The sequence below is a fragment of the Salvelinus namaycush genome, chromosome 12 (genome assembly GCF_016432855.1).
Source record: "Salvelinus namaycush isolate Seneca chromosome 12, SaNama_1.0, whole genome shotgun sequence".
Lineage (NCBI taxonomy): Eukaryota > Metazoa > Chordata > Actinopteri > Salmoniformes > Salmonidae > Salvelinus > Salvelinus namaycush.
Genome location: NC_052318.1, coordinates 4,224,502 through 4,368,680, shown reverse-complemented (window position 1 = coordinate 4,368,680; position 144,179 = coordinate 4,224,502). Strand labels below are relative to the sequence as shown.

Below are 144,179 nucleotides of genomic sequence, written 5' to 3'. Positions count from 1 at the left end.
TGGTGGTGGTGTGGTGTGGTGTGGTGTGGTGGTGGTGTGGTGGTGGTGGTGGTGTGGTGGTGGTGGTGGTGGTGGTGGTGGTGTGGTGGTGGTGGTGGTGGTGGTGGTGGTGTGGTGGTGGTGTGGTGTGGTGGTGGTGGTGGTGGTGGTGTGGTGGTGGTGTGGTGGTGGTGTGGTGGTGGTGGTGTGGTGTGGTGTGGTGGTGGTGTGGTGGTGGTGTGGTGTGGTGGTGGTGGTGGTGGTGGTGGTGGTGTGGTGGTGTGTTGCGCTTTATAAATGCTTTATCATTTATAAGCATTTGTTACAATGAATGAATATTGAAAATAATGTATATGGAGACAGGGTTTTGACTAGGTGTTATAGGCTACAGCTACGACCGGAAGGGACTTTTTCATAGCAGGTTAGGAGAACTTATGCAACAGGTTAGGATAATTTAATGTAGCAGGTTAGGAAAATAAGGTTAAGGTTAGGAAAATGGTTAGGGTTAGCTAAAATGCTCTCTGAATCTGCTACGGAAAGTAACTTCCGGTCTTAGCTGCAGTGTTGCCATGTCCGTGGTTTTCCTGCAACATTGGGCTACTTTGAAAAACGATGTCACGGGTAAAAATGTATTGGTCGCTGGTTGTGGGTTTTTGGGCTATTTCTAAGTTGCCCGCGGCCTCCGTGGCATTTCTCTTAAAATATATATTTGTCACTGTGACCTGCTGCTGACTGTCAGGCAGTGAGGCAGGCTATTACTGAGTGAGTGGTGAGGAGGACCGGAGGAGGACTGGGGGGGGGGGGGGGGGGTGTGTGTGTGTGTGTGTGTGTGTGTGTGTGTGTGTGTGTGTGTGTGTGTGTGTGTGTGTGTGTGTGTGTGTGTGTGTGTGTGTGTGTGTGTGTGTGTGTGTGTGTGTGTGTGTGTGTGTGTTGAAAGAGCGTGAGGAGAAGGAACTTTTGCCCAGTTGTAGGTAGGCTATTTAGATTGTCATTATGGAGACACCTGTTCCCAACCCTTTTTTCTGTAAAACATATTAATACGCTGGAACTGATGCACATCAAGAAATAATGGAGACAAAGCACTGGAAAACGACTGTGGGCGCGCTAGAGCGAATGACATAAATTAGCTCGAAGGTGGTTTTGACTTTGCTTAAAGAAAATGGTATCAAGCTTTATGCATGCTCAGTTCTTGGGTCTCGGGGGGGATGCCTGAGTGTGAATTTGAAATGGAAGTTATGGAACTATCCTCGCTTGGTTCTTTTTATGGGGGGAAAAGTCCTCAATGAAACTGAGATTTAAAATGTGGAGAATGATACATTTGCCTCTGTTGGCCATCAAATAACCTATTCATTTCTATGCCATTGTAGGCTACCATTTGATACAATACATATGTTGAAATGACGATATCACTGGAGTCATTGCAAATGAATGTGTGCCACGTGTGTAGCCTGCCTGGAGCTGGCAAACAACAAGTAGCCTGTAACTTCAGTTTATTGTTGTTGTAGCCTTGTGCTGTTGTGCAATTATTCATGGACATGTTTAGTTAATTCAATTGGAAGTTATCAAAGATCTATCGCAATTGCCGATCAGTCGTTAGGACGCATTAGATTGACGGTAAAATTAGTCAGATTAGGCTACAGGTAATTCATATTTAATACATTTTATTCTACATCTTGTCTAGGCGACTGTAGACTATCTGAAATGAGATGTAGGCCTATCAGGGGCTACAAACTACCTGCTTTTATCTACGTAAACCATGACAAATTTGAATTACAATAATAAACCCAGATTTTAGTCTGTAGCCTATTGAAATGACAAGTCAATCTGGCAAATGGGCCATTTATACAAGTTTGTATTTATTAACATCTGGTACATAATAACAGCACAATTGCCAGACAATAGCCTGATATTAGTTTATGCTCTTCCAAGTGTTTCTTGCTCAGAGATTTCGAGATCCTCTGTCCAACTTTCATCACTCAAACTCTCCTGTCAGATTTACCTAGTTATGCACATGTCCAAAGGGGATTTATTTACAATTATAAACCTGGTTTGAGCCCTGAATGCTGATTGGCTATTAACCGTGGTATATCAGACTATAGCAATAAGGCATACTGGGGGTTTGTGGTATATGGCCCTATATACCACGGCTAACGGCTGTATCCAGGCACATTGTGTTGTGTCATGCTTAAAAACAGCCCTTAGCCATGGTAAATCGGCCATATACCATACGCCCGTGTGCCTTATTGCTTAATCATACCAGTAAAACGAGTTAAATTGACATCCATTGATGAACAATTGCCTGGCGAGTTTAATGAGGGCGAATTATCTTTTCTCCTGCGACATATTCAAATTCCTTCATTATGTCATGTCATAGCTCACAATAATTGTGTTGATGAAAACCGAATTTTGCTTCTAACGTCGTTACAAGTTACTACGAAATTCGTTCTTAATTCACTCGATAACGTTATGGAAAAAGGGTTTATTATATTAATATGTCAACTCCTCTTTCGCTGTAAAAAAAAAAAAAAAAATAGGAAGAAGAAAAAAGGGCTAGTTTTATGGCCTTTTGTGCGGGTTTTGAGTGGTCAATCGGCAAAAAAAATCAGGCAACCCTGCTTAGCTGTACCCCATCTAGTCACAACCAGAGTCCATCTATGTTGGATCATTATAGGCTAGGCTACTGCACAAAGTGTACATAATACCAGCTACATCACTGTGTGAGCATGGACACGGACAGACAATGCATTGGGGGAGTATGCTGCTTTAGCATACTGAATAACATTATCTTACCTTGATATGCCACAATTGTGAGAGCAATCTATTAACGGGCGTGTGTATTGCAATGATCGTACAGTACATATCGTAGCAGACACATCAATTGACTGTCAAGGCGCTACTACGGTACATTCTAACAAAGGGCCGGCATGTTCGTCCGCCTATAAACGTTGTGTTGACATTTCAGAGAGAATAAATGTGTCAAGAACAGACTACAGCATAGGTAACCGGTACAGTGCCTGAGCACATGGTATAGGTAGCCCAATGATAATGAATGATGATCCAGGTTCTTTTGTTCCAAATGCTGCAATACACATGTGCCCATACCTAAGCCCGCAAAAGAGTATAGGAAAGCTTTGACATGACATTGCTGATGAAGAAATATGTCCAATGGTATTTTAAAAAGTTTCACTCACCGGAATAGGAAGTCTGCCTGGACCAATGTTTTGGAGAGCCCGCGAGCACTAGATTGATGTCCCGGGTGGAACCGTGGAAATGATGTTACTGACACAGCGTTCAATCACTACATTAAAACACAGAATAATAATACAACAACTGACAAGTACTCTCTGTCGGACAACCCCTTTTATAAATCCAACCTGAAACACACCCGCATCATTCCATAAACACGCCTTGTCCCTAGCGATCTATAGTGCGCTGAAATTTGTCCCATCGTTCACACCCTCTCTTCCGCAATATATGTAGTAGGCTACACATTGGCGACAGCGCTTCCTTCCACTTGCTTTCACTTTAAAGTCCCACTGTAGAAATAGCCTACAGTAGGCTATCCTAAAAATATTTTTGTTAGAATATGGAGTCTTTAGAACAGTCTTTAGAACGTATAGGAAAATTGCTGACCTTCGTACGCATGTCGACAGTAGCCTACACATATAGAAATAATACAACGAACTTTTATGATTCGTCAAACATTTCTGTAGGATAATTGTCATGTTGGGTCCTACGAACCGTCATATTACGGCATGTGTAGTCTTTTCGTTCAAATTGTATCAGACTTAAACAGCTGCTTCTATAGGTTTTTGTAAGCTATCAACATAGAGAAACATTGTGTGTCCAAATGCTTTCGGGAATTGTGGAAAAGAAAGCTCCATTTGCAATATCACAAATATTAGGTTAAATGTCTAACATCTAAAGGATTTTGGATAGGAATAACTTATTCGGTTTAACTTATCTATGGCTCTATTCAATCAAAACCTGAAACTGGACTTTCCAGATATGTAAGATAGTAACTTAGTTGAATTGTGATGTGTAAAGTAGTAGGCTAGTTAAAAATCAAAGGTCCAATGCAGCCGTTTTAATCCTAATATCAAATCATTTCTGGGTAACAATGAAGTACCTTCCTGTGATTGGTTTAAATTAAAACGGTCAAAAAAAGAAACAAAAATAGCTTCTTATCAAAGAGCAATGTTTCAAGCCAGAATTTTGCTTCGACTGTCTGGGAGTGGTCTGAGTGGGGAGGGGGAAACTGAAAACGGTCTGTTATTGGCAGAAAGGTTTAGAACTCTATCTTATTGGTCTATTAACTAATTTTCCTCCTGGTGATGTCACCAGGCCAGCCAAAACTCCACCCACCAAAACAGGCTGAAATTTCTTTTCAAACAGCTCTGACATTAAAAGGGCTTTATCATACCTTTCACATTTCACAGTATTATTCCAACCACATTGTGGATATATATATATATATATATATATATATATATATATATATATATATATATATATATATATATATATATATATATATATGTGTGTGTGTGTGTGTGTGTGTGTGTGTGTGTGTGTCATGTGTTGACTACACTGGGCCTTTAGTACTTATTGAAACTGTCAGTGTGGGAAGAATGACCTTGCTGGCGTCACCTTCTCTGAAACGTCTGTACACTGTATACTGTGTTTGATTGAACATCGCCCAGGGCCATGAGTTTGTAGCTGGCTACACGATTCAGCTAATCTATTGGGATGAGTAACGTAGCATTGAATGACATGCAGAGACTGTGTTATTATGAAAGAGATCTTGCTGCCTCCTCTGCTCTCCTCCATCAGTAGGATGTTACCTCAGCAGCTTGAGTCACAGGTGCATTTCTTTGTTTATCAGTTTGAATAACGTGTTTGGCCGGACACAGTGAACTCACACACATACACACACACACCCACACACACACACACACACACACCCACACACCACACACACACACACACACAGACTAGAGAATCAACAATGCAACAAGGGACTGAAGTCAGAAAGTGCAGTAAGTTTGTTGTTGGTCAGAACTTTCTCTGTCGTTGCCGACCATCGCCATGAGGGAAGTTCATACAGAGTTCATCTTGGTTCCTTGGCAACAGCCCCGGCTTCAGAGAACACAGCTCAAGGACTGACATCATGGGTTGGATGGAGGGAAAACTGACTGGCCCTCCTTGTAGCAAGAGATTTGTATCTCCCACCCAAGAAAACACACAAACACACATCCGTGCACACTGACGCACACATGCCATGCACCCACACAGTCTCTCACGCAGAGCTGGAGAACTTCAACTGTCAGTGTGTCTTTGGATCCGTCAACGTGTCTTTGAAAACTGGCCTCCACACACAGGCCCAAGCCCTACACAGTGGGGCCTAGAAATAGCCTGTTTACTTATGTGAGTCATCACGTCAATAATTTACTTCACAGCTTCCTCTGTACTGCCTAAAGTCTGAGGCGCAGGTCTAGGCAGAAATTACAGTGTGGCTGGGCCTGAATAACAGTGACTGGGACATTTTCCAGCAAAAAAATACCCAGACATCAGTGGTGCTGTTCTGGTGCATGGAGAAGTGGGTTTAGTCTAATTTAGCCGAACATGTCCTAAACGGCTTGCCTGGCCTAATGAAAGGCGCCCTGTGTGAAACATTATATGAGAAACAGATGTAATTTTACATTTCTTTATTTAACTATGCAAGTCAGTTAAGAACAAATTATTATTTACAATGACAGCGGGTTAACTGCCTTGTTCAGGGGCAGAAGGACAGATGTTTACCTTGTCAGCTCAGGAATTCGATCTTGCAACCTTCCCGGTTACTGGCCCAACGCTCTAACCACTAGTCGACCTGCCGCACCATGTAGGCTACTCTGAATGACCAAAAATCGTGGCAATGCGAATGACATCCACCATGATATCCAGAATTAAATAACAGGCCTGGTATGTTAGGCTAAGAGACCAGATAAGCGTGGAGGTAAGACATGGAACAGATTTATGTGGTGTTGCGTTACATGACAACAGGATAGTGAGGATATCCTACACTTCACAGCAGTTATTTGCTGCTTATGCATCTCTATGCGTTTTGCTAGAGGAGATTTATGGGTTACCAAAAAAGGCCATGGCTACATTCAGTTCCATACACCATGGTTTCCACACATTTTTACCCTACTATTACTATTCTTGTATAACTTTTCCAGGCTGTAGACTTTGCCACATGTAGGCTATATCGTCTATAGGGGAAATGGTGATCGCTACCGGATCGAGGCAGGGCCTAAACGTCATAACCTGTCCCTAAAAGCCCTTCTGCCGAGAAGCAAAACAAAGACGATAGGAGGCTAAACTGTGGAACTCACCAGACCTGAATAAATCCACAATTCTCCGTGTATATCAGGAGTCGGCGAACAGAGCGGAGCTGTCCGGTGCTGAAATCTTTGATCCCGACTTTCGCCGGGTTTAGCAAGCGCCAGCTGTAATGAATGTAATTCCCCGGATATAACCTAACGTACTTGAAAGCACACGGGAGACAGTCATGTCAGGTTCAAGTTGTTTACTGAACTCAACAGGTTACCTTACATTACGTTACATTTCATGACACCGGCCAAGCTGCCTTAACTGCCTGTGGTGCTGAATATTATAGGCCTATGCTATGGTTTACTTTTCAAACCCATATTGTCAAATATTTCACATGATTTGTGTTTGTGTACGCTACTTTGTGCATGATCTCTATTGTGCTATATAACTGATACGGCCGTCTACCTCCACTACACTACTTTCATACGCATCAGTGGGGATTAAGAAGTGAGTCTATGCAATGCCCACTGAAAAAAGTGTATAACCTCCAGTACACCACTACCCGAAATATTTAAGTGAAAATTAGTGCAATCCTATTGTATCATTTAACACATAACGCAGGATAAATGTGACTAACAACAACAAATTTACCTTGACAAACAAGGCCGTTATTATTACCAAGGTAGGCAGCGCAAGAGCGCAAAATACACAACTGCTTACAACAACGCTGACAAAAATAAGACAGATTGTCCAAGTCAAACGGTAAACAAACATAATGAAATACACAACGTCTATCACCTAGCGGCTATCACCTAGCGGCTAGGTCCTAGCGGCTATCACCTAGCGGCTAGGTCCTAGCCAACAAATATTCAGAGAGATCAAAAGAGAAAGAGAGATTCTACAGCAGCAGACAAGTGCAGTGATAAAAATACCGTCACAAAATATGGATAATAGATGAAGTGTTAGGTACGACAGACCAACCTTTATGAAATAATCGTAATGTTCACAATAACTTAAGTTGATAAAAAAATACCTAACACATCATTAGGTGATAATATATGTATCATTATGGATTTATAATCAGCTATAATGCAGTGGTCATTTTGGACCCGGGAACACAGAATGAATTAACATGAAACGAGCACAACAGGAGGGGTAAGGGGAGGATCTTCATGTTCTTTCTGAATGTATAACGGACTGTGTTAACTTCTGTACTGACGATGTGGTGCCAAGCAAAACTGTGAAATACTATGCAAATAATAAGCCATGGGTCACAAAATAAATCAAGGAGGCACTGAACAGGAAAAAGAAGGCCTTTTGAAAATGGAGATGGGATGAGTTGAGAGTAGTATAGAATGAGATTAAAGGGCTGATCAGGAAAGGCAAACATGAATACAAACTGAAGCTAGAACGTAAGCTGCAAACGAATAACATGAAGGATGTCTGGGATGGTATGAAGAAGATAACAGCTACAGCGGACAACTACAGAGTGATGAGGCAAGGGACAGAGCTGCAGAGTTTAACCAGTCTACCAGATTCCATAATACGATTTCTCAGCAGAGCAACAGCAGATAGGAGAGGTGCTGGACTCTGATCTGGGAAGCACTGAGCCCATGAGCTTGTTAGCTAGCTCGCGCTCCCGCTAGTGTTAGCACTACTGTTAGCATTTTGCATTGGCATTAACATTTTAGCACGAGTTGGACCGCAGAGTGAAGGAAAAGCAGCTAACAAGTGCTCAGCATATGAGGGAACTCCTTCAAGACTGTTGGAAAAGCATTCCAGGTGAAGCTGGTTGAGAGAATGCCAAGAGTGTGCAAAGCTGTCATCAAGGCAAAGGGTGGCTACTTTGAAGAATCTAAAATATGTATTTTAGATGGGGTTACTACATGAATCCATATGTGTTAATTCATAGTTCTGATGTCTTCACTAGTATCCTACAATGTAGAAAATAGTACAAATAAACTCTTGAATGAGTAGGTGGGTCCAAACTTTTGACTGGTACTGTATATCGTTCATTGTATTTATATTACGTATGCATTTCAACAATTTTGTAATGTTTATTTGAGCACATTTGCCTGAGTTTCATGTGTACAAGTCCAACAAGCTGTTTAGTCTATTGCCACGTGTCTAGGCCATGTGTCTATGCCTGCTGTAGTGTAAAGCCCTTGCTGTTATAGACTTACCTGTGCTAGCTCATACAGCCATGTCATTCATATAAATTCAGTGCTATAGCCTAAGTTCTTTCTCATCTTTCCTTTCAGAACCACATAGTTAATGTCAGTTCTCACTGGACATGATTCTCCTTTATCTGAACCATGAGTGGTCAGGTGTGTGTGTGTGTGTGTGTGTGTGTGTGTGTGTGTGTGTGTGTGTGTGTGTGTGTGTGTGTGTGTGTGTGTGTGTGTGTGTGTGTGTGTGTGTGTGTGTGTGTGTGTGTGTGTGTGTGTGTATGTGTGTGTGTGTGTGTGTGTGTGTGTGTGTGGATATTTTCCATCTTAACCTGGACATCTGCCTCATCCTTGTTCTGACCAGACATTCTGTAGTGGTTACTACCGGCCTCAAGCCGTAGCACCTAAGGTTTCTCATTATATTCATGGTCCTTCGATTCCCTACAACCCTACCCTTTATATTTCATGTGGTGAAGTAGCTGAAGTGTCATGGCCGTCGTATGAACAGGACCAAGGTGCAGCGTGGTGAGCGTACATATTCATTTATTTAGGTGAACACGCCGACAAAACAATAAACACTACAAAACAACCGTGAAGCTTAAGGGCTATGTGCCACAAACAAAGTTAACCTCCCACAAAGACAGGTGGGAAAAAGGGGTACCTAAGTATGGTTCTCAATCAGAGACAACGATAGACAGCTGTCCCTGATTGAGAACCTTACCCGGCCAAAACATAGAAATACAAATAATAGAACTAAAAAACATAGAATACCCACCCCAAATCACACCCTGACCAAACCAAATAGAGACATAAAAAGGACCTCTAAGGTCAGGGCGTGACATGAAGAGGATCAATCCCAGTAAGTCACCAGGGCCTGATGGGGTTAAAGCCAGAGCTAATCAACTGGCTTTCATACTGCAGGATATTTTCCACCTGTCCCCCTAATACTGTCAGATATTCCTACTAAATGGAAAACATCATGCATAGTGTCCATCTCAAAGAATGCAGGAGGTACTGCACTGATAGACTTTAGACCAGTGGATTTGACATCACAAGTGATGAAAACCTTAAGGGTATTAAAACCCGCTCTAAGACGAGGTGTAGGCCTAACTGGATCCTGGTGGTGAAGACGCTCTACCCCCACAGAGTATACTGTACGAGCACCTGGAGAAGCCCGGCTGCGTGGTGGAAACAAATGTTCTTTGACTTCTTCAGTGCTTTCAATATCACACAACCCCACCTGCTGGCCCAGAAGCTGAAGGACATCCACGTAAACCCAAACACAATCAAATGGACTGTGAACTACCTGAGCAATAGACCACAGTTGGTAAGACTGAACCAGGAAGTATCAGATCGGATATGTACAAACACGGGAGGCGCCGCAGGGGATGGTCCTGTCACCTTTTCTGTTTACCCTCTACTCACATGATTTCACACACAAAAATGAACTGAGCCACTTACAGAAATTCTCTGACGACTCTGCTATAGTCAGCTGTGTGATGAGAGGAGACTCTGCTATAGTCAGCTGTGTGATGAGAGGAGACTCTGCTATAGTCAGCTGTGTGATGAGAGGAGACTCTGCTATTGTCACCTGTGTGATGAGAGGAGACTCTGCTGTAGTCAGCTGTGTGATGAGAGGAGACTCTGCTATAGTCAGCTGTGTGATGAGAGGAGACTCTGCTATAGTCAGCTGTGTGATGAGAGGAGACTCTGCTATAGTCAGCTGTGTGATGAGAGGAGACTCTGCTGTAGTCAGCTTTGTGATGAGAGGAGACTCTGCTTTAGTCAGCTGTGTGATGAGAGGAGACTCTGCTATAGTCAGCTGTGTGATGAGAGGAGACTCTGCTATAGTCAGCTGTGTGATGAGAGGAGACTCTGCTATTGTCAGCTGTGTGATGAGAGGAGACTCTGCTATAGTCAGCTTTGTGATGAGAGGAGACTCTGCTATAGTCAGCTTTGTGATGAGAGGAGACTCTGCTATAGTCAGCTGTGTGATGAGAGGAGACTCTGCTGTAGTCAGCTGTGTGATGAGAGGAGACTCTGCTATTAGTCAGCTGTGTGATGAGAGGAGACTGCTATAGTCAGCTGTGTGATGAGAGGAGACTCTGCTATAGTCAGCTGTGTGATGAGAGGAGACTCTGCTATAGTCAGCTTTGTGATGAGAGGAGACTCTGCTATAGTCAGCTGTGTGATGAGAGGAGACTCTGCTATAGTCAGCTGTGTGATGAGAGGAGACTCTGCTATAGTCAGCTGTGTGATGAGAGGAGCTGCTAGAGTCAGCTGTGTGATGAGAGGAGACTCTGCTATAGTCAGCTGTGTGATGAGAGGAGACTCTGCTATAGTCAGCTGTGTGATGAGAGGAGACTCTGCTATAGTCAGCTGTGTGATGAGAGGAGACTGCTATAGTCAGCTGTGTGATGAGAGGAGACTCTGCTGTAGTCAGCTGTGTGATGAGAGAAGACTCTGCTGTAGTCAGCTGTGTGATGAGAGGAGACTCTGCTGTAGTCAGCTGTGTGATGAGAGGAGACTCTGCTGTAGTCAGCTGTGTGATGAGAGGAGACTCTGCTGTAGTCAGCTGTGTGATGAGAGGAGACTCTGCTATAGTCAGCTGTGTGATGAGAGGAGACTCTGCTATAGTCAGCTGTGTGATGAGAGGAGACTCTGCTATAGTCAGCTGTGTGATGAGAGGAGACTCTGCTATAGTCAGCTGTGTGATGAGAGGAGACTCTGCTATAGTCAGCTGTGTGATGAGAGGAGACTCTGCTATAGTCAGCTGTGTGATGAGAGGAGACTCTGCTATAGTCAGCTGTGTGATGAGAGGAGACTGCTATAGTCACCTGTGTGATGAGAGGAGACTCTGCTATTGTCACCTGTGTGATGAGAGGAGACTCTGCTATTGTCAGCTGTGTGATGAGAGGAGACTCTGCTATAGTCAGCTGTGTGATGAGAGGAGACTGCTATAGTCAGCTGTGTGATGAGAGGAGACTCTGCTATTAGTCAGCTGTGTGATGAGAGGAGCTGCTAGTCAGCTGTGTGATGAGAGGAGACTGCTATAGTCAGCTGTGTGATGAGAGGAGACTCTGCTATAGTCAGCTGTGTGATGAGAGGAGACTCTGCTATAGTCAGCTGTGTGATGAGAGGAGACTGCTATAGTCAGCTGTGTGATGAGAGGAGACTCTGCTGTAGTCAGCTGTGTGATGAGAGAAGACTCTGCTGTAGTCACCTGTGTGATGAGAGGAGACTCTGCTATTGTCACCTGTGTGATGAGAGGAGACTCTGCTATAGTCAGCTGTGTGATGAGAGGAGACTCTGCTATAGTCAGCTGTGTGATGAGAGGAGACTGCTATAGTCAGCTGTGTGATGAGAGGAGACTCTGCTATAGTCAGCTGTGTGATGAGAGGAGACTCTGCTATAGTTAGTCAGCTGTGTGATGAGAGGAGACTCTGCTGTAGTCAGCTGTGTGATGAGAGGAGACTCTGCTATAGTCAGCTGTGTGATGAGAGGAGACTCTGCTATAGTCAGCTGTGTGATGAGAGGAGACTCTGCTATAGTCAGCTGTGTGATGAGAGGAGACTCTGCTATAGTCAGCTGTGTGATGAGAGGAGACTCTGCTATAGTCAGCTGTGTGATGAGAGGAGACTCTGGTTTAGTCAGCTGTGTGATGAGAGGAGACTCTGGTTTAGTCAGCTGTGTGATGAGAGGAGACTCTGCTATAGTCAGCTGTGTGATGAGAGGAGACTGCTATAGTCAGCTGTGTGATGAGAGGAGACTGCTATAGTCAGCTGTGTGATGAGAGGAGACTCTGCTATAGTCAGCTGTGTGATGAGAGGAGACTGCTATAGTCAGCTGTGTGATGAGAGGAGACTCTGCTATAGTCAGCTGTGTGATGAGAGGAGACTGCTATAGTCAGCTGTGTGATGAGAGGAGACTGCTATAGTCAGCTGTGTGATGAGAGGAGACTCTGCTATAGTCAGCTGTGTGATGAGAGGAGACTCTGCTGTAGTCAGCTGTCTGATGAGAGGAGACTCTGCTGTAGTCAGCTGTGTGATGAGAGGAGACTGCTATAGTCAGCTGTGTGATGAGAGGAGACTCTGCTATAGTCAGCTGTGTGATGAGAGGAGACTCTGCTATAGTCAGCTGTGTGATGAGAGGAGACTCTGCTGTAGTCAGCTGTGTGATGAGAGGAGACTCTGCTATAGTCAGCTGTGTCGTGAGAAGAGACTCTGCTCATCACAGGGATATAAAAGAGTAATTTGTGAAATGGTATGATTTCAATTACTTTGACCTGAATGTACTGAAGACCAAGGAGCTCGTGGTATATTTTAGGAAAAATAAATATGTTTTTAATCCCATTTCTATTAATTGTGAAGAGATAGTAATAGTGGACAACAAACTGAACTTGAAGGAGAATTTTCACAGTGTTTACAAAAAAAGCCCAATCCAGACTGTACTTTTTAATAAGGAAGCTTAGATTTTTTTTTACTGTACAGTATGTGGCAAAATGCTTCGTATGTTCTGTAGCAGTATCGTGGCCAGTGTAGTGACCTATGCGTGCTGGAAAGGGAATTTAACCTAGGAAGACAAACACGCTAACAAAGCCAGTGCTACAATTGGCTGCAGCCTGGAATCAATGTCGGACATGTTCATGAAAAGACTGCAAGTTAAAACACACATGATCATAGACAATGACACATACCCACTCCACAGTACTCTGATGAAAAACACCCACTCCACAGGGCTCTGATGAAACATACCCACTCCACAGGGCTGCAATGAAACATACCTACTCCACAGGGCTCTGATGACACATACCCACTCCACAGGGCTGCAATGAAACATACCCACTCCACAGGGCTCTGATGACACATACCCACTCCACAGGGCTGTAATGAAAAACACCCACTGCACAGGGCTGTAATGAAACACACCTACTCCACAGGGCTGTAATGAAACATACCTACTCCACAGGGCTGTAATGAAACATATCCACTCCACAGGGCTCTGATGACACATACCTACTCCACAGTACTCTGATGAAACATACCTACTCCACAGGGCTGTAATGAAACATACCCACTCCACAGGGCTCTGATGAAACACCCACTCCACAGGGCTCTGATGAAACACACCTACTCCACAGGGCTGTAATGAAACATACCTACTCCACAGGGCTGTAATGAAACATACCCACTCCACAGGGCTCTGATGAAACACCCACTCCACAGGGCTCTGATGAAACATACCTACTCCACAGGGCTGTAATGAAACATACCTACTCCACAGGTCTCTGATGAAACATACCTACTCCACAGTGCTCTGATGAAACATACCTACTCCACAGGGCTGTAATGAAACATACCCAATCCACAGTACTCTGATGAAACATACCAACTACACAGGCCTCTGATGAAACATACCCACTCCACAGGGCTGTAATGAAACATACCTACTCCACAGGGCTCTGATGAAACATACCTACTCCACAGGGCTGTAATGAAACATACCAACTCCACAGGGCTGTAATGAAACATACCTACTCCACAGGGCTGTAATGAAACATACCTACTCCACAGGGCTGTAATGAAACATACCAACTCCACAGGGCTCTGATGAAACACAGGAGTAGCTTTAGTAGCAGGTACATCCTGCCCAGATGTTCCACAGAGCGGTTTAGATTATCATATTTACCCACAGACATGAGGCTTTTTAATGAGTGTAATTCATTAACTGTTTTATGAGATCTTTCTATTGTAAAATGTTGTTGCCTGTTTTCCTCAGAGTAGGGTAGAAAATAACACTTAAATCAGACTAATATTAATTTTAATCATGTGTTGGTTGTTGCGTGTTCTGTCATTGTAAGTAATTGATGATGCATGCTATGATAAAACAATTTCCCATATTGGGATTAATAAAGTAATACTCTACTCTATATCCGTCTCTAACAAATGAACCTTCCATAGTGGCCTCGAGGAAATGTCTACAAGTTTGACAAAAAACAGCGTCCCTTGTTGAACAGTATTCCGACCAATAAAACTGTCCATACCACTTCCGTGATAAACACAACGATGTTCCATTGATCAAAGTACTGGGGGAGCCTGGAGCCCACTGGAGCCCTGGGTGGAACTAACTACCTCACACTGGTCCTGATGAATAAGGGACCCGCTTCCTCCCTCCTCTCTCTCCCCAGGAACAGTGACGCCGGCTGGGCATTGGGACGGAATAGTAATACCCTGGGATGGTGGTGTGTGGTGTGTGTTTGACACGGCATGACAGAGCATATGCACGCACACACACACACACACACACACACACACACACACACACACACACACACACACACACACACACACACACACACACACACACACACACACACACACACACACACACGTCAAAAAAGTAATTTCCTATCAAATCTGAAAGAAGAGTTTACATGAAAAACCCCAATTGGAGCCATAAGCCTAAATGCACAGCATCATATCGGTCATTTTATATAAGCAGCGTTTAAGTTCTTGGCAGCTGCAGCAGGTGAAAATACCCACCAGTCCTTGAACTTGGAAGTGTTTATAAGACTGAGCACTGAGGGGGAAGACACGTTGCCATGGGGAGGGGAAGACACGTTGCCATGGGGAGGGGGAAGACACTTTGCCAATGGGGAGGGGGAAGACACGTTGCCATGGGGAGGGGGAAGACACGTTGCCATGGGGAGGGGAAGACACGTTGCCATGGGGAGGGGGAAGACACGTTGCCATGGGGAGGGGAAGACACGTTGCCATGGGGAGGGGGAAGACACGTTGCCATGGGGAGGGGGAAGACACATTGCCAATGGGGATGGGGAAGACACGTTGCTGTGGAGAGGGGAAGACACGTTGCCATGGGGAGGGGAAGACACGTTGCCATGGGGAGGGGGAAGACACGTTGCCATGGGGAGGGGGAAGACACGTTGCCATGGGGAGGGGAAGACACGTTGCCATGGGGAGGGGGACGACGCGTTGCCATGGGGAGGGGGAAGACACGTTGCCATGGGGAGCGGAAGACACGTTGCCATGGGGAGGGGGAAGACACGTTGCCATGGGGAGGGAGTCTCAAACATATCACATGCAAATAATGGGATGAAAAGAGAAGAGTAAACAAATGGAGACGAGAGAGGATTTAAACCACATTAATAAAACCAGCCAGCCACCATGAAACACACAGACAGCTTCAGCTTCTATATAATATCAAGCCAGTTGTACGTTCAGTTGAAGAAACTGAGAAGAGCCATCAAGTGAAAGTACACAAACTGTGATGAGAGATGAGACATACAGACATCCCTGTCCTTGTCTATACCAAGAGACTCTCTGTTTACACTAAACTAGTTCCAGCGCACATATCTTGTTGTTGTTGTTGTTGTTGTGTAAACCTCGTAGGACTTCTACCACATACTGTACTCCCCTCTGATTGGTCTAGCGTAAAGCACCTGTCAAAATCAATCCACAGAGGGCCGAGCATCAGCGTGTTTCGGCTCCTCCCTTGTACTTGATTGATTAATTAAATCAAAATCAAATTGTATTTGTCACATGCGCCGAATACAACAGGTGCAGACCTTACTGTGAAATGCTGAATACATCAGGTGTAGTAGACCTTACAGTGAAATGCTTACTTACAAGCCTTTAACCAGCAATGCAGTTAAGAAAATAGAGTTAGGAAAATATTTACTAAATAAACGAAATATATTTAAAAAAAAAAAAAAGTAACACAATAAAATAACAATAGTGAGGCTATATACAGGGGGTATTAGTACTGAGTCAATGTAAAAACAAAGGGGGGAGGGACTTAATGATGGTGTTGGAGTCGTGCTTGGCCACACAGTTCTGGGTGAACAAGGAGTACAGGAGGGGACCATGTACGCACCCCTGAGGGGCCCCCATGTTGAGGATCAGCATGGCAGATGTGTTGTTGCCTACCCTTACCACCTGGGGGCGGCCCATCAGGAAGTCCAGGATCCAGTTGCAGAGGGAGGGGTTTAATCCAAGGGTTCTTAGCTTAGTGAAGAGCTTTGTGGGCACTATGGTGTTGAACACTGAGCTGTAGTCAATGAACAGCATTCTCACATATGTGTTCCTTTTGTGCAGGTGGGAAGGGGCAGTGTGGAGTGCGATTGAGATTGCGTCATCTGTGGATCTGTTGGGGCAGTATGCGAATTGGAGTGGGTCTAGGGTTTCCGGGATGATGGTGTTGATGTGAGCCATGACCAGCCTTTCAAAGCACTTCATGGCTACTGACGTGAGTGCTACGGGGCGGTAGTCATTTAGGAAGGTTACCTTCCCTTTCTTGGGCACAGGGACTATGGTGGTCTGCTTGAAACATGTTGGTATTAAAAAATGTCAGTAAGGACACTTGTCAGTTGGTCCGCGTATGCTCTGAGTACACGTCCTGGTAATCCATCTGGCCCACGGCCTTGTGAATATTGACCTGTTTAAAGGTCTTGCTCACATCGGCTACCGAGAGCGTGATCACACAGTTGACCAGAACAGCTGGTGCTCTCATGCATGCTTCAGTGTTGCTTGCCTCGAAGCGAGCATAAAAGGCATTTAGCCCATCTGGTTGGCTCGCTTCACTGGGCAGCTCGCGGCTGGGTTTCCCTTTGTAGTCCGTAATAGTTTGCAATCCCTGCCACATCTGACGAGCATCGGAGCCGGTGTAGTAGGATTCAATCTTAGTCCTGTATTGCCGGTTTTCCTGTTTAATGGTTCATCTAAGGGCATAGCGCTCTTATAAGCTTCCGGATTAGTGTCCCTCTCCTTGAAAGCAGCAGCTCTAGCCTTTAGCTCAGTGGGAATGTTGCCTGTAATCCATGGCTTCTGGTTGCGATATGTACGTACTGTCACTGTGGGGACGATGTCGTCGATGCACTTATTGATGAAGCCGGTAACTGAGGTGGTATACTCCTCAATGTCATTGGATGAATCCCGGAACATATTCCAGTCTGTTCTAGCAAAACAGTCCTGTAGCGTGCTATCTGCGCCATCTGACCACTTTCGTATTGAGCGAGTCACTGGTACTTCCTGCTTTAGTTTTTGCTTGTAAACAGGAATCAGGAGGATAGAATTGCGGTCAGATTTGCCAAATGGAGGGTGAGGGAGAGCTTTGTACGTGTCTCTGTGTGTGGAGTAAAGGTGGTCTAGAGTTTTTTACCCTCTAGTTGCACATGCGACACGCTGGTAGAAATGAGGTAAAATAGATTTAACTTTGCCTGCATTAAAGTCCCTAGTTACCACTAGGAGCACAGCTTCTGGATGAGCATTTTCTTGTTTTCTTATGACCTTATACAGCTCGTTGAGTGCGGTCTTAGTGCAAGTTTGTGGTGGTAAATAGACAGCTACGGATACTACACATGAGAACGCTCTTGGTAGATAGTGTGGTCTACAGCTTATCATGAGGTATTCTACCTCAGGTGAGCAATACCTTGAAACAACCTTAATATGAGACATTGCTCACCAGCTGTTATTGACAAATAGACACACACCTCCACCTCTCGTCTTACCCTTATATACCTTATATACCTTATATTAGGTACCGGATATACCTGTAGCTGTTCTGTCCTGCCGATGCACGGAAAACCCAGCCAACTGTATATTATTCGTGTCGTCGTTCAGCCACGACTCGGTGAAACATAAGATACTACAGTTTTTAGTGTCCCGCTGGTAGGATAATCTTGAACGGAGCTCATCCAGTTTATTCTCCAGTGATTGCATGTTGGGCAATAGATGGATGGTAGAGGCGGGTTACCCACTCGCCAACAAATTCTCACAATGCTCCCTGATCTGCCCCCCTGTATTTCCTTATTTTCTTCATGAGAATGACGGGGATTTGGGCCTAGTCCGGGAACAGCATTATGTCCCTTGTGTCAGGGTCATTAAATAAAAAATCTTGTCCAGTTTGAGTTGAGTAATCGCTGTTCTGATATCCAGAAGCTCTTTTCGGTCATAAGAGACGGTAGCGTCAACATTACACACAAAATAGCACAATTGGTTAGGAGCCCATAAAACGGCAGCCATCACTTCCCGACTCCATTCTTCACTGATTAGTAAGGAACGCCCCTCACCTGGTTCTCTAGGTCTTAATTGAAAGGAAAAAACAAAAACCAGCAGACGCTAGGTCGTCCATGGAATGAGTTTGACACCCCTAGTTTAAAGACAATGGCTTTCTGATACCACATGCCCCCTGCAAAAACGACCTTAATTAACCTAATACCGCTGGACAGCATTATTGTTGTTAGCCAAATGGAAAATTATAGGCTTTTTAAAATGTCCCAACATTAGTGAATCGTTGCATTAATCAAGTGTGCAATATTATGTGCAATATGGTTTAGATGAGAAGCTCCTGTATAGTTTGAAAAGCTTTCCATATTTTTTTGTGTGTATATACTATGGTATTTACGGTAAGATAATAGCTGCACACACACAAAGCAGGAATGTGGATTTGGCCACATCACATCCAAGGCTAATGGAAGGATAGTGTAAAATAGAAAAGTTGCAAATCTGGAAAAAAAAATGTAACTAATGGAAAGATGCACCTTTCAGTTGAAGTGCGTGTGAATGAAAAGAGTAACACTTCAGTGAAGTACTTCATTCTCACATGTACTGGCCTCACTGTCGTCTCTCTAGTGGAGGCAGAAGTACTGGCCTCACTGTCGTCTCTCTAGTGGAGGCAGAAGTACTGGCCTCACTGTCGTCTCTCTAGTGGAGGCAGAAGTACTGGCCTCACTGTCGTCTCTCTAGTGGAGGCAGAAGTACTGGCCTCACTGTCGTCTCTCTAGTGGAGGCAGAAGTACTGGCCTCACTGTCGTCTCTCTAGTGGAGGCAGAAGTACTGGCCTCACTGTCGTCTCTCTAGTGGAGGCAGAAGTACTGGCCTCACTGTCGTCTCTCTAGTGGAGGCAGAAGTACTGGCCTCACTGTCGTCTCTCCAGTGGAGGCAGAAGTACTGGCCTCACTGTCGTCTCTCTAGTGGAGGCAGAAGTACTGGCCTCACTGTCGTCTCTCTAGTGGAGGCAGAAGTACTGGCCTCACTGTCGTCTCTCTAGTGGAGGCAGAAGTACTGGCCTCACTGTCGTCTCTCTAGTGGAGGCAGAAGTACTGGCCTCACTGTCGTCTCTCCAGTGGAGGCAGAAGTACTGGCCTCACTGTCGTCTCTCTAGTGGAGGCAGAAGTACTGGCCTCACTGTCGTCTCTCTAGTGGAGGCAGAAGTACTGGCCTCACTGTCGTCTCTCTAGTGGAGGCAGAAGTACTGGCCTCACTGTCGTCTCTCCAGTGGAGGCAGAAGTACTGGCCTCACTGTCGTCTCTCCAGTGGAGGCAGAAGTGGCTCCTCTATCATTATGAGTCCCCTTTCTTTCAATATAGCGCAATTATTCTTTTCTAAAGACACCATACATTCACTTAGGGCTAATGAAAATGATGGCAAATTCTAATCGAGAGGTTTTCTTGCCGGGGGGGGGGGGGGGGGGGGTCTTTGTAGAAGCAACTTTAGATTGATTTATTTGCTGTTGTTATGCTTTTTGTAGTTTGGGACAACAAAAATAAAAATCACCTGAACTTGCTAATTTAACTGAGAATTGACAGCGTAGGAACTATGTTTTGCATTCTTGTTTCTCAGGGGAAATCTATTACTGGTGACCAGGGGGGAAATGTATAAACACACCATACAGAATAATAGAGGCCTCTAGTGGCCAAAAGGCCATTTAGCATGGGCAGCACCATTGAGGGCTACAACCATTTAAATGTAGTCAACCGGGTGGGACTTCCAACTTCATTGGCTGATCCCTCCTGATGACCCTGTTGGAGTCATGTCCAACCGGGTCATCAGGAGGACTCAGCCAATCGTGATGAAGAAAATGGACTACTTCAAAATGGAGATTGCCTCAATGGTGCTGGCCATGCGTCACAGACGCTGTAAAGACGAGTCATCTATCTATCTCTATGAAACACACCCACAAGGCCTGTCGATAGAAAGCAAAGATTATGGATATACTGACAAGATACATGTCTCTCCATCCTAAAAATGAGAGTCGTCCACAAAGCGGCACTGCGGTTTGTCTAGCTCCCGCCAATCCTTTCTTTTGATTGGTAGATACATCTCATTATTTGAATATTAGAAGAGGGTTGTTGACGTCAACCACCTGTATTCAATGGAGATGCTATGCTACTAGCCTCATGCTATGAATATCCATATCCATCTCGAGACAACTCTGATATAAAGTGTTTTTTTCTCAAAGTTGCCGGGATGTCACGTGTCCTACTTATATCAATACACTCCTAACAACTTAAGTATTACGAAACTTATATTCAATCAAATTAACATCACATAGCATATAAGTCATTCATTTTTTTTCTGACAAAATTCGAGACCCATTGACCTCGATACAAAAACTCATTGCTTGGTGGGCGAAACAACAGGAAAAACGCCACCTGCTGGAGGGAGACAGATTTTCCACTGAGTCGGGCCTCTCTCTTCCTCTCCTCTATGTGGAAAGCTTCTGCCCACTGAAGAAAAGGTCCATCTCTAGTCTGTTCACCGTGCTGTAATGCTGGTTTGATGCGTGTTTAGGGCGACCATTTTATGCAGTCTGGTTGAAGATAAATATTTGGCCTGGTCAGAGAGAGAAGTAAGTGTATGGAGGGAGATCAGTATTGGGTGTTTTGTTTGATAATTGGAGTTTGTCACAGTCATCTGGCACCGTCAGAGTGGTCAGCTTCTCTCAAGCTATACCGAGTACAATAGGATGCAGGTGCTAACCAACCCTCAGTCATCACACACAATAACCCCCCCCCCCCCCCCCCCCACTTCAAAGTACAAAATGTTTGGAAGTCCGTAAAGCTACACAAACAAGTCGTGGTCTCTGGATGACACAAGCACTCCAATGTCGAATTTTCCCGCGCCTCTTTCCCGGCAAAGATGTCACTGCTATTATCCGATCCCTGTCTAGTGGTGCATTCAAAAGTACTGATTGATTGGTTAAAATGGGTAGTAGTGTGAAGGCTGATTGACAGGTGATTAGGGTGAGCAGAAACTAGCATCAAGTTAGGTGGAGAGGGCTGGGCCTTTTTAACAATGTTTGACAAAATTCCAAATGTGTGTGTAAAGTTATACACCACAAAAGTATGTGAACACCTGCTTGTCCATCATTTCAGTCCAAAATCATGGGCGTTAATGTGGAGTTGGTCCCATTATCCTCTTCTGTGACTTGAGGCAGCCTAGCATATGAAATGTTATGATGGGGGGGGGGATGATGAGAATTTTTTCTTTTTTTTGCCTAAAGATGTGGTCCTCCACTCACTACTCGGAGGGAGATTAGAATGTTAAGCTATTTAGTGGTTTTCAAAACGTTGAACTTAATTCTGTGCCCTGCACCACAGCTTAGTAATTGTAGACCAGCATGAGCAAATTAAGTGCAACTGACTTTGGTTGTGTGTCAAATGTATTCTCTGATTAATGATCTGACCTCTGGGATGTCATTTATCATCGTTGTCAGTCAGAAATCATAGATCATTCACAGTAGGACTTACAGGTGCACGCGTGTCCGAGTTGTACTCAGGCTTAATTCCACACTTCATGCTCAGTGTGTGTGTGTGGCTACCTTCTAATCTGGTCCTCAGGAGACAGCTCAGGTAGTGATTCATCTTTCTCTTCCATGTAACACACTCCGTTCTCCTCATTTATAAAACACCTGATATGACCTGACATCTCTACCTAGTATATGGTTCCATTGGCTCTTCTAGTGACGCGTCACAGACATTTGGCTCCTCTAGTGAAGTGGTGAGTCACAGACATCTTCAGCGATGGGAAAATGATACAATCCCTCCCTCTGCTGGTAAGATTTCATTCAGGCACTATCACTTTTCCTAACACACAAAATATTGAAGAACCAAACTTATACTGAACAGATAGCGTACAGATCTTGTTTGTCTCCCCCTCAAATGTTCTTTAACAACCAAACCCAACCCACCGCATTCAACATATAGTATTACAAAATTAAAGGAAACACAAACCTCTGAATAAATAAGATAAATAATCTTTATTTCCATGTATTTGTCACATAAAAAATTGTGTCCACATTTAATATTAACAAGGCAATAAAGATAATCCTATATTTCTGAGTGGTGGGATTCAGGCCCCAGAGGCTTGTGAATGTTTCCTATTGGTTGACAGAGAGAATGGTCCAATGGGAGCAGAGCCAACTCTAGATTGGTGACTACCTGATTGATAATACGCACATGGGTGGCTATTTTATCAGAGCACAAGATGCCAACCGTTAGCCTGACGGTCCCAGATCTGTTTCTACGGTCAAGTCAACTGTTATGGTCGTTGTCAATTGGAAACTTGGCAAGACAGCGCAAACAGATTTAGGACCAGGCTATCCAAGCGTACCATGGTTAGAAGAGGACCACCTTCCTAACTGTGACCCAAATGTCTAATGGGGGGGCGGAGGGGGTCTCTGGAGCCTGTAGTCACACCAAGCCTTTCAACACACATAAAACTTCATTACCCAAGATTCATCTCTGCTCATCACTCTGTGTAAAAGACACAATTCATTTAGAAGTGCTCATCAAACATTCTCAAACCAGATTACTATCACTGAAATTAATTATTTAATCATCAAAATTATTATTCTCATTATGATTATTTTTGTTTATTTTACAGTATTTTTTTTTTCTCCTAGCAACCGTAAAAAATAACAGCAATGATAAATAAAACAACCTTTTTCTAGTCTACAAGAAAATGGAGATCCTTAGATGCACTTAAAGAAAAACTGAAATCGTTTCTTGCAGTTGGTTCTCTTGCTGTTGGTAAGTAAGTAGGTTTCATTGATGTCATGTAAGTTATCAGAAAAAGTAATATAATATACAGTATAGGTTATTAATTACACTAACAAAGTATCCATGCGAACGTTCTTTCTCGTTTTTCTGTACAAAGATCAAGGATTCAGTAGTAAATAACAAGGTACTGTACAAACCCACATCACTGTTGGACAGCCTGAGTACCATCATGATCTGGGGCTGAGGACCAGCTAGGAAGCACACCGGCGGTCCTGTACAAACCCACATCACTGCTGGACAGCCTGAGTACCATCATGATCTGGGGCTGAGGACCAGCTAGGAAGCACACCGGCGGTCCTGTACAAACCCACATCACTGCTGGACAGCCTGAGTACCATCATGATCTGGGGCTGAGGACCAGCTAGGAAGCACACCGGCGGTCCTGTACAAACCCACATCACTGCTGGACAGCCTGAGTACCATCATGATCTGGGGCTGAGGACCAGCTAGGAAGCACACCGGCGGTCCTGTACAAACCCACATCACTGCTGGACAGCCTGAGTACCATCATGATCTGGGGCTGAGGAACAGCTAGGAGGCACACCGGCGGTCCTGTACAAACCCACATCACTGCTGGACAGCCTGAGTACCATCATGATCTGGGGCTGAGGAACAGCTAGGAGGCACACCGGCGGTCCTGTACAAACCCACATCACTGCTGGACAGCCTGAGTACCATCATGATCTGGGGCTGAGGACCAGCTAGGAAACACACCGGCGGTCCTGTACAAACCCACATCACTGCTGGACAGCCTGAGTACCATCATGATCTGGGGCTGAGGACCAGCTAGGAAGCACACCGGCGGTCCTGTACAAACCCACATCACTGCTGGACAGCCTGAGTACCATCATGATCTGGGGCTGAGGACCAGCTAGGAAGCACACCGGCGGTCCTGTACAAACCCACATCACTGCTGGACAGCCTGAGTACCATCATGATCTGGGGCTGAGGAACAGCTAGGAGGCACACCGGCGGTCCTGTACAAACCCACATCACTGCTGGACAGCCTGAGTACCATCATGATCTGGGGCTGAGGAACAGCTAGGAGGCACACCGGCGGTCCTGTACAAACCCACATCACTGCTGGACAGCCTGAGTACCATCATGATCTGGGGCTGAGGACCAGCTAGGAAGCACACCGGCGGTCCTGTACAAACCCACATCACTGCTGGACAGCCTGAGTACCATCATGATCTGGGGCTGAGGACCAGCTAGGAAGCACACCGGCGGTCCTGAAGCCTTCTGCCACTGTTAGCCAATAGATACACTAGATAGAGCTTCTGCATCACCGTGGTATATATTTCCTTGATGAAACCAAGCATGGCTACAGTGTTCTAGATCTTGGCTCTCTACACTAAGATCAACGCTGTGTTGTGTGGAACGGGTGACTGGCTAAAGAGTTAACCGGTTGTCTAACCTTTAAGAGCCGGTCTTTCTTTGTACGTTACAACGGTAGGCTGTGCTGTTTCCTTGATGAAATCAAAACTGACGTGGTCAGAACTCGCCTGATCTGGAGTGATAGGACCGACCCAAGACCAGTCCAGTAGTCCTACTGGTTGGTGCTCTAACCAAGGATGACCTATAAAAAGGTGTCAGGAGGCTCAGTATGGACGAGACACTGATTAGAGTCTTCTTCCCTCCAGCTATCCCACCGGCCTCAGCCCACACAGCACGGCTCAACAGCGAACCCCACCCGCACCCCCCAAAACAACTAAAGCTAAAGACACAATCCAAAACCTCCTGGGTTCATTCAGTCAAATATATCATTATTACTAGTTTTCAAAACAATACACAAAAGTTAACCTGTAAGGCAAAAAAGCATTTGGCAGCAGCATGGAGAGCAGCATGGAGAGCAGAGAGATGAGCTGGAGTCAACTTGCCTTACTGGACATTCTTTAAGGATACCAACGGGGTGTTATTATTATTCATTAATATCAAAACTAAAATGGCTAGATTGGGTTAACAGTGTAAACAAGTGTTTGGAGGGGTATGGCCTGGAAGTAGAGTGGGAGTGGTGGGGGGGGGGGGGGGGGGGGGGGGTCTATGGGAGAAAAATACATTAATTATTTGACCTTACTAGGTCCAAGTGGATGTACAGCATGTTGGGAGTGTTAGAGTCTTGATATGATTGACATGTGTGCATGTTCTTATGTGTCGGAGACAAAGGTCTCGGATATACCTCTATGAAGGCTAGCCAATTCAGCTGCCTTGCTTGTTAATTCTCCTCCTCACCCTCCTCTACGCATCCTTTCCAAAGCAGAAGTATATTTTGTGCAGCTACAGCTGTACGAGTAGTACTCTGCAGCTACAGCTGTGATTAAGGAACAGAGTTCTTCTGGAATGGACATGGGATGAGGGATGCACTGAAGGTTGGCTGTGAGGCTGGATGGGCTTGTCACAACAGTCTGGCCAGAGTGGGTTTGAACACAGTGGGTGGAGTCATCATTTCATCTTGGTTGGCTTGTCTCTGGGCTGACCCCGGCTCCCCCAGTAGCAGCTAAGCAGCAGAAAGCTATTCACACATTCAGGAGATAGAGGTCTACACTACACTACACTGCTCAAGGCTGAATGAGTCACAACTCAGGCCCAATGATGCCTATCTGCCTCTTCAACAGAGAGAAGGGAGAAAGGGAGAGAAGAGAGTTAAAGAGAGGGAAAGAAGAGGGAGAGCAATATAAGAGAGAGGAGAGGACAAAAATCAGAGCCAAAGAGCAGAAATCAGCTCAATATACAGCAAGCAGACCTCCATGTGGAAAAAAAGAGGGAGGAAAGGAAACGGAGGAAGAGAAAGCGGGAGGAAAGGAAACGGAGTAAGAGAAAGAGGGAGGAAAGGAAACAGAGGAAGAGAAAGAGGGAGGAAAGGAAACGGAGGAAGAGAAAGAGGGAGGAAAGGAAACAGAGGAAGAGAAAGAGGGAGGAAAGGAAACGGAGGAAGAGAAAGAGGGAGGAAAGGAAACGGAGGAAGAGAAAGAGGGAGGAAAGGAAACGGAGGAAGAGAAAGAGGGAGGAAAGGAAACGGAGGAAGAGAAAGAGGGAGGAAAGGAAACGGAGGAAGAGAAAGAGGGAGGAAAGGAAACGGAGGAAGAGAAAGAGGGAGGAAAGGAAACGGAGGAAGAGAAAGAGGGAGGAAAGGAAACGGAGGAAGAGAAAGAGGGAGGAAAGGAAACGGAGGAAGAGAAAGAGGGAGGAAAGGAAACGGAGGAAGAGAAAGAGGGAGGAAAGGAAACGGAGGAAGAGAAAGAGGGAGGAAAGGAAACGGAGGAAGAGAAAGAGGGAGGAAAGGAAACGGAGGAAGAGAAAGAGGGAGGAAAGGAAACGGAGGAAGAGAAAGAGGGAGGAAAGGAAACGGAGGAAGAGAAAGAGGGAGGAAAGGAAAAGGAGGAAGAGAGGAATGTTGTGATCCAGTTAAAGGAGAGTAGTTACAGTGTGATGGTCTGACTACCATGACCCTGGTAGAGCAGCACAGACCACTGACAATACTGTGGATCTGAATGACAGAAGCCTTGGTAGACCGAGGGGTTCATATGGGGTGGGATGGACACATGAGTACTGGATACACCCAGAACATCTGGCCTGGGGGTGGGCAGACACCTCAGGCCGAGCAGTGTGGTTCCTCTTGCTGCCCGTTGGTAGTATCTTCTCCTGCATGCCAGTCTCTGTCTGTTGTTGGTACCATCAAGTCTGTCTGTAGCCTCCAGGTTATGCCCCTCTCGCTCTCTCTCCCTCTCTCTCTCTAGACATCACAATCCCCTGCTCTCCTCCTACCTCTCCATGGTCTACCTATTGCACCACTATGTTACTGTACAGAGTCAAAAGCGATGAGTGGAAAGTTTAAGTCCTGGGTGTGTTTTGTAGTTTTCATCACACTTTCCTGGGCCTACGTGAACGTGTGTGTGTGTGTGTGTGTGTGTGTGTGTGTGTGTGTGTCTTAATATTTTAGCTGCCTGTTCCTGTACTTCTTGTCGTCGTTGTCTGTTGAGGAGGAGAAACAACACATCAATAATAATAGCACATGAACGTCTACAATAAATGAATGTGTCCACGCATAGGGCTTAAGCCAGAAAAACTAATGGAAACTAAAAAAATATATATATAACCTAGCAGGTTTTAGCTAAATATGAACGTTCCGAGAGGTGGAAGGAGGAAGCAGAGGGGGAGAAAAGACAAAGGAAAGAATACATTTTCTAGAAGAAGAGAGGGGAGAGTTTAGGCTGCAGAAAAAGAGGGGAAAGTAAGAAACCGTCACTTTGGGAGATTTTTCCAGTAAGCCCTAGAAGAGAAGCTATCCTTAACTCTGTTGTCACACCAAAGCCCCGTTACAGTCTCTATGGAAACCAAACAAACACATTCCTCTACGGGAAGCTCATTCTAGAAACTGTGAGTTGTACCGTCTAAGTGGTTGCGGGAGATGTACTTGAGGGCCTCGTCCAATAGGATGACAGGGAATGATATCTTTAGAACCACGATCCACTGGCACCAGGTCAGAGGGGTCACCTGGAAGATCAGCTAGATAGAGAGAGAGGTCAGAGAGAGGTCAGAGAGAGAGCGGTCAGAGAGAGAGAGAGAGAGAGCGGTCAGAGAGAGAGAGAGAGAGAGCGGTCAGAGAGAGAGAGAGAGAGAGCGGTCAGAGAGAGAGAGAGAGAGCGGTCAGAGAGAGAGAGAGAGAGCGGTCAGAGAGAGAGAGAGAGAGCGGTCAGAGAGAGAGAGAGAGAGCGGTCAGAGAGAGAGAGAGCGGTCAGAGAGAGAGAGAGAGCGGTCAGAGAGAGAGAGAGAGAGCGGTCAGAGAGAGAGAGAGAGAGCGGTCAGAGAGAGAGAGAGAGAGCGGTCAGAGAGAGAGAGAGAGAGGTCAGAGAGAGAGAGAGAGAGCGGTCAGAGAGAGAGAGAGAGCGGTCAGAGAGAGAGAGAGAGAGAGAGAGAGAGAGCGGTCAGAGAGAGCGGTCAGAGAGAGCGAGAGAGAGCGGTCAGAGAGAGCGAGAGAGAGCGGTCAGAGAGAGAGAGAGAGAGAGCGGTCAGAGAGAGAGAGAGAGAGCGGTCAGAGAGAGAGAGCGGTCAGAGAGAGAGAGCGGTCAGAGAGAGAGAGAGAGCGGTCAGAGAGAGAGAGAGAGCGGTCAGAGAGAGAGAGAGAGCGGTCAGAGAGAGAGAGAGAGCGGTCAGAGAGAGAGAGAGAGCGGTCAGAGAGAGAGAGAGAGCGGTCAGAGAGAGAGAGAGAGCGGTCAGAGAGAGAGAGAGCGGTCAGAGAGAGAGAGAGCGGTCAGAGAGAGAGAGAGAGAGAGAGAGAGCGGTGAGAGAGAGAGAGAGAGAGCGGTCAGAGAGAGAGAGAGAGAGAGCGGTCAGAGAGAGAGAGAGAGAGAGCGGTCAGAGAGAGAGAGAGAGAGAGCGGTCAGAGAGAGAGAGAGAGAGAGCGGTCAGAGAGAGAGAGAGAGCGGTCAGAGAGAGAGAGAGAGAGAGAGCGGTCAGAGAGAGAGAGCGAGAGAGAGCGGTCAGAGAGAGAGAGCGAGAGAGAGCGGTCAGAGAGAGAGAGAGGTCAGAGAGAGAGAGCGGTCAGAGAGAGAGAGAGAGCGGTCAGAGAGAGAGAGAGAGAGCGGTCAGAGAGAGAGAGAGAGCGGTCAGAGAGAGAGAGAGAGCGGTCAGAGAGAGAGAGAGAGCGGTCAGAGAGAGAGAGAGCGGTCAGAGAGAGAGAGAGCGGTCAGAGAGAGAGAGAGCGGTCAGAGAGAGAGAGAGCGGTGAGAGAGAGAGAGAGAGAGCGGTCAGAGAGAGAGAGAGAGAGAGCGGTCAGAGAGAGAGAGAGAGAGAGCGGTCAGAGAGAGAGAGAGAGAGAGCGGTCAGAGAGAGAGAGAGAGAGAGCGGTCAGAGAGAGAGAGCGAGAGAGAGCGGTCAGAGAGAGAGAGAGCGGTCAGAGAGAGAGAGAGAGCGGTCAGAGAGAGAGAGAGCGGTCAGAGAGAGAGAGAGAGAGAGAGAGAGCGGTCAGAGAGAGAGAGAGAGAGCGGTCAGAGAGAGAGAGAGAGAGAGAGCGGTCAGAGAGAGAGAGAGAGCGGTCAGAGAGATCAGAGAGAGATCAGAGAGAGAAAGAGAGAGATCAGAGAGAGATCAGAGAGAGAAAGAGAAAGATCAGAGAGAGAAAGAGAAAGATCAGAGAGAGAGAGAGCGGTCAGAGATAGAGAGAGAGAGCGGTCAGAGATAGAGAGAGAGAGCGGTCAGAGAGAGAGAGAGAGCGGTCAGAGAGAGAGAGAGAGCGGTCAGAGAGAGAGAGAGAGAGCGGTCAGAGAGAGAGAGAGAGAGCGGTCAGAGAGAGAGAGAGAGAGCGGTCAGAGAGAGAGAGAGAGAGCGGTCAGAGAGAGAGAGAGAGAGCGGTCAGAGAGAGAGAGAGAGAGCGGTCAGAGAGAGAGAGAGAGAGCGGTCAGAGAGAGAGAGAGCGGTCAGAGAGAGAGAGAGCGGTCAGAGAGAGAGAGAGCGGTCAGAGAGAGAGAGAGCGGTCAGAGAGAGAGAGAGCGGTCAGAGAGAGAGAGAGAGAGAGAGCGGTGAGAGAGAGAGAGAGAGAGAGCGGTCAGAGAGAGAGAGAGAGCGGTCAGAGAGAGAGAGAGAGAGAGAGCGGTCAGAGAGAGAGAGAGAGAGAGAGCGGTCAGAGAGAGAGAGAGAGAGAGAGCGGTCAGAGAGAGAGAGAGAGAGAGCGGTCAGAGAGAGAGAGAGAGCGGTCAGAGAGAGAGAGAGAGAGAGAGCGGTCAGAGAGAGAGAGCGAGAGAGAGCGGTCAGAGAGAGAGAGCGAGAGAGAGCGGTCAGAGAGAGAGAGAGAGAGAGATCAGAGAGAGAGAGAGAGAGAGAGAGAGAGAGAGAGCGGTCAGAGAGAGAGAGAGAGAGAGAGCAGTCAGAGAGAGAGAGAGAGAGAGAGCGGTCAGAGAGAGAGAGAGAGAGAGAGCGGTCAGAGAGAGAGAGAGAGAGAGAGCGGTCAGAGAGAGAGAGAGAGCGGTCAGAGAGAGAGAGAGAGAGAGAGAGAGAGATCAGAGAGAGATCAGAGAGAGAAAGAGAGAGATCAGAGAGAGAAAGAGAAAGATGAGAGAAAGAGAGAGATCAGAGAGAGATCAGAGAGAGAAAGAGAAAGATCAGAGAGAGAGAGAGAGCGGTCAGAGAGAGAGAGAGAGAGCGGTCAGAGAGAGAGAGAGAGCAGTCAGAGAGAGAAAGAGAGAGCAGTCAGAGAGAGAAAGAGGTCAGAGAGAGAGAGAGAGAGGTCAGAGAGAGAGAGAGAGAGAGCGGTCAGAGAGAGAGAGAGAGAGCGGTCAGAGAGAGAGAGAGAGAGAGAGAGCGGTCAGAGAGAGAGAGAGAGCGGTCAGAGAGAGAGAGAGAGCGGTCAGAGAGAGAGAGAGAGAGAGAGAGAGAGATCAGAGAGAGATCAGAGAGAGAAAGAGAGAGATCAGAGAGAGAAAGAGAAAGATCAGAGAAAGAGAGAGATCAGAGAGAGAAAGAGAAAGATCAGAGAGAGAGAGAGAGCGGTCAGAGATAGAGAGAGAGAGCGGTCAGAGAGAGAGAGAGAGCAGTCAGAGAGAGAAAGAGAGAGCAGTCAGAGAGAGAAAGAGGTCAGAGAGAGAGAGAGAGAGAGGTCAGAGAGAGAGGTCAGAGAGAGAGAGAGAGGTCAGAGAGAGAGAGAGAGCGGTCAGAGAGAGAGAGAGAGAGCGGTCAGAGAGAGAGAGAGAGAGCGGTCAGAGAGAGAGAGCGGTCAGAGAGAGAGAGAGAGCGGTCAGAGAGAGAGAGAGAGCGGTCAGAGAGAGAGAGAGAGCGGTCAGAGAGAGAGAGAGCGGTCAGAGAGAGAGAGAGCGGTCAGAGAGAGAGAGAGCGGTCAGAGAGAGAGAGAGCGGTCAGAGAGAGAGAGAGCGGTCAGAGAGAGAGAGAGAGAGAGCGGTGAGAGAGAGAGAGAGAGAGCGGTCAGAGAGAGAGAGAGAGAGAGCGGTCAGAGAGAGAGAGAGAGAGAGCGGTCAGAGAGAGAGAGAGAGAGAGCGGTCAGAGAGAGAGAGAGAGCGGTCAGAGAGAGAGAGAGAGAGAGAGCGGTCAGAGAGAGAGAGAGAGAGAGAGATCAGAGAGAGAGAGATCAGAGAGAGAGAGATCAGAGAGAGAGAGATCGGTCAGAGAGAGAGAGAGAGAGATCAGAGAGAGAGAGAGAGAGATCAGAGAGAGAGAGAGAGATCAGAGAGAGAGAGAGAGATCAGAGAGAGAGAGAGCGGTCAGAGAGAGAGAGAGAAAGCGGTCAGAGAGAGAAAGAGGGATACACAATAAATCATACTCTTGCTGACAGACAGAGACAGCCATCCAGATGGACAGAGACTGTATATATACACACTGTACTCACAGGCAACGGCTCAACATAGAGGATGAGGAAGTGGAGGGACATGGAGAGGACGATTGCTCCCAGCAGCCAGAAGTTGACCCACGGAGGCATCCTGATCATGGACTGGTTCTCTGACAGACTAGGGTCCAGAGGAGGAGGGGCCACATTAGAACAAAAACACACACTGTGTTCACTGTATTAATAGCCAAAACAACTACTGATCCCAGACTTGGGCAGCAAAACATGGTCTGATATGCTGGTCCCGTGTGGCTCAGTTGGTAGAGCATGGCACTAGCAACGCCAGGGTTGTGGGTTCGATTCCAGGGACCACCCAGGTGCAAAGATTAATGCACGCATTAAATGGGTGTCACTTTGGATAATAGTATCTGCTAAATGGCAAATATGAATGATATTCCAAACTTTACCCAAACGTCTCTTCCATGGATGTGTTCCTTCCTGTTAATGCGGTGACATTGTGACATCATATGGATGGAGTTCTAACCGAATGAAAACAGGCTTCCTGAGCCAACGTCATATTATACACGGTCTAATTTTGGCTTGGAGAAATGAACCACAATTTACTTTTTTACTGACCCTAGTACTATTAATAATAATATTTCCTTCCCAAAGACATGTTTCCTACTCATGAGAGAGAGAGAGATTAGGCCTATGGGTTTGTGGGGAGCTTCTGACAGGGTTACTCCATGGGAAACCCTGGCAGAGAGAGAGTCAGACTTTACCTCCCTCCATCACAAAACACCACGATGACATCTCTCCATGTTCGAGATGTGGAAATAGGCCTGATGCCGTCCAACTACCCAGAAATAACATGCTGACGCTGGGGAAATGGTGGGAAAACAGTCAGAACCATAGTAACATGGATGTGACTGTAGGCTATGCTATCATTAAGCAAATAGAATAAGCTGTACTTATAAAAAGCTTATAAAGTTGAAGTCGGAAGTTTACATACACTTAGGTTGGAGTCATTAAAACTCGTTTTTCAACCACTCCACAAGTTTCTTGTTAACAAACTAGTTTTGGCAAGTTGATTGGGACAACTGTACATGTAATCATATAGCTATGTCCCCTCTAAGTAGGAGAAGCTGCTGATTGACCTGTTGAGGGAGTTGAACATCTCTATGGTGACCAGCACGGAGAGGGCCATGGTGGTGGGGAAACGAGACTCAAACACCTCACAGTCGATGCCCTGGAACATGGGGTTGTCCTCCGAGCACTGCATAAAGTGTCTCTGTGAGGAGAGAGAGGACAGGGGTGAGCAGGCTTCAACAGCATACAGACAACAGAACATGATGGCACAGTGGAATGGGCTTTGTGCTGCACCATTCAACTTCATTCTCTTCAATTCTATATACAGCTTTCGGAAAGTATTCAGACCCCTTGATTTTCCCCCCACCATTTTGTTATCCTAAAATGGATTCAATTTAAAAAATAAAAAATCCTCATCAATATCCCATAATGACAAAGCGAAAATAGGTTTTTAGAAATTCTTGCAAATGTATAATAAAAAAAAAAAGCATTCAGACCCTTTGCTATGAAACTGGAAATTGAGCTCAGGTGCATCCTGTTTCCATTGATCATCCTTGAGATGTTTCTACAACTCGGAGTCCACCTGTGGTAAAATGTAATTGATTGGACATGATTTGGAAAGGCACACACACCTGTCTATATAAAAGGTCCCACAATTGACAGTGCATGTCAGAGCAAAAACCAAGCCATGAGGTTGAAGGAATTGTCCGTAGAGCTCCGAGACAGGATTATGTCGAAGCACAAGTCTTGGAAGGGTACCAAAACATTTCTGCAGCATTGAAGGTCCAAGAACACAGTGGCCTTCTGGCCAAACTGAGCAATCGGTTTGGCCAAGAATCCGATGGTCACTCTGAATGTGCACCAGAGTACCTCAGTGGAGATGGGAGAACCTTCCAGAAGGACAACCATCTCTGCAGCATTCCACCAATCAGGCCTTTATGGTAGAGTGGTCAGACGGAAGCCACTGTTCAGTAAAAAGGGACATGACAGCCTGCTTGGAGTTTGCCAAAAGGCACCTAAAGGACTCAGACCATGAGAAACAAGATTCTCTGGTCTGATGAAACCAAGATTGAACTCTTTGGCCTGAATGACAAGCGTCACATCTGGAGGAAACCTGGCACCATCTCTACGGTGAAGCACGGTGGTGGCAGCATCATGCTGTGGGGATGTTTTTCAGTGGCAGAGACTGGGAGAATAGACAGGATCGAGGGACAGATGAACAGAGCAAAGTACATTGTGATCCTTGATGAAAGCCTGCTCCAGAGTGCTAAGGACCTCAGACTGGGGCAAAGGTTCACCTTCCAACAGAACAACGACCCTAAGCACACAGACAAGACAACGCAGGAGTGGCTTCTGGACAAGTCTCTGAATGTCCTTGAGTGGCCCAGCCAGAGACCTGAAAACAGCTGTGCAGCAGCACTCCTGATCCAACCTGACAGAGCTTGAGAGGATCTGCAGAGAAGAATGGGAGAAACTCCCCAAATACAGGTGTGCTAAGCTTGTAGCGTCATACCCAAGAAGACTTGAGGTTGTAATCGCTGCCAAAGGTGCTTCAACAAAGTACTGAGTAAAGGGTCTGAATACTTATGTAAATGTTATATTTCCATTTTATTTATTTATTTATTTGCTAAAATTTCTCAAAAACTGTTTTTGCTTTGTCATTATCTCCTCCAATTGTGTAGATTGAGGGGGAAAAAACGATTTAATATATTTTAGGCTTTAATTTAACAAAATGTGGAAAAAGTCAAGGAGTCTGAATACTTTCCAGGTGCACTGTAGATACATGAATTATATTTTGGAGTATTATTCCAAAGCTTCTTACACAGTCTTAGATGAACTTGACTGACCACCCACAAGTAAATGATCAGAACATTCGGAGAACACAGTGTGTGTGAATGTGTGCTGTGTCCACAGGAAGTGACCTAACCCCCCTGAGACAGGCTGTGTTGGGTCTCAGATCAGATCCAACCCCACAGCAGCTGCAGGAGAGCCTTGGACTCAGTTCCTCTCATCCTCCTCTGCCCCCCCCTTTCCTTTTCTGACATTTCTCTTTCTGTGGACCCTTGGACTCAGTTCCTCTCATCCTCCTCTGCCCCCCCCCCCCCTTTCCTTCTCTGACATTTATCTTTCTGTGGACTCAGTTCACTCTAACTTCTCCTCTCCTGTTCTTCCTGTTTCTCTGTCATTCTTCCTGTTTCTCTGACATTCTTCTTCCTTCTCTCAGACCACGTGTCTCATTCTCCTCCAATTCTATTGCTCTGTTTGTATGACCCCAGAGACCGTCGTCACGGCAAACAGCTGATGGGGTAACCTGGCGCTGACCATAACAACAGCCAAATCCAGTCCAGATCAGTCCTACGTGATAAAGCACTATGGTCTGAAAACAGACACACACACACACACCGGAGGTGATTGAAAAGTGACTTTTCACCAGAACATTTCTAGGCTCAGCAGAGATAAAAGGTGGACTGTACAGTACCTTATAGAGCCATGACTTCATGGAACTCTGCCACATCAAGTAACTCGAGTTATCAGTAAAATCAGATTTTAAAAACAACATCAACCGTAAAACGCGGACCGTGAAGAGAGACAATCTCTCACACACACACACTCTCGCTCAATGTTATATTGTTACTTTGTAATAGAGTTATAATGTAATAATGTCTCTATAATGTTAAGTTTATATTTATGTAGGCTGTTGTTTTGTTGCGATGTCATTGTTTTAACCCTGTTTGGACCCTAGGAAGCCTAATGAGGATCCTAATACATATTCAATACTAGGTCTTACTGTACTCATTAGGACACACCGTAGCAAAGCATGGTTTCTTATTGGACAGTCCCTCCCTGTTTCAGTCTGTTTTCTTCCACTTGGTGTCTAATGAATAAGGCCCTAATGAAGTCTTAGTAATGGTGTGTTTGTTTCCACTCACCAGCTGGTAGAAGGACACGTGAGGGCCTTCATCATCAAACAAGTACCACCAGGTGGCAGCACCCACCGTGCCCAGACCAACATACCCTGCAAGGACACAGTCAGACAGAGACCCAGCAACAGTGAGATCCAAGTCCATCATGATTTAATCCCCAATGTAAATGGATCATCTTTAAGTAGCTAGCATTAAACTTTGATTATAGCTCGCAAGAAGACATTATGGAAAGAAAGAGTGTGAATGAGCTGCCGATGGGTAACTTCCTGTTGTATTGTAACCAGTGTCCAGTGGACCAGACAGTGTCTCACCTCCGATGGCCAGGTATCTGAAGAACAGCCACCCAGAGATGAGAGGCTCCTTGGGGTTGCGAGGCGGCTTGTCCATGATGTCCAGGTCTGGGGGGTTGAAGCCCAGGGCAGTCGCAGGGAGACCATCTGTCACCAGGTTGACCCACAGCAACTGGACCGGGATCAGAGCCTCAGGAAGACCCAAGATGGCAGTCAAGAAGATGCTTCAGACAGCGAGGGGGAAAAAAAACATCAGAAATACATAAAGACAAGAGTCAGCATTCCTGAGAACTCCGGTTAGGAGACTGGACAACGTGTGTGTGTCTGTCTGATGTGGTGGGCTTGCATTACTGTCGTCATGGGTACTGGAAATCCCCCAGTCCCCACAAGTAAAACAAGGACATTTCTGCCTCCCAGGTCCTCACAAGGACAAAGGCTATTTTAGGGGCTAGGTTCAGGATAAAATTTGATTTTTATTTTATTTAACAAGGCAAGTCAGTTAATTCTTATTTTCAATGACGGCCTACCAAAAGGCCTCCTACGGGGACGGGGACCTGGGATAAATAAAAAAAATACAGTATAAATATAGGACAAAACACACATCACAACAAGAGACACAACACTACATGGTTATTGTTAGGGAAAATAGCATTTTGAATGGATATCAATTTCAGGTCCCCACAAGGTTAGTAAAACCTACGCTCTGTGTGTGTGTGTGTGTGTGTGTGTGTGTGTGTGTGTGTGTGTGTGTGTGCAGTGCATGCGTCGGTGCTTACCAGACGACCTCTCCCACGTTGGAGGAGATGAGGTATCGTATGAACTGTTTCATGTTGTTGTAGATGGCCCTGCCCTCCTCCACAGCCGCCACGATGGTAGAGAAGTTATCGTCAGACAGAACCATCTCAGATGCTGACTTCGCCACAGCTGTGCCCGAGCCCATGGCAATGCCAATCTCTGCCTTCTTCAGGGCTGGCGCGTCGTTCACCCCATCACCAGTCTGTGGAGAGAAGGAGGAATATTGAATCATTTCTTTATTTAATAGGGTTAGACTCTTATGGGTTAATAAGGTGTTATACAGACATGAGATGGGAAAGTTGACCTATCACAGAACTCTTTCATTGTCAAGGCAAGTCAGAATAGATTGGCCCAGAAGTGATTTATCCAAAGAATTAGCTCAAACATATCTATGGATTCATTTATTAATTTGCACACCAATGAAATAAAGGTCCATATTAATCTAGGTCAAGTCAGGATTATAATGAAATAAGGTCAATATTAATCTAGATCAAGTCAGGATTATAATGAAATAAAGTCAATATTAATCTAGATCAAGTCAGGATTATAATGAAATAAGGTGAATATTAATCTAGATCAAGTCAGGATTATAATGAAATAAGGTCCATATTAATCTAGATCAGGTCAGGATTATAATGACATAAGGTCCATATTAATCTAGATCAAGTAAGGATTATAATGAAATAAGGTCCATATTAATCTAGATCAGGTCAGGATTATAATTGAAATAAGGTCCATATTAATCTAGATCAGGTCAGGATTATAATGAAATAAGGTCCATATTAATCTAGATCAGGTCAGGATTATAATGAAATAAGGTCCATATTAATCTAGATCAGGTCAGGATTATACTGAAATAAAGTCAATATTAATCTAGATCAAGTCAGGATTATATTGAAATAAGGTCCATATTAATCTAGATCAGGTCAGGATTATACTGAAATAAAGTCAATATTAATCTAGATCAAGTCAGGATTATATTGAAATAAGGTCCATATTAATCTAGATCCGGTCAGGATTATAATGAAATAAGGTCCATATTAATCTATATCAGGTCAGGATTATAATGAAATAAAGTCAATATTAATCTAGATCAAGTCAGGATTATATTGAAATAAGGTCCATATTAATCTAGATCAGGTCAGGATTATAATGAAATAAGGTCCATATTAATCTAGATCCGGTCAGGATTATAATGAAATAAGGTCCATATTAATCTAGATCAGGTCAGGATTATAATGAAATAAAGTCAATATTAATCTAGATCAAGTCAGGATTATATTGAAATAAGGTCCATATTAATCTAGATCAGGTCAGGATTATAATGAAATAAGGTCCATATTAATCTAGATCAGGTCAGGATTATAATGAAATGAGGCATTGAGCCCCCACAGCCATGCAGTTAAAGGACTCCGAGGGGAGGAGCTGTGTGTCAACCCTCTTCTCACCATGGCAGTGATCTCATCAAACGACTGCAGGTAGCCCACAATCTTAGACTTGTGTGCAGGCTCCACGCGGGCAAAGCACCGTGCCCGCTTCACAGCATCTCTCTGGGAGTCGATGGGCAGGTCATCAAACTCCCGGCCCGTGTAGGCCTTGCCCACTACATCCTCATCCTCGCCGAAGATACCGATGCGTCGGCAGATGGCCACGGCCGTGCCCTTGTTGTCCCCGGTGATCATGATGACACGGATGCCCGCCTCGGCGCACAGCTGGATGGAACCAGTCACCTCCTTCCTGGGTGGGTCCAGCATACCCACGCAGCCAACAAACGTTAGGCCCGTCTGGGGAGGTAGAGAGAGAGACAGAGGAGGACGAGGAGGAGCAGCGAGCGACAGAGACAGAGGAGGACGAGGAGGAGCGAGAGACAGAGGAGGACGAGGAGGAGGAGCGAGCGAGCAAGAGCGGAGGAGGGAAGGGTAGAGGGGAAAGACAGTAGAATGAACCAGTAAGCACAAGATGGATGAACGTCAAACACCCAGTCAAGCATTCAAATACAACCTGTATGTAGCGAAGGATCGATGACAGGCGTCCCCGTAGAACTAAACCATTTCAAATATGATGATCGTTATCATTTCTTTCAATGTGGATGGTCTTTCACAACAGGAACCAGTTCAACTTAAAAAAAACAAAAACATTCTTCCTTTTTAAGTGAGTAATCTCCCTGCCTAGTCTGCCCACGAGTCTGGCATTCACCCAGCTTCTTGTTCGTCTCTGACTGACCTCACACTGACCTCACACTCACCTCATACTCAGCAAACTTGGTGGAGTTCTCCAGATCCATGTCCTGTTGTTTAGGTGGCGAGTCCCGTGTGGCCATGCCCAGGCATCTCAGCGTGTCCCTGCCCGTGCCCCAGTCCCTGATCAGGGAGGTCAGCTGCTCTCTCAGGGGCATGGTCAGTGCCACCTTCCCTGTGCCAACACGCAGGTACTGGCATCGCTCCATCACACTCTCTGGGGCACCCTGTGGGAGTGGAGGGGTGGGCGGGATATAGATGTATATTTAGTGTGTGTGTGAGAGAGGGGTCAAAAGGTCACAATGGGGACATCCAAGCTCCTCTCCCACTCTGGCTTATAGTGAAAATGCATAGAGTTGGACTCTGTTGATCTGTTGATTGAGGTGTCTGTGTGTCTGCACCTTGATGAACATCTTGCACCCGGAGCCTGGTTTGTTGATGGGGGTACAGTACACAGACATGGACTTGCGATCACGCGAGAACTCCAGAGTAAACTCTTTCTTCATCAGCTGTCTGATCACCTGGTAGGAGAGAGAAAGATGGAGGGCGAGAGAGCGGGGCAGATGAGATGGAGGGCGAGAGAGCGGGGCAGATGAGATGGAGGGCGAGAGAGCGGGGCAGATGAGAGAGCGGGGCAGATGAGATGGAGGGCGAGAGAGCGGGGCAGATGAGATGGAGGGCGAGAGAGCGGGGCAGATGAGATGGAGGGCGAGAGAGCGGGGCAGATGAGAGGGAGGGCGAGAGAGCGGGGCAGATGAGAGGGAGGGCGAGAGAGCGGGGCAGATGAGATGGAGGGCGAGAGAGCGGGGCAGATGAGATGGAGGGCGAGAGAGCGGGGCAGATGAGAGAGCGGGGCAGATGAGAGAGCGGGGCAGATGAGAGAGCGGGGCAGATGAGAGAGCGGGGGATGATGAGAGAGCGGGGCAGATGAGATGGAGGGCGAGAGAGCGGGGCAGATGAGATGGAGGGCGAGAGAGCGGGGCAGATGAGATGGAGGGCGAGAGAGCGGGGCAGATGAGATGGAGGGCGAGAGAGCGGGGCAGATGAGATGGAGGGCGAGAGAGCGGGGCAGATGAGATGGAGGGCGAGAGAGCGGGGCAGATGAGAGGGAGGGCGAGAGAGCGGGGCAGATGAGAGGGAGGGGTCTATCAGACGAGGTGGGGGACTAGGACTGGGAGGTTTGTTGTTGACACCTGGGGTGTAATCATTATTCTACACTGTAGCCAACTGCCTCGCAACATAAATCAATTTGCAACAAAACCAAGAGTTTCTATTGGACAAATTAAGGTAGGCCCTTCGCTGTTTGGTTCCGTTTGGTTCCTAGTGAAAACACCCTGATGGTGCTCCAACATCCTGTCTGAACAGTCAGCCAACTGCACCAGACAGACAATTGGGCAAGTGTGTATATATGAAGTAGCAGAATCAATGTGGGCCAGACAGGACCCTCTGTCTGTGAATCTCCAGTGACAACAGATGATACAGCAGTAAAAGGGACTCTGATGTTACAGAGGACCCTGACACCACTTAGGCTTTACAAAAGTAGCCCAATTATTGGCAAAAGAGCTGATCCGATTGGTCAAAAGACCAATTCGCTTAGAAAAAAATATATCAGAATTAGGCTGCCTGTGTAAACACACCCTTGAAAAGGTACAACTCAACTTGGCCTTAATTAAGCTTGTAGTGAAGTGTAGAGTTACCAGGAAATGTATACAGCCCTGCGTTCACACCCTTCAAAATCTGCCAAATAAAAACTGCTATAAATACATGAGAATATACAATGTTAGTCTAAATCGCAAGGATCTTAAATGGCGGTATGGTTTAGTGGCTTCTGATAGAGCATTAACAGTAGGGGTCACCTGAGCTCCAGGAACACAGCTCTGGTAGTTATCAGGCTGGTAGTTAGGTAGAAACAATATCCTCCACCCCTCCTCTCCCAGCGTCTCCATCTCCCTGTCTCCCTCCTCTCCCAGCGTCTCCATCTCCCGGTCTCCCTCCTCTCCCAGCGTCTCCATCTCCCTGTCTCCCTCCTCTCCCAGCGTCTCCATCTCCCTGTCTCCCTCCTCTCCCAGCGTCTCCATCTCCCTGTCTCCCTCCTCTCCCAGCGTCTCCATCTCCCTGTCTCCCTCCTCTCCCAGCGTCTCCATCTCCCTGTCTCCCTCCTCTCCCAGCGTCTCCATCTCCCTGTCTCCCTCCTCTCCCAGCGTCTCCATCTCCCTGTCTCCCTCCTCTCCCAGCGTCTCCATCTCCCTGTCTCCCTCCTCTCCCAGCGTCTCCATCTCCCTGTCTCCCTCCTCTCCCAGCGTCTCCATCTCCCTGTCTCCCTCCTCTCCCAGCGTCTCCATCTCCCTGTCTCCCTCCTCTCCCAGCGTCTCCATCTCCCTGTCTCCCTCCTCTCCCAGCGTCTCCATCTCCCTGTCTCCCTCCTCTCCCAGCGTCTCCATCTCCCTGTCTCCCTCCTCTCCCAGCGTCTCCATCTCCCTGTCTCCCTCCTCTCCCAGCGTCTCCATCTCCCTGTCTCCCTCCTCTCCCAGCGTCTCCATCTCCCTGTCTCCCTCCTCTCCCAGCGTCTCCATCTCCCTGTCTCCCTCCTCTCCCAGCGTCTCCATCTCCCTGTCTCCCTCCTCTCCCAGCGTCTCCATCTCCCTGTCTCCCTCCTCTCCCAGCGTCTCCATCTACCTGTCTCCCTCCTCTCCCAGCGTCTCCATCCCCCTGTCTCCCTCCTCTCCCAGCGTCTCCATCTACCTGTCTCCCTCCTCTCCCAGCGTCTCCATCTACTTGTCTCCCTCCTCTCCCAGCGTCTCCATCTCCCCGTCTCCCTCCTCTCCCAGCGTCTCCATCTCCCTGTCTCCCTCCTCTCCCAGCGTCTCCATCTCCCTGTCTCCCTCCTCTCCCAGCGTCTCCATCTCCCCGTCTCCCTCCTCTCCCAGCGTCTCCATCTCCCTGTCTCCCTCCTCTCCCAGCGTCTCCATCTACCTGTCTCCCTCCTCTCCCATTCCCTTCTCTTCATCCCATACAGTCGCCTCTCCCCCTCCCTTCTCTCTCTCTCTCTCCCCCTCCCTCCCACTCCCTTCATCCCTACCTTCTCCTCTCTCCCTCCCACCCTCCCCCACAGCCTCCCGCCCAACATCCCTTCTCCCCAGCCTCCCTTCCTTCTCTCTCTCTCCCCCTCCCTCCCACTGCCTTCATCCCTACCTTCTCCTCTCCCCTCCCTCCGATCCTCCCTCCCAGCTCAGACAGTTATGTCCTGGAGACATGATGCCAGGGGACTCAGACACTTGACAGATGTCCTCACAGAAAGACAGCCACCGAGCCAAAATTCCTCTTCGTCCCATCACAAAAACAAAAGACGAGGAACGTGAGTACAAGTCGATCTAGTGACGGCAGAACATAGTTACAGACACTTTCACCTCAAAAATCCTTCACCGTCAACTAGTGCATTAATAGGAAACCTCCTCCTTTCCCCCCTGTTGAAAGCCCTAACAGAAAGCTGGAAAGTTTAGCTAACCTCTTCATAAACCCCCGGCTTGTCTAAATATTATCCTCTCTAGCGTCTGAGGACAGGACTTGACAGGTTTTATTTTCTTCTCATTGTGGGACTGTTGGGGATATGAATGGAGTTCAGTGGAAAAACTTGAAACCGCTGGTCATTGACAGGAACACAGGGAGTCTCTCTCTCGTGTCTTCCTGTCACAGTGTCATTGGTCATGCACCGAGAGAAGGACAGACGCACCACTTCTCATTGACAGAGTCAGAGCGGGGGGGGGGGGGGGGGGGGGTCATCTGATTAGTTGTTCAGCAGTCTCATGGCTTGGGGAAAGAAGCTGTTAAGGAGCCTTTTGGACCTAGACTTGGAGCTCCGGTACCACTTGCAGTGCGGTAGCAGAGAGAACAGTCTATGACTTGGGAGACTGGAGTCTGACCATTTTTTTGGGGCCTTCCTCTTTATGTATCTATGTGGAAGCAGCAGCACACTCCATTGTCCATGTCAAACTTCCCCTCAGGGACAATAGAGTATATAGCATACCATAGAGGTGGAGATTATCCCATGCGTTGAAAGCCAATAGGTAACAGCTACCATACTTTCTTTGAACTTGTTGTCCAGTTGTTTAAATCACTTTATGACAACATACACCGTTAAATACTGTATATGAATATGCAAGCAGTATGTTGTATGTCTAATACACAGTGGGCATCCATGGTGGTGTTGTATACATCCCCTCAGTGTTTCCTCTCGTTGCTTACTGAGTTGCAGGCTCCGGCACGCTCCACCTTGCTGAGGCCTGACATGTCAGTCTTGAACACGTTCATCTTCTCCACCAGGGTAGTGAGGGCCGTCTCCGTCGCCTCACCCACCTTCTCATACACTCCTTTGACCTGGGACAGGAGAGAGGATGGGTAAGTCGAAAGCTTTTGAAACACACTGTCATTCAGAAATACAGAGACGTAAGAACAAAACACCATTGTAAATACAACCCATATTTATGTTGATTTATTTTCCCTTTTGTACTTTAACTATTTGCACATAATGACATTTGTAATGTCTATTATTTTGGAACTTCTGTGAGTGTAATGTTTACTGTTCATTTTATTTGTTAATTTCACTTTTGTTTATTATATAGTTCACTTGCTTTGGCAATGTTAAAATATGTTTACCGTGCCAATAAAGCCCTTAAATTGAATTGAGAGAGGGAATTATGATGCGAGAAGTCCACTGGATATAGGGCACATCTCTGCCCACACCATCTGTCTGTCCACCCAGCTTAACCACACCATGATGTAAACTCAGCAAAAAAAAGAAACGTCCTCTCACTGTCAACTGCGTTTATTTTCAGCAAACTTAACATGTGTAAATATTTGTATGAACATAACAAGATTCAACAACTGAGAAATAAACTGAACAAGTTCCACAGACATGTGACTAACAGAAATGGAATAATGTGTCCCTGAACAAAGGCGGGTCATAATCAAAAGTAACAGTCAGTATCTGGTGTGGCCACCAGCTGCATTAAGTGCATCTCCTCCTCGTGGACTGCACCAGATTTGCCAGTTCTTGCTGTGAGATGTTATCCCACTCTTCCACCAAGGCACCTCCAAGTTCCCAGACATTTCTGGGGGGGAATGGCCCTAGCCCTCACCCTCCGATCCAACAGGTCCCAGACGTGCTCAATGGGATTGAGATCCGGGCTCTTCGCTGGCCATGGCAGAACACGGACATTCCTGTCTTGCAGGAAATCACACACAGAATGAGCAGTATGGCTGGTAGCATTGTCATGCTGGAGGGCCATGTCAGGATGAGCCTGCAGGAAGGGTACCACATGAGGGAGGAGGATGTCTTCCCTGTAACGCACAGCGTTGAGATTGCCTGCAATGACAACAAGCTCAGTCCGATGATGCTGTGACACACTGCCCCAGACCATGATGGACCCTCCACCTCCAAAATTGATCCCGCTCCAGAGTACAGGCCTCGGTGTAACGCTCATTCCTTCGACGATAAACGCGAATCCGACCATCACCCCTGGTGAGACAAAACTGCGACTCGTCAGTGAAGAGCACTGTCTGGTCCAGCGACGGTGGGTTTGTGACCATAGGCGACGTTGTTGCCGGTGATGTCTGGTGAGGACCTGCATTACAACAGGCCTACAAGCCCTCAGTCCAGCCTCTCTCAGCCTATTGCGGACAGTCTGAGCACTGATGGAGGGATTGTGCGTTCCTGGTGTAACTCTGGCAATTGTTGTTGCCATCCTGTACCTGTCCCACAGGTGTGATGTTCGGATGTACCGATCCTGTGCAGGTGTTAAACGTGGTCTGCCACTGCGAGGACGATCAGCTGTCCATCCTGTCTCCCTGTTGCACTGTCTTTGGCGTCTCTCAGTACGGACATTTCCATTTATTGCCCTGGCCACATTTGCAGGCCTCATGCCTCCTTGCATTATGCCTAAGGCACGTTCACGCAGATGAGTAGGGACCCTGGGCATCCTTCCTTTGGTGTTTTTCAGAGTCAGCAGAAAGCCCTCTTTAGTGTCCTAAGTCTTCATAACTGTGACCTTAATTGTCTACCGTCTGCAAGCTGTTAGTGTCTTAACGACCGTTCCACAGGTGCATGTTCATTAATTGTTTATGGTTCATTGAAGCATGGGAAACAGTGTTTAAACCCTTTACAATGAAGATCTGTGAAGTTATTTGGATTTTTACCAACTATCTTTGAAAGACAGGGTCCTGAAAAAGGGACGTTAATTTTTTTGCTGAGTTTATAAACCCCCAGGCTCCTCCACCATCAGGGTCCACCACTCTCCCTCTCCACACAGCTGCTCTACCTCCCCTTAGCTCTATCCCCTAAATACCTTTCTCTATCATGTCTAGTTGGGAAAGCCAGAGTTTCATTCTACTGGTTAATGGTCACAAAATGGCATTACATACTAATTCAGTTATACTAGGAATCTTCTCAGCATTTGAGTGTCTTGCAATTAGACTGCCATGTCTTCAGCTTCCCTTTACACACAGCATGGTTACCATAGCACCATGGTGATGACAGAGAGGTGAGAAAACAGAATCACACATCAGAGTAAAATTGGATTGGCAATTGTAGAAAACTCCTGTGTGTGTGTGTGTGTGTGTGTGTGTGCGCGCCTTGGTCATGATTCATGCATTCAGGGCAATCTAATAGGTGGTTTGTATACATAGCTAAGTCCATGAGACATTTGCCAGCTTGTCTTACTGGCACAAAGCCCCGTCTCTAAGAGACGAGTGATTTGCTTAGCAACCACACTCATTTGTTAGTCCAACTCCACATTGATGACGACATCAGTCAAACCTAGGAGAAAGCAACAACAGATGTGCAGCCATGTTTCAGTGTGTGTGTTTGTGCGTAAATAGGGGATGCTTATATTTGCCCTGTTTCACTCATCTACAACTGTGTAACCTGTACAAGTGTGTGGTGTGAATTGGAAATGTGTTTCTTCTGCATATCCCAACTCCCCCTGAGACCCTCAGAGAGAGAGGCCACGACAAGGGTCACCATATCCCAACTCCCCCTGAGACCCTCAGAGAGAGAGGCCACGACAAGGGTCACCATATCCCAACTCCCCCCTGAGACCCTCAGAGAGAGAGGCCACGACAAGGGTCACCATATCCCAACTCCCCCTGAGACCCTCAGAGAGAGAGGCCACGATAAGGGTCACCATATCCCAACTCCCCCCTGAGACCCTCAGAGAGAGAGGCCACGATAAGGGTCACCATATCCCAACTCCCCCCTGAGACCCTCAGAGAGAGAGGCCACGATAAGGGTCACCATATCCCAACTCCCCCCTGAGACCCTCAGAGAGAGAGGCCACGATAAGGGTCACCATATCCCAACTCCCCCCTGAGACCCTCAGAGAGAGAGGCCACGATAAGGGTCACCATATCCCAACTCCCCCCTGAGACACCCTCAGAGAGAGAGGCCACGACAAGGGTCACCATATCCCAACTCCCCCGAGACACCCTCAGAGAGAGAGGCCACGATAAGGGTCACCATATCCCAACTCCCCCCTGAGACACCCTCAGAGAGAGAGGCCACGACAAGGGTCACCATATCCCAACTCCCCCTGAGACCCTCAGAGAGAGAGGCCACGATAAGGGTCACCATATCCCAACTCCCCCCTGAGACCCTCAGAGAGTGGGGCCACGACAAGGGTCACCATATCCCAACTCCCCCTGAGACCCTCAGAGAGAGAGGCCACGACAAGGGTCACCATATCCCAACTCCCCCCTGAGACACCCTCAGAGAGAGAGGCCACGACAAGGGTCACCATATCCCAACTCCCCCCTGAGACACCCTCAGAGAGAGAGGCCACGACAAGGGTCACCATATCCCAACTCCCCCTGAGACCCTCAGAGAGAGAGGCCACGATAAGGGTCACCATATCCCAACTCCCCCCTGAGACCCTCAGAGAGAGAGGCCACGACAAGGGTCACCATATCCCAACTCCCCCTGAGACCCTCAGAGAGAGAGGCCACGACAAGGGTCACCATATCCCAACTCCCCCCTGAGACACCCTCAGAGAGAGAGGCCACGACAAGGGTCACCATATCCCAACTCCCCCCTGAGACACCCTCAGAGAGTGGGGCCACGACAAGGGTCACCATATCCCAACTCCCCCTGAGACACCCTCAGAGAGAGAGGCCACGACAAGGGTCACCATATCCCAACTCCCCCCTGAGACACCCTCAGAGAGAGAGGCCACGATAAGGGTCACCATATCCCAACTCCTCCTGAGACACCCTCAGAGAGAGAGGCCACGACAAGGGTCTGCCATATCCCAACTCCCCCTGAGACCCTCAGAGAGAGAGGCCACGACAAGGGTCACCATATCCCAACTCCCCCCTGAGACACCCTCAGAGAGAGAGGCCACGACAAGGGTCACCATATCCCAACTCCTCCTGAGACACCCTCAGAGAGAGAGGCCACGACAAGGGTCACCATATCCCAACTCCCCCCTGAGACACCCTCAGAGAGAGAGGCCACGATAAGGGTCACCATATCCCAACTCCCCCCTGAGACACCCTCAGAGAGAGAGGCCACGACAAGGGTCACCATATCCCAACTCCCCCCTGAGACCCTCAGAGAGAGAGGCCACGACAAGGGTCACCATATCCCAACTCCCCCCTGAGACACCCTCAGAGAGAGAGGCCACGATAAGGGTCACCATATCCCAACTCCCCCCTGAGACACCCTCAGAGAGAGAGGCCACGATAAGGGTCACCATATCCCAACTCCCCCCTGAGACACCCTCAGAGAGTGGGGCCACGACAAGGGTCACCATATCCCAACTCCTCCTGAGACACCCTCAGAGAGAGAGGCCACGACAAGGGTCACCATATCCCAACTCCCCCCTGAGACCCTCAGAGAGAGAGGCCACGACAAGGGTCACCATATCCCAACTCCCCCTGAGACCCTCAGAGAGTGGGGCCACGACAAGGGTCACCATATCCCAACTCCCCCCTGAGACACCCTCAGAGAGAGAGGCCACGATAAGGGTCACCATATCCCAACTCCCCCTGAGACACCCTCAGAGAGAGAGGCCACGACAAGGGTCACCATATCCCAACTCCTCCTGAGACACCCTCAGAGAGAGAGGCCACGATAAGGGTCACCATATCCCAACTCCTCCTGAGACACCCTCAGAGAGAGAGGCCACGATAAGGGTCACCATATCCCAACTCCCCCTGAGACCCTCAGAGAGAGAGGCCACGACAAGGGTCACTATATCCCAACTCCCCCCTGAGACACCCTCAGAGAGTGGGGCCACGACAAGGGTCACCATATCCCAACTCCTCCTGAGACACCCTCAGAGAGTGGGATCACGACCAGAGATCAGCCATTATTGACGGCGACCCTGGAGCAGATTTTTTACCTAGTCAGCTCAGGATTCAAACTTGCTTTAGGTTAATGGCCCAACGCTCTAACCGCTAGGCTACCTGTGCGTCCGCGTGCCACAGCTGCTTAAAAAAAAAGGGAAGGCTTTTTACCGCTGAGGAAAACAGGATGAAAGGATAGGGACAGAGAGGGTCAGGCTGAAGTGACACAACAGTCCCTTAATGACTTACAAGACCATAATGTGTGTGTTGTCAGTACTGACCTCATTGTAGTCCAGTGAAGAGTCGTTGCACATGGAACAGACAGTGGCCAGCTCCAGAAGACCATCATAATCTCCACACTGCACCACCTTGTCCCCTTTCAACCTGGAAGAGCAAACACACACAATATTTAAAACATTTTTTAACTAGGCAGGTCTGTTAAGAACACACTCTTTTTTTAAATGACGGCCTACCCCGGCCAAACCCAGACGATGCTGGGCCAATTGTGCGCCGCCCTATGGGACTCCCAATCACAGCAGGTTGTGAAACAGCCTGGAATCAAACCAGGGACTGTAGTGGCACCTCTTGCACTGAGAGGCAGTGCTTTAGACTGCTGAGCCACTCAGGAGCCCAAACATAAATGGACTGGACTTTTTTATCATCATCGAGTGGTGTAATTTACTCTCATAACAACTAATGGAATACTGCCACTGTTTTTCCTGTACACACACACACACACACACACACACACACACACACACACACACACACACACACACACACACACACACACACACACACACACACACACACACACACACACACACACACACACACACACACACACTACGTCTGTTTGGGCTCCTGAGTGTATTACAACTCGTGTCTTAAGATGTCTCATGAAAAAATGTTCACAACATTCTATACAGCTGGCAGGTTGGAGAAGTTGCCAGTCAGTGTGTTGTTTGTGGGAGCTCAGTGCTCAGGGGGCAGTTGTTGTCTGAGATGCTTTGTGGATACGAGCCCTGAATAGTGATTAACACAACATCATCACTTGGCATTACATTGGATATAATGATGGGGTTTTCATCAACTTCAGTAGGGAAAATATATGAGCCTAATCTTGTATGGACTGAGCTGACTGAAGGGGAACACTTGGCACGGTACAGTAAGACATCGTGAGGCCTGTTTGGGCAGGTGTACCGTAGTAGATCTGGGTCTGCCCCAGTCTGGGCAGGTGTACCGTAGCAGATCTGGGTCTGCCCCCGTCTGGGCAGGTGTACCGTAGCAGATCTGGGTCTGCCCCCGTCTGGGCAGGTGTACCGTAGCAGATCTGGGTCTGCCCCAGTCTGGGCAGGTGTACCGTAGCAGATCTGGGTCTGCCCCCGTCTGGGCAGGTGTACCGTAGCAGATCTGGGTCTGCCCCCGTCTGGGCAGGTGTACCGTAGCAGATCTGGGTCTGTCCCCGTCTGGGCAGGTGTACTGTAGTAGATCTGGGTCTGTCCCCAGTCTGGGCAAGTGTACTGTAGTAGGTCTGGGTCTGCCCCAGTCTGGTCAGGTGTACTGTAATAGATCTGGGTCTGCCCCCGTCTGGGCAGGTGTACTGTAATAGATATGGGTCTGCCCCAGTCTGGGCAGGTACAGTCAGGTCCATAAATATTTGGACATTGACCAAGTTATTATTATTTTTAGCTTATTGGAGTTGAAATTAAATAATGAATATGAGCTGAAAGTGCAGACTTGGAGCTTTAATTTGAGGGTATTTACATCCAAATCGGGGGAACGGTGTAGGAATTACAGTACTTTTTATATGCGGCCCCCCCTAAACAAACCCATCAGAGCGAGAGGAAAAACATTAGGTGTGTCCAAATCAACTATTTGGTACATTCTTAAAGAGAAAGAACACACTGTTGAGCTCAGGAACACAAAAATGCCCGGAAGACCACGGAAAACAACTGTGGTGGATGCCAGAAGAATTCTTTCCCTGGTGAAGAAAAACCCCCTTCACAACAGTTGGCGAGACCAAGAACATCCTCCAGGAGGTATGCGTATCTGTGTCAAAGTCAACATTCAAGAGAAGACTTCACCAGAGTAAATACAGACGGTTTACCACAAGATGTAAACCATTGGTAAGCCTCAAAAACAGGAAGACCAGATTAGAGTTTGCCAAAAAACTAATCTGAAAAAGCCTGTCCAGTTCTGGAACATAATGCGTACAGATGAGACAAAGATCAACTTGTACCAGAATGATGGGAAGAGAAGAGTATGTAGAAGGGCAGGAACTGCTCATGATCCGAAGCATACCACTTCATCTGTGAAGCATGGTGGAGGTAGTGTTATGGCGTGGGCATTTATGGCTGCCCATGGAACTGGTTCCCTTGTATTTGCTGACAAAAGCAGTAGGGTGGATTCCATTGTCTGCTCAGATTCAGCCAAATGTTTCAAAGCTCATTGGACGGAAATTCACAGTGCAAGTTGGACAATGACCCGAAGCATACTGTGAAAGCAACCCAATAATTTAAGGTAAAGAAGTGGAATGTTATGCAAATGGCCAAGTCAATCACCTGACCTGAATCCAATTGAGCATGAATTTCACTTAATGAAGGCAAAACTGAAGGCGAAAGCCCCCAAGAACAAGCAGGAAGTGAAGACAGCTGCAGTAAAGACCTGGCAGAGCATCACCAGGGAAGAAACACAGCATCTGGTGATGTCTATGAGTTCCAGACTTCAGGCAGTCATTGAAGTATTAAAACTCACAATTTAAATTTATGATTGCTAGTTTGTCCAATTACTTTTGAGCCCATAAAATTGGAGGGCTGTGTAAAAAAAAAATGGTTGTAATTCCTACACAGTTCTTACAATAATTTTGACAAAACACTTAGTTTACACTTAAAGCACACTTTGGATGTTTTCTTTCAAATTCATTGTGGTGGCGTAGAACCAAAATGATGCAAATTGTGTCACTGTCCAAATGCTTATGGAACTGACTGTATACTGTAGCACCTTCAAACTCGACTCTGGACCTTGAAGTCAGTTCCACTGCTTTAAAAAAAAAAAAATGAATCCCCTCTAAATTAGGGACTGATTTAGACCTGGGACACCAGGTGTGTGCAATTAATTATCAGGTAGGACAGAAAACCAGCAGGCTCCGGACCTCGTAGGGTAAGAGTTGAATACCCCTGCTGTAACAGAACTGGCTCTGCCTCTGGCTAGGCAGGTATGCTGCAACAGATCTGGGTCTGCCTGTGGCTAGGCAGGTATGCTGCAACAGATCTGGCTCTGCCTGTGGCTAGGCAGGTATGCTGCAACAGATCTGGCTCTGCCTGTGGCTAGGCAGGTATGCTGCAACAGATCTGGCTCTGCCTGTGGCTAGGCAGGTATGCTGCAACAGATCTGGCTCTGCCTGTGGCTGGGCAGGTATGCTGCAACAGATCTGGCTCTGCCTGTGGCTGGGCTGGTATGCTGCAACAGATCTGGCTCTGCCTGTGGCTAGGCAGGTATGCTGCAACAGATCTGGCTCTGCCTGTGGCTAGGCAGGTATGCTGCAACAGATCTGGCTCTGCCTGTGGCTAGGCAGGTATGCTGCAACAGATCTGGCTCTGCCTGTGGCTAGGCAGGTATGCTGCAACAGATCTGGCTCTGCCTGTGGCTAGGCAGGTATGCTGCAACAGATCTGGCTCTGCCTGTGGCTAGGCAGGTATGCTGCAACAGATCTGGCTCTGCCTGTGGCTAGGCAGGTATGCTGCAACAGATCTGGCTCTGCCTGTGGCTAGGCAGGTATGCTGCAACAGATCTGGCTCTGCCTGTGGCTAGGCAGGTATGCTGTAACAGATCTGGCTCTGCCTCTGGCTAGGCAGGTATGCTGTAACAGATCTGGCTCTGCCTCTGGCTAGGCAGGTATGCTGCAACAGATCTGGGTCTGCCTCTGGCTAGGCAGGTATGCTGCAACAGATCTGGGTCTGCCTCTGGCTAGGCAGGTATGCTGCAACAGATCTGGGTCTGCCTGTGGCTAGGCAGGTATGCTGCAACAGATCTGGGTCTGCCTGTGGCTAGGCAGGTATGCTGTAACAGATATGGGTCTGCCTGTGGCTAGGCAGGTATGCTGTAACAGATATGGGTCTGCCTCTGGCTAGCCAGGTATGCTGTAACATATCTGGCTCTGCCTCTGGCCGAGCAGGTAGTCATTTGAGGCATTAGACTAGAGTGGGCACTCCAGAGAGCAAGAGATGAGGTCAACCAGGTTATACTGACAGAAAGGACAGATCTACTGCAGGTCCTATCCACGCTACTGCAGGTCCTATCCACGCTACTGCAGGTCCAGAACTGGAACACCAGGACTTTGGCCAAGCTACACTACATGACCAAAAGTATGTGGACACCTGCTTGAAAATCTCATAAAACCATGGGCATTAATATGGAGTTGGTCCTCCCTTTGCTGCTATAACAACCACTCTTCCGGGAAGGGTTTCTACTAGATGTTGGAACATTGCTGCGGGGACTTGCTTCCATTCAGCCACAAGAGCATTAGTGAGGTCGGACACTGATGTTGGGCGATTAGGGCTGGCTCGCAGTCGGCGTTCCAATTCATCCCAAAGGTGTTCGATGGGGTTGTGGTCGGGGCTCTGTGCAGGCTCAACAAACCCTTTCTGTATGAACCTCGCTTTGTGCACGGGGACATTGGCAAAAAAATTGTTCTTTCCTGCATGACAAAGTCGGAAGCACAGAATCGTCTAGAATGTCATTGTATCCTGTAGCATTAAGATTTCCCTTCACTGGAACAAAGGGGCCTAGCCCAAACCATGAAAAACAGCCCTAGACCATTATTCCTTCTCCACCAAACTTTACAGTTGGCACTATGCATTGGGGCAGGTATCGTTCTCCTGGAATCCGTCAAACCCAGATTCGTCTGTCGGACTGCCAGAGGGTGAAGCGTGATTCATCACTCCAGAGAACGCATTTCCACTGTTCCAGAGTCCAATGGCGGCGAGCTTTACGCCACTCCATCCGACGCTTGGCATTGCGCATGGTGATCTTAGGCTTGTGTGCGGTTCCTCGGCCATGGAAACCCATTTCATGAAGCTCCTGACGAACAGTTATGGTGCTGACGTTGCTTCCAGAGGCAGTTTGGAACTCGGTTGTGAGTGTTGCAACCAAGGACAGACGATATTTACGTGTTTTAGCACTCGGCGGTCACGTTCTGTGAGCTTGTGTGGCCTACCACTTCGCGGCTGAGCCGTTGTTGTTCCTATACGTTTCCACTTCACGATAACAGCACTTACAGTTGACCGGGGGCAGCTCTAGCAGGGCAGAAATTTGACAAACTGACTTGTTAGAAAGGTGGCATCCTATGATGGTGACATGTTGAATGTCACTGAGCTCCTCAGTTATGCCAATGTTTGTCTATGGAGATTGCATGTCTGTGTGCTCAATTTTATACACCTTTCAGCAACTGGTGTCGCTGAAAAATCAGAATCCACTAATTTGAAGGGGTGTCCACATACTTTTGTTCGCTCGCTCTCCTATTCCTTGAAGACAGTAAGACTATTTTAGTTCTTGTCACATTTGTGTCCTTTCCTCCCTGCCCTCTCTGTGCTATGTGTTATCATGGAATAAGTTGACATGCTTCAGGAAAACATAATTGCCATTCTTTCTAAACTTCCCAAGAGCCATTAACCACAGTGAAGAACAGAGTAAACCTTTGGGGGCGGGTAAGGAAAGAGACTTCAAATAAACACTTTACATCAAATGGAGAAAAAAAGGAGGTTAGGGGCTTTTAACAGCCGGCCGGCCGCTGGAGAGTGGTGGTGTGACCAAGGCTTTTCCACTGCCGCCTGTAAAAATAGTTGTCTGTCTGGAGCCAAGGAAGGTTAACACAATGGCTGGCCATTACTTTCCTCTGAAGGTCAGTGTGTTAACACTATGGACCACACAACACTCACTGGGAGGTGGGGGAGATAAACGTAATAGTGTGTTTCACAGTGTGATTCCACAGTCAGAGAAACTACGAATTGTAACCTGAAATCACAGTTCATTTGCACTCTGTAGACTAACCCCCTAGAGTCTAAGGGAGCTGTGTTTCTACTAAGCTAACATATGGGATTGTTTTAAGGAACATTTAGCTATTTCATGTAGAATTTTAGGACCTCTTTAGGTATCAAAAAATATATACAACAATTTGATAAAACATTGAATTTGGCCTTACTGCTATAAGCCTATAGAAATGCATTGAATAACAGATTCATACATTGGAAAAAGTCAAAAGGAATATTTTGAAGCATATGTACTTTATCCGAGAGACAAAAGAATCACAACAAAAAAAAATTCTGTAATAAATGTTTTACCGTGGAATTATCCGTATACCTTTGACGTAGAAATGCTCTATCCACTTTCATTCATTTCTCGCACCCAGTAGCAGGTTACCTAAACTGTTCGGACGCTACAGATGTTTTAGTGAGAAGACCGATTTTCGGGATGTCTCACGGTCTGACAAACAGCACTGTAGCTCTGCCACTTTCCACCACAGATGCGGAAGGCCGACGCAGGCGGGTGCGGCGGCTGGAGACGCAGGCGGGTGCGGCGGCTGGAGACGCAGGCGGGTGCGGCGGCTGGAGACGCAGGCGGGTGCGGCGGCTGGAGACGCAGGCGGGTGCGGCGGCTGGAGACGCAGGCGGGTGCGGCGGCTGGAGACGCAGGCGGGTGCGGCGCCTGGAGACGCAGGCGGGTGCTGCGCCTGGAGACGCAGGCGGGTGCGGCGCCTGGAGACGCAGGCGGGTGCTGCGCCTGGAGACGCAGGCGGGTGCTGCGCCTGGAGACGCAGGCGGGTGCTGCGCCTGGAGACGCAGGCGGGTGCTGCGCCTGGAGACGCAGGCGGGTGCTGCGCCTGGAGACGCAGGCGGGTGCGGCGCCTGGAGACGCAGGCGGGTGCGGCGCCTGGAGACGCAGGCGGGTGCGGCGCCTGGAGACGCAGGCGGGTGCGGCGCCTGGAGACGCAGGCGGGTGCGGCGGCTGGAGACGCAGGCGGGTGCGGCGCCTGGAGACGCAGGCGGGTGCGGCGGCTGGAGACGCAGGCGGGTGCGGCGGCTGGAGACGCAGGCGGGTGCGGCGCCTGGAGACGCAGGCGGGTGCGGCGCCTTGAGACGCAGGCGGGTGCGGCGCCTTGAGACGCAGGCGGGTGCGGCGCCTTGAGACGCAGGCGGGTGCGGCGCCTTGAGACGCAGGCGGGTGCGGCGGCTGGAGACGCAGGCGGGTGCGGCGGCTGGAGACGCAGGCGGGTGCGGCGGCTGGAGACGCAGGCGGGTGCGGCGGCTGGAGACGCAGGCGGGTGCGGCGGCTGGAGACGCAGGCGGGTGCGGCGCCTTGAGACGCAGGCGGGTGCGGCGCCTTGAGACGCAGGCGAGAAGTTTAAACAGAGGGATTTTGATGGGTGTTGTATATATTATGCTAATTCAATTTCCGCAGGGGCACTGACATAGAGCTAACAGAAAGGTGGTAGGATGGGACACTCACACTTGTCCTTCAGGGGCGTAGGTTGAGCCAGTTATAGAGAACTCATGGACAGCACAGCTGGAATCCTCCACCTTGTCCACCACAAACATCTGGAGAGGGAAGAGAAAGAGAGTTGGGATAGTTAAAGCAGGGTCGAGTAGGCTAGGCTATCAGCAAAGCCCCAGGGTAGAGTAGGCTAGGCTATCAGCAAAGCCCCAGGGTAGAGTAGGCTAGGCTATCAGCAAAGCCCCAGGGTAGAGTAGGCTAGGCTATCAGCAAAGCCCCAGGGTAGAGTAGGCTAGGCTATCAGCAAAGCCCCAGGGTAGAGTAGGCTAGGCTATCAGCAAAGCCCCAGGGTAGAGTAGGCTAGGCTATCAGCAAAGCCCCAGGGTAGAGTAGGCTAGGCTATCAGCAAAGCCCCAGGGTAGAGTAGGCTAGGCTATCAGCAAAGCCCCAGGGTAGAGTAGGCTAGGCTATCAGCAAAGCCCCAGGGTAGAGTAGGCTAGGCTATCAGCAAAGCCCCGGGGTCGAGTAGGCTAGGCTATCAGCAAAGCCCCAGGGTCGAGTAGGCTAGGCTATCAGCAAAGCTCTTACAGTGCTTTCAGTGGGAGGCCCAGGGTTTCCCAGGGTTCTCTACAGGGCCATGGGAGAGGTGAATGTGGCCCACCGGCCCCTGACGCAGTGGGAAACACACACACCCTCCCACACTGCCTAGCCCACAAAACACAGGGATTTCCCACCACATACAGCCACTCACTGGCTTCATATCACAGCTGTTTATGAGAGATTGTTGATTTTCTATTTAACTTGCTTTGGCAATGTAAATAATGTTAACCATGCTGACAGAGACAGACAGAAAGACTATAAATCATACTCTTGCTGAGACAGACAGACCAACAGACGGAGCTTGTATATATACACTGTATTGGATGAGTATATGGGCCAAGTTGTTGCCCAAGTCGTGTTGACGTCGGTCTGTCCTTCCCTGTGCTCAGAACTCCTGTGTTGCCAAGAGTTTTGTTTTGTCTGTGCGTCTGACCCTGTGTTAATGTACTGATTTCCTGCGTGGAGAGACCGTCCCAGAACAATTAGGGTTTGACCACACTGGTAGGTATTTTAGGCTGACAGGTCTGTAAGGCTGGCAGGTCTGTAAGGCTGGCAGGTCTGTAAGGCTGGCAGGTCTGTTAGGCTGGCAGGTCTGTTAGGCTGGCAGGTCTGTTAGGCTGGCAGGTCTGTTAGGCTGGCAGGTCTGTTAGGCTGGCAGGTCTGTTAGGCTGGCAGGTCTGTTAGGCTGGCAGGTCTGTTAGGCTGGCAGGTCTGTTAGGCTGGCAGGTCTGTTAGGCTGGCAGGTCTGTTAGGCTGGCAGGTCTGTTAGGCTGGCAGGTCTGTTAGGCTGGCAGGTCTGTTAGGCTGGCAGGTCTGTTAGGCTGGAAGGTCTGTTAGGCTGGAAGGTCTGTTAGGCTGGAAGGTCTGTTAGGCTGGAAGGTCTGTTAGGCTGGCAGCCCAGCAGTGGATGGTGAGGGTTCTAGCCATTTCTCTCCTGTGAGTTTGTTGAGTTTGTGAGTTTGTCTGTGATCTGGCCCTTCTCTCCTTTGTGTTGTTCATCCTGCAGCAGTGATGAAACAGGTGGAATGGCTCTGCTCTAGTTAATTTGTGGGAGTGCATTGATTGGTTCACCACAGGAGGGGGGTCTGTTGTTCAATTCACACTGAAGTGGAACATTAAGGAGAGGATAGATGGCATCTGGAGAAGAACAAGCTGTTCAGACCACTAGGATAATATGGCGAGGAAACAAAGTACCAAGGGTTTATGTAATTGACCTGTGGTGTTCCTGGTCAAAAATGACCGGTCATTAGAAATGAATGGGTGAGACTACAATTAGTGTATAAAATTGAGTTCAGACACATGCCCATTCACATCAGATGGACACACTTCATCTCCCAGACCCCCACATGCATGTGTGTTTGAGCAAACACACCTCACTTCCCTTCCATGGCAACCCCAACGGGAACCTTTCCCCAACAGAATCTTTCCCCCCATGGGAACCACACCTGTCTCACAAACAATCTCAACATTGTTTCAATAATATATAGAACTTTTCTCACAGTTCTGGTGTATAAAGCTTTTTTGAGGCCTTGCTCACAATTCATTCTATGGCAGCACAATGACCAAATGATATGCTGTATGTGAGGCTCTTGATCATATCTTTGATCATGACACTGGTGAGGATGAGAGAGTCCTTGTTAAATTTTGACGCAAAGTAGTCTGATAAATAGCACAATATGTTTCATCAATTTGTTATAGTCAAAATAATCCATACATTGTTTTTTTTAACTCAAGAACAAGTTGTATGAGCTCAGGTCAATGAGGCCTACAGGCCATAAATAGCAAATAGAAGTTCAAAACGTGTATTGTTCACAAGAACTTAAGTTGATAACGAGATCTAACACAACATTATGTGATAATATATGTATTATTATGGATTTATAATCAACTATAATGGGGCGGTCATTTTGGACCGGGAACACAGATTTAATTAACATAAAACGAACACAACAGGAGGGTTAAACAGACAGTGTCCGATAAAAAAAAAAGGGGCAATCAGCCATTTAAACAATAAAGCGTACTCTGCCTGTTCCGGTAAAAATGCTGAGGAATTGGGCTGGAGGAATGTAATTACTCTCAAATTACTCATAGACCAAGATATGGATGCAAGGACAAACCATCCATGATATCAAAACGTTTAGTTTTAAGCATGGTTTAAGGCTATAAAGTGTTTGTTTACATTTACTCTGTTTAAAAACATTGGAGTAAAACAAGCTTATATTTTGGGTTCTGTTGGGGTACGACAGTTGAACTCAGCTCATGAGACATTTATAAAGTTATATTCTTTAAGAATCAATGGGTTCACATCATTCATTCAAAGGGGAGCAACTGCAGATTGACCCTTTAAAGAACGTATATTTTGGTATTTTGAAATTGTATTAGGATCTCCATTAGCTGTTGTGAAAGCCGCAGCTACTCTTCCTGGGGTCCACACAGAACATAACATACTACAGAACACTGAAAAACAAAAACAGCACAAGGACAGAACCCCCCCCCCCACCCCCCCACCCCCCCACACACACACACGTTAAATACTTGGTTAGAAATGCATTCTAGAATGGCCATCCAAACCAGAAAACGGGACAGTTTGCAATAATGATGCAATATGCACCTACACAAGCAGCCTGTATTTTTATTTAATTTAATTAGGCAAGTCAGTTAACCTGTTTGGGCTGCAGGGGGAGTATTGAGTAGCCAGATAAAAGGTGCCCATTTCAAACGGCCTCGTACTCAATTCTTGCTCGTACAATATGCATATTATTATTACTATTGGATAGAAAACACTCTCTAGTTTCTAAAACCGTTTGAATTATATCTGTGAGTCAAACAGAACTCATTTGGCACAAACTTCCTGACCAGGAAGTGGAAAGTCTGAAATCGAGGCTCTGTTCTTCTTCCTGCCTATAAATGGGCATGATACGTAAGAGTATACGTGCACTTCATAGACCTTCCCCTGGATGTCAAGAGGCTGTGAGAGAAGAAATGTTGTGTTTATCTTGGTCTGAAGTGGAATACAAGCTCTTTGTATGACGTGTCCCTCATTTCCGGTACTCTGGGGAGCGCGAGGTGGACAGTGGGATTGCCTTCTGTTTAGCTGCCGTTATAGGTGACTACTATCTCCGGCTTTGATTTTATTTGATACATGTGACCATATCATCGTAAAGTATGTTTTTTCAATATAGTTTAATCAGATTATTTAATTTTTTTCGGGAGTTTTGCCGTGTTCCGTTCTCTGACTTTGTTTACGATGGAGAGATTCGCGCCACTTGGCTAGTGCGCTTGCTAAATCAAGAGGGAAAGTGGACGTTCTAAATCCAAACAACGACTGTTCTGGACAAAGGACACCTTGTCCAACATTCTGATGAAAGATCAGCAAAAGTAAGAAACATTTTATGATGCTATTTCATATATCTGTCGTACATGTGAACTAGTCGTGGGCGCCCACCTTTTGGGTACTCTAGCTATACCGAAGCTGGATGTCGTAATGAAGTTATTTTTTTGAATTCTAACACTGCGATTTCATTAAGAACTAATGGATCTATCATTTCCTATACAACATGTATGCTTTAGTTATGTTTATGAATAGCTATTTGGTCAGAATATGTGTGTCAGAAAAAGTGTCCGAAAAAAATCTGGGCGTTGTGGGAAAAAGTAGCTAAGTTAGCAGAATATATAACCATTGATTTCAGCTCTAAATATGCACATTTTCGAACAAAACATAAGTGTATGTATAACCTGATGTTCTAGGACTGTCATCTGATGAAGAAAATCAAGGTTAGTCAAAAATTATATATCTTTTGCTTGTTTGTTACGATCGCTAACTTTTGCTACTGGGAAATTGCTTGTGTTTTTGGCTATTGTGGTAAGCTAATATAACGCTATATTGTGTTTTCGCTGTAAAACACTTGATAAATCGGAAATATTGTCTGGAATCACAAGATGCCTGTCTTTCATTTGCTGTACACTATGTATTTTTCAGAAATGTTTTATGATGAGTATTTAGTTATTTGGCGTTGGTGTCTGTAATTATTCTGTCTGCTTTCGGTGCAATTTCTGATTGTAGCTGCAATGTAAACTATGATTTATACCTGAAATATGCACATTTTTCGAACAAAACATAGATTTATTGAATAACATGTTATAAGACTGTCATCTGATCTTTGTATTTGGTGGTGAGCTAACATAAATATACGTGGTGTTTTCGCTGTAAAACATTTAAAAAAATCGGACATGTTGGCTGGATTCACAAGATGTGTACCTTTCATATGCTGTATTGGACTTGTTAATGTGTGAAAGTTAAATATTTAAAAAATATATATTTTGAATTTCGCGCCCTGCACTTGAGCTGGCTGTTGTCATAAGTGTACCGACGTCGGGCTTGCAGCCAGAAGAAGTTAACACTCTAACCACTAGGCTACCTGCCGCCCACTAGGCTACCTGCCGCCCACTAGGCTACCTGCCGCCCACTAGGCTACCTGCCGCCCACTAGGCTACCTGCCGCCCACTAGGCTACCTGCCGCCCACTAGGCTACCTGTACTGACTACAAAGTGACAGGAAGCTAAAACAACAAACAGAAACAGAAATTGGATACATTGTAAACGGAGGTCCAGTGGGGGGGGAAAAAAACGTAGCTAGCATTGATTTATTCTTGCAGAGACATTTTTGGGGGCGCATCTGATGACCTAACGTGGTGGTGAATGAGGAACATGAATTTCTCCCGTCCCTCTATGGTGCAGTTATGATGCAAGTGACACTATGCTGTCAAATCCTCCCACATGTTTGTAGTTTGACCAGCAACTGGATTTTTTAAATTCAGTTTTCATATTGGCAGGTTGGCTAGCAACAAACTATTTAGCTGGCTTCTAGCCTAGTGTTTGATATGCAATGTGATCTCCTCCTAATGAAAAGTGTTGTGTCCTGACAAGACAAACATTTCTAACTATGCCAGGCAAAACCGGGCATCAGCTCATTGTTATGGATCTATGTAAATTAATGTCAATAGAAACAGCAAATGCATATGCAGCTACTTCACTTTTATTCTGGCTGCGGAGGTCGTGACTGTGTTAGCTGTAACTAGTTGGCTAGCTAGCAAGCAAAGGACAAGAACATGGCAACGGAACATATACTGTAGAACAAAGAAATGGGTCGCGTCCAAAAATATCGAACTAAATGGAACAAACGGCTCGCGTCTCTAGCAACCAAAAGATGAGAAAGTATTCATTCTCTTATAAAAAGAAGTGTATATATGTAAATGTGTGCATTAGTATTGTTTTCTTTGGCAACTGTGGTATATGTGGGATAAACACCTCATTTCTGTACATTACCGAGGAAAAATGAACTCTGAAAATGGACTCTGCCTTGTCCTGCTGCATCGTCCATTATTTACAAGGTAACGTCTGCGTTTAGTCATTACATAACCAAACTGCAGAACGACAATACAACATTAATAGATGCTCAATATTCACAAAATATCCAGGTCGACTAGGGGAGAGGCATTGTGTCGTAAGGTGTTTCTATCGTTTCATTTTTAAAATAAATATAACCAGGTTTGTTGTTCACTTGACCAATCTGAGCTGGAGGTCCATGTAATCATGGCTCGATATAACACTGTACATTTTCTTGAATTTGGGGACTGTGAAAAGACTCCTGGCTGAACATCTGGTAAGTGTGTGTCAGAGCTGTGTAAATTGACTATGCAAATACATTTGGAATTATCAACATATGTTTCTTATAAGAAGAAGAAGTGATGCAGTCAGTCTCTCCTCTACTTTTAGTTTTTATATTAGCAAGACGTGCCACTCTGAGCTGGGCCAGCTGCAGTTTTTCTAGGTCCTTTGTAGCACCTGACCATATGGCTGGGCAATAATCAAGATAAGATAAAACTAGAGCCTGCAGTACTTGCTTTGTGGAGTGTCAAAAACAGCAGAGCATCTCTATCACGGACATACCTCTACCCATCTTTACAACCATTGAATCAATACGTTTTGACCATGACAGTTTACAATTCAAGGTAACACCAGGTAATTTAATCTCCTCAGCTTGTTCAACAGCCACACCATTCATTACCAGATTCAGCTGAGGTCTAGAACTTAGGGTTTGATCTGTATCAAATACAATGATTATAGTTTTAGATGTTCAGGACTAGTTTATTACTGGCCAACCATTCTAAAACTGACTGCAATTCTTTGTTTAGGGTTGCAGTGATTTCACCAAATGTGGTTGCTGACACGTACAGGGTTGAATAATCAGCATACATAGACACAAAGGTGTTTTTTTATGCCAGTGGCTGGTCATTCATAAAAATAGAGAAGAGTAGAAGGCCTAGACAACTGCCCTGTGGTACACCACACGTTTAACATTATAACCTCAGCAAAAAAATGTACGTCCCTTTTCAGGACCCTGTCTTTCAAAGATAATTTGTAAAAATCCAAATAACTTCACAGATCTTCATTGTAAAGGGTTTAAACACTGTTTCCCATGCTTGTTCAATGAACCATAAACAATTAATGAACACGCACCTGTGGAACGGTCATTAAGACATTAACAGCTTACAGACGGTAGGCAATTAGGTCACAGTTATGAAAACTTAGAACACTAAAGAGGCCTTTCTACGGACTCTGAAAAACACCAAAAGAAAGATGCCCAAGGTCCCTGCTCATCTGGGTGAACGTGGCTTAGGCATGCTGCAAGGAGGCATAAGGACTGCAAATGTGGCCAGGGCAATAAATGGAAATGTCCGTACTGAGAGACGCCAAAGACAGTGCTACAGGGAGACAGGATGGACAGCTGATCGTCCTCGCAGTGGCAGACCACGTGTAACAACAACTGCACAGGATCGGTAAATCCGAACATCTCACCTGCGGGACAGGTACAGAATGGCAACAACAATTGCCCGAGTTACACCAGGAACGCACAATCCCTCCAGCAGTGCTCAGACTCTCAGCCTATTGCGGACAGAGGCTGGACTGAGGGCTTGTAGGCCTGTTGTAAGGCAGGTCCTCACCAGACATCACCGGCAACAATGCCGCCTATGGGCACAAACCCACCGTCGCTAGACCAAACAGGACTGGCAAAAAGTGCTCTTCACTGACGAGTCGTGGTTTTGTCTCACCAGGGGTGATGGTCGGATTTGCGTTTATCGTCGAAGGAATGAGCGTTACACCGAGGCCTGTGCTCTGGAGCGGGATCGAGGTGGAGGGTCCGTCATGGTCTGGGGTGGTGTGTCACAGCATCATTGCCTGCAATGACAAGCTCAGTCCAATCTCAACGCTGTGCGTTACAGGGAAGACATCCTCCTCCCTCATGTGGTACCCTTCCTGCAGGCTCATCCTGACATGACCCTCCAGCATGACAATGCCACCAGCCATACTGCTCATTCTGTGCTTGATTCCCTGCAAGACAGGAATGTCAGTGTTCTGCCATGGCCAGCGAAGAGCCCGGATCTCAATCCCATTGATCACGTCTGGGACCTGTTGGATTGGAAGGTGAGGGCTAGGGCCATTCCCCCCAGAAATGTCCGGGAACTTGCAGGTGCCTTGGTGGAAGAGTGGGGTAACATCTCACAGCAAGAACTGGCAAATCTGGTGCAGTCCATGAGGAGGAGATGCACTTGATGCAGCTGGTGGCCACACCAGATACTGACTGTTACTTTTGATTATGACCCGCCTTTGTTCAGGGACACATTCCATTTCTGTTAGTCACATGTCTGTGGAACTTGTTCAGTTTATGTCTCAGTTGTTGAATCTTGTTATGTTCATACAAATATTTACACATTAAGTTTGCTGAAAATAAACACAGTTGACAGTGAGAAGATGTTTCTTTTTTTGCTGAGTTTCGAAGCTTCCAATAAAGAAAACCCTCTGTTCTATTAGATGGATAGCTCTGCATCCACGATATGGCAGATGTTGAAAAGCCATAACACATACGTTTTTTTCAACAGGTTATGGCCAATAATATCAAAGGCTGCACTGAAATCAGTATAGATCCCACAATATTCTTATTATCAATTTATTTCAACCAATCATCAGTCATTTGTGTCAGTGCAGTACATGTTGAGTGCCCTTCTCTATAAGCATGCTGAAAGTCTGTTGTTAATTTGTTTACAGAGAAATATATTCTGGTTTAAAAAAAAATCCCCTCCATCTAAGTTGTCAATACCAGGTGTTTTCTCATTATTGACGGACAACAATTTTTCCACCTCACCCACACTAAGGTCTCAGAATTCAAAATTACAATGCTTTTCATTCATTATTAGTTATTTTATGCACAAATATGATAGCTCACAGTTTGTTGTTGGCATTTCATGCCTAAGTTTGCCAATTCAATATTTATTAAAAGGAATTGGCAACATCAAAAGGTTGCGTGATAAATTAACCATCTGATTCAATGAAAGATGGTTGAATATGTCTTTCATTTAGTGTATTCCAAAGCTTTTTTCAATCATACCTTGTAATTTATCTTCATAAATTTTCATAAGGGGTCTTAAATATTTTTCTTCATTTTCGTCACATAATTTCTCAAAATTACAATAAGTTTGCCAATCAGATGTGCAGTCAGACTTACTCACCACTCCTTTGGCCTCGTCCCTCTCAACCATACAGCTTTTCAATTCCTCATCAATCCACAGGGCCTTAACAGTTCTAACAGTAAGAAGTGTTGACATATTGAATGCACCAAGCTGTCTGTTTAAAGTACTAGCACACAGCTAGGACATCCATGCCTACCCCACATGTCACCAGAGGTCTCTTCACAGTCCCCAAGTCCAGAACAGACTCTGGTTGGCGCACAGTACTACATAGAGCCATGACTACATGGAACTCTATTCCACATCAGGTAACTGATGCAGCAGTAGAATCAGATAGGTAGCTAATATGGTGCTAGATTTGTGCATAAGTAAGTAGCCTTGGCTTATGCGAGCTGAAATGGCTCATAGGAACAGGAGCCTCTCTGATGTTTCTGTAGTGTCATCGGTAACAAATAAGCTAATAACATAAAATACAATATTCTTCACTAATATACCAAGATAGTGGTTTACTACATGACCTATTAGCTAATATATATATATATACATATATATTTTTTTTTAAACTGCCATTTTAGTGTTCTGTTTGTCATTACACATTAATCTCACTATCTGAGATTGTCTCCATGGAAACAAGCCACTGCATGATTAATATGAACCAAAAGGTGCATGGCTGTAGTAGTTGAAACTCAACTCAAATCGGACACGGTCCGTACTGTGGTTATTATGTTGTGATGGCAGCAGTAACATAGTGAGGGTGTGCCTCCGCACTGTGTGTAATGGAAGTGCAATGGTATGACGTCAGAGGGGATTCCCTCCTCTGTGTGTCTTTGACCGCACCCTGGGATATGACAGGATATGCAGGATATGACCAGGCTAGTGGACATGGATGTTCTTATCAGAACCATATGGAGTAGCTAGACCCATCTCAAGGTTAAGAGATAGGGACAGGGCGCTGTCACAGACACACACGTTTACAAACATTGCGCTACACTTGCATTTACATAACAATGTGTATGTGACCAATACAATTTGATACGCATACACATAACTAACAACCAAAAGGAAAAATGTGAGTATGACTAAAACTTATGTAAAAAAACGTCTAACATTTTGCAAATGAATGCTCCCTGCCCCTGTGGTTCAGCAAACAAAACCCAATCCCTCCCCCGACTGAGGGATTAGGCTGGAGAATTAATGTAACCACTCAAATTCATAGACAGAGATATGAATGCAAGGACTAACCATACATGATATAAAAACTACAGTTTTAACCATGTTAAAGATATATAGTGTTCGTTTATATTTACTTGCTTAACAAACATTGGAGTTAAACAAGCTTATATATGTTGGGTTCTGATGGGGTACGACAGCTGAACTAAGCTCATGAGGCATTTATTAGTTATACTTTTCAAGAATCAATGGGTATATATAGATACACACACTAAGTCAGAAGTTTACATACACTTTAGCCAAATACATTTAAACTCAGTTCACAATTCCTGACATTTAATCCTAGTAAAAATTCCCTGTCTTAGGTCAGTTAGGATCACCACTTTATTTTAAGAATGTGAAATGTCAAAATAATAGTATAGAGAATGATTTATTTCAGCTTTTATTTCTTTCATCACATTCCCAGTGGGTCAGAAGTTTACATACACTCAATTAGTATTTGGTAGCATTGCCTTTAAATTGTTTAACTTGGGTCAAATGTTTCAGGTAGCCTTCCACAAGCTTCCCACAATAAGTTGGGTGAATTTAGGCCCATTCCTTCTGACAGAGCTGGTGTAACGGAGTTAGGTTTGTAGGCCTCCTTGCTCAAACACGCTATTTTCAGTTCTGCCCACAATTTTACTATAGGAAGGCTTTGTGATGGCCACTCCAATACCTTGACTTTGTTGTCCTTAAGCCATTTTGCCACAACTTTGGAAGCATGTTTGGGGTCATTGTTCATTTGGAAGACCCATTTGTGACCAAGCATTGGGATTGATTTGCACTTTTCGCACCAAAGTACGTTCATCTCTAAGAGACAGAATGCATCTCCTTAATGAGCGGTAGGACGGCTGCGTGGTCCCATGGTGTTTATACTTGCGTACTATTGTTTGTACAGGTGAACATGGTACCTTCAGGCGTTTGGAAATTACTCCCAAGGATGAACCAGACTTGTGGAGGTCTACAATTTTTGTTTCTGAGGTCTTGGCTGATTTCTTTTGATGTTCCCATGATGTCAAGCATAGAGGCACTGATTTTGAAGGTAGGCCTTGAAATACATCCACAGGTATACCTCCAATTGACTCAAATGATGTCAATTAGCCTATCAGAAGCTTCTAAAGTCATGACATAATTTTCTGGAATTTCCCAAGCTGTTTAAAGGCACAGTCAACTTAGTGTATGTAAACTTCTGACCAACCGGAATTGTGATACAGTGAATTGTAAGTGAAATAATTTGTCTGTAAACAATTGTCGGAAAAATGACTTGTGTCATGTGCAAAGTAGATGTCCTAACCGACCTGCCAAAACTATAGTTTGTTAACAAGAAATTTGTGGAGTGGTTAAAAACAAGTTTTAAATGACTCCAACCTAAGTGTATGTAAACTTCCAACTTCAACTGTACACACACACACATTAATTTAAAAGTCCAAAAATGGATGTAACAACTGCAGATTGCCCCTTTAAAGAATGCAGTCAACCATAAAATACTACTTTTACGTTCAGTTCATCTGCTGCTTCTAGAGGACGTGTGTGCGTGCTCAGAGGACCGGAGCCCTAGGACCATGCCTCAGGCCTACCTGGCCTGATGACTCCTTGCTGTCCCCAGTCCACCTTGTCATGCTACTACTCCAGTTTCAACTGTTCTGCCTGCGGCTATGGAACCCTGACCGGTTTATCGGACATGCTACCTTGTCCCAGATCTGCTGTCTCCAACTCTGAATGATCGGCTAAGAAAAGCCAACTGACATTTATTCCTGAGGTGCTGACCTGTTGCACCCTCTACAACCACTGTGATTATTATTATTTGACCCTGCTGGTCATCTATGAATGTTTGAACATCTTGGCCATATACTGTTATAATCTCCACCCGGCACAGCCAGAAGAGGACTGGCCACCCCTCATAGCCTGGTTCCTCTCTAGGTTTCTTCCTAGGTTTAAGCCTTTCTAGGGAGTTTTTCCTAGCCACCGTGCTTCTACATCTGCATTGCTTGCTGTTTGGGGTTTTAGGCTGGGTTTCTGTTTATTACTTTGTGACATCGGCTGATGTAAAAAGGGCTTTATAAATACATTTGATTGATTGTGCTGTTTATACACAGAATGATTTACAACACTGTATGTATGCGTGTGTGTTCTCTTTCAGGTTGAAAGGGGCCAAGATGGAGATGACGGCTTTCTGGAGCTGGCCACTGTCTGTTCCATGTGCAACGACCCCTCACTGGACTACAATGAGGTCAGTACTGACAACACACACACACACAAATGGGACAATACATTCATGTTGTACACCTTTCAGTTTTCTAATGAAATGCTTTCAATATTTGTATATGAAATATAATTTATAGTTGGTTTGAGGTGAAGTCATAGAAATTGGGAGACATTAACATTTTAGAATATTGTCCCATGTTCACTGATGGTCCCTAGCTAGCCCCATAGGGATATCCAAAGTCAAACCAATTTTACCATGGGCATTAACGATCAGGTTGCATACAGCTGTGCTCTGAATTGATGATTACGTGTGTGCTGCCACACACAGATAACTAACAAGCCAAGGAAAATGGGAGTTAAGTTATTAAGTAGACTGAAATAGTAAAAGGCAAACATTTTGCAAACTAAAGCTCTACAATTCCATGTCTGATCCTTGTCACTAGGACTGCAGTCTTGGAAACCCTGAATATGCCCTTATAAGGTCCCATCACACCAAAACACAATGGAAAAACCCCACTGGCCAACTGCTAGAACTGAGGAGAGAGACTGGCTTTCATTTATTTTAGATACAACTTCATTTATACAGGTCAGTCTCACTGAGATCAAATCTCTTTTGCAAGAGAGACTTGTACAGAATGGCAGCAGTAAGTCAGGGTCCGTTTCCCCTGGTGTTTCCTATCATTCCAAAACTACAATTGGAAAACACTGCCCCACAGTGAGGACTGAGGAGGGAGAGTGGCTCTTTGTTAGAGGGCTTCACGGATCCACATCTACACTAATACCCAAGACCCAATCTGAGCAGGTCCAGATCCAGAATTCTAAATTAAGTCATAAGTCTGGGTCAGATCTGATTGTCACGGGTCTTGGGTATGTGTAATTTTAACGGACTTATCCGGAAGGGCTGTACAGACGGGCCCGTACAGAGTGAGAAAAATATTATTATTTATGCTGCTGCGCTTGCTTTTCATGAGAGTGGCTTGTTGTTTATGTTGGCCAATCATACAGTACCAGTCAAAAGTTTGGACACACCTACTCATTCCAGGGTTTTTCTTTATTTTTACATTGTAGAATAATAGTGAAGACATCAAAACTATGAAATAACACATATGGAATCATGTAGTAACCCCCCAAAAAGTGTTAAACAAATCAAAATGTAGATTAGAAATTTAGATTCTTCAAAGTAGCCACCCTTTGTCTTGATGACAGCTTTGCACACTCTTTGCATTCTCTCAACCAGCTTCATGAGGTAGTCACCTGGAATGCATTTCAATTAACAGGTGTGCCTTGTTAAAAGTTAAATGGTGGAATTTATTTCCTTCTTGATGCATTTGAGCCAATCAGTTGTGTTGTGACAAGGTAGGGGTGGTATACAGAAGATAGCCCTACTAGGTAAAAGACCAAATCCATATTATGGCAAGAACAGCTCAGATAAGCAAAAAGAAATGACACTCCATCATTAATTTAAGGAACATTTCAAGAACTTTGAAAGTTTCTTCATGTTCAGTTGCAAAAACCATCAAGTGCTATGATGAAACTGGCTCTCATGAGGACCGCCACAGGAAAGGAAGACCCAGAGTTACCTCTGCTGCAGAGGATAAGATAGAGTTACCAGCCTCAGAAATTGCAGCCCAAATAAATGCTTCACAGAGTTCAAGTAACAGACACAAATCAACTGTTCAGAGACTGCGTAAATCAACCCTTTATGGACGAATTGCTGCAAAGAAACCACTACCAAAAGACACCGTGACGGCCCCTCCTTGCACAGTCTACTGGGTTTTGCTGTGCTTACTTCCTGCAGGAGATTGGTGGGCGGAGTAGGAGAGGTGAGCGGAGCTGGAAGGGTCGTCAGTGCTGATGGGATACACCTGTGAAAGCTCAGCTGCTTGGGTCAAGACTTGCTTGGGCCAAGAAACGAGCAATGGACATTACGCCGGTAGAAATCTGTCCTTTGGTCTGAGGAGTCCAAATTTTAGATTTTTGGTTTCAACTGCCGTGTCTTTGTGAACGGAAAATCTATGCATGTGTGATTCCCACCGTGAAGCATGGAGGTGGTGTGGCGATGCTTTGCTGGTGATTTATCTAGAATTCAAAGCACACTTAACCAGCATGGCTACCACAGCATTCTGCAACGATACACCGTCCCTTCTAGTTTGTGCTTATTGGGACTATCATTTGTTTTCAACAGAACAATGACCCAAAACACACCTCCAAGCTATGTCACTTCCTCTTGAATTTGCAGACGTGTTGCTGTGCGTTTTGTTGCTGTGCGTTTTGTTGCCAACTTTACTTTGCTAGCTGACAACTTTACGTTATATATATATTTTTTTTATATATATATTTTTAATTATTTATATATATATATATATATATATATATATTTTTTTATTTATTTTTTTTTTAATTATTATTATTATTTTTTTCCTTTTTAATTACCGTTTATATTTTTAGTTTTTCCATCGCAACTTTTTTCCCTCATTCAACTTTTTCACTCCGGACGCTTTATCTGGACATGGTTCGTCAGCACCTTCAACAGCCAAAGCTAAGTAGTAACATTAATATGATGTCTTCTAATTGCAGTCGCTGTACTCATAATATACAGGAGAACGATCGCCTTATGGCGAGGATAGCTGTACTGCAAGCCCAGCTTCAGACGCAATCGTTAGGCAAGGGTAATTTCAGTGTAGGAAAGGAAGAAACAGCGTCTGTGCCACCAGTAAGTACAGATACTAACGTTAGTATAAACCCCCCCGCACGGTCCCCGCAGCCGGACAACTTTCTCATGGCTTCTGGAGGGAAATGCTGTTGGAATGCTCAACTGGTGTCGCTCATTCAGCCGACAGAAACTTTCAACCGGTTTTCCCCATTATGTAGCGAGTCGGAGTCGGAGTCGGAGTCGGAGTCTGAGGCTTCTCTTGTCTCTACTCCTCCCGCTACGGGGTCTGAGACGCCGAAGGCTCCAACCATTAGCTCTGACAAATTGAAAACCCTAGTCATTGGCGACTCCATTACCCGCAGTATTAGACTTAAAACGAATCACCCAGCGATCATACACTGTTTACCAGGGGGCAGGGCTACCGACGTTAAGGCTAATCTAAAGATGGTGCTGGCTAAAGCTAAATCTGGCGAGTGTAGAGAGTATAGAGATATTGTTATCCACGTCGGCACCAACGATGTTAGGATGAAACAGTCAGAGGTCACCAAGTGCAACATAGCTTCAGCGTGTAAATCAGCTAGAAAGATGTGTCGGCATCGAGTAATTGTCTCTGGCCCCCTCCCAGTTAGGGGGAGTGACGAGCTCTACAGCAGAGTCTCACAACTCAATCGCTGGTTGAAAACTGTTTTCTGCCCCTCCCAAAAGATAGAATTTGTAGATAATTGGCCCTCGTTCTGGGACTCACCCACAAACAGGACCAAGCCTGGCCTGCTGAGGAGTGACGGACTCCATCCTAGCTGGAGGGGTGCTCTCATCTTATCTACTAACATAGATAGGGCTCTAACTCCTCTAGCTCCACAATGAAATAGGGTGCAGGCCAGGCAGCAGGCTGTTAGCCAACCTGCCAGCTTAGTGGAGTCTGCCAATAGCACAGTCAGTGTAGTCAGCTCAGCCATCCCCATTGAGACTGTGTCTGTGCCTCGACCTAGGTTGGGCAAAACTAAACATGGCGGTGTTCGCCTTAGCAATCTCATTAGGATAAAGACCTCCTCCATTCCTGCCATTATTGAAAGAGATCGTGATACCTCACATCTCAAAATAGGGTTACTTAATGTTAGATCCCTCACTTCAAAGGCAGTCATAGTCAATGAACTAATCACTGATCATAGTCTTGATGTGATTGGCCTGACTGAAACATGGCTTAAGCCTGATGAATTTACTGTGTTAAATGAGGCCTCACCTCCTGGTTACATTAGTGACCATATCCCCCGTGCATCCCGCAAAGGCGGAGGTGTTGCTAACATTTACGATAGCAAATTTCAATTTACAAAAAAAAAAAATGACGTTTTCGTCTTTTGAGCTTCTAGTCGTGAAATCTATGCAGCCTACTCAATCACTTTTTATAGCTACTGTTTACAGGCCTCCTGGGCCATATACAGCGTTCCTCTCTGAGTTCCCTGAATTCCTATCAGACCTTGTAGTCATAGCAGATCATATTCTAATTTTTGGTGATTTTAATATTCATATGGAGAAGTCCACAGACCCACTCAAAGTCTTTCGGAGCCATCATCGACTCAGTGGGTTTTGTCCAACATGTCTCTGGACCTACTCACTGCCACAGTCATACTCTGGACCTAGTTTTGTCCCATGGAATAAATGTTGTAGATCTTAATGTTTTTCCACATAATCCTGGACTATCGGACCACCATTTTATTACGTTTGCAATCGCAACAAATAATCTGCTCAGACCCCAACCAAGGAGCATCAAAAGTCGTGCTATAAATTCTCAGACAACACAAAAATTCCTTGATGCCCTTCCAGACTCCTTCTGCCTACCCAAGGACGTCAGAGGACAAAAATCAGTTAACCACCTAACTGAGGAACTCAATTTAACCTTGCGCTATACCCTAGATGCAGTTGCACCCCTAAAAACGAAAAACATTTGTCATAAGAAACTAGCTCCCTGGTATACAGAAAATACCCGAGCTTTGAAGCGAGCTTCCAGAAAATTGGAACGGAAATGGCGCCACACCAAACTGGAAGTCTTCCGACTAGCTTGGAAAGACAGTACCGTGCAGTACCGAAGAGCCCTCACTGCTGCTCGATCATCCTACTTTTCCAACTTAATCGAGGAAAATAAGAACAATCCAAAATTTCTTTTTGATACTGTTGCAAAGCTAACTAAAAATCAGCATTCCCCAAGAGAGGATGGCTTTCACTTCAGCAGTAATAAATTCATGAACTTCTTTGAGGAAAAGATCATGACCATTAGAAAGCAAATTACGGACTCCTCTTTGAATCTGCGTATTCCTCCAGGGCTTAGCTGTCCTGGATCTGCACAGCTCTGCCAGGGCCTGGGATCGGGAGAGACACTTAAGTGTTTTAGTACTATATCTCTTGACACAATGATGAAAATAATCATGGCCTCTACCTTCAAGCTGCATACTGGATCCTATTCCTACTAAACTACTGAAAGAGCTGCTTCCTGTGCTTGGCCCTCCTATGTTGAACATAATAAACAGCTCTCTATCCACCGGATGTGTACCAAACTCACTAAAAGTGGCAGTAATAAAGCCTCTCTTGAAAAAGCCAAACCTTGACCCGGAAAATATAAAAAACTATCGGCCTATATCGAATCTTCCATTCCTCTCAAAAATTTTAGAAAAAGCTGTTGCGCAGCAACTCACTGCCTTCCTGAAGACAAACAATGTATACGAAATGCTTCAGTCTGGTTTTAGACCCCATCATAGCACTGAGACTGCACTTGTGAAGGTGGTAAATTACCTTTTAATGGCATCAGACCGAGGCTCTGCATCTGTCCTCGTGCTACTAGACCTTAGTGCTGCCTTTGACACCATCGATCACCACATTCTTTTGGAGAGACTGGAAACCCAAATTGGTCTACACGGACAAGTTCTGGCCTGGTTTAGATCTTACCTGTCGGAAAGATATCAGTTTGTCTCTGTGAATGGTTTGTCCTCTGACAAATCAACTGTACATTTCGGTGTTCCTCAAGGTTCCGTTTTAGGACCACTATTGTTTTCACTATATATTTTACCTCTTGGGGATGTTATTCGAAAACATAATGTTAACTTTCACTGCTATGCGGATGACACACAGCTGTACATTTCAATGAAACATGGTGAAGCCCCAAAATTGCCCTCGCTAGAAGCCTGTGTTTCAGACATAAGGAAGTGGATGGCTGAAAACTTTCTACTTTTAAACTCGGACAAAACAGAGATGCTTGTTCTAGGTCCCAAGAAACAAAGAGATCTTCTGTTAAATCTGACAATTAATCTTGATGGTTGTAAAGTCGTCTCAAATAAAACTGTGAAGGACCTCTGCGTTACTCTTGACCCTGATCTCTCTTTTGACGAACATATCAAGACTGTTTCAAGGACAGCTTTTTTCCATCTACGTAACATTGCAAAAATCCAAAATTTTCTGTCCAAAAATGATGCAGAAAAATTAATCCATGCATTTGTTACTTCTAGGTTAGACTACTGCAATGCTCTACTTTCCGGCTACCCGGATAAAGCACTAAATAAACTTCAGTTAGTGCTAAATACGGCTGCTAGAATCCTGACTAGAACCAAAAAATGTGATCATATTACTCCAGTGCTAGCTTCCCTACACTGGCTTCCTGTTAAGGCAAGGGCTGATTTCAAGGTTTTACTGTTAACCTATAAAGCGTTACATGGGCTTGTTCCTACCTATCTTTCCGAGTTGGTCCTGCCGTACATACCTATACGTACGCTACGGTCACAAGACGCAGGCCTCCTAATTGTCCCTAGAATTTCTAAGCAAACAGCGGGAGGCAGGGCTTTCTCCTATAGATCTCCATTTTTATGGAACGGTCTGCCTACCCATGTGAGAGACGCAGACTCGGTCTCAACCTTTAAGTCTTTACTGAAGACTTATCTCTTCAGTAGGTCATATGATTGAGTGTAGTCTGGCCCAGGAGTGTGAAGGTGAACGGAAAGGCTCTGGAGCAACGAACCGCCCTTGCTGTCTCTGCCTGGCCGGTTCCCCTCTCTCCACTGGGATTCTCTGCCTCTAACCCTATTACAGGGGCTGAGTCACTGGCTTACTGGTGCTCTTTCATGCCGTCCCTGGGAGGGGTGCGTCACTTGAGTGGGTTGAGTTACTGACATGATATTCCTGTCTGGGTTGGCGCCCCCCCTTGGTTTGTGCTGTGGTGGAGATCTTTGTGGGCTATACTCGGCCTTGTCTCAGGATTGTAAGTTGGTGGTTGAAGATATCCCTCTAGTGGTGCGGGGGCTGTGCTTTGGCAAAGTGGGTGGGGTTATATCCTTCCTGTTTGGCCCTGTCCGGGGGTATCTTCGGATGGGGCCACAGTGTCTCCTGACCGCTCCTGTCTCAGCCTCCAGTATTTATGCTGCAGTAGTTTATGTGTCGGGGGGCTAGGGTCAGTTGGTTATACCTGGAGTACTTCTCCTGTCTTATCCAGTGTCCTGTGTGAATTTAAGTATGCTCTCTCTAATTCTCTCGTTCTCTCTTTCTTTCTCTCTCTCTGAGAACCTGAGCCCTAGGACCATACGTCACGGCAAACCGGGCATGATGACTCCTTGCTGTCCCCAGTCCGCCTGGCCTTGCTGCTATTCCAGTTTCAACTGTTCTGCCTGCGGTTACGGAACCCCTACCTGTCCCAGACCTGCTGTTTTCAACTCTTAATGATCGGCTATGAAAAGCCAACTGACATTTATTCCTGATTATTATTTGACCATGCTTGTCATTTATGAACATTTTGAAAATCTTGGCTCTCTAATTTTCTCCTTCTCTCTTTCTTTCTCTCTCTCGGAGGACCTGAGCCCTAGGACCATACGTCAGGACTACCGGGCATGTTGACTCCTTGCTGTCCCCAGTCCACCTGGCCTTGCTGCTATTCCAGTTTCAACTGTTCTGCCTGCGGTTATGGAACCGCCACCTGTCCCAGACCTGCTGTTTTCAACTCTTAATGATCGGCTATGAAAAGCCAACTGAAAATTATTCATGATTATTATTTGACCATGCTTGTCACTTATGAACATTTTGAACATCTTGGCATAGTTCTGTTATAATCTCCACCCGGCACAGCCAGAAGAGGACTGGCCACCCCTCATAGCCTGGTTCCTCTCTAGATTTCTTCCTAGGTTTTGGCCTTTCTAGGGAGTTTTTCCTAGCCACCGTGCTTCTACACCTGCATTGCTTGCTGTTTGGGGTTTTAGGCTGGGTTTCTGTACAGCACTTCGAGATATTAGCTGATGTACGAAGGGCTATATAAAATAAACTTGATTGATTGATTGATTGTAAGGGCTTTTTGACGAAGAAGGAGAGTGAAGGTGCTGCATCAGATGACCTGGCCTTCACAATCATCCGACCTCAACCCAATTGAGATGGTTTGGGATGAGTTGGACAGCAGAGTGAAGGAAAAGCAGCCAACAAGTGCTCAGCATACGTGGGAACTCCAAGACTGTTGGAAAAGCATTCCAAGGGAAGCTGGTTGAGAGAAAGCCAAGAGTGTGCAAAGCTGTCATCGTGGCAAAGGTTGGGTACTTTGAAGAATCTAAAATATATTTTGATTTGTTTAACACTTCCATGTGTTATTTCATAGTTTTGATGACTATTATTCTACAATGTAGAAAATTATCAGCTTAATAAAGTACAGTAATTTAAAATTACTTTTGTGCCGCTTCCCTCACTCGGAAAAGCTCTAGTTGTCCCCAGGTCCGTTCGGAACAGGCCTCTATATTTAAAAAAATATATGCATATCGGGTCCGGGTGGGAAAGCCCAAGGTCCATTTCGAAACAAGTCCTTTTTGGACCCGTGAGGAGCTCTACTCTGTGTTTCCCTTGGTGTTTCCCTGTATCTCCCAGCTGCACTAAGCAAATATAGCCTGGGCCCAGAGAGTAAATATTTACCAGAGAGAGCAGAGTAGGGTTGAGTCCCAAATGGATCCCTATATAGTGCACTACTTTTGATCAGAGCCAATAGGGTCAAAACAAAAGTAGTGCACTATATAGGGAATAGGGAGCCATTTGGGATCCAATCCAGGTCTCTCCAGCATCCAGGCAGCCATATTCCCAGGCAGGCGGGGAGGGCCCAGGGATAGCTGTTAGCTCAGCTCAGGGAGATTACCCTGTTTTGATATACTCTCACAGGACAGGAGGGAACTCCTTCTCTCGCTCGCTCCATGCTGCTGATGATGACAGTTGGTACACTATGTCAACAGCATGTCAACACTTCTTACAAAAACAAGTAGTGATGAAGTCAATCTCTCCTCTACTTTGAGCCATGAGCGATTTACAAATCAAATTTTATTTGTCACATGCGCCAAATATAACCGGTGTAGACCTTACCGTGAAATGCTTACTTACAAGCCCTTAACCAACAATGCATTTTAAAGAAACTATAAGTAAAAAATTAAAATTAAAACAATAACAATAACGAGGCGATATACAGATGGTACCAAGTCAATGTGAGGGGGTACAGGTTAGTCGAGGTACATGCATGTTATTAATGTTAGCTCTCAGTGTATATTTAAGGGCCAGCCATGCTGCCCTGTTCTGAGCCAATTGTAATTTTCCAAGGTCCCTCTTTGTGGCACCTGACCACACAACTGAACAGTAGTCCAGGTGTGACAAAACTAGGGCATGTAGGACCTGCCTTGTTGATAGTGTTGTTGAGAAGGCAGAGCATCGCTTTATTATGGACAGACTTCTCCCCATCTTAGCTACTGTTGTTTCGACCATGACCGTTTACAATCCAGGGTTACTCCAACCTGTTTAGTCTCCTAAACTTACTCAATAACCACATTATTCATTACAAGATTTAGTTGAGGTTTAGTGAATGATTTGTGCCAAATACAATGATTTTAGTTTTTGAAATATTTAGGACTAACTTATTCCTTGCCACCCATTCTGAAATTAACTGCAGCTTTTTGTTAAGTGTTGCAGTGATTTCACTCGCTGTAGTAGCTGACGTGTATAGTGTTGAGTCATCCTCATACATAGACACACTGGCTTTACTCAAGGCCAGTGGTAGGTAAAAATTGAAGAAAGGGGCCTGGACAGCTGCCCTGGGGAATTCCTGATTCTACCTGGATTATGTTGGATAGGTTTCCATTAAAGAACACCCTCTGTGTTACGTTAGACAGCTAACTCTTTATCCACAATATAGTAAGGAGTGTAAAGCCATAACACATACGTTTTTCCATCAGCAGTCTATGATTGATAATGTCAAAAGCCGCACTGAAGTCTAACAAAACAGCTCCCACAATCTTTTTATCATCAATTTCTCTCAGCCAATCAGTCATTTGTGTAAGTGCCGTGCTTGTTGAATGTCCTTCCCTAAAAGCGTGCTGAAAGTCTTGTCAATTTGTTTACAGTAAAATAATTGTTTCCAAAAGCTTGGCTAATTGGTCGGCTATTTGAGCCAGTAAAGGGGCCTTTACTATTCTTGGGTGGCGGAATGACTTTGCTTCCTTAAAGGCCTGGGGCAGACACTTTCTATCAGGCTTAGATTGAAGATATGGCAAATAGGAGTGGTAATATCATCTGCTATTATCCTCAGTAATTTTCCATCCAAGTAATTTTCCATCCAAGTAGTCAGTCCCCAGTGGCTTGTCATTGTTGATAGACAACTATTTTTTTTCACCTCTTCCACACTCACTTTATGGAAATCAAAATTACAATGCTTGTCTTTCATCATTTGATCAGTTACATTTGTATGTGCAGTGTCAGCGTTTGTTTCTGGCATGTCATGCCTAAGTTTGCTCATCTTGCCAATGACCTCTGGCCAGCATGTTCAGTTGAGATGTTCAAAAAGGTTAAATGAGAAACACAGTTGGGCCCTTCTCAGAGTTGAAAGGTCAGGTGTGAGTGTAAGAGTGTTTGTTAGGTAGGGTGTCAGCCAGATCCTGCTCCAGAGGCTAAATGGAAGCCAAGACAAACATTGATCCTGGCATTTCCTCTATGGTGGAGCACACACACACAAACAGAGAGACACACACAGAGACACACACACACAAAGAGAGAGACAGTGTGGAGGGAAACGCGATGGGCTGGAGGATTCCACAAGAGTGGCAATATGGGTGTCAGAGTGTGTGGCCTTAGAGAAACCTTTACGTACAGAAACTAAGGGGTATTCAGCAGCAGCTTCCTGCCTGCCGTCTGTCTGTGCCTGACTCTCTCAGGGTGAGCGAGAGGGCCATGTACAACTGTTGTCTACAGCTCAGAGTGGTGCTGCCAGCCTGCCCTGGCTAGCTATCAAAAGGCTGGCTGAGGACTGGAAACATTACAACACCACAGGGATTTTCCATTACGACTAACCCCACCTGTTCTCCGTCCAAAATCTCTGTCTATGTGTGTTTGTGTGTGTGTGTGTATATACATATACACATGTGTGTTGCTGTGTGTGTGACTGGAGGCTTTCCAAGGAAACTCCCAGTATGAAGGAAGTGTCAATCCTGTATGACGATATGAAGGTACAGCACAATGCTTTGGGTTCTCTCTGGACTGGAACTAAATATACTGGGCCGACAACAACAACGAACACGGACACAACATCCACTACAACGACATGTAGCCTAGAGGTTAGATACGTCTGCAACCGGAGGATTGCTGGCTCGAATCCAAAGACCGATAGGAAAAAAAAGTGTGTGTATCCCATGTGCCATCTCCTGCTTTTGTGCCCTTGAGAAAGACACTTAACCCTTCACCTTCTTATTGATGTACGTGCACAGCCGTCAGTCACACTAATATTACAGTCCACAGGAAACCATTCCCAGACATTCCTAGGTTACCTTGCAGACAGACATCTGGTTAGTGGTGAGGGTGCCGGTCTTGTCGGAGCAGATGACGGAGGTACAGCCTAGGGTCTCCACCGAGGGCAGGCTGCGGACAATGGCGTTCTTCTTGGCCATGCGGCGGGTCCCCAGCGCCAGGCAAGTGGTGATCACAGCAGGTAGACCTGAGGACGACAGTGGTAGTAAAGAGAGGCAGGATTGGATCAGGTGGAGAGACATGAACAGCATAGTTTAATTCATTATATTGTTTATATGGAATTTGGAGTGAGAGAGTGGCAGAGGGATGGATAAAACTGCTCCCACATACCCTCAGGGATGGCAGCCACAGCCAGGGCCACAGCGATCTTGAAGTAGTAGATGGCCCCCCGCATCCAGGACCCCCCGTGGACCGGGTCACTAAAATGGCCGATGTTAATGATCCAGACGGCCACGCAGATCAGGGAGATGACCTTGGAGTGTTCAAAGTTCAAAACGTTTTTGTTCGTTTTTTTTTGGTAAAAAAAATGAGACTTTTGTTTTGGGCTCGCAGTCATATGGCTCATACACAGCACAGAAAACACACACCAAAAAACAGAAAACAGACAGAAAAAAATCTAACAGTAAACAGTGTAGATATGATAGCACAAAGCATAAATAAATACATTTCAATTATCATCATCCTAAAACCCACCTTGGAGAGCTGCTCCCCGAACTCGTCCAGTTTCTGCTGCAGGGGGGTCTTCTCCTGCTCCGTGGCTGCCATCTGGTTCCTGATCTTACCGATCTCCGTGGATACACCGGTGGAGACCACGATGCCGATGGCTCGCCCTGCAGCGATGTTGGTGCCCTGAGGAGGAGGAGCAAGAGTATGAGGGAGAGGTCAGTGCAGGGTTAATATTGAAATCAAACCATGCATTCTGCATCCATATAGGACCAGCAATTGCTACTTTCAACTAACTCTTGTTCAGGTTTGACATTTAAAGAGTAGGTCTGCAGACGTCACCAAGATTATATCTGCTGACCACATCTTAAAGGCCTAGTGCAGTCAGAAATGTGATTTTCCTTTGTTTTATATACATTTATACACTATGAGGTTGGAATAATATTATAATAATGCCCTTTTAGTGTAAGAGCTTCACCCCCCCCCCCCGAGGAATGCAGCAGGCTGAGACCAGAACAGAGCCATGTGTGTATCTGTGTGAGAGTGAGAAGTGCAAGCAGAGCCGGCACCAAACAGGAAGTATAGTTCTTACAGAAAACAGCATGTTCTTCTTGTCTTGATTGACAGCTCTGGGGTCAGGGACGGGGTCGGTGTGTTTGATCACTGACACAGACTCGCCTGTAGAGACGGATTAGTACACACTTACATAAGATCCTACAAGCCATTAACACTACGAGGATGTTGTCGGTCTTCATTGCAGATTTTGAAAAGGCGTTTGATAAAGTACGATTAGAATTTATATATAAATGCCTGGATTACTTTAATTTTGGTGAATCTCTTATACAATGGGTTAAAGTTATGGACAGCAACCCCAGATGTAAAATAGTAAATAATGGTTACTTCTCAGAAAGTATTGAGCTTTTAAGATGAGTAAAACAAGGTTGTCCGTTGTCTCCATATCTATTTATTATGGCCATTGAAATGCTAGCTATAAAAATGGCATCCAACAAGAACATCAAGGGGTTAGAAATCCAGAGGATAAAGACAGTGTCAATGTATGCCAATGACGCAATTTTTTTATCAAGTCCGCAATCTGGATCCCTGCGGAGTATCATTGAAGATACTGATCACTTTTCTAGCCTCTCTGGATTAAAACCGAATTATGACAAGTGTACCATATAAAAATGGGTGGATGGTGAAGTAGACATACTGTGTATTTACATCTCAAAAAATATAAATCAACTTACCACAATTTCAATAACAAGTTAGCAAAAATAGACAAGATTCTGCAACCATGGAGAGGTAAATGCTTGTCTATTTATGGAAGAAGAAAAATCACATTGATAAACTCTTTGGTTTACTTACTAATGGCATTGTCTCCAAATGACAATTTTTAAAAATCACGAGCAGAACATTTTCTTTCCATTTTATTTGGAATGCTAAGCCAGACAAAATTAAAACGTGCCTATTTATATAATGAATATGAGTTTGGGGGGCTAAAATGATTCCGGTTTTGATTTCAACTCAGGATTTTGCCTGCCAATATGAGTTCTGTTAATCTCAGAGAAATAATTCAAACAGTTTTAGAAACTTTGGAGTGTTTTCTATCCAATATTAATAATAATATGCAAATATTAGGAACTATGACTAAGAAGCAGGCCGTTTGAAATGGGCACCTTTCATCCAAGCTACTCAATACTGCCCCTGCAGCCATAAGAAGTTAAAGCTTTAAACCTCTCACTAAAAGCTTCACTCATACATAAGTTATACTTGAACCCAAAATGGTTCTCCAGTAGATTATTAAGAAAGGCTCGTCCTTTGTTCAAAAATGACCTTTTTGCCTTTATACAGATTTCAACTTCTCATTTCCGAGTAATTGAAAATGAAATTTTGTTTAAAGTATCGGCCTTTCTTAAACAAGCCATACAAAGCTGGTTACAACTTCAGTTGTATCCTCCAGAAAAGACAGAACTCAAATTACACTGGTTAATAAAAAAATGTTTATGGATTTTTTTAAATTTTTAATTGTATTATATTTACAGTTGAAGTCGGAAGTTTACATACACTTAGGTTGGAGTCATTAAAACTTGTTTTTCAACCACTCCACACATTTCTTGTGAACAAACTATAGTGTTGGCAAGTCGGTTAGGACATCTACTTTGTGCATGACAAGTAAATTATTATTATTATTATTATTTTATTTTTTAAATTTTATCCCCTTTTCTCCCCAATTTTCGTGGTATCCAATCGCTAGTAATTACTATCTTGTCTCATCGCTACAACTCCCGTACGGGCTCGGGAGAGATGAAGGTCGAAAGCCATGCGTCCTCCGAAGCACAACCCAACCAAGCCGCACTGCTTCTTAACACAGCGCGCCTCCAACCCGGAAGCCAGCCGCACCAATGTGTCGGAGGAAACACCGTGCACCCGCCCCCCTCGGTTAGCGCGCACTGCGCCCGGCCCGACACAGGAGTCGCTGGAGCGCGATGAGACAAGGATATCCCTACCGGCCAAACCCTCCCTAACCCGGACGACGCTAAGCCAATTGTGCGTCGCCCCACGGACCTCCCGGTCGCGGCCGGCTGCGACAGAGCCTGGGCGCGAACCCAGAGACTCTGGTGGCGCAGCTAGCACTGCGATGCAGTGCTCTAGACCACTGCGCCACCCGGGAGGCCCTACAAGTAATTTGTCCAACAATTGTTTACAGACAGTTTATTTCACTTATAATTCACTGTATCACAATTCCAGTGGGTCAGAAGTTTACATACACTAAGTTGACTGTGCCTTTAAACAGCTTGGAAAATTTCTGAAAATGATGTCATGGCTTCAGAAGCTTCTGATAGGCTAATTGACATAATTTGAGTCAATTGGAGGTATACCTGTGGATGTATTTCAATGCCTACCTTCAAAATCAGTGCCTCTATGCTTGACATCATGGGAAAATCAAAAGAAAACAGCCAAGACCTCAGAAAAAAAAATTGTAGACCTCCACAAGTCTGGTTCATCCTTGGGAGCAATTTCCAAACGCCTGAAGGTACCACGTTGACCTGTACAAGCAATAGTACGCAAGTATAAACACCATGGGACCACGCAGCCGTCATACCGCTCAGGAAGAAGACGCGTTCTGTCTCCGAGAGATTAACGTACTTTGGTGTGAAAAGTGAAAATCAAACCCAGAACAACAGCAAAGGACCTTGTGAAGATGCTGGAGAAAACAGGTACAAAAGTATCTATATTCACAGTAAAACGAGTCCTATATTGACATAACCTGAAAGGCCGCTCAGCAAGGAAGAAGCCACTCCTGCAAAATCACCATAAAAAAGCAAGACTACGGTTTGCAACTGCACATGGGGAAAAAGATCATGCTTTTTGGAGAAATGTCCTCTGGTCTGATGAAACAAAATAGAACTGTTTGGCCATAATGACCATCGTTATGTTTGGAGGAAAAAGGGGGAGGCTTGCAAGCAGAAGAACACCATCCCAACCGTGAAGCACAGGGGTGGCAGCATCATGTTGTGGGGGTGCTTTGCTACAGGAGGGCCTGGTGCACTTCACAAAATAGATGGCATCACGAGGACAGAAAATTATGTGGATATATTATGAAGAAACATCTCAAGACATCAGTCAGGAAGTTAATGCTTGGTCACAAATGGGTCTTCCAAATGGACAATGACCCCAAACATACTTCCAAAGTTGTTGCAAAATGGCTTAAGGACAACAAAGTCAAGGTATTGTAGTGGCCATCAAAGCCCTGACCTCAATCCTATAGAACATTTGTGGGCAGACCTGAAAAAGCGTGTGCGAGCAAGGAGGCCTACAAACCTGACTCAGTTACACCAGCTCTGTCAGGAGGAATAGGACAAAATTCACCCAACTTATTGTGGGAAGCTTGTGGAAGGCTACCCGAAACGTTTGACCAAAGTTAAACAATTTAAAGGCAATGCTACCAAATACTAATTGAGTGTATGTAAACTTCTGAACCACTGGGAATGTGATGAAAAAAATAAAAGCTGAAATAAATAATTCTCTCCTATTATTCTGACATTTCACATTCTTTAAACAAAGTGGTGATCCTAACTGACCTAAGACAGGGAATTTTTACTAGGATTAAATGTCAGGAATTGTGAAAAACTGAGTTTAAATGTATTTGGCTAAGGTGTATGTAAACTTCCGACTTCAACTGTATTAATGATATTATGAATAGAAACGGAGGAGTTGTCACATATGCAGTTATTGAAAATATATGGGAATATTGGCTCAATCCAAATTCACAACCAACTGACTGCAGCACAACCACAAAAACGGAGGAGGCAAGTGGAAAAGAGAGGTCGGGAACTTGTTTGCAGATAGAAATTGTCTGAAAGGAACTGGCATAAACAGAAAAATATACCAGTTTCATCTGAAGACAAAAATGTTGACGGCTACGCCCTACAGGTTGCAAAATAAATGGGAGATTATATGTTTTGCGATGTACCAATTGGTACAAAAAAAACTACACTTTATTCAACACAGAGTTTTCCAATTTTAATTATTATATATAATTCTTGCCACCAACAGAATGCTATATATATTGGGCATACAACAACCTCAGCTCTGTAGATTTTGCTGTGAAGAGACAGAGTCTATAGATCATTTATTCTGGTATTGACCCTATGTAGCTGGTTTCTGGTCACAGGTTCAGGAATGGTAAAAAACAAAAATGTTAACACGCAGTTAAAATTAACCTTACAAATAGCACTGTTGGGGAATTTGGAAAGTCATAGCCAATAAATAATACTCGTAGGAAAGGTTTTCATCTATCTCACAATGGAAACCAAACGAGGGTGGTCTATGGTGATAGGTGGGATGGGCTGAGAGTGGCTGAGGGTTGGGATTAAAGACCTTATGTGACTGCTTTATATAAAAGTACCATGTATGTATGTATGTAGCAAAAAAGCTGTAAAAAACGAAGATATTTGTCCTCCGAAGAGGGGGGGGTGGTAGAGAGGTAACACTAAGAGGCTGTTGTAGGTACGAGCACGTTGTAGGTACGAGCACGTTGTAGGTACGAGCACGTTGTAGGTACGAGCATGTTGTAGGTAAAGGTAAGAGGCTGTTGTACGTACGTGCACGTCGTAGGTAAGAGCATGGTTGTAGGTAACACTACGAGTATGTTGTAGGTAACACTACGAGTATGTTGTAGGTAAGAGGCTGTTGTAGGTAACATTAAGAGGAACAGAGGTTTAATCTCAGCCAGCCAGCCCAGCCAAGTCAACCAGCCAGTATGTAGCGTTGTAGCCTACCTGTAAGAATAGACTGGTCCACTCTCAGGGTGGTAGACTTAATGGAGGTGATCCTGATGTCAGCAGGGACCTTGTCACCAACTAGACAAAAACAAAAACAGGCTTGGGTTAGAAGAGCAGACAGATTGTTTGTTTATAACTGTCATTTGATGAAAGTATTGGGTTAACATTCTACAGAGGGAGAAAGAAGAAGAGAGAGGGAGGAAGAGAGACAATGTCTACTGTTTGCTGATGATCTGGTGCTTTTGTCACCAACCAAGGAGGGCCTACAGCAGCACCTAGATATTCTGCACAGATTCTGTCAGACCTGGGCACTGACAGTAAATAGCAGTAGGACAAAAAATAATGGTGTTTCAAAAAAAAGGTCCAGTCGTCAGGACCGCAAATACATATTCCATCTAGACACTGTTGCCCTAGAGCAGTGGTTCCCAAACTTTCTATAGTCCAGTCCCGTACCCCTTCAAACATGCCAGCAGCATACCACCTTGCATCCCACTGCTGGCTGGCTTCTGAAGCTAAGTAGGTTTGGTCCTGGTCAGTCCCTGGGTGGGAGACCAGATGCTGCTGGAAGTGTTGTTGTAGGGCTAGTAGGAGGCACTCTTTCCTCTGCTCTAAAAAAAATATCCCAATCCCTCAGGGCAGTGACTCGGGACATTGCCCTGTGTAGAGTACTGTCTTTCGGATGGGATGTTAAATGGGTGTCATGACTGGTCACTAAAGATCCCATGGCACTTATTGTAAGAGTAGGGGTGTCCTGGCTAGATTCCCAATATGGCCACCTATTCATCCCCAGTTTACAATTGGCTCATTCATTCCCCCTGTAACTATTCCCTAGGTCATTGCTGTAAATGAGAATGTGTGCTCAGTCAACTTAACTGGTTAAATAAAATTCTACCTCCAGCACAAGGGTCAGTGCACTCATGTTTTATTTGCCATCATTGTAAGCCTGCCACACAAAGAATGAGTGTGAGTTTGTCACTTCCCACAAGCCGGGTTGTGACAAAGAGCTCTTATAGGACCAAGGTACAAATAATCAATAATTTTGCTCTTTATTTAGCCATCTTACATATAAAACCTTATTTGTTCATCAATAACTCACAAATCAAAATCACCACAGGTTAATGAGAAGGGTGTGCTTGAAAGGATCCACATAACTCTGCAACGTTGGGTTGTATTGGAGAGAGTGTCTTAAATCATTTTTCACACAGAGTCTGTGCCTGTATTTAGTTTTCATGCTAGTGAGGGCCGAGAATCCACTCTCACATAGGTACATGGTTGCAAAGGGCATCAGTGTCTTAACAGAGCGAATTGCCAAGGCAGGATACTCTGAGCGCAGCCCAATCCAGAGACCTGGCAGTGTCTTCTGATTAAATTCAATTTTCACAGAACCGCTTGTTGCAATTTCGATGAGGCTCTCTTGTTCAGATATTGGTAAGTGGACTGGAGGCAGGGCATGAAAGAGATAACGAATCCAGTTGTTTGTGTCGTCCGTTTTGGGAAGGTACCTGCGTAATTGCGCACCCAGCTCACTCAGGTGCTTCGCTATATCACATTTGACATTGTCTGTTAGCTTGAGTTCATTTGCACACAAAAAAATCATACAATAATGGAAAGACCTGTGTGTTGTCCTTGTTAATGCAGACAGAGAAGAGCTCCAACTTCTTAATCATGGCCTCAATTTTGTCCCGCACATTGAATATAGTTGCGGAGAGTCCCTGTAATCCTAGACTCAGATCATTCAGGCGAGAAAAAGCAAATCACTCAGATAGGCCAGTCGTGTGAGAAACTCGTCATCATGCAAGCGGTCAGACAACTGAAAATTATGGTCAGTAAAGGAAACTTTAAGCTCGTCTCTCAATTAAAAAAATAAAAAAATAAAAAGGTCAATACCAGCTCACTTCTGTATGTTGTAAAAGCGTTACATGGTCGCTGCCCATATCAGTGCATAATGCAGAAAATACGAAGGTTCAGGGGAGATGCTTTAAAGTTACCCATTTTCACTGTCGTGTCCAAAACGTCTTTCAAGCTGGCATTCCCTTGGCAGCAAGAGCCTCTCGATGGATGCTGCAATGTACCCAAGTGGCGTCGGGAGAAATTGCTTGCGTGCGCGTTACCACTCCACTATGTCTCCCGGTCATGGCTTTTGCGCCATCAGTACAGATACCGACACATCCTGACCACCAAATCCATTTGATGTCACTTTTTTTTTTTATTTTACCTTTGTTTAACAAGGCAAGTCAGTCAAGAAAAAAATATTATTTACAATGGACGGCCTACCCCAGCCAAACCCGGACGACGCTGGGCCAAATTGTGCACCGTTGTATGGGACTCCAAATCCCAGCTGGATGTGATTCAGCCTGGAATCGAAACAGGGACTGTAGTGTTGTACTGAGATGCAGTGCCTTAGACCAGGGGTTCTCAATCCTGGTCCTGGGGACCCAAAGAGGTACACATTTTTGTTTTTGCCCTAGCACTACACACCTGATTCAAATCAAAGCTTTTTGATGAGTTGATCATTTGAAATCAGCTGTGTAGTGTTAGGGCAAAAACAAAAATGTTTTGCACCAGGCTGGGAAGACTGAATCTGCAATAGGTAAGCAGCTTGGTTTGAAGAAATCAACTGTGGGAGCAATTATTAGGAAATGGAAGACATACAAGACCACTGATAATCTCCCTCGATCTGGGGCTCCACGCAAGATCTCACCCCGTGGGGTCAAAATGATCACAAGAACGGTGAGCAAAAATCCCAGAACCACACGGGGGGACCTAGTGAATGACCTGCAGAGAGCTGGGACCAAAGTAACAAAGCCTACCATCAGTAACACACTACGCCGCCAGGGACTCAAATCCTGCAGTGCCAGACGTGTCCCCCCTGCTTAAACCAGTACATGTCCAGGCCCGTCTGAAGTTTGCTAGAGAGCATTTGGATGATCCAGAAGAAGATTGGGATAATGTCATATGGTCAGATGAAACCAAAATATAACTTTTTGGTAAAAACTCAACTCGTCGTGTTTGGAGGACAAAGAATGCTGAGTTGCATCCAAAGAACACCATACCTACTGTGAAGTATGGGGGTGGAAACATCATGCTTTGGGGCTGTTCTTCTGCAAAGGGACCAGGACGACTGATCCGTGTAAAGGAAAGAATGAATGGGGCCATGTATCGTGAGATTGAGTGAAAACCTCCTTCCATCAGCAAGGGCATTGAAGATGAAACGTGGCTGGGTCTTTCAGCATGACAATGATCCCAAACACACCGCCCGGGCAACGAAGGAGTGGCTTCGTAAGAAGCATTTCAAGGTCCTGGAGTGGCCTAGCCAGTCTCCAGATCTCAACCCCATAGAAAATCTTTGGAGGGAGTTGAAAGTCCGTGTTGCCCAGCAACAGCCCCAAAACATCACTGCTCTAGAGGAGATCTGCATGGAGGAATGGGCCAAAATACCAGCAACAGTGTGTGAAAACCTTGTGAAGACTTACAGAAAACGTTTGACCTCTGTCATTGCCAACAAAGGGTATATAACAAAGTATTGAGATAAACTTTTGTTATTGACCAAATACTTATTTTCCACCATAATTTGCAAATAAATTGATTAAAAATCCTACAATGTAATTTTCTGGATTTTTTTTTTTCTCATTTTGTCTGTCATAGTTGAAGTGTACCTATGATGAAAATTACAGGCCTCTCTCATCTTTTTAAGTGGGAGAACTTGCACAATTGGTGGCTGACTAAATACTTTTTGGCCCCACTGTATGTCCGTTAACTAGGCAAGTCAGTTAGGAACAAATTCTTATTTACAATGACGGCTTCTGACTTGCCAAAGTGGGTTAACTGCCTTGTTCAGGGGCAGAACGACAGATGTTTACCTTGTCAGCTCGGGGATTCGATCTAGCAACCTTTCGGTTACTGGCCCAACGCTCTAACTACTAGGCTACCTGCCGCCCCATATACCAGGAGCTTTGCCAGGCCCACCACATCTGTTGACTGATCCTGCTGTAACGCATATAATTCACTGGCTTGTATGCGAAGCAGTAATTGTTTCAAACCATCTCCTGCCATGTCACGGATGCATCGTGAAACAATGTTTGATGAAGGCATTGTCTGTATAGTTTTTGGGGCCTTTCCTCCCAGCATTGTCCCAGCCATATCAGCAGCAGCAGGAAGAATGAAGTCCTCCACAATAGTATGGGGCTTGCCTGTCCTAGCCACTCAGTAGCTCACCATATAAGACGCTTCTAGCCCCTTCTTATTAATGGTATCTGTTGCTTTTATACATGTCTTACTACTCCCATGGGGTATTTTTCAAATTGGCATGTTTCGTTTCTAAATGTCTGCGCAAGCACGAAGGTTTCCCGCGAGAGAGTAAGGGTTAATGTGATTGGATGTTAATTATTTGACTAGGCTACCTGTATCAATGTCACTCTTGCTGCTGGTGAGTCTCTGATCCACCTCTATGCAGACAACACCATTCTGTATACTTCTGGCCCTTCTTTGGACACTGTTAACAACCCTCCAGACGAGCTTCAATGCCATTACAACTCTCCTTCCGTGGCCTCCAACTGCTCTTAAATGAAAGTAAAACTAAATGCATGCTCTTCAACCGATCGCTGAATGCACCTGCCCGCCCATCCAGCATCCCTACTCTGGACGGTTCTGAGTTAGAATATGTGGACAACTACAAATACCTAGGTGTCTGGTTAGACTGTAAACTCTCCTTCCAGACTCACATCAAACATCTCCAATCCAAAGTTAAATCTAGAATTGGCTTCCTATTTTGCAACAAAGCATCCTTCACTCATGCTGCCAAACATACCCTCGTAAAACTGACCATCCTACCGATCCTCGACTTCGGCGATGTCATTTACAAAATAGCCTCCAATACCCTACTCAATAAATTGGATGCAGTCTATCACAGTGCCATCCGTTTTGTCACCAAAGCCCCATATACTATCCACCACTGCGACCTGTACGCTCTCGTTGGCTGGCCCTCGCTTCATACTCGTCGCCAAACCCACTGGCTTCAGGTCATCTACAAGACCCTGCTAGGTAAAGTCCCCCCTGATCTCAGCTTGCTGGTCACCATAGCAGCACCCACCTGTAGCACGCGCTCCAGCAGGTATATCTCTCTGGTCACCCCCAAAACCAATTTCTCCTTTGGCCGCCTTTCCTTCCAGTTCTCTGCTGCCAATGACTGGAACGATCTACAAAAATCTCTGAAACTGGAAACATTTATCTCCCTTACTAGCTTTAAGCACCAGCTGTCAGAACAACTCACAGATTACTGTACTGCACCTGTACATAGCCCATCTATAATTTAGCCCACACAACTACCTCTTCCCCTACTGTATTTATTTATTTATCTCCTTTGCACCCCATTATTTATATTTCTACTTTGCACATTCTTCCACTGCAAATCTACCATTCCAGTGTTTTACTTGCTATATTGTATTTACTTCGCCACCATGGCCTTTTTTTTGCCTTTACCTCCCTTATCTCACCTCATTTGCTCACATTGTATATAGACTTATTTTTCTACTGTATTATTGACTGTATGTTTGTTTTACTCCATGTGTAACTCTGTGTTGTTGTATGTGTCGAACTGCTTTGCTTTATCTTGGCCAGGTCGCAATTGTAAATGAGAACTTGTTCTCAACTAGCCTACCAGGTTAAATAAAAGGTGAAATAAAAACAAAATAAATTTGACATTGTATTGTTAATTCGCTGAACACTAGATGGTTTAATTTGTTTAAAAGGAACCTAAAATTCGACATACTCATTAGGATCTGGCTTAAGATACTTGAATCAGTTTTAGAACCCATTGCCCTTTATGGTTGTGAAGTCTCGGGTCCGCTCACCAACCAAGAATTCACAAAAATGGGACAAACACCAAACTGACTCTGCATGCAGAATTCTGAAAAAATATCCTCAGTGTAAAATGTAGAACACCAAATAATGCATGCAGAGCAGAATTAGGCCGATACTCGCTAATTACCAAAATCCAGAAAAGAGACGTTAAATTCTACAACCACCTAAAAGGAAGTGATTCCCAAACCTTCCATAACAAAGCAATCACCTACAGAGAGATGAACCTGGAGAAGAGTCCCCTAAGCATGCTGGTCCTGGGGCTCTGTTCACAAACACAAACCACAGAGCCCCAGGACAACAACACAATTAGACCCAACCAAATCATGAGAAAACAAAAAGATTCTTCTTTCCAATGTGTCAAGTAATTAACAAAAAACCAGAGCAAACTAGAATGTTATTTGGCCCTAAACAGAGAGTACACAGTGGCAGAATACTTGGCCACTGTGACTGACCCAAACTTAAGGAAAGCTTTGTTGACTATGTACAGACTCAGTGAGCATAGCCTTGCTATTGAGAAAGGCCGCCGTAGGCAGACCTGGCTCTCAAGAGAAGACAGGTTATGTGCACACTGCCCACAAAATGAGGTAGAAACTGAGCTGCACTTCCTAACCTCCTGCCAAATGTATGACGATAGAGACACATATTTCCCTCAGATTACACAGATCCAAAGAATTCAAAAGCAAATCCAATTTTGATCAACTCCCATATCTACTGCGTGAAATACCAGTGTGCCATCACAGCAGCAAGATTTGTGACCTGTTGCCACAAGGGCAATCAGTGAAGAACAAACCCAATGTAAATATGTTTATTTATTTTCCCTTTTGTACTTGAACTATTTGCACATTGTTACAACACTGTATATAGAAATAATGACATTTGAAATGTCTTTATTCTTTTGTAACTTCTGTGAGTGTAATGTGTACTGTACATTTTTGTTTATTTCACTTTTGTTTATCATCTACTTCACTTGCTTTGGCAATGTTAACATATGGTTCCCATGCCAATAAAGCACTTCAATTGAAATGGAGACGAGAGAATAGGGGAGTGACGAGAGACAAGAGAAAGGTGTGTGAGATTTTAAATGAGGATCTTTGCCCTCTGTGGTGACCTGTGAAGATGTGAGTCCAGCGAGCCAGGAGGTGTAATCATAAAGGAAATGAGAAGATGGAAGCCTAGCTGTGAAACTGCCGGCAACCACCCACGTTTCCCAGGTGAACACTCAATTGCAACCTATCGAATCGCAGTATTAAAAAAACAAAGCCTTTAGCAAAGTAACTTCAGCCAGCGAGCCCTGGCTTAGCCTTGCAAGTCAACAACATGCAGCCAACCGTATACCAAAAAAAAAAAAAAAAAAACGACCTTGATGCAACTCTGATCGAGTCACGATGCCATCCCTATAAAATTGATTCCACACTCGCGCTCGGCATCTGAGAAAGCACTCCGCTCCCTCATCACAGAGGGATGAAGCCATAAACAAGCAGCTTGGATTAATACCTCTAATATATTTCTCTCCTCTCTGGCTGTATATTAAAGTCATCTTTCATGACAGGGTTTAGGTGTCATGGGCATGTGGCACTTACTGTCCTTTGAACCATGCTCATTGCTTCCACTGCACACATTTGTCACAGCTTCACATTCAACAGGTTTTGGGGCTCGTTGGTGGGTCACACCTGGATAGTGATGCTGGAATTGCTTCATCCAAGCACCAGACAAAAAACTTTTTTTTTTAAAGTAAAAACTTCTAGAATATGAAGATATCATTACAGTAAGAGGTTTACAAGTCATAAGACAGGAAGCAGACATCCTCATAACTGAAAGCTATGTTGCAACTGATGTTGACAACCACACAACCAATATGCCATTCTGCAATGGTTTGAAGTTGCGTGGTTTACAGAGGTAAATACATACATTAACACAGTTCTGTACTACATGTTATCCAGAGTGGTCAACCCTGTCCTCAGACATCAGCCTACATGTTATCCAGAGTGGTCAACCCTGTCCTCAGACATCAGCCTACATGTTATCCAGAGTGGTCAACCCTGTCCTCAGACATCAGCCTACATGTTATCCAGAGTGGTCAACCCTGTCCTCAGACATCAGCCTACATGTTATCCAGAGTGGTCCAACCCTGTCCTCAGACATCAGCCTACATGTTATCCAGAGTGGTCAACCCTGTCCTCAGACATCAGCCTACATGTTATCCAGAGTGGTCAAAGCTGTCCTCAGACATCAGCCTACATGTTATCCAGAGTGGTCAACCCTGTCCTCAGACATCAGCCTACATGTTATCCAGAGTGGTCCAACCCTGTCCTCAGACATCAGCCTACATGTTATCCAGAGTGGTCAACCCTGTCCTCAGACATCAGCCTACATAATCCAGAGTGGTCAACCCTGTCATCAGACATCAGCCTACATGTTATCCAGAGTGGTCAACCCTGTCCTCAGACATCAGCCTACATGTTATCCAGAGTGGTCAACCCTGTCCTCAGACATCAGCCTATATAATTCAGATGGGTCCAACCCTGTCCTCAGACATCAGCCTACATAATTCAGATGGGTCCAACCCTGTCCTCAGATATCAGCCTACATAATCCAGAGTGGTCAACCCTGTCCTCAGACATCAGCCTACATAATCCAGAGTGGTCAACCCTGTCCTCAGACATCAGCCTACATGTTATCCAGAGTGGTCCAACCCTGTCCTCAGACATCAGCCTACATAATTCAGATGGGTCCAACCCTGTCCTCAGATATCAGCCTACATAATCCAGAGTGGTCAACCCTGTCCTCAGATATCAGCCTACATAATCCAGAGTGGTCAACCCTGTCCTCAGACATCAGCCTACATAATCCAGAGTGGTCAACCCTGTCCTCAGATATCAGCCTACATAATCCAGAGTGGTCCAACCCTGTCCTCAGACATCAGCCTACATGTTATCCAGAGTGGTCAACCCTGTCCTCAGACATCAGCCTACATGTTATCCAGAGTGGTCAACCCTGTCCTCAGACATCAGCCTACATGTTATCCAGAGTGGTCCAACCCTGTCCTCAGACATCAGCCTACATGTTATCCAGAGTGGTCAACCCTGTCCTCAGACATCAGCCTACATAATCCAGAGTGGTCAACCCTGTCCTCAGACATCAGCCTACATGTTATCCAGAGTGGTCCAACCCTGTCCTCAGACATCAGCCTACATAATTCAGATGGGTCCAACCCTGTCCTCAGATATCAGCCTACATAATCCAGAGTGGTCAACCCTGTCCTCAGACATCAGCCTACATGTTATCCAGAGTGGTCCAACCCTGTCCTCAGACATCAGCCTATATAATTCAGATGGGTCCAACCCTGTCCTCAGACATCAGCCTACATGTTATCCAGAGTGGTCAACCCTGTCCTCAGACATCAGCCTACATGTTATCCAGAGTGGTCAACCCTGTCCTCAGACATCAGCCTACATGTTATCCAGAGTGGTCAACCCTGTCCTCAGACATCAGCCTACATAATCCAGAGTGGTCAACCCTGTCATCAGACATCAGCCTACATGTTATCCAGAGTGGTCAACCCTGTCCTCAGACATCAGCCTACATGTTATCCAGAGTGGTCAACCCTGTCCTCAGACATCAGCCTACATGTTATCCAGAGTGGTCAACCCTGTCCTCAGATATCAGCCTACATAATCCAGAGTGGTCAACCCTGTCCTCAGATATCAGCCTACATAATCCAGAGTGGTCAACCCTGTCCTCAGACATCAGCCTACATGTTATCCAGAGTGGTCCAACCCTGTCCTCAGACATCAGCCTACATAATTCAGATGGGTCCAACCCTGTCCTCAGATATCAGCCTACATAATCCAGAGTGGTCAACCCTGTCCTCAGATATCAGCCTACATAATCCAGAGTGGTCAACCCTGTCCTCAGACATCAGCCTACATGTTATCCAGAGTGGTCCAACCCTGTCCTCAGACATCAGCCTACATGTTATCCAGAGTGGTCAACCCTGTCCTCAGACATCAGCCTACATAATTCAGATGGGTCCAACCCTGTCCTCAGATATCAGCCTACATAATCCAGAGTGGTCAATCCTGTCCTCAGACATCAGCCTACATGTTATCCAGAGTGGTCAACCCTGTCCTCAGACATCAGCCTACATGTTATCCAGAGTGGTCCAACCCTGTCCTCAGACATCAGCCTACATGTTATCCAGAGTGGTCAACCCTGTCCTCAGATATCAGCCTACATAATCCAGAGTGGTCAACCCTGTCCTCAGATATCAGCCTACATAATCCAGAGTGGTCAACCCTGTCCTCAGACATCAGCCTACATGTTATCCAGAGTGGTCAACCCTGTCCTCAGACATCAGCCTACATAATTCAGATGGGTCCAACCCTGTCCTCAGATATCAGCCTAATCCACTGCTATTCACTAAAACAAGGCTAGTAACAGAATGCACCAATTAGGCTTTTCAAGGTGATCCCTCATGAAAAGTCTCTGTCTTGTCTATTGCCTTATCTGGTGGTGCAGAATGATCATTATTACGGAAGGCAAACTGACAGTGATCAGCTATGTTCCATGACCTAGTGTGTGTGGGAGCGTTATTTGGCCTCCCCTCCAACTCTAATCAGGAAGTGAACCACTGACCAAACTAAAGGTATTGATTAAAAACCTTTCATCACATTCATTGGTAGGACTATGGCAAACTGCTAGTTTGATTTCAGAAAACCTGTTCCCCCCCCCCCCCCCCCCCCCTATCATGGCATTTTCCTGCATTGCCCTTGGAGTTCTCATTTTCCTACTTCATCACGAGTACTCAATCTCTCACGGTATATCTGACAATCCACTCCTCCTCTCTTCCTCAACAACAACCAGAAAGAGATGTAGCGAGGAAAGAGAGGTGTATGTGTGGCAACTGCAAAAAGAGGCTTTTGAAACTCCCACTCCCAGCATCCTCCTCACCTTCTGTAGTCCTATCGCCTCCAACTCACCCATCACTCGTCTCCAATCACCTCCCACAGACTGAGTCTCGCTCGCTCCCCTCCCATCTAAATGGTAATACTAGGAGCTGGGGAATCAGTAAGTTCTATTTGACAGTGAATACTTACCTTAACATAATGCAGCCTACGCCATTACTGAGTGCAAACTGTCAACTGTCTGGAGGCAACCTTTGGAGAATCATCCAGTAGAGTGTGCTTAACTTAACGTTCAACCCTGGCTGGAACTTAGGATCTATCAGACCAAACACTGGTTGATGTGATTGTCTGATATTCACTCCTGGAACTTAGCATCTATCAGACCAAACACTGGTTGGTGTGATTTGTGATGGTCTGATATTGAGGATTTAATTGAATCATGCCACAGCAAGTAGCACACTGACAGAGCTTGTTGTGTTCTTAAGGTCGTACTACTGATAGGTTCACAGTCCCAGTTCTCCTGAAGATAGACAGCAGGCAAAATACAGTACAGCATAGCTTCTTCAACTCTGACCTCATTACCACCTAAATCCATCTCTAGTTCCCTAACCGAGGAGGTTGGGCATTGGATATTCATTAGAATGGAACCCAAACATCATGTGTAGTAGTGAACTGGCTACATGGCACCCATTCCTGTATGGGACGATCTTCACTCCCTTCCTTTTCCACTAGGAGGTCTTCCCAGGTTTCTATTTCTTGAGGCCCTCAAAGCCTGTATGTGTTCGTCGTTCCAACAACCCTGTCTGTCTCAAGTGTACAGTGAGTTTCTATCTATAAAAAAACAAAAATGATAAAAACCAGGGAATGTTCCACACCCATAACTGTGGCGTAACACTGGGGACAATGTGAAACCAGGCAGGCAGCAGAGAGGAGGGTGGAAACTTGTGTAAATATACTGCATTGATGTTTTTTAAGCTCTCCTCAAAAAGGCACTGTAGTCGAGTGTCCATTTCCATTCCTTTCAGATCGCTCGTTCCCATGGAAACAACTTGAACGGACACTAATCCAACATGCAGGAGAGAAAAGACTCGACACAAACATTTTTGGAGAAGAAATGTAAGTTTAAAAAATATATATAATAATTTTAAAAGGAGTGTTTGCCTTGTCACCCATTCTTGACATGCTTTTAGACATTTTCTGAGAGAGAAAAAAATAACTGCGGTTTTACCTACTGAGTGTTTACTAGTGTTACATGGCACTAAGCAACCAGATTAAGTCACAGAGAGATATTCCTCTGCTCAGGCAATACTGTACATACAGAACACTATGCCAAGCTGGAAGCCTCTCTATCCAGTATCTGCTATGGAAGGAAATGGCATCTTTCCTCTGTGGGCCCCTCACATCCTGACAGACTGGCATCTTTCCTCTGTGGGCCCCTCACATCCTGACAGACTGGCATCTTTCCTCTGTGGGCCCCTCACATCCTGGCATCTTTCCTCTGTGGGCCCCTCACATCCTGGCATCTTTCCTCTGTGGGCCCCTCACATCCTGGCATCTTTCCTCTGTGGGCCCCTCACATCCTGGCATCTTTCCTCTGTGGGCCCCTCACATCCTGGCATCTTTCCTCTGTGGGCCCCTCACATCCTGGCATCTTTCCTCTGTGGGCCCCTCACATCCTGGCATCTTTCCTCTGTGGGCCCCTCACATCCTGACAGACTGGCATCTTTCCTCTGTGGGCCCCTCACATCCTGACAGACTGGCATCTTTCCTCTGTGGGCCCCTCACATCCTGACAGACTGGCATCTTTCCTCTGTGGGCCCCTCACATCCTGACAGACTGGCATCTTTCCTCTGTGGGCCCCTCACATCCTGACAGACTGGCATCTTTCCTCTGTGGGCCCCTCACATCCTGACAGACTAGCATCTTTCCTCTGTGGGCCCCTCACATCCTGACAGACTAGCATCTTTCCTCTGTGGGCCCCTCACATCCTGACAGACTGGCATCTTTCCTCTGTGGGCCCCTCACATCCTGACAGACTGGCATCTTTCCTCTGTGGGCCCCTCACATCCTGACATCTTTCCTCTGTGGGCCCCTCACATCCTGACAGACTGGCATCTTTCCTCTGTGGGCCACTCACATCCTGACAGACTGGCATCTTTCCTCTGTGGGCCCCTCACATCCTGACAGACTAGCATCTTTCCTCTGTGGGCCCCTCACATCCTGACAGACTGGCATCTTTCCTCTGTCTGTGTGAACAGTGTGGCTGCGTGCTACAGTGGGAGTGCTCTGCCCTCCATTCAGCAGATACTGGATGGGCTAGACTAACTAAACCCCATCATTCATTTATATAGAGCTGCTGACAGAGAGGAGTGATATTCGGACTCACCGTCCACAGAGGAGACCCTGATTACAGAGACAGATGGGGGGGGGGGGGGGGGGGGGGGGGGGGGGGGGGGGGGGGGGTCAAATCCCATTTCAACAGAAAACACTTCCCTCTCCACCTCAGCTCAAATATGCCAGATCGCCATAGAGACAATAAAGAGGATTGGAGTGGCTAGATCGCATTGGTTCCTCATATACAGTAGTGTCAGACTGGAATTGTATTATATGTCCCAGAAAGTGTTAGGTTCTAATGATCAGAGTAAGAACTCAACGGACCCTATGAAAGCTTTAAACCAAGTGTATTCTTCCCTAAAGGATCGAACAGCTGAACAGACAAAGACATGGGTTACAATAGTGGTGGTATAGAAGGAGTCTCCTCCTTCTCGCTAAATATTGTATCTTTATTGCTAGGCAGGAAACTAAGTGATAGGGGCAATAAACGGTCCATTTTCCCTTACCGTGACCTGACCTCCACCCACTTCATCACTAATCCATGACTCTCTCCCCCCTTATCAATGCCTGCCACATGTGATCGTTTTCCCTACACTCAGTACATTCCAAGCTTAATTGACCCCCATCATATACCTTCCTCCTACAGATACCCATTAACTTCTGGTGTAGACTCTCAACCTTAACACTTAAACAGGATACCTGATAGTGCTGCTTCTTCTCAGTGTTCTAAGAGGTGCTGTTGAACCTCAACATTTCTGTGCTTCAGTAGAGGTGGAGCTAGTCTGAGGATTGTTGCCATGGAGACAGGCTGTTTGGGTAGCCCCCCCTGACTGGCAGTGTTGTTGTTGTTCCGTCTGCCAGTCAACTGAAACGGCTGCAACACCTAACAAAGAGCTGCAGTTAGTTTCAGAATGGGTGGCAAGGAATAAGTTAGTCCTAAATATTTAAAAAACTAAAAGCATTGTATTTGGGACAAATCATTCTCTTTATATTGTAATTTTTAAAAAAGATGTGGAAATTGAGCAAGTTGAGATGACTAAACTGCCTGGAGTAACCCTGGATTGTAAACTGTCATGGTCAAAACATATTGATGCAGTAGTAGCTAAGATGGGGGGAAGTCTGTCCATAATAAAGCGCTGCTCTGCCTTCTCAACAACACTATCAACAAGGCAAGTCCTACAGGCTCTAGTTTTGTCACACCTGGACTACTGTTCAGTCGTGTGGTCAGGTGCCACAAAGAGGGACCTTGGAAAATTGCAATTGGCTCAGAACAGGGCAGCACGGCTGGCCCTTGGATGTACACAGAGAGCTAACAATAATATGCATGTCAATCTCTCCTGGCTCAAAGTAGAGGAGAGATTGACTTCATCACTACTTGTATGTCAGCGGTACTGACATGTTGAAAGCACAGAGCTGTTTGTTTAAACTACTAGCATACAGCTCAGACACCAATACATACCCCACAGGACGTGCCACCAGAGGTCTCTTCACAGTCCAAGTCCAGAACAGACTATGGGAGGCGCACAGTACAATGTAGAGCCATGACTACATGGAACTCTATTCCACATCAGGTAATTGTCATGAATTCTGTAATGAATGTATTGTAATGTTTTTCAAATTGTATAACTGTCTTAAATTTTGCCAGACCCCAGGAAGAGTAGCTGCTTCCTTGGCAGCAGCTAATGTGGATCCATAATAAAATACATGTCTGGTCGGGGGAGGGAGGGTGTCACAACCGAGCCCAGTCAACACACCCTGCTGAACAAAGTTTCCTACGACACTGGGTCAGGTTATCTACACCTCCACCGCTCTCTCCCTCTTCTTCCACCAGATGAACATTCACACCATGGAGAAAACTGCCTGCGTCTTCAGTGTGTTTCATTCTTACATACATGCTACCTAACCAGAACACTGTGTCTTCAGTGTGTTTCATTCTTAAAATACATGCTACCTAACCAGAACACTGTGTCTTCAGTGTGTTTCATTCTTACATACATGCTACCTAACCAGAACACTGTGTCTTCAGTGTGTTTCATTCTTAAATACATGCTACCTAACCAGAACACTGGGTCTTCATTCTAGCTAGCTAGTACATTACCCATTCAGAGCACACCATCCCTTTCACTTGTCTTGTGACTGCCTTAGGAGGCATGCAGTGCAGTGATTATGAATGAAAGCTGTGGTCCCTCTCTCCCTCCCGTTTCCTTCCCCCCCACCTTCAAGACATCACTCTGCTGCTGATACTGTGTGAAATCATTAGGACGGCAAAGCCAAGGTTTACACAAATAAACACAAATTACGTTGATGATGAGAACTTCTCTGCACCGTGTGTGTGTGTGCATGCGTGCGCGATACACACATGTTCTGGAACCAGTGACAAGACTATTTTTAGATGAGCCAGCCGTGTCTGTCAAATACCCAGCAGCAGTAACCAGGTGGTGAGACAGAGCATGGGAAACGCTTTGGAAATTTAAAGTCCCCTAAATACAGGGACGACCGCAGCCACTTCTCACACGTGGTCCTGGCTGGCATCTGTGGGCCCAGAGGAAAGGCTTTTACAGTGCCTTCACAAGGTATTCATACCCCTCGACTTATTCCACATTTTGTTGTGTTACAGCCTAAATTCAAAATGTATTACATTTCTCACCCATCTACACACTATAACCCATAATGACAAAGTGAAAACATGTTTTTTGATTTTTTTTTCTTCACATTTATTGAAAATTAAATACAAAAATATCTAATTTACATAAGTATTCACACCCGTGAGTCAATACTTTGTAGAAGCAGTCTTTGGCAGTCTTTCCACAGCTGGATTGTGTAACATCTGCCCATTATTCTTTTCAAAATGATGTCATTGATCATTGCTGTTGATGTTGTTGATCATTGCTAGACAACCATTTTCAGGTCTTGCCATAGATTTAAGTAGATTTAATTAAAAACTGTACCTCGGCGACTCAGGAACATTCACGGTCTTCTTGGTAAGCAACTCCAGTGTAGATTTTGCCTTGTGTTTTAGGTTATTGTCCTGCTGAAAGGTGAATTAATCTCCCAGTGACTGGTGGAAAGCAGACTGAACCAGGTTTTCCTCTAGGATTTTGCCTGTGATTAGCTCCATTCCATTTCTTTTTTATCCTGAAAAACTCCCCAGTCCTTAATGATTACAAGCATACCCATTACATGCAGCCTCCACTGTGCTTGAAAATATGAAGAGGGGTACTCAGTGATGTGTTGTATTGGATTTGCCCCAAACATAACACTTTCGATTCAGGACAAAAAGTGAATCGCTTTGCCAATTTTTTTTGCAGTATTACTTGAGTGCCTTGTTGCCAACAGGATGCATGTTTTGGAATATTTTTGCTCTGTACAGGCTTCCTTCTTTTCACTCTGTCATTTAGGTTAGTATTGTGGAGTAACTACAATGTTGTTGATCCATCCTCAGTTTTCTCCTATCACAGCCATTAAACTCTGTTTTAAAAAGTTACCATTGGCTTCAAGGTGAAATCCCTGAGCGGTTTCCTTCCTCTCCGGCAACTGAGTTAGGAAAGATCTTTGTAGTTACTGGGTGTATTGATACACCATCCAAAGCATACAAACAACAAATGACAAATCACATGAACGACTTACCAAGGAGAAACTTCCAAAAGGACTAATTCAAGGTACAATGGAGTTGGAGCACTCAAACAAGTCAGAGATTGATTTCTTATTGCTCACTTTAATTCACCGACCAGGATGCGAACAAGTGACGGACGTTTCTACGTCAAGCTAACGTCAGTGTCCTGACCATTGCACTTAGCTCTTATTTATAGCCTAGTGGCTCATTGAGACAATAATATAAACAAATTATAATATGTTTCAAGGTAAATGGCAAATTACAGCAATAAAATAAATATAACATTTGCGTCTCATTAATCGATAGAGACACCCCCCCCCCCAAAAAAAACCATGAAGGCAACAACATTAGAGAAACAAGGAAATAAATCCTCATATAGCCCCTTAGGATCCACAGTGCCTATGAGTACTGCCAGAATGCCTCTGTTTTAGTTTACGTACGATATCATAAACGCAACAAGTTCAAAGATTTTACTGAGTTACAGTTCATATAAAGAAAATCAGTCAAATGAAATAAATTCATTAGGCCCTAATCTATGGGTTTCACATGACTGGGCAGGGGCGCAGCCATAGGTGGGCCTGGGAGACAATAGGCCCACCCACTTGGGAGCCAGGCCCAGCCAATCAAAAATAGTTTTCCCCCCACAAAAGGGCTTTATTACAGACAGAAATACTCCTCAGCCGTCTGAATGAGGCTCTCCACTACCTGTTGTTCTTGCAGTAATGATTCCTTCAGAATGTTTTCAAAATGTATCTGTAGAGAGTAGCCAAATAGCCTAGGTCTAGAAATGATCTGGCAACAGCTCTGGTGGACATTCCTGCAGTCAGCATGCTAAAAGTGTGCAAAGCTGTCTTCAAGGCAAAAGGTGGCTACTTTGAAGAACCTAAAATATATTTTCATTTGTTTAACACTTTTTATTATAGTTTTGATGACTTCACTACTCTTCTACAATGTAGAAAATAGTTAAAATATAGAAAAACCCTTGAATGAGTAGGTGTGTCCAAACGTTAGACTGGTATTGTATATGTGTGTGTTTTGAAATGCACTGCTCTACTAAGTAATAAGAGATAATTGTATGTGTGGGGTACAGATAGTAGAGGTAGCCGTTCATAAATCATGGTAAGAAATATTACTGCACACAGAGTGAGTACATGCAACTTTATTATGTGAATTTTAAAGCCACTTTTTACTCCTGAACTTATTTAAGCTTGTCATAACAAAGGGGTTGGGGTTAGTTACTTTATTGATTCAAGACATTATGGAGTATTGTGTGTAGATCAGTGACAAAAAACAAGTGACAAAAAACAACAACATTTAATCTATTTAAAAATCAGGCTGTAGTACAACAAACTGTGGGAACACTTTCTGAAGGCACTGTGTGTGTGTGTGTGTGTGTGTAACTTAGTTTTGATTGACGTTTCCAGCACTGGAAATGGGGCATAGGGCCATATACCTGTGTGTGTGTTTTTGGTATGGGCCAGAATGCAGGGTGAAACAAAGAAAAATACTTTCACACTGAAAAAAACCTGTCTGTCCCTCACCCTGTACTCACCGGCAATCTCTACAACGTCCCCAGGCACTATTTCCCGGGCTTTGACCCTCTGGACAGCCTTGCGGTTCATGCGGTACACCTTGGCTATCTCTGGCTCGTACTCCTTCAGCGCCTCGATGGCGTTCTCCGCGTTCCTCTCCTGGACCACACAGAGAGACAGAGGCAGGTTCAGTACCAACACAGAGGCCAAAAGGTCCAAGCTTTATTGCAGCCCCATTTCGTACCACGCTGAAGTGTTTGTGTATTTCTGTCACTTTGGAATGAACACCTACTAGAAAAGGCAATGGCTATAAACGGAACATTCAACGCATAGACTGACCTTACCCAGTGCTCGCTCACTCAGCTGTCAATGTGTCCTCCAAATCCCACTTTATCACATCTGCTCTATCTATCCCTCCTCCTCATTCTACCCATCCCTCCTCATTCTACCCATCCCTCCACCTCCTCATTCTACCCATCCCTCCTCATTCTACCCATCCCTCCTCATTCTACCCATCCCTCTACCCATCCCTCTACCCATCCCTCTACCCATCCCTCTACCCATCCCTCTACCCATCCCTCTACCCCTCTACCCATCCCTCTACCTATCCCTCTACCCATCCCTCTACCCCATTCTACCCATCCCTCTACCCCATTCTACCCATCCCTCTACCCCATTCTCCCCATCCCTCCTCATTCTACTCATCCCTCCTCATTCTCCTCATCCCTCCTCATTCTCCTCATTCTACTCATCCCTCCTCATTCTCCTCATTCTACCCATCCCACCACCTCCTCATTCTACCCCATTCTACCCATCCCTCTACCCCATTCTACCCATCCCTCTACCCCATTCTACCCATCCCTCCTCATTCTACCCATCCCTCTACCCCATTCTACCCATCCCTCTACCCCATTCTACCCATCCCTCTACCCCATTCTACCCATCCCTCTACCCCATTCTACCCATCCCTCTACCCCATTCTACCCATCCCTCTACCCCATTCTACCCATCCCTCTACCCCATTCTACCCATCCCTCTACCCCATTCTACCCATCCCTCTACCCCATTCTACCCATCCCTCTACCCCATTCTACTCATCCCTCCTCATTCTCCTCATTCTACCCATCCCTCTACCCCATTCTACCCATCCCTCTACCCCATTCTACCCATCCCTCTACCCCATTCTACCCATCCCTCCACCTCCTCATTCTACCCATCCCTCCACCTCATTCTACCCATCCCTCCACCTCATTCTACCCATCCCTCCACCTCCTCATTCTACCCATCCCTCCACCTCCTCATTCTACCCATCCCTCCACCTCCTCATTCTACCCATCCCTCCACCTCATTCTACCCATCCCTCCACCTCATTCTACCCATCCCTCCACCCCATTCTACCCATCCCTCCACCTCCTCATTCTACCCATCCCTCCACCTCCTCATTCTACCCATCCCTCCACCTCCTCATTCTACCCATCCCTCCACCTCCTCATTCTACCCATCCCTCCACCTCCTCATTCTACCCATCCCTCCACCTCCTCATTCTACCCATCCCTCCACCTCCTCATTCTACCCATCCCTCCACCTCCTCATTCTACCCATCCCTCCACCTCCTCATTCTACCCATCCCTCCACCTCATTCTACCCATGCCTCCACCTCATTCTACCCATGCCTCCACCTCATTCTACCCATGCCTCCACCTCATTCTACCCATGCCTCCACCTCATTCTACCCATGCCTCCACCTCATTCTACCCATCCCTCCACCTCATTCTACCCATCCCTCCACCTCATTCTACCCATCCCTCCACCTCATTCTACCCATCCCTCCACCTCATTCTACCCATCCCTCCACCTCATTCTACCCATCCCTCCACCTCATTCTACCCATCCCTCCACCTCATTCTACCCATCCCTCCACCTCATTCTACCCATCCCTCCACCTCATTCTACCCATCCCTCCACCTCATTCTACCCATCCCTCTACCTCATTCTACCCATCCCTCTACCTCATTCTACCCATCCCTCTACCTCATTCTACCCATCCCTCCAAGGTCTAAGTGCTCTATTCAGAGACCAATTCTGATTAGGCTGCAGTTCATGGTTTTCAATTAACACTGACCCGTTTCTGTCTGCAGGTCTACAGAGTGAAATGAACAAAGACAGTAAGTGATCGCTCTGACTGAAATACCTACAGAACTAGCATTTACATCATCAATGGCTTGTTTTACTGGCGCCTCTAGAAGCACCATGTACATTGCCACGTGTATATACACCGGGCAATTTAAAAGCTTGGCCTTGGCTCCATGGTTTTCATGTTTCAGTTGATACGGCTTTACTATCCAACCCATCAATAAAAGCCCTGCTGCCACGTATGAAGGTCGAGGGCAGAACACAAGTTATGGTTCTGTATAGATGACTCGTGACATAATGTCTTCACCCTAAGGTGACACACCATATACATTTACATTTTACATTTAAGTCATTTAGCAGACGCTCTTATCCAGAGCGACTTACAAATTAGAAAGTTCATACATATTCATCCTGGTCCCCCCGTGGGGAATGAACCCACAACCCTGGCGTTGCAAGCGCCATGCTCTACCAACTGAGCCACACGGGACCTGTGGCTCATATAATATCCTGCATGTCAGCACCATCTCCTGACACATGATCAGGTGAACGAACACACACAAGATAGAGACACTCACCTGCCAGACTCCGATCACAGCGTTAGCGATGAGGATAAGCAGGATGACGATAGGTTCCACGAAGGCTGTGATGGTCTCCTCTCCCTCCTCAAACAGAGCTAGCACCTGGAGGGGGGGGGGGGGGGGGGGGGGCAACATAATACAGAGTTAATAGAACAGTGTTTTCTCCTCCACAGTGAGTATTGAGCAGTGAGGAGGATCGGAGCGGGGCACAGCAGATCAGTGGCTCAAGCTCCGGTCGATAGCTCATCATTCACGACCGTTTGGGTCCCGCAAATCTACCCTTCACTCCACTCTGCTCTGTGTAGAGAATATTGAAGGAGAGCAACTCGTTCTGATCTGTCCTTTCCTTTCATTCAGCCTAGCTAGCCAGTTGACACTGTTTTCCATTAGCGCCGTCTGTCGGCTAATCGGCCGGTTACAGACTAATTTTCAGCCAGCTACTTCTTCCACTTCATATAAAATGTTTTTTTTTAAATTAAAAATAAATTTAAAAAATACTATTTTTCACGTAAAAGTATCAATTCGCAAGTCCATCGAGCGCTCTCCCACTAGAATGAATGATATGCATATTCTAGCGATCTATTGATAGGATAGGCGCTCGTCAGTCACAAAGCCAGCGATGACAGGGAACCCCTTTGTTATGGCCATCTGTCGCCACAATTTTGGTCGATACAATGTGTGTGTGTGCTGTGGTTGGGTTGCAGTCAAATTCCACAGTAGGCTATTTACTGTGCTTTAATTGACAATTGAACAGCAAGTTTATAAAATGTGTTGAAGTGACTGAATAAAGTCAATCAATCATAAAGTCATGCAGCGTTGTTATATGACCATGGTATCGCGTCGGGACAAATAAACCTAAGGATTTTCTAGGTTTTCCTTCGCTAGGATGTCGGTGCTTGCCAGACGGTGACGCTAAAGTGAAGCCTACCGAATCACATCAGTGAGAGCCCTTCATTTGGCTCCCTAATTTGCATAGACTACTAGTAGACCTAGGCTTTTTGGCAATTATCTACAAATAAATTATGAAAATATTCGATGAAGAATCATTACTGCAGGAACAACAGGTAGTGGAGAGCCTCATTCTGGTCAAAGTTTGATCATTTGGGCCCTCATCGAATCCAGACATTAAATCAACAATATTAAAACATTTATTGAATCACCTAAATGTATTGCACATTTATTAATTTGCTCAAGTAAATCATAAGACATGAACAGAACGCATCAGTAGGTAGATTTCCATCCAATTGGCGACAGATTTTAATGCAAATTTTTCCACCAAACTGACTTGTTACGGATAGAAATCCGTGTGATGACGTAGTGCACACAAAATGTACTTTTTACGTTTAAGTTTTCAAGGACTGAATGAAAATCTAAAAGGTCAATGTGTTTCCATCACATTATCAACTCTACTAATAGTTTTGTCACAAAAAACGTTAAATATCAAAAATGGGCCTCTGGTCTTGACACCTGCACTCTAGCCAACAGCTCACAGATTCAGTGAGGGTAGGCCGTGAGGGTAGGCCGTGAGGGTAGGCCGTGAGGGTAGGCCGGGAGGGTAGGCCGGGAGGGTAGGCCGGGAGGGTAGGCCGGGAGGGTAGTCTAGTCTACATGAGATTATTAATGAATAAGAGCGAGAATACTTTTATTTCTCAAAATGGCAGTCAAGCATCGATCATCATGTCACCAGAATAAGACCCTCGATATTTACTGGAAAGGGGCATTAAGTCCATCACCGTGCACATTCACCACCCTGTGAAGTTCATCATAACTTACTTCATCTGTAGCCTAATAAACTGCAAGCTTTCCCAAGTCGTAGTGGGAGGACCACACAATATATTATCGTGTGACTCCAAGTTTACTTAGATACGAGGGTTATTATAATCAATAACCATCGTATAATATAATAATCAAAAGGTGTTTCCACCACCATTTTTTACATAATTAATTTTGCCGACACAAAAAGAACTCACCATGCCGAAACTCACCATGCCGAATTAAATTATCTGTCAACATTTATAAAATTGTTCCCGAAACGTCCTGTTTCCGTCACAGCTGTTATGAATGTTTTGTTTAAAATACGGCGTGAATGGAAACGTAGTTAGTTATTTCGTATTTCCTGCAACTTTCTGAAGAAGCAACGAGAATGCCCGTCTGTGTGTGTGTGTGTGTGTGTGTGTGTGTGTCTGTGTGTGTGTGTGTGTGTGTGTGCAGAGCGTCTACCACTTTCAGCAGAAATCCATCTAGCACGTTGGGGAGTGATGAAACGAGGTCCAATTCATTTTCGACTGAGGAAAGCGAAGCATGGGCGAGGGAGAGTAAACCAGGGTCGGGACCAAAGTTGAGGAAGCTGAACTTGTGTACTCTGTGACGTCGCGTTGCTATTGAAAAATAGTCCTGATCACATAGGCCTAGGGGTAGGCAACTCCAGTCCTCGATGGCCTGATTGGTGTCATACTTTCTCCATGCCTAGAAAAACACAGCTGATTCATCAAATTGCATTCTAAACCAAAGATGTGTTAGCTGGGGCAAAACTGTGACACCAATCAGGCCCTCGAGGACTGGAATTGCCCACCCTTAGGCCCCGCCATATCCAAAACAATACACTTAATTCATACATGCTCAGTCATTTTAGTTGCAAAGTCATATCTTTCTGCACAAAACCACAACAAAAATTTCTGAGGTAAACTTGATAAAATATTCAATAATTTTGCTGTATATTTCAGATGAATGTACCGGAGGCCACCAAAATCGAGCTCCTTCGGCAAGATATTCTAACCCATGGGTGCTTCCGGCACCTGGCTGGCTACTCTGTACTCGCGACTGACACACACTTCCGTGGTATTTCTGACAATTAGCGAGTGTTCTTAGTTTTAGCAGACGGGAGTTAGAGCAGGGATTACCAACAGGTCGATCGCGAGCTACCAGACCACCTATGAGTAGCTCGCCAAACAATTCTGAAAGTACATGGAATTTTCACGTGTTCCACTGCAAACCGTCATAAAATAAATCTCACAGGTATCAGACACCACAAGCTCCCAGCTATTATCTAGTCAACCTGATTTGCATACTTTTACTATAGCTTGTTGAGCTCCAGACAGTTGTATATTTTTTTAAACTATGAAGATGGCAATACCACAGAGCAGGAACTATGTATAGTGAGGAGGGGGCCTCATTCTGGTCCACGCTAATTTTTTTCAGTGTATTACATTTGGTCTTCATTTAAAAACAAAATTGCAGGTCATCTAATCATTTGATCAGGTAAAAATGTATTTGAACTCACATTTCACGATCTGACATAATGTTTTAGGATTTAAAATGAGAGATGTATAATATTGTCATGATTTTAAGTCAATTTCTAAGGCATTACTGAACGAAGAGCAATTTGGGAGCCAAATGAACGTCTCTTTTAGGTGAACGGCGCCAAACGGTCCGGCTCACAGAAAATAATGCACATCACTAGTAGCCAGTTGATGTAAAAAACATCTTGTGGGTTGACAGAAATACTTTCTTCAAAAGCATCTCAATTAAATGTTTACTGCAAAGTAGGCTTACCTGGCAGAAGTATATCCTGAGTAAATCTATTATTTGCTGACTTTGCTGTTAAATGAGCAGTAGAAGTACAGCACAATTGCCAGACTGGCACATTAGAGGCTCATAAAAAAAGGGGAATTACACAAAAATGGTTTTCTGATACGATTTAAACATTGACATCAACTCAGAACATCCAATTCCGCTGTTTCTCTATGAACAGTTGTAATTGAGAGTGAACCCCCCCCCCCCAATTTTGTTTTGAAAACCAGGAAAATCTCAAACAGAATTTGGGTCACAATCTATTTTGTAGGGCCCCCCCCCCTCAGAGTTTTTATTAAACATTATTTTACCAGGCATATTGACAGAATACATAGTGTACAAGAGAAAGTAGTGCACTAAGGACCTGGGGAAGAGTTGCAGAGAAGAGAATGTGCCTTTTTGAAAGCTATAAAAAGAATAGCTCATGACATAAAAAAAAAAAAAAGTTGCTCTCATGCTAGAAAAGGTTGGAGACCCTTGAGAGGAGGATGACGAGAAGTGTTTTTAGTTTCACCAGACAGGAGTTACGCTTCACTTCCAGACAGATGGCTTATTGGGACTGAATGGCCACACAGTTCCAACATCACGTTAAAACCAAAACACAGCTTTAACAAATGGAAGGAAAAAATAAAAAATACGTATTAATATAATGTTTACAAAGACATGCACGACAACAAGCAAAGCATCAGGGCCCAATTCAATGGCAACTTGACTTTTTCACTCCCTTCCTGCACAAACCAAAACATTGACCTATACTCCCCCTCTCACATAATGCCGTGGAAAACGAAATAAAGGAAGCCAACCTTTCCTCCTTCCTCAGAATAAAATGGAGGAAGTGTTTATTTCATAATTAGGAAGTGTATTCATTGTTTCAGGTGATCGATGTTGCCAGTTGTCATCAGTTGGTGTCATGGGTCAGCCTGACTTGGTATAGCCCGGTCTATAATTCTCATAGATGGATGGGAGTGATCAAGTTGTCTCAACAAATCTTAGTAAAAAGATGATCAAATTAAATAGTAAAAAAAAGTTGTCTACAATATGATAAATTACAGTAAGCATTGTGTCCATGTAACAGTTATTGAGGCTGTAGTGGTAAACTTGAGCATTCCTTCTCCTCTACGACTTCCATCCATAAATAGTCATGTGTAATGATTATATCGGAGACCGCTTTAAAAAAACAACAGCTTTGTTCTGTGTTCCTCTCTTGTTGCCTGGTTACAAGGCTCTATTCTCATGTCATGCTGAGTCAGAGCAGCTCAACGTCTTCATTTACATATTATTCAAATAGGCACACAAATGAGTAATTCCACCATTGAGGTTTGGCCCTTATAGGTTAGGATAGCCTTTCTTTCGGATACTTCTGTAGGTCACTTTCGCCACCTCTTCCAGCACCAGTAGGCCGAGCACATGTTGCTGTAATTCATTAAAGCACCCACGTCAGTCACTAAAACTGAATTGTTGTAATAAAATAAAAATAAAAGTGTTTATTTAACTAAATAAATCCATTTGATGTCACTTTTTTATTTAACTTTTGTTTAACAAGGCAAGTCAATTAAGAACACATTCTTATTTACAATGACTTCCTACACAGGCCAAACCCGGACAACGCTGGGCCAATTGTGCGCCGCCCTATGGGACTCACAATCATGTCTGTAGTGACGCCTCAAGCACTGAGATGCAGTGCCTACATCAGCATCAAGTGTCAAAGGATATGCGGGAGGTTAAACCAGCCTAGGTAGCTCAGTCTGCTTGGTGTATAGTAAAGCTGTGGGAGGTTAAACCAGCCTAGGTAGCTCAGTCTGCTTGGTGTATAGTAAAGCTGTGGGAGGTTAAACCAGCCTAGGTAGCTCAGTCTGCTTGGTGTATAGTAAAGCTGTGGGAGGTTAAACCAGCCTAGGTAGCTCAGTCTGCTTGGTGTATAGTAAAGGATGTGCGGGAGGTTAAACCAGCCTAGGTAGCTCAGTCTGCTTGGTGTATAGTAAAGGATGTGCGGGAGGGTAAACCAGCCTAGGTAGCTCAGTCTGCTTGGTGTATAGTAAATAATGAGCGGGAGGTTAAACCAGCCTAGGTAGCTCAGTCTGCTTGGTGTATAGTAAAGCTGTGGGAGGTTAAACCAGCCTAGGTAGCTCAGTCTGCTTGGTGTATAGTAAAGGATGTGCGGGAGGGTAAACCAGCCTAGGTAGCTCAGTCTGCTTGGTGTATAGTAAAGGATGTGCGGGAGGTTAAACCAGCCTAGGTAGCTCAGTCTGCTTGGTGTATAGTAAAGGATGTGCGGGAGGGTAAACCAGCCTAGGTAGCTCAGTCTGCTTGGTGTATAGTAAAGGATGTGCGGGCGGTTAAACCAGCCTAGGTAGCTCAGTCTGCTTGGTGTATAGTAAAGGATGTGGGAGGTTAAACCAGCCTAGGTAGCTCAGTCTGCTTGGTGTATAGTAAAGGATGTGCAGGAAGGTAAACCAGCCTAGGTAGCTCAGTCTGCTTGGTGTATAGTAAAGGATGAGCGGGAGGTTAAACCAGCCTAGGTAGCTCAGTCTGCTTGGTGTATAGTAAAGGATGTGCGGGAGGGTAAACCAGCCTAGGTAGCTCAGTCTGCTTGGTGTATAGTAAAGCTGTGGGAGGTTAAACCAGCCTAGGTAGCTCAGTCTGCTTGGTGTATAGTAAAGCTGTGGGAGGTTAAACCAGCCTAGGTAGCTCAGTCTGCTTGGTGTATAGTAAAGCTGTGGGAGGTTAAACCAGCATAGGTAGCTCAGTCTGCTTGGTGTATAGTAAAGCTGTGGGAGCTGTAAATCAGTGGAACAAAAACAGGGTCTTGTTACAGTGTTAACACATTTAAATTACAATTAAGGGCAGCCCAGTTTACATTAGGAAAAACAAACAGCCTCCCACTTAGAAACACCAGGATCAACACAAAAGGCAATTAGTGTAGATATATTTGTATCATATACATTTTAATACTTATTTTCCGCTGCCCAGAATAGCCCTGTAATTCTATCCCGTGGCTCTGGGGACTGTAATAGATGGAAATAAAATCATTATACAGGCAGGGTTCCCCTGGCCGTGCCACATACTCCACCCTACCACCTGGCCCAAAAACAGGGTCGCTATTTAAGGAATTGTGTGCGTCAGAGTATTGGAAATACTGAAGTAAAGAGACATGCTTTTAAGGGGAAAATCTAGGGAGTCACGGGTCTGAACCTTCCGCCGTCGGCAGGCCAGTATTATTGGAAATACGGAGGTGGTATGCAAAGCAATGCCTGCAGACAGAGTATTACAGACACATTCTGTCCACTGTCAAGGCAGGGTATTACAGACACATTCTGTCCACTGTCAAGGCAGGGTATTACAGACACATCCTGTCCACTGTCAAGGCAGGGTATTACAGACACATTCTGTCCACTGTCAAGGCAGGGTATTACAGACACATTCTGTCCACTGTCAAGGCAGGGTATTACAGACACATTCTGTCCACTGTCAAGGCAGGGTATTACAGACACATTCTGTCCACTGTCAAGGCAGGGTATTACAGACACATTCTGTCCACTGTCAAGGCAGGGTATTACAGACACATTCTGTCCACTGTCAAGGCAGGGTATTACAGACACATTCTGTCCACTGTCAAGGCAGGGTATTACAGACACATTCTGTCCACTGTCAAGGCAGGGTATTACAGACACATTCTGTCCACTGTCAAGGCAGGGTATTACAGACACATTCTGCCCACTGTCAAGGCAGGGTATTACAGACACATTCTGTCCACTGTCAAGGCAGGGTATTACAGACACATTCTGCCCACTGTCAAGGCAGAGTATTACAGACACATTCTGTCCACTGTCAAGGCAGGGTATTACAGACACATTCTGTCCACTGTCAAGGCAGGGTATTACAGACACATTCTGTCCACTGTCAAGGCAGGGTATTACAGACACATCCTGTCCACTGTCAAGGCAGGGTATTACAGACACATTCTGTCCACTGTCAAGGCAGGGTATTACAGACACATTCTGTCCACTGTCAGGGCAGGGTATTACAGACACATTCTGTCCACTGTCAGGGCAGGGTATTACAGACACATTCTGTCCACTGTCAAGGCAGAGTATTACAGACACATTCTGTCCACTGTCAAGGCAGAGTATTACAGACACATTCTGTCCACTGTCAAGGCAGAGTATTACAGACACATTCTGTCCACTGTCAAGGCAGGGTATTACAGACACATCCTGTCCACTGTCAAGGCAGGGTATTACAGACACATCCTGTCCACTGTCAAGGCAGGGTATTACAGACACATTCTGTCCACTGTCAAGGCAGAGTATTACAGACACATTCTGTCCACTGTCAAGGCAGGGTATTACAGACGCATTCTGTCCACTGTCAAGGCAGGGTATTACAGACGCATTCTGTCCACTGTCAAGGCAGGGTATTACAGACGCATTCTGTCCACTGTCAAGGCAGGGTATTACAGACGCATTCTGTCCACTGTCAAGGCAGGGTATTACAGACACATTCTGTCCACTGTCAAGGCAGGGTATTACAGACACATTCTGCCCACTGTCAAGGCAGAGTATTACAGACACATTCTGTCCACTGTCAAGGCAGGGTATTACAGACACATTCTGTCCACTGTCAAGGCAGGGTATTACAGACACATTCTGTCCACTGTCAAGGCAGAGTATTACAGACACATCCTGTCCACTGTCAAAGCAGGGTATTACAGACACATCCTGTCCACTGTCAAGGCAGGGTATTACAGACGCATTCTGTCCACTGTCAAGGCAGAGTACTACAGACGCATTCTGTCCGCTGTCAAGGCAGGGTATTACAGACGCATTCTGCCCGCTGTCAAGGCAGGGTATTACAGACGCATTCTGTCCACTGTCAAGGCAGGGTATTACAGACACATTCTGTCCACTGTCAAGGCAGGGTATTACAGACGCATTCTGCCCACTGTCAAGGCAGAGTATTACAGACACATTCTGTCCACTGTCAAGGCAGAGTATTACAGACACATTCTGTCCACTGTCAAGGCAGAGTATTACAGACACATTCTGTCCACTGTCAAGGCAGGGTATTACAGACACATTCTGTCCACTGTCAAGGCAGGGTATTACAGACACATTCTGTCCACTGTCAAGGCAGGGTATTACAGACACATTCTGTCCACTGTCAAGGCAGGGTATTACAGACACATTCTGTCCACTGTCAAGGCAGGGTATTACAGACACATTCTGCCCACTGTCAAGGCAGAGTATTACAGACGCATTCTGTCCACTGTCAAGGCAGGGTATTACAGACGCATTCTGTCCACTGTCAAGGCAGGGTATTACAGACACATTCTGCCCACTGTCAAGGCAGGGTATTACAGACACATTCTGTCCACTGTCAAGGCAGAGTATTACAGACACATTCTGCCCACTGTCAAGGCAGAGTATTACAGACACATTCTGCCCACTGTCAAGGCAGAGTATTACAGACACATTCTGCCCACTGTCAAGGCAGAGTATTACAGACACATTCTGTCCACTGTCAAGGCAGAGTATTACAGACACATTCTGCCCACTGTCAAGGCAGAGTATTACAGACACATTCTGCCCACTGTCAAGGCAGAGTATTACAGACACATTCTGCCCACTGTCAAGGCAGAGTATTACAGACACATTCTGTCCACTGTCAAGGCAGAGTATTACAGACACATTCTGTCCACTGTCAAGGCAGAGTATTACAGACACATTCTGTCCACTGTCAAGGCAGGGTATTACAGACACATTCTGTCCACTGTCAGGGCAGGGTATTACAGACACATTCTGTCCACTGTCAAGGCAGGGTATTACAGACACATTCTGTCCACTGTCAAGGCAGAGTATTACAGACGCATTCTGTCCACTGTCAAGGCAGAGTATTACAGACACATCCTGCCCACTGTCAAGGCAGAGTATTACAGACACATTCTGCCCACTGTCAAGGCAGGGTATTACAGACACATTCTGTCCACTGTCAAGGCAGGGTATTACAGACACATTCTGTCCACTGTCAAGGCAGAGTATTACAGACACATTCTGTCCACTGTCAAGGCAGGGTATTACAGACACATTCTGTCCACTGTCAAGGCAGGGTATTACAGACACATTCTGTCCACTGTCAAGGCAGGGTATTACAGACACATTCTGTCCACTGTCAAGGCAGAGTATTACAGACACATTCTGTCCACTGTCAAGGCAGGGTATTACAGACACATTCTGTCCACTGTCAAGGCAGAGTATTACAGACGCATGACGTCCACTGTCAAGGCAGAGTATTACAGACGCATGACGTCCACTGTCAAGGCAGAGTAGCCTGGTTGTCACTATTGGGCTAAGCTGCAAAGCTAGACGTAAAACTTTCAAGCCAATGTAGAAAAAGTCAAAAACATAGGACTCATATGAATGAGTGGAGTGAACAAAGGAGAATGTGATGAGCAGCAGGGTATTGGGTTCAATAGTTACTTACAAAGGAGAATGTGATGAGCAGCAGGGTATTGGGTTCAATAGTTACTTACAAAGGAGAATGTGATGAGCAGCAGGGTATTGGGTTCAATAGTTACTTACAAAGGAGAATGTGATGAGCAGCAGGGTATTGGGTTCAATAGTTACTTACAAAGGAGACGCAGGCAGCTAACAACAGGATTCTGACCAGGAGGTCTTCAAACTGCTCCACCACCAGCTCCCATAGTGACTTGCCTAAAACACACACACACACTTCAGTAAGTATTCATACCCCTTGACTTATTCCATATTTTGTGGTGCTACAGCCCGAATTTAAAAATGGATTCAATTTAGGTTCTCATCCAACTACACACAATACCCCATAATGACAAAAGTGAAAACATGGTTCAGAAATGTTGCCAAATTTATTTAAAAATGAATACATAAATATCTAACTTACATAAGTATTTACACCCTTGAGTCAATACACGTTAGAATCACCTTTGGTAGCGATTACAGCTGTGAGTCTTTCTGGGTACGTCGCTAAGAGTTTTGCAGACCTGAATTCTTCAAGCTCTGTCAAGTTGGTTGTTGATCATTGCTAGACAGCCATTTAAGGCTTGCCATAGATTTTCAAGAAGATTTAAGTCAAAACTGTAACTAGGCCACTCAGGAACATACAATGTTGTCTTGTTAAGCAACTCCAGTGTTTATTTGGCCTTGTGTTTTAGCTTATTGTCCTACTGAAAGGTGAATGTCAGGTTTTCCTCTTGAATTTTGCCTCTGCTTGGCTCTATTCAGTTTATTTTTATCCTAAAAACGCCCTAGTCCTTGCCGATGACAAGCGTCCCCATGACATGATGCAGCCACCACCATGCTTGAAAATATGAAGAGTGGTACTCAGTGATGCGTTTGCCCCAAATATAATGCTTTGTAATCAGACATGTTAATTTCAGTTTTACTTGAGTGCCTTGTTGCAAACAGGATGCATGTTTTGGAATATTTGTATTCTGTACAGGCTTCCTTCTTTTCACTCTGTCAATTAGGTAAATATTGTGGACTAACTACAATCTTGTTGATCCATCCTCAGTTTTCTCCTATCACAGCCATTAAACTCGGTAACTGTTTTAAAGTCACCATTGGCCTCATGGTGAAATCCCTGAGAGGTTTCCTTCTAAACCGGTAACTGAGTTAGGAAGGACGCCTGTATCTTTGTAGTGACTGGGTGTATTGATACACCATCCAAAGTCTAATTAATAACTTCACCATGCTAAAAGGGATATTCAATGTTAATAAAATAAAAAGTTCTTTCCCATCTACCAATAGGTGCCCTTCTTTGTAAGGCATTGGAAAACCTCCCTGGTCTTTGTGTTTTGAAATTCACTGCTCGACTGGGGGGCCTTACGGATAATTGTATGTGTGGGGTACATAGATGAGGAAGTCGTTCAAAAATCATGTTTAACACTATTATTGTAAAATTATCTTAATCTTACTCCTGAACTTATTTAGGCTTGCCATAACAAACAAACATACTTAGACTCAAGAAATTTCAGCTTTTCATTTTTTATTAATTTGTTTTAAAAAAAAGTCAAAAAACATTATTTCACTTTGACATTATGGGGTATTGTGTGTAGGCCAGTGACAAAATCTAAATGTAATACATTTAACATTCTGGCTGTAACAACAAAAATGTGGAGAAAGTCAAGGTGTGACTACTTTCTGAAGGCCCTGTACATATAGTCAAGTCATAAGACGGTCCGGCTATACATCATCTTGTCACACATACTGTACCTATAAAAACTTAGTCCAGGCCTGAAAGTACATCATGAGAATTGGAACCACAGTAAAACAGCATTACCCATCCGTTGACTTCTATAGGTCTATACTTCTGTTCTGCCAGTCAATAATCTCTCTTCTATTGACAGTGTATCTATAATCTATATGGGTGGTGCTGCAAGTCAGTGTGTACTCCGAGGATTCACACACACACGATCCTAGGCTAAAGGGCTAATCATCAGCTTGTAAAGGAGGGGGCACTAGAATCTCACTGGAAATATCAATATTTACCTTCTTCAGCCGGAAGCTCTGTCAGTGTCACACCACCATCACGCCATCCGTGGAGGAATGGAAGGGGGAGATGGATGAAGAGAGGAGAGAGGAGGAACAGCGACAGAGGAGGAACAGCGAGAGAGGGAGGGGGGGACAGCGAGAGAGGGGAGGAACAGCACAAAGACATGTTAATGATTAACAGATTAATTTAGAACAGGCTTTGAGAAGCTTTTGACACGTGTAAACAATTCCACTTAATCCTGGAGCAGTTGAGTTTAAATGTATGATTACATATGAAATAAAGGAAGGCCTCTCATGGCAGTGTTTCTGAACTAAATGATTAGTGTGTTGTAACAACTCTGACAATTTAAAAACAAATGTTATTCTTCAGCTCTCACCATTATCAGATCTGTGTGGGAGGGGGAGGCGTGGAGGGAGGGGGAGGCGTGGAGGGAGGGCGGGCGGGGGGGCGTGGAGGGAGGGCGGGGGGGCGTGGAGGGAGGGGGAGGCGTGGAGGGAGGGGGAGGCGTGGAGGGAGGGGGAGGCATGGAGGGAGGGGGGGGGACATGGAGGGAGGGGGAGGCGTGGTGAAGAGGAGTGAGGGACAGGCAGCACAACACCCACCACAGTGATGAGAACCTCTTTACAGAACCACGTGTCCATCAATACTGGTCAGCATAACACTAAAGTCACAGCTCAGGTAATGTGATGTTCTGTGTAGCTCGGTTGGTAAAACATGGGCCTTACAGGATAGTGGGTTCAATTCCCGGGACCACCCGTACGTAAAATGTATGACCGCATGACTAAGTCGCTTTGGATAAAAGCGCCTGCTAAATTGTGTGTGTGTGTGTGTGTGTGTATATATATTATTATATAATGAAGTGCTGAACATGCTATAGCAATACACTCCCCTGTCAAGCTTGGAGCTCCTGTAAGACTGGTCTATATAACCCTACTGAGATCAGGGCAAAACATTCATATTTGATAACACAGAAACTTCTCAATAGCTGCAATTTCCAATCTTACTCTAAAGCCATAATTGAAATCCTGAAATATAAAAGCACGATGGACATGTTTGGAAACAAACTACAGTATGACTAGGCATTGGAGGTTTTACATGGCCATCAAACGTGACCCCACTCAGAGGGCTGAAAAGTAGAGGAACCATGACGTGACTCGCCCGGAGGAGAGCCCTTCCAAAAACATACCCAAGCAAGACACACACCCGCACGCCGGGAAATTATGATTTTATTTCAGGACCACTAGAATTACACAGAGTTAAAAATCAGGAGCTTTTGAATTATTCCTACCAACTTGCTGATTAACCAATAGAAAAAGAAAAATAGTCTGATGATTTCAGGTTAAAATATAATTTCATGAAATTGCTTTTTATTGACACGGTACAGTACATGAATAATGTAGCAGTACAAAGAGGGGTTATTGTGCTTTGAAGAACACTCTGTTTCCACTGATCACGTTATCCAAGCAAGAAGTGAGAGAGTAAGGCCAAGATGAAGCAGGAGAGTAAGGCCAAGATGAAGCAGGAGAGTAAGGGCAAGATGAAGCAGGAAGTGGGAGAGTAAGGGCAAGATGAAGCAGGAGAGTAAGGGCAAGATGAAGCAGGAAGATAATGGTCATTGTAAAACTGCCCTATAAATATCAACTAGCGAATGCATTTCAGTCATAGCCCTACAGCTTTCTATTCCTTCTTAGTTCTTAACCAATTATCTCATCATCATCATTCTTGCCTCATCCGCACACACAGTAATCTGTATTGCAACGATGATTCATTGCTTAATGAGAATGTATTTAAAGTATTTCAGCAACATGCATATAGAGGCTCTGGTTCCTGTAGGAGCTCTGAGCTGAACATGGGAAACCCTTTGAGGACTGTGTACTGTGTCTGAAGATCCAGAAAAGTTTTCCCTGCTCTGCCAGTCTGACATAAGCCCTTTTCCCTGTTAGACAAGTGGGGAGGCAAACAATTGTTTTTATGGCAGACAGGCTGGCTGCAGTTCCTAGTTCTGCTGGTCTGAGCTGGGAAGAGAGGCTTGCTTGCTGGAAGGGAGCGAGGTAGGGAAAGAGGGAGGGAGGACTGGAGGGGTTGAACAGGGTTCCCCAGCCCTCTCTGTGCCAAGGATTCCCTCCTCACTGTAGTCATCTGGGTTGCGTCAGCCTCATCCTGTTCTGAAACATTCCAACAAACTGACTTCACCATGCCTCTATTCTTCTCCACTCTCTCTCCCTGGCTCTCAGCTTCTCTTTTTCTGCCCCCCCCAACCAATCATGTGCTCTCCCCCTGGCTATGAGACAATGAAAACAAAAGCCAGCCTGTTTATACACTACCAGTCCAACCAGAGAGGAACCACTTCCTGGTTACAGTAGCCAACAGAACAAAGGGGTTCCATGTCCAAGTACATGGCCAGCAAACCTGAGTTTAGGTAGTATTTGAAATAATTTAGGTAGTATTTGAAATAATTTAGGTAGTATTTGAAATAATTTTAAATACTTTAGCTGGGCTTGATCAAGCACAATGGAATAGTTGCAAAAGTGGAAACCCTGAAAATGCTTAAAGTATTTGAAAGACTTCAAATAGTATTTGAACCCAGGTCTGATGGCCAGTAACAGACAGCCAGGAGAAGCACCAGGAAATGTAACATCCATCACCACTAGGACATGGGATGTGCTGAGTCAGTAGCTTTCATTACAACTTCCTATCACACACACCTTTAAATGTCTCCTTTGCCTAATGATTAGAGCTGTAATGGTTTCAGACTAAAACTACACGTCATAATATGGAAAGCACAGCAATAGGGCCACAAAAGGGCCAGCCGGAGGAGATGGCCGCAGTTTTACGGTCTCCTAACCAATTAAGCGGTACCGGAGTGCCAAGTCTAGGACAAAAAGGCTTCTCAACAGTTTTTACCCCCAAGCCATAAGACTCCTGAACAGGTAACCAAATGGCTACCCAGCCTATTTGCATTGTGTGCCCCCCCCCCCCCACCAACCCCTCTTTTACGCTGCTGCTACTCTCTGTTTATCTTATATGCATAGTCACTAACTATACATTCATGTACATACTACCTAAATTGGCCCGACCAACCAGTGCTCCCGCACATTGGCTAACCGGGCTATCTGCATTGTTTCCCACCACCTGCCAACCCCTCTTTTACGCTACTGCTACTCTCTGTTCATCATATATGCATAGTCACTTTAACCATATCTACATGTACATACTACCTCAATAAGCCTGACTAACAGGTGTCTGTATCTAGCCTTGCTACTCTTTTTTCAAATGCCTTTCTACTGTTGTTTTATTTCTTTACTTATACACACACACACACACCCACCCACCTTTTTTTTTTCGCACCATTGGTTAGAGCCTGTAAGTAAGCATTTCACTGTGAGGTCTACTACACCTGTTGTATTCGGCATTTCACTGTAAGGTCTACTACACCTGTTGTATTCAGCATTTCACTGTGAGGTCTACTACACCTGTTGTATTCGGCATTTCACTGTAAGGTCTACTACACCTGTTGTATTCAGCATTTCACTGTAAGGTCTACTACACCTGTTGTATTCGGCATTTCACTGTAAGGTCTACTACACCTGTTGTATTCAGCATTTCACTGTAAGGTCTACTACACCTGTTGTATTCAGCATTTCACTGTAAGGTCTACTACACCTGTTGTATTCAGCATTTCACTGTAAGGTCTACTACACCTGTTGTATTCAGCATTTCACTGTAAGGTCTACTACACCTGTTGTATTCAGCATTTCACTGTAAGGTCTACTACACCTGTTGTATTCAGCTTTTCACTGTAAGGTCTACTACACCTGTTGTATTCGGCACACGTGACAAATAAACTATGATTTGAGATTGAGGTCCTCTCGGCCTCAACTGCAAATATGTGAAAGTTTTCAAAACGGTTGCCATGACTACTTGGCTTGTGGAAACTACTGGAATACAGTGCCAACGCCTGCCGAAAATAACACAAAAATAACTGTTAAGCAACGCATTTAGGGCCTTGATACATCCCTACACTACACACTTGGTCTGCATCAAAATGGCACCCTATTCTCAATATAGTGCACTACATTTGACCAGAGCACCATTAAGGGAATAGGTCAAAATGTGGTTCACTACAATTTTTTATTTTTTTTTAACTACGCAAGCCAGTTAAGAACAAAATCTTATTTTACAATGACTGCCTACCCCCCGGGCCAAACCCTAACCGGGCGACGCTGGGCCAATTGTGCACCGCCCTATGGGACTCCCTATCATTGCCAGTTGTGATACAGCCGGATATCGAACCATGGTCTGTAGCGACACCTCTAGCACTGAGATGCAGTGCCTTAGACCGCTCCGCCACTCGGGAGCCCTAATAGGGGGTCAGTGGGGATGCGCACTGGCTCTCTAGTTATCTAACAGCAAGTGCAGCATAGTAAAACCCCATAGACTAAATAGTTAAAAAGCTCTGAAACAGAGGGAACTGGTACTGGCTTTTATAGTGGGGTAATAAGCAGGTGGTCAGGAGATGCCCTCCGTTGGCCTACTGCTGCATTCAAGAATATAGCCAGGGTTAGTCAAATAAATAGCCAGCCAGTCAGTAGCTGTGGCAAAAGGCCATAGAGAGCAGTCAGCAAGCACTCCAACTCTCTCTCTCGGTCGGTCTCATAGTTAAAGAGCTTGCAGCAGGACTGACACTGTAGCTAAGGTCTGTAGAAACAGGTCAGGTCTAGAAATGACACAAAGGTGACCCGCTCCATGACCCTTCCTCTAACCCCACTGTACATCTACATGCATTAACCAGATCATGTATTAGATGTGAATGGTAAGTGTCAGACGTATCATTGACTGGCAGTCTATGATCGTATCTACTCAGTGGATGTCACTCATTTAATATAAATGGAGAGTGCACCTTCCTTCCCAGGAGAGGCAGGAGGCCGACTAAGTGTTTCAGGGTATTTGGGTCTGTCTCCCTCCCCGTCTTTGTGTGTGTGAGTGCCTGTCTCTCCGGTTTTGTGCGTGAGAGACAGAGACAGAGCAGAGGATTTGGCCGAGAGCTCACCCGTGGCCTGGAGCGATGTAACGTTACTAGAGTTGTGGTGAGTGGACTGGGAGAGCCTACGTATACCTTGTCCAACTGTGGCTCGCACAACTCACTACTACTCTTGGCATGAGAAGCGGCCATTTTGGGTTGTTAAACTCAAGATGTAGATTTATTTCTCAATTAATAGTATCTAAAGTAACAACTACCCAAATCTACTGAACAAATTAACCTAACAAAGCATCAGTACCTCAGGCATGGGGGGGTTCTCTAGGGCTGGGCGGTGTGTGTGTGTGTAGTAAAATACGGTACAAACACACACACACACACACACACACACACACACACACACACAGGTTTGGGTTTTTACTTTACCTTCTATAAATGGTATTTGAATGTTTGGTTTGTTAAATGTGATAAGCTGTGTGTAACGTCCATTTTTATAGTTTACTCTGCTACTTGAGTCAGCTCTCTCCACGCCGCTTTTCACACAGACCTAGCCCAGCCCCGTCACTCAAGCAGTGCATGGTTGTTCAACCACGAGACACTTGCTTTCAGTCCCTGCATGGTCAACACAGCACATGCAACAATGTTGATGACAGCGATGCTGTTTTGACTTTGCTTCGTATTATTCTATATTGACTGTTAGTTGGTTTCTTGCATCTGCAAATGGATAGTTTGTATTTTCTTAGCAAGTTGGGCCTAAATCGTGTTAGCCGCTAATGCTAATTGCTAGTTAGCTAATAAATATACAGAGTCAGAGAAAACGTAACGAACCATACAGCCTGATAATACCAGTGATGGTGTAGACCTAAAGCAGCATGTTGTTTGTGCAACAGTATCTTCTAAATCAAAGAGGAATATATCGAAGCAAGAATATGATAGCTACATGAAGTAGCTAAGAGAAAACATTGGCTACATTTTAAAAGGGTCCCCTAAGAAACTGACCATCCCTTCGGTTCCTATCCGGTCACAATAACTCCTCCCTGGCTTTTCAGTCATTGTCATGTCAAACATTGTATTCAAAGAGCCTACTATTATATTCTAAATTCTATAATCATTTCATTTCCATGATTGTTAGATTACTCGTTGGTTATTACTGCTTTGTCGGAACTAGAAGCACAAGCATTTCGCTACACTCGCATTAACATCTGCTAACCATGTGTATGTGACAAATAACATTTGATTTGATTAGAACAGTTCACCCAAGTGTTTTGCTCTAATCTCAATTGCAACAATTTGGTAAAAAAAAAAAGCCTAAATTGTTGGCCCATGTCATGCAGCCCGGAAATGATCTCAAATGAGTGCCAGAAATGCAGAAATGATAAACCACAAATAATTTCAGTTGAATTGAACCGTATACAACAAATCAGAATGGATAAAGACCCATTGAAATCACTTAGAATGTGTGTTGCCACCCCAGGGTCAAATACCGAAAAAGTTAAATATCGTGATATCATATTTTGGCCATATCGCCCAGCCCTAACTTCATTAGTCTGACTGATTAAACACTGCAACACACACACACACACACACACACACACACAACAGGACTGAGTTGAGATGCGTCACCAGAAGCCAGCCAACTACCACCTGGGATACCATCAGATCCCAGCCCCCTCAACAACACAGCAGTAAGAACCAACCACATGATCAAGTCTAATTCAGTGAAGACTGATGAGCAGCACTGACAGATAGTAGAAGGGTCTGTGTGTAGCTCAATGCTGCCTCTGCTCAGCTCAGCGACTCAACATCCATCTCCAGAAGGCCTCAGTGAGTGTGACTGACTTATTGTACCAGGTAGGCCAGTTGAGAACAAGTTCTCATTTACAACCGCGACCTGGCCAAGATAAAGAAAAGCGACAAAAACAACAGAGTTACACATGGGATAAACAAACGTACAGTTAATAACACAAAAGAAAGAAAAATCTATTTATGTACAGTGTGTGCAAATGTAGAAGAGGAGTCGGGAGGTAGGCAATAAATAGGCCCTAGAGGCGAAAATAATTACAATTTAGCATTAATACTGGAGTGATAGATGTGCAAGTAGAGATACTGGGGGTGCAAAAGAGCAAGTAATAATATGGGGATGAGGTACTGTAGAGGTAGGACGTGAGAATAAAAGAAAAGGGACGAGTTAACAGGATCCCAGATACTTTACACGCAACCAAGCAGGAGAACAGAGAGTCCACTGGAGAAGGAATTAAGCGTTTCCCTGTTAGTCAACACCTGTTGTTTACGAAGCATGTGACACATACAATTTGATTTGAAATGACTCCAACACCTTAAGGACTAAAGAGAAAGACGTTCTGTTTACCTCGCCGATATACAAGTCCAAATGTTATACAAATATAATATACAGTGCCTTGCAAAAGTATTCAGACCCCTTGGATTTCTTCACATTTTACTGTGTTACAAAGTGGGATTCAAATTGATTTATCATCAATCTACACAAAATACTCAAATGTCAAAGTGGAAGGAAAAAGGATTAAAAATAAAATAAATAAATAACTAAAATAGTTGCATAAGTCAATACATGTTAGAAACACCTTTGGAATCGATTACAGCTGTGAGTAACTTGGGTAAGTCTATAAGAGCTTTGCACACCTCGATTGTGCAACATTTACCTATTATTCAAGGGCAGGTGTGCACAGGATCATGGCTAGACAATGATGTTCACGACTTGCCATAGATTTTAAAGCAGATTTAAGTGAAAACTAACTTGGCCATGCAGAAACATTCACTCTCTTCTTGGTAAGCAATTCCAGTGTAGATGTGGCCTTGTGTTTTAGGTTATTGTCCTGCTGAAAAGTGAATTCCTCTCTCAGTCTCTGGTGTAAAGTAGACTGAAGCAGGTTCTGGGATCAGCTCCATTCCGTTTCTTTTTTTATCCTGAAAAACTCTCCAGTCTTGGCCAATGTAAAGGATACCCATACCATGATGCAGCCACCACCATCCTTGAAAATAAGGAGGCAGTTACTCAGTGATGTGTTGTTGGATTTGCCCCAAACAGAAGGCTTTGCATTTAGGCCAAAAACAGTATTCCTTTGCTGTTTTTTGTTGTTGTTGCAGTATTACTTTAGTGCCTTGTTACATTTTTAGTCTGTATATTTATATTGTTTTCACTCTGTCATTTAGGTCATTATTGTAGAGTCACTGCAATGTTGCTGATCCATCCTCAGTTCTCTCATCACAGCCATTGAACTCTGTAGCCATTTTAAAAATCACCAATGGCTTCATGGTAACATCCCTAGGCAGTTTAATTCCTGTCCTGCAGCTCAGTTCAAAAGGACCACTGTATAATTTGACGTGTCTGAGTGCTTTAATAAATAATCCACAGCATAATTATTAACGTGACTATGCTTAAAGAGAAATTCAATGTCTGATTTGTTATTGTTACCAATCACTGGCCTTCTTTATGAGTCTTTCTAAAAGCTCCCTGGTCTTTGTAGTTGAATCTGTGCTTGAAATGCAATATTGACTGAGGGACCTTACAGATGTACAGTAACAGTCAAGTTTGGACACACGTACTCATTCAAGGGATTTTTTTTTTTACATTGTAGAATAATAGTGAAAAACAGTGAAAACATCACAACTATGAAATAACACATGGAATCACGTAGCAACCCCCCTCCAAAAAAGTGTTAAACAAATCAAAATATATTTTAGATTCTTCAAAGTAGCCACCCTTTGCCTTGATGACAGCTTTGCACACTCTTGGCATTCTCTCAACCAGCTTCATGAGGTAGCCACCTGGAATGCATTTAAATTAACAGGTGTGCCTTGTTAAGTTTATTTGTGGAATTTCTTTCCTTCTTAATGCGTTTGAGCCAACCAGTTGTGTTGTGACAAGGTAGGGGTGGTACAGAAGATAGCCCTATTTGGTAAAAGACAAAGCCCATATTATGGCGAGAACAGCTCAAATAAGCAAAGAAAAACGACAGTCCATCATTACTTTAAGACATGAAGGTCAGTCAATCCGGAACATTTCAAGAACTCACGAGGACCGCCACAGGAAAGGAAGACCAAAAGTTACCTCTGCTGCAGAGGATATGTTCAGTAGAGTTACCAGCCTCAGAAATTGCAGCCCAAATAAATGCTTCACAAGAGTTCAAGTAAAAGACACATCTCAACATCAACTGTTCAGGGGAGACTGCGTGAATCAGGCCTTCATGGTCGAATTTCTGCAAAGAAACCACTACTAAAGGACACCAATAAGAGACTTGCTTGGGTCAAGAAACACGAGCAATGGACATTACGCCGGTGGTATTCTGTCCTTTGGTCTGATGAGTCCAAATTTAAGGTTTTTGCTTCCAACCGCCGTGTCTGAGATGCAGAGTAGGTGAATGGATTATCTCCGCATGGTTGGTTCCCACCGTGAAGCATGGAGGAGTTGTGATGGTGTGGGGGTGCTTTGCTGGTGACCCTGTCGGTGAAATATTTTGAATTCAAGGCACACCTAACCAGCATGGCTACCACAGCATCCTGCAGCGATACGCCATCCCATCTGGTTTGCGGTTAGTGAGACTATCATTTGTTTCCATGGGACTCCCAATCACTGCCAGTTGTGATACAGCCTGAAATCGAACCATGGTCTGTAGCGACACCTCTAGCACTGAGATGCAGTGCCTTAGACCGCTCCGCCACTCGGGAGCCCTAATAGGGGGTCAGTGGGGATGCGCACTGGCTCTCTAGGCATCTAACAGCAAGTGCAGCATAGTAAAACCCCATAGACTAAATAGTTAAAAAGCTCTGAAACAGAGGGAACTGGTACTGGCTTTTATAGTGGGGTAATAAGCAGGTGGTCAGGAGATGCCCTCCGTTGGCCTACTGCTGCATTCAAGAATATAGCCAGGGTTAGTCAAATAAATAGCCAGCCAGTCAGTAGCTGTGGCAAAAGGCCATAGAGAGCAGTCAGCAAGCACTCCAACTCTCTCTCTCGGTCGGTCTCATAGTTAAAGAGCTTGCAGCAGGACTGACACTGTAGCTAAGGTCTGTGGAAACAGGTCAGGTCTAGAAATGACACAAAGTCATTTGAGAAACCAAGGCTGTTGAGTCCGCCAATAAGAATGTGGTGATTGACAGAGTCGAAAGCCTTGGCCAGGTCTATAAATACAGCTGCACAGTATTGAGAAGTTATAAATACAGCTGCACAGTATCGATGGAGGTTATGATATCGTTTAGGACCTTGAGCGTGGCTGAGGTGCACCCATGACCAGCTCGGAAACCAGATTGCATAGTGGAGAAGGTACGGTGGGATTCGAAATGGCCAGTGATCTGTTTGTTAACTTGGCTTTCAAAGACATTAGAAAGGCAGGGAAGGATAGATATAGGTCTGTAGCAGTTTGGGTCTAGAGTGTCTCCCCCTTTGAAGAGGGGGATGACCGCAGGAGCTTTCCAATCTTTAGGGATCTCAGATGAAACGAAAGAGGTTGAACAGGCTAGTAATTGGGGGTTTCGGGCAGGTCATTTTAGAAAGAGATGGTCTAGCCTTGCTGATTTGTAGGGGTCCAGATTATACAGCTCTTTCAGAACATCAGCTATCTGGATTTGGGTGAAGGAGAAATGGGGGAGGTTTGGGAGAGTAACTGTGGGGAGTGCAGGGCTGTTGACCAGGGTTGGGGTGGCCAGGTGGAAAGCATGGCCAGCCGTAGAAAAATGCTTACTGAAATTCTCAATTATTGTGGATTTATCGGTGGTGACAGTGTTTCCTAGCCTCAGTGCAGTGGGTAGCTGGGAGGAGGTACTCTTATTCTCCATGGACTTTACAGTGTCTCAGAACTTTTTGGAGTTTGTGCTGCAGGATGCAAATTGCTATTTGAAAAAGCTAGCCTTTGCTTTCCTAACTGCCTGTGTATATTGGTTCCTGACTTCCCTGAAAAGTTGCATATCGCGGGGCTATTCGATGCTAATGCAGTACGCCACAGGATGTTTTTGTGCTGGTCAAGGGCAGTCAGGTCTGGAGTGAACCAAGGGCTATATCTGTTCCTGGTTCAAAATGTTTTTAATGTGGCATGCTTATTTAATATTGTGAGGGAAGCACTTTTAAAGAATAACCAGGCATCTTCTACTGACGGAATGAGGTCAATATCCTTCCAGGATACCTGGGCCAGGTCGATTAGAAAGGCCTGCTCGCTGAAGTGTTTTAGGGAGCGTTTGACAGTGATGAGGGGTGGTCGTTTGACCGCAGACCCATTACGGACGCAGGCAATGAGGCAGTGATCACTGAGATCCTGGTTGAAGACAGCAGAGGTGTATTTGGAGGGCAGGTTGGTTAGGATGATATCTATGAGGGTGCCCGTGTTTACAGATTTGGGGTTGTACCTGGTAGGTTCATTGATAATTTGTGTGAGATTGAGGGCATCAAGCTTAGATTGTAGGATGGCCGGGGTGTAAAGCATGTCCCAGTTTAGGTCACCTAACAGCACAAGCTCTGAAGGTAGATGGGGGGGCAATCAATTCACATATGGTGTCCAGGGCACAGCTGAGGGCTGAGGGGGGGGGGGGGGGGGGGGGGTCTAAAACAAGCGGCAACGGTGAGAGACTTGTTTCTGGAAATGTGGATTTTTAAAAGTAGAAACTCAAATGTTTGGGCACAGACCTGGATAGCATGACAGAACGCTGCAGTAGACTGCAATTCCGCCCCCTTGTAGGCCTACCTGCCTGTCACAGGAAGAAAAGAAAAGTTACCATGATGAGATGATCGGTCTACGGCCTTATAGCTGAGGTCTGTGCTCCATTTTGAGATGGGCTGTCTGTCCCCACCCTGAACATTGGTGATTCATCACACAGAGACAAGGCAATAGAGAAGCTACATTTTGACGTAAAATATAATTTAACAGTTCTATTCCATTCATAAACTCAGCAAAAAAAGAAACATCCCGTTTTCAGGACCCTGTCTTTCAAAGATAATTTGTAAAAATCCAAATAACTTCACAGATCTCATTGTAAAGGGTTTAAACACTATTTCCAATGCTTGTGCAATGAACCATAAACAATTAAATGAACATGCACCTGTGGAACGGTCGTTAAGACACTAACAGCTTACAGACGGTAGGCAATTAAGGTCACAGTTATGAAAACTTAGGACACTAAAGAGGCCTTTCTACTGACTCTGAAAAACACCAAAAGAAAGATGCCCAGGGTCCCTGCTCATCTGCGTGAACGTGCCTTAGGCATGCTGCAAGGAGGCATGAGGACTGCAGATGTGGCCAGGGCAATAAATTGCAATGTCCGTACTGTGAGACGCCTAAGACAGCGCTACAGGGAGACAGGACGGACAGCTGATCGTCCTCGCAGTGGCAGACCACATGTAACAACACCTGCACAGGATCGGTACATCCAAACATCACACCTGCAGGACAGGTACAGGATGGCAACAACAACTGCCCAAGTTACACCAGGAATGCACAATCCCTCCATCAGTGCTCAGACTGTCCGCAATAGGCTGAGAGAGGCTGGACTGAGGGCTTGTAGGCCTGTTGTAAGGCAGGTCCTCACCAGACACCACCGGCAACAACGTCGCCTACGGGCACAAACCCACAGTCGCTGGACCAGACAGTGCTCTTCACTGACGAGCCGCAGTTTTTTCTTACCAGGGGTGATGGTCGGATTCGCGTTTATCGTCGAAGGAATGAGCGTTACACCGAGGCCTGTACTATGGAGCGGGATTGACTTGGAGGTGGAGGGTCAGTCATGGTCTGGGGCGGTGTGTCACAGCATCATCGGACTGAGCTTGGTGTCATTGCAGGCAATCTCAATGCTGTGCGTTACAGGGAAGACATCCTCCTCCCTCATGTGGTACCCTTCCTGCAGGCTGATCCTGATATGACCCTCAAGCATGACAATGCCACCAGCCATACTGCTCGTTCTGTGCGTGATTTCCTGCAAGACAGGAATGTCAGTGTTCTGCCATGGCCAGCGAAGAGCCCGGATCTCAATCCCATTGAGAACGTCTGGGACCTGTTGGATCGGAGGGTGAGGGCTAGAGCCATTCCCCCCAGAAATGTCCGGGAACTTGCAGGTGCCTTGGTGGAAGGGTGGTAATACATCTCACAGCAAAGACTGGCAAATCAGGTGCAGTCCACGAGGAGGAGATGCACTGCAGTACTTAATGCAGCTGGTGGCCACACCAGATACTGACAGTTACTTTTGATTTTGACACCCCCCCCCCCTTTGTTCAGGGACACATTATTCCATTTCTGTTAGTCACATGTCTGTGGAACGTGTTCAGTTTATGTCTCAGTTGTTGAATCTTGTTATGTTCATACAAATATTTACACATGTTAAGTTTGCTTAAAATAAACACAGTTGACAGGGAGAGGACGTTTATTTTTTTGCTGAGTTTATAAATAATTTACCGGTTTCTCTCAGTTATTCATCCTGGGAAAAGGGAGTAGTTTTGGGTCGTAAATCTTGGTAACCAGGTTTCCGCAATTCAACCCTAGTCTGTTTTACATAGGGTAGGGTCTGTGTTTTACGTAGGGGTAGGGTCTGTGTTTTACATAGGGTCCGTGTTTTACGTAGGGTAGGGTCCGTGTTTTACATAGGGTAGGGTTAGGGTCTGTGTTCTACAAACATTAAGTCAGCAGCCCCAGCCAGACGACAGAGCCAGCGTGCTGGCCCATTTCTCTTACACAGACACAGGGGTACAAAAAAAGCTTTTTTTAAACCACCCTCCATGTGGGTGGGGGTGCAAGCTGCAAATTCAAGTCACCCCTCAAAGCAACATCCTTTGTTATAGTACGTTCAGCGTGCAGAGGGGTCTGTCTGTCTTCTTTCACTACACACACGCTCAGAGTTGCGGTCTTCACAAGTAACACCAGCAGACAAAAAGAGAAGTTGTAAATATTCTTGTGAATGACACACACAGTCCATATTACCAGATGGGTGTGGGTGCGTGTGGTGTGGCCTGATGTAGCAAGGACACTAAGCGTGAGTCCCAATGGTCTGTGTGGACAGAGACGTTCAAGTCCTCTTAACATGAAGGAAAGAACTGAAATATACTCTGCTTGCTAGTTTTTGTCACCGTTTGTAACAATTAAAACCAACTCGTTAAGTGACAACCAATGTTTTTGACCTTGTTAATGTCATCAACCCACCCAAATATTCCATCTTTGAGTATGTAAAACACAGGGCTAAAACTTTTGAGGTCACAAAACAAAAATGTCCTCCCCCCTATCAGTTTCAAAATAAAAGGAGACATGACTTCCATAATGATACCACAGGTTTTGACGAGGGGTAAGACAGGCCTTACTAAATGTGTGTGCTATGCTAGGATAACAGTAACACCAAGGCACAACCCACCTCTGACACTACCAACGGTGACAATGTATCATCTAAAATGGAGGAGTCTCCCCTACATTGCCCATGGTCGTGATCTGAGAAAACCGCAGATTTTTTTTCCCCCAATAGAAAACACCTATAAATCCAGATAGTCCATTTTAGTTTCCATTTTGGTGCCTAATGAACACTCCATCCAGGAGTTCCAGGGCCAGACAAAGCGTGAAATAGACCTCCCGTCCTGTATTGACGTAGGAATGTTATGTCTGTGTCTAAGAAACTGGCATAGCGATACATCTTCCCCTGGAATGTTGCTAGTACCTGCTACAGCCGAGCAGATCGCTTGAAGGAACAAGGGGCCTTCCATAGTTCATAACCGTTTTTTATATTTTTGAGTTACCCCTAAATACATTATAAATATTCAGAAATATGCCCTCATGCACAGCGGATTATTTATTTACCCTTAATTTACCAGATAAACTGACTGAGAACATATTCTCTTTGATAATTAGGCTTATGGCCTTACGAGTTCCCCAAGCCCAAAAGTACTGCCATACAGCAATAACCTACCTAATCCTGTTTGTGTTCACCAGTAAGAGATTAGTTTGCAGGACATGTTCACCAGTACGAGATTAGTTTGCAGGACATGTTCACCAGTACGAGATTAGTTTGCAGGACATGTTCACCAGTACGAGATTAGTTTGCAGGACATGTTCACCAGTAAGAGATTAGTTTGCAGGACATGTTCACCAGTAAGAGATTAGTTTGCAGGACATGTTTGTTTGTGGACATATTGTCTACAGGTGTAATAATAATAATAATAAACGAGACTACAGAACAGCTCCCGTATTCTCCCTATGAAAACAGTCCATCTCGGTGTCAGAGAGCGAGAAGTAAATCATGGAGGGTTTGTAACAGAAAAGCATGCCACGCACACACTTTGAACAGCGGCTCCCTCCCTGCAACCATCACCAAACTCATTGTCGTGAGTCGTTGGAACCAACTTGGTAATCCAAGTACCGCGAGTCGTTGCTGTCAACTACAAAAGGCAGGCTGTGGTGGGTTTGTCGGCAGAGGGGTTTGTCGGCAGAGGGGTTTGTCGGCAGAGGGGTTTGACGGCAGAGGGGAACGAGCCGTTCAGTGTGCCACATTCACCACTCAGCTGAGACATGTAGCTATTAAAACTTAAAATAACACTTCCTTTTCCTTGTGTTGTTGGCTGTGAGGGATTAGAGAGCGGGACATTGGTCACGTTCAGCAGGAAATATACAGTGGAACGTTGCAGATAGACATTTCATGAACAGAACTGACAAGATTGCTTCTTCTACATGTCCGAGAGGCATGTTTGTTCCACAGAATATATTTATATCTGAACGGTCCACAACGTTGTGCCCTACTGAACGCAACCCTGGTTTACAGCCAAGAGAGGAAAGGGTATTCCCTTAAGCAAACATATCTACGAGCACACACACACACACACACACGGGAAGTCAGTTCACAGCTAGCAACGAAAGAGATGCTATCTGTAACTAGACGTTTCTTTTTCCATGAAATCGTCACCGCCACACACAGATCTCTGGGTAGGTCTCGCTCTGTGCCAACAAAGGACTGCTGGTTCTCTCTAACGATACAGCGCAGCAGCCCTCCTCTATGGCTAAAAGGCACCAGCCACCATGCAAAAACAATCAGGCCATAGACTCAGGACCATTGTAAAGGTGGCAAGTTCAGTAAAACATCCATTAAGCAGCAGCACAGCTACATCTGATTAAGTTCCAATAAACCCCGGGAGGAAAAGACGTGTACCATTATACTGCATCATCAACAGGTTGTAGCCTATAGAAACGCCCCTTTGAGCACATTGAGGGATGGTCCTGGATATTTGTTTTCCGTGCAGATTTCACACAAGTCAGCGCTGTTGTTCCGGCGCTGTTGTTTCCGGCGCTGTTGTTCCGCTTTCTCCCAGAAGTAGAAGAAAAGAGTTTCCTTAACCTATGAATGTTATCATTATGGTACTAAGTCTGACACCAAATGTGGGTGTGCTGTGTTAAGCACGTCGCCTTGGCCCCCTCTGTTCCTCAATTGGGCGTGCCATAGTGGAATCCTGAATGAATGGTGGTGCCATAGTGGAATCCTGAATGAATGGTGGTGCCATAGTGGAATCCAGAATGAATGGTGGTGCCATAGTGGAATCCTGAATGAATGGTGGTGCCATAGTGGAATCCTGAATGAATGGTGGTGCCATAGTGGAATCCTGAATGAATGGTGGTGCCATAGTGGAATCCTGAATGAATGGTGGTGCCATAGTGGAATCCTGAATGAATGGTGGTGCCATAGTGGAATCCTGAATGAATGGTGGTGCCATAGTGGAATCCTGAATGAATGGTGGTGCCATAGTGGAATCCTGAATGAATGGTGGTGCCATAGTGGAATCCAGAATGAATGGTGGTGCCATAGTGGAATCCAGAATGAATGGTGGTGCCATAGTGGAATCCTGAATGAATGGTGGTGCCATAGTGGAATCCAGAATGAATGGTGGTGCCATAGTGGAATCCTGAATGAATGGTGGTGCCATAGTGGAATCCTGAATGAATGGTGGTGCCATAGTGGAATCCTGAATGAATGGTGGTGCCATAGTGGAATCCTGAATGAATGGTGGTGCCATAGTGGAATCCTGAATGAATGGTGGTGCCATAGTGGAATCCTGAATGAATGGTGGTGCCATAGTGGAATCCAGAATGAATGGTGGTGCCATAGTGGAATCCAGAATGAATGGTGGTGCCATAGTGGAATCCTGAATGAATGGTGGTGCCATAGTGGAATCCTGAATGAATGGTGGTGCCATAGTGGAATCCTGAATGAATGGTGGTGCCATAGTGGAATCCTGAATGAATGGTGGTGCCATAGTGGAATCCTGAATGAATGGTGGTGCCATAGTGGAATCCTGAATGAATGGTGGTGCCATAGTGGAATCCTGAATGAATGGTGGTGCCATAGTGGAATCCTGAATGAATGGTGGTGCCATAGTGGAATCCTGAATGAATGGTGGTGCCATAGTGGAATCCAGAATGAATGGTGGTGCCATAGTGGAATCCTGAATGAATGGTGGTGCCATAGTGGAATCCTGAATGAATGGTGGTGCCATAGTGGAATCCTGAATGAATGGTGGTGCCACAGTGGAATCCTGAATGAATGGTGGTGCCACAGTGGAATCCTGAATGAATGGTGGTGCCACAGTGGAATCCAGAATGAATGGTGGTGCCACAGTGGACTCCAGAATGAATGGTGGTGCCACAGTGGAATCCAGAATGAATGGTGGTGCCACAGTGGAATCCAGAATGAATGGTGGTGCCACAGTGGAATCCAGAATGAATGGTGGTGCCACAGTGGAATCCAGAATGAATGGTGGTGCCACAGTGGAATCCAGAATGAATGGTGGTGCCACAGTGGAATCCAGAATGAATGGTGGTGCCACAGTGGACTCCAGAATGAATGGTGGTGCCACAGTGGACTCCAGAATTAATGGTGGTGCCACAGTGGACTCCAGAATGAATGGTGGTGCCACAGTGGACTCCAGAATGAATGGTGGTGCCACAGTGGACTCCAGAATGAATGGTGGTGCCACAGTGGACTCCAGAATTAATGGTGGTGCCACAGTGGACTCCAGAATTAATGGTGGTGCCACAGTGGACTCCAGAATTAATGGTGGTGCCACAGTGGACTCCAGAATTAATGGTGGTGCCACAGTGGACTCCAGAATTAATGGTGGTGCCACAGTGGACTCCAGAATTAATGGTGGTGCCACAGTGGACTCCAGAATTAATGGTGGTGCCACAGTGGACTCCAGAATTAATGGTGGTGCCACAGTGGACTCCAGAATTAATGGTGGTGCCACAGTGGACTCCAGAATTAATGGTGGTGCCACAGTGGACTCCAGAATTAATGGTGGTGCCACAGTGGACTCCAGAATTAATGGTGGTGCCACAGTGGACTCCAGAATTAATGGTGGTGCCACAGTGGACTCCAGAATTAATGGTGGTGCCATCGTGGACTCCAGAATTAATGGTGGTGCCATCGTGGACTCCAGAATTAATGGTGGTGCCATAGTGGACTCCAGAATTAATGGTGGTGCCATAGTGGACTCCAGAATTAATGGTGGTGCCATAGTGGACTCCAGAATTAATGGTGGTGCCATAGTGGACTCCAGAATTAATGGTGTTGCCATAGTGGACTCCAGAATTAATGGTGTTGCCATAGTGGACTCCAGAATTAATGGTGGTGCCATAGTGGAATCCAGAATTAATGGTGGTGCCATAGTGGAATCCAGAATTAATGGTGGTGCCATAGTGGCATCCAAAATGATCACTAAATGCCAGTCTCTTCCCCTTGATACAGTAGCCTACCATGGCATGAGTGTGTAACTTCAAACCTAGAGTATTAACCATGCGTAATACAACAAATGAGGTTGAAATGGAAACAGGTAAATCAAGTTCTCTCTATCAGTTCTGTATTTGACAGAATATCCCACAGAAACATTTCCTCCTTATCAACTTGATTGACTGCCTCTGGTGAAATATCCATTCACATGAAATAGTAGACTGTCTATAGCTGGAATGACAAGTAATAATATGTTATTTATTTATTTTAAATGAAAGGGGGAATAGTTGTTCTCCAATTAGCTCAAGACTAAAGTTACTCCTTAGTCCAAGGACCTCCTTACATGTTCTGTTTAAAAGGCGAATAGGCTCTGAAAGTCAAAACATCCAAACACTTCCTCCTCTATAAAACGGGTTTCGATTACCAAATGAAGTACGGTTCTAGACGCATAAATCCCTGTACTTTAATATCACATTAAAATGATTTCAAAAAATGCCAAAACACACACGTACACTGTTTTAACACAGTTGTAGCCGACAGTATTTTTCAGTGACAACACGTTTGTGGCGTCCATCTTTCGTTTACACACAGGTGTTCGGGAAGAGCCAGAAAGCTAATTTGCACAGGTAGTCCACGGTCTTCTGTCTGTTTTCCGTAGAAAAGCGCTGTAACATGGAAATGTGGCTATGTGGGACCCTAACCCTATAGAGAAAGGTATGTATCACTTTTACCTTTTGTTTTTTTTGATAATTATGTATCGCTGATATGAAAAGATAAGGTCCTTTTGCTTCTATTGCAAGCGATGCATGTTAATGTCCAGACCGAGCATCGAACAAATCCCCCGTATAGAAGGTGCCTTAGTCCAATGACTATGTGTAATGGAACAGAGTCATGATCAAAAAGCTAGATGGTACCACAATGTGTAAAGGCTATTCCTATTGTTGACTATAGCCCCAAATGAAATTGTTACAGTATTGCATTACAATAATAGCATATTCTATTATTAATCTGGTTAAAGGTTGTAATAGTTATCCGTGATAAGGAGCGTTCTGGTTCAGTGCGTTGTTTCCCCACGTACACACAACTTTGTTTAAAGCGAGAAACGCAATGTAGCTCGGTGAAGTGTGATAAAAAATTAAATAAAAATAACAAACGGGCAGTAGCGTCAAGCATAAGATCAGGCAACAGATGTAGGGTGGAAGGAACATTTGCAGGATGTATGCGACAGATATTCGTGTTTTTCAATAAGGCGCGGGAAATAATTTAACCAATTTCCCTAAACTACCCAATGAAATCCGTGACTGTGGTAGAATTACATATTCCCTAAACTGCTCAATGAAATCCGTGACTGTGGTAGAATTACATATTCCCTAAACTGCTCAATGAAATCCGTGACTGTGGTAGAATTACATCTTCCCTAAACTGCTCAATGAAATCCGTGACTGTGGAAGAATTACATCTTCCCTAAACTGCTCAATGAAATCCGTGACTGTGGTAGAATTACATCTTCCCTAAACTGCTCAATGAAATCCGTGACTGTGGTAGAATTACATATTCCCTAAACTGCTCAATGAAATCCGTGACTGTGGTAGAATTACATCTTCCCTAAACTGCTCAATGATATCCGTGACTGTGGTAGAATTACATATTCCCTAAACTGCTCAATGAAATCCGTGACTGTGGTAGAATTACATATTCCCTAAACTGCTCAATGAAATCCGTGCCTGTGGTAGAATTACATCTTCCCTAAACTGCTCAATGAAATCCGTGACTGTGGTAGAATTACATCTTCCCTAAACTGCTCAATGAAATCCGTGCCTGTGGAAGAATTACATATTCCCTAAACTGCTCAATGAAATCCGTGACTGTGGTAGAATTACATATTCCCTAAACTGCTCAATGAAATCCGTGCCTGTGGTAGAATTACATCTTCCCTAAACTGCTCAATGAAATCCGTGACTGTGGTAGAATTACATCTTCCCTAAACTGCTCAATGAAATCCGTGACTGTGGTAGAATTACATATTCCCTAAACTGCTCAATGAAATCCGTGACTGTGGTAGAATTACATCTTCCCTAAACTGCTCAATGAAATCCGTGACTGTGGTAGAATTACATATTCCCTAAACTGCTCAATGAAATCCGTGACTGTGGTAGAATTACATCTTCCCTAAACTGCTCAATGAAATCCGTGACTGTGGAAGAATTACATTTAACACTCAACCAGGTAAACTGAATAACAGTAAACAGCAACAATGTTACTCACCGTTCGGTCCATATTTTTCAAAATTAGATTTGACTTGTTCAAGTGTGAGTCCAGTGTTTTCGTTCACACTGAAGTTCTCTAAAACTTCAGATGCGGATTTCGTGTGCGCGCTATCCATCTCGAAGGGAGAGCTGACTAACTAAACAATTAAATTAAAAGGCATGTAGTTAAATATGGAATATCTATTACGACAATAAAGGTCTAATAAACAGTCGTTTTCCACCGATGTGCCTTGCGTTCAGACTGCCAAGCGGAGGTGGATCTGCCTGCTAGACGGTCACCTGCCTCTTCTTCTGCGAGCCGACAATTTGAGCTGTACCGCCGGATTCCTTTTCAAGACAACTCTATTGCCCAATAGATCCTATTGCAGTCAGCACTTCATCAAAACCACAAGGTGTGATATGTTGGGACTGCGAAGGGACCGCCTCTCTCGTGAGTGAGCGTGTTCGAACACTCCCTTGTCTTCCTATTGGTTGTCATTACCTGAGTGGAAAGCTCTGCTAAACTCCCATGGTTTTGGTAAACCAAATACGGACCGCCCGTGTCTTCTCGGTTTAGGCCTATAGTTCTGATGCACCGCATATGAAAAGTCACAGGAGGTAATATTATGTCATTCTCAAGATACAAATGTTTTATATGTCATCAGTTCATGCTTGGGGTTATGGATCTCTTCCCCTTTGGCACATCATCTTGTGCACAGAGAAAATCTCACTTTTAAAAGCTCATAATATGTTACTCATACCCCAGAAATGTGGTTGACTCGTCCTATACTTGTATTTATGACAAAAGCATAAATGAGAGGGGGAAAAAACACTTCAAAAATCCCACCTCAAACTTGCTTTCTATTTCCTCATAGAGGACGACGTCAGGTTTTTGTGTGAGACGTCTCATTGGCTGAGCTGGCCAATCAGCTGTTTACTTGTAATTAATACTTTTTATTGACCAGTATATGCCCAGACCATTCTGTTGTTGTGATATGGCCACACCATTCAAACACAGAAAAGCTGTTTTTAAACATACTTAATTACAATTTTTTTTTAAGGAGAACTATTTCACTCATATTGTAATTCATTCTATATAATATTTCTGGAAACACTGGACAGCTTATTTAAAAGACTCCTAAACACAAGTGCAGAAAATGAGACTTTCCTGATTTTGTACTTCTCGGAATAGCTGTAGTCTACATCTCTGGAAATAGTTTGCCAATTGAGTGTAATCAAATGTTGACTAATCTAATGCCCCCACGCAACTCCTACACAGCACTTCAATTCACACTATGAGCTAGTTAGGTAAGTGAGTTTACTGTCCTTGAACAGTGTGCACCTGGGTCATCCTTGAATCCAGGGCCGGCTCTAGCGTTTTGGGTTCCCTAAGCAATATTTAGATAGGCCCCTCCACCTTGCAGGCAAAACATTCCCCCCCCCCCCCTCTAAACAGCAGAGAGAAAAAACAACGTTTTAAAGTTAATTTCCATTAATTCTACACATTTTAACATGGGGTGCAGAGAAAATGTTGCCATTTTAAAGCAAGTTTTATGCAATTCTACACATTTTGCCATTGGGCAGAGACAAAATGTAGCAACTTTATAACAAATTTCATGAAATTCTACGAATTCTGCCTTGGTGCAGAGAGAAGAAATGTGCAGTTTTACAAGTATTTTCCTGCAATTCTATAAATTTTTCCATGACTTATGCCATGTTAATATGACATCTAAGTAAGAAAGACTAACAAAATCAATAGCATCCCCCTTGAGGTCAGGGCCCTGGGCACGTGCCCAGCATGCCCGATCGTTATGCAGCCATGATTATTGTTAGATGACATGGCGAATTGGTTGACTTTGAATGATGCACAACCACATTTCTAAATGATACCTGGTGTATTCTACTATTCTTACTCTCAATAGTAAGTTGAGATAAGAACAATGAAAAAGGATATATAATACGGGGACCCCTAAGCAGCCGCTTATGTCGCTTTTTGCCTTGAGCTGCTTGAATTATTCTGATACTTTCTCAGTTCTGTACAACTCACAACTGTGGTGAAACTGCAGTAGGAGTAGCCTACGAAAAGGAAGGGTATAGGGTGTTGGTACAAGTTTGATCTTATCTGAGAATGAGACTCAACCATGTGAAGTTACTGCAGTGAGATCTCCTTCTTCGTGGATATGCAGAAGATGAGAAGGCCCAGTACTGTACTGCAGATAGTAAGCAGTAGGCTGGAAGGAGAAAAAGGGGAACAAGGTGTTCTAGTTCTGTCCTATCCCTCACAGCTCAACTTATTTATAACTTCAAGCGATTACATAACTTTCAGAACTATACTATACAATGCCATCGGAAAGTATTCAGACCCCCTCGACATTTTCCACATTTTGTTACTTTACAGCCTTATTATAAAATTGATTAAATAGTTGTTTTTCCCCTCATCAGTCTACACATAATACCCCATAATGACAAAGCAAAAACAGGTTTTTAAACACTGAAATATCACATTTACGTATGTATTCAGACCCTTTACTTGTTAAAGCACCTTTGGCAGCGATTACAGCCTTGAGTCTTCTTGGGTATGACGCTACAAGCTTGGCACACCTGTATTTGGGGAGTTCTCCCATTCTTCTCTGCTGATCCTCTCAAGCTTTGTCAGGTTGGATTGGGAGCGTCGCTGCACAGCTTTTTTCAGGTCTCTCCAGAGATGTTCGATCGTATTCAAGTCCAGGCTCTAGCTGGGCCACTCAAGGACATTCAGAGACTTGTCCCGAAGCCACCCCTGCGTTGTCTTGGCTGTGTGTTTAGGGTCGTTGGGGGACCATTCTGAGGTCCAAAGCGTTCTGGAGCAGGTTTTCATCAAGGATCACTCTGTACTTTGCTCCGTTCATCTTTCCATTGATCCTGACTAGTCTCCCAGTCCCTGCCGCTGAAAAACATCCCCACAGCATGATGCTGCAACCACCATGCTTCACCGTAGAGATGGTGCCAGGTTTCCTCCAGATGTGACGCTTAGCATTCAGGCCAAAGAGTTCAATCTTGGTTTCATCAAACCAGAGAATCTTGTTTCTCATGGTCTAAGAGTCCTTTAGGTGCTAACTCAAGCGGGCTGTCATGTGCCTTTTACTGAGGAGTGGCTTCTGTCTGGCCACTCTACCATAAAGGCCTGATTGGTGGAGTGCTGCAGAGATGGGAGTCCTTCTGGAAGGTTCTCCCATCTCCACAGAGGAACTCTAGAGCTCTGTCAGATTTACAATGGGGTTCTTGGTCATCTCCCTGACCAAGGCCCTTCCCCCCCTGATTGCTCAGTTTGGCAGGGCAGCCAGCTCTAGGAAGAGTCTTGGTGGTTCTAAACTTCTTCCATTTAAGAATGATGGTGGCCACTGTGTTCTTGGGGACCATCAATGCTGCAGAAATGTTTTGGTACCCTTCCCCAGATCTGTGCCTTGACACAGTCCTGTTTCGGAGCTCTATGGACAATTCCTTCAACCTCATGGCTTGGTTTTTGCTCTGACATGCACTGTCAACTGTGGACCCGTATATAGAAAGGTGTGTGCCTTTCCAAATCATGTCTAATCAATTTAATTTACAACAGGTGGACTCCAATCAAGTTGTAGAAACATCAAGGATGATCAATGAAAACAGGATGCACCTGAGCTCAATTTCGAGTCTCATGGCAAAGGGTCTGAACACTTATGCTAATACGTTATTTCTGGGTTTTTTTTATACATTTCCTAACATTTCTAGAAACCTGTTTTAGTTTTGTCATTATAGGGTATAGTGATGTCATTATAGGGTATTGTGATGTTATTATGGGGTATTGTGATGTCATTATAGGGTTTTGTGATGTCATTATGAGGTATTGTGATGTCATTATAGGGTATTATGTATAGATTGATGAGGATATTTTTAATTGAATCCATGTTAGAATAAGGCTGTAACGAAACAAAATGTGGAAAAGGGGAAGGGGTCTGAATACTTTCCGAATGCACTGTACATAATAGGCATTGGGCCACTTTGAAAATCTGACTTCTTCTCATGCAGCCATGCCATGTCTCACCCACAGTCAGACACCCATGCAGCGGATAAGACTTATAGATACAGTGACCACAGCGCAATGCTTAAAGGTCCAATGCAGTTTTTTTTTTTTATATCTCAATATCAAATCATTTCTGGGTAACAATTAAGTACCTTACTGTGATTGTTTTCAATTTAAATGGTTAAAAAAATAAACAAAAATAACTTATTCGGAAAGTGAAATTTCTCAAGCAAGAATTTTGGTGGGAGTGGTCTGAGTGGGAAGGGGAAACTGAAAACTAGCTGTTATTGGCAGAGAGGTTAGGAACTGTCTTTCTTATTGGTCTATTAACTAATTTACATCCTGGTGATGACATCAGGCAGGCCAAAACTCCACCCCACCAAAACAAGCTGAAATTTCAGGCCGCCTTTTCAAACAGCTCCGACACTAAAAGGGCATTATCATAATTTTCACAATTTAACAGTACTATTCCAACCTCATTGT

General features: G+C 45.2%; 1 protein-coding gene across 1 annotated transcript; it reads right to left on the bottom strand.

Annotated features, from left to right (window-relative positions):
• Positions 1-26,622: 26,622 nt before the first annotated feature.
• LOC120056831 (sarcoplasmic/endoplasmic reticulum calcium ATPase 1-like) lies at positions 26,623-140,018 on the bottom strand. Its single transcript, XM_039005061.1, has 23 exons — positions 139,680-140,018; positions 118,726-118,743; positions 116,831-116,913; positions 106,631-106,735; positions 103,943-104,081; positions 85,678-85,758; positions 80,988-81,073; positions 80,426-80,581; positions 80,063-80,204; positions 79,753-79,919; positions 55,772-55,860; positions 48,547-48,649; positions 43,172-43,303; positions 39,331-39,450; positions 38,938-39,156; positions 38,141-38,476; positions 36,674-36,894; positions 35,919-36,121; positions 35,614-35,699; positions 32,752-32,885; positions 31,658-31,775; positions 27,711-27,828; positions 26,623-27,294 (listed from the first exon to the last, which is right to left on the bottom strand). Exons 1-23 carry the CDS (start codon positions 139,795-139,797, stop codon positions 27,251-27,253), a joined length of 3,018 nt encoding a protein of 1,005 aa, XP_038860989.1. The 5' UTR covers positions 139,798-140,018; the 3' UTR covers positions 26,623-27,250.
• Between the last annotated feature and the right edge of the window lie 4,161 nt (positions 140,019-144,179).

What these genes read in the sequence shown, in the direction of transcription:
- LOC120056831 (XM_039005061.1), bottom strand. Translation starts at nt 139,797, where the DNA reads ATGGATAGCGCGCACACGAAATCCGCATCTGAAGTTTTAGAGAACTTC. An exon ending in GGACCAGTCTATTCTTACAG is followed by an intron (nt 81,074 to 85,677) that starts GTAGGCTACAAC and finishes CCGTCTCTACAG; the next exon opens with GCGAGTCTGTGTCAGTGATC. An exon ending in ACCAGATGTCTGTCTGCAAG is followed by an intron (nt 55,861 to 79,752) that starts GTAACCTAGGAA and finishes TTCCCTCTCCAG; the next exon opens with ATGTTTGTGGTGGACAAGGT.